This window comes from Scyliorhinus torazame, chromosome 24 (assembly GCF_047496885.1).
Source record: "Scyliorhinus torazame isolate Kashiwa2021f chromosome 24, sScyTor2.1, whole genome shotgun sequence".
NCBI classification, from domain to species: Eukaryota; Metazoa; Chordata; class Chondrichthyes; order Carcharhiniformes; family Scyliorhinidae; genus Scyliorhinus; species Scyliorhinus torazame.
In genome coordinates this window covers 8,110,984-8,255,162 of record NC_092730.1, presented here as the reverse complement: position 1 = coordinate 8,255,162, position 144,179 = coordinate 8,110,984, and the positions used below count along the sequence as shown (strand labels likewise).

Here is a 144,179-nt window from a genome sequence, read left to right as displayed (position 1 = left end):
GTTGGGCAGAGAAATGGCAGATGGAGTTCAATCCAGGCAAATGCGAGGTTTGTATTTTGGAAGATCTAATTCAAGAGCGGACTATGAGAAGTCTTTGGCAGGTAGGATCAAGGATAACCCTAAAGCTTTCTATAGATATGTCAGGAATAAACAAATGACTAGGGTAAGAGTAGAGCCAGTCAAGGACAGTAGTAGGGAGTTGTGCTTGGAGTCCGAGGAGATACGAGAGGTACTAAATGAATATTTTTCGTCAGTATTCACACAGGAAAAAGACAATGTTTTTCGAGGAGAATACTGAGATTCAGGCTACTAGACTAGAAGGGCTTGAGGTTCATAATGAGGAGGTGTTAGCAATTCTGGAACGTGTGAAAATAGATAAGTCCCCTGGGCCGGATGGGATTTATCCTAGGATTCTCTGGGAAGCTAGGGAGGAGATTGCTGAGCCTTTGGCTTTGATCCTTAAGTCATCTTTGTCTCCAGGAATAGTGCCAGAAGACTGGAGGATAACAAATGTTGTCCCCTTGTTCAAGAAGGGGAGTAGAGATAACCCCGGTAACTATAGACCAGTGAGCCTTACTTCTGTTGTGGGCAAATTCTTGGAAAAGTTTATAAGAGATAGGATGTATAATCATCTGGAAAGGAATAATTTGAAGGGTAGGTCGTGCCTCACAAACCTTATTGAGTCCTTTGAGAAGGTGACCAAACAGGTGGATGAGGGTAAAGCAGTTGATGTGGTGTATATGGATTTCAGTAAAGCGTTTGATAAGCTTCCCCACGGTAGGCTACTACAGAAAATACGGAGGCATGGGATTCAGGGTGATTTAGCAGTGTGGATCAGAAATTGGCTAGCTGGAAGAAGACAAAGGGTGGTGGTTGATGGGAAATTTTCAGACTGGAGTCCAGTTACTAGTGGTGTACCACAAGGATCTGTTTTGGGGCCACTGCTGTTTGTCATTTTTATAAATGACCTGGAGGAGGGTGTAGAAGGATGGGTGAGTAAATTTGCAGATGACACTAAAGTCGGTGGATTGTGGACAGTGCGGAAGGATGTTACAAGTTACAGAGGGACATAGATAAGCTGCAGAGCTGGGCTGAGAGGTGGCAACTGGAGTTTAATGCAGAAAAGTGTGAGGTGATTCATTTTGGAAGGAATAACAGGAAAACAGAGTACTGGGCTAATGGTAAGATTCTTGGCAGTGTGGATGAGCAGAGAGATCTCGGTGTCCATGTACATAGATCCCTGAAAGTTGCCACCCAGGTTGAGAGGGTTGTTAAGAAGGCGTACGGTGTGTTAGCTTTTATTGGTAGAGGGATTGAGATTCGGAGCCATGAGGTCATGTTGCAGCTGTACAAAACTCTGGTGCGGCCGCATTTGGAGTATTGCGTGCAATTCTGGTCGCTGCATTATAGGAAGGATGTGGAAGCATTGGAAAGGGTGCAGAGGAGATTTACCAGAATGTTGCCTGGTATGGAGGGAAGATCTTATGAGGAAAGGCTGAGGGACCTGAGGCTGTTTTCGTTAGAGAGAAGAAGGTTAAGAGGTGACTTAATTGATGCATACAAGATGATCAGAGGATTAGATAGGGTGGACAGTGAGAGCCTTTTTCCTCGGATGGTGATGTCTAGCACGAGGGGACATAGCTTTAAATTGAGGGGAGATAGATATAAGACTGATATCAGAGGTAGGTTCTTTACTCCGAGAGTAGTAAGGGCGTGGAATGCCCTGCCTGCAACAGTAGTGGACTCGTCAACACGAAGGGCATTCAAATGGTCATTGGATAGACATATGGACGATAAGGGAATAGTGTAGATGGGCTTTAGAGTGGTTTCACAGGTCGGCGCAACATCGAGGGCCGAAGGGCCTGTACTGCGTTGTTATGTTCTATACAGTCAATGGAAGAGTCCTGGGGAAAATTGATGTACAGAGATATCTGGGAGTTCAGGTCCATTGTACCCTGAAGGTTGTAACGCAGGTCGATAGAGTGGTCAAGAAGGCATACAGCATGCTTGCCTTCATCGGACGGGGTATAGAGTACAAGAGTCAGCAGGTCATGTTACAGTTGTATAGGATTTTGGTTAGGCCACATTTGGAATTCTGCGTGCAGTTCTGGTCGCCACATTACCAGAAGGATGTGGATGCTTTAGAGAGTGTGCAGAGGAGGTTCACCAGGATGTTGCCTGGTATGGAGGGTGCTAGCTATGAAGAAAGGTTGAGTAGATTAGGATTGTTTTCATTGGAAAGACAAGAGGTTGAGGGGGAACCTTATTAAGGTCTACAAAAGTACGAGAGGTATGGACAGGGTGGATAGCAACAAGCTTTTTCCAAGAGTGGGGGTGTCAATTACAAGTGGTCACGATTTCAAGGTGAGAGGGGGAAAGTTTAAGGGAGATGTGCGTGAAAAGTTTTTTACGCAGAGGGTGGTGGGTGCCTGGAACGCTTTGCCAGCGGAGGTGGTAAAGGCGGGCACAATAGCATCATTTAAGATGCATCTAGACAGATATATGAACGGGCGGGGAACAGAGGGAAGTAGATCCTTGGAAAACAGGTGACAGGTTTAGATAAAGGATCTGGGTCGGCGCAGGCTAGGAGGGCCGAAGGGCCTGTTCCTGTGCTGTAATTTTCTTTGTTCAACAATGATGGATGTAGCTATTGTTAAGTAATGGGTTAAGTGACATTGCAATTAGTTGTCTCATTTATGTTAAGTATCCATTAATTGACACTGATATGTGAAGGGGCTTCAGGGTGGCCTCTGTCAGGTGATGTATAGTGAGAGTTTTGTGCAAAGGCTGTTGGAAGGAAATAAATGTGTGTTTGTGAAAAAGGAACAGAACTTTCGACTCTTCATATCACAGCAACTAAAATGTCTAACAATTGGTAGCAGAGGATGGTTGCTGTGTAAATGTGAAGGGTTGAAAGATACAACTTTCCAGATCAAACCAAGGAGTGAGTGAGAAAAGAAAAAAAAAAGGATATATGGCTGAACCGAGGATAAAGATGGCTGGATATGACTATCCTCCCTTATTCTCTGAAAGGGAATCGTACGACCAATGGAGAAGTGCAGTAGTTATGTGGACTAAGGTAACTGCTTTCGGAAAGAGAAAACAAGGTATGGCATTGGCTCTCTCTCTACCGTATGGCAGTAAAATCCGAAACAAAATGCTTTCTGAGCTGGAATTGGAAGAGTTAGACTCAGAAGAACGTCTGGAGACTTTATTACATTATATGGATAAGATTTATAAGAAAGATGACTTGTTAAGTGCGTATGAAGCATGGTCGGATTTTGATAAGTTCCGGAAAATGGAGGATATCTCCATGGAAGACGAGATAATGGAATTTGGCAGACTATATAAAAGGCTGCAGAAACACAACCTGGAATTTCCACAGTCTGTGTTGGCCTTTAAATTACTTGACTGTGCTAGAGTGAGCAACATGGATAGGCTCCTGGTTTTGACAGGAGTTCAGTTTACTGATAAGGAGGTTTCTGGGGAAACATTCGATTCCGATGGCTCTGATGACCCAAATAGGTCCGCCTGCAATAAGGCAGAATATGGAAGATACACTACTAACAGGATGGCGAAATCGTATGGCTACGAACAGGGCTCAAGACTATAGAAGGAGACCGAGACAAGGAAATTATGAAGACAGAAACCCAGTTAGAACCTACAATAGGAAGATGAACCCAGAAATACACGGGGCATGATAAATCGATGTTTTGGATGTGACTCAATACCATTATTCTTTCAACTGTCCAACTCGATATGAAGCGACACATGACACGGAAGAGTCAGAAGAGGAAAAAGATAGTGACCAGAAAGAAGGCATTGTCCTATTGACAAGCAGTTTTACGCCGGTAATGAGGGTGTTGGTTGCAGAATCCTTCAACTGGAGGCTGGTCATCCAAAATGGACGGGATTTTAGGATTTCTACCAAACCCTAATTGATAAGAACTATAGCCCCCAACCATCCGCAATGAATTCTTTGCATGTCCTGTGTCGTCGTGTCGTGCCTGTCTGTTCCCTGTGTGCTAGTGTCCTGTGTCGTGCCTGTCCGTCCCCTGTGTGCTAGTGTCCTGTGTTGTGCCTGTCTGTCCCCTGTGTGCCTGTGTCGTCGTGTCGTGCCTGTCTGTCCCCTGTCTGCTAGAGTCCTGTGTTGTGCCTGTCTGTCCCCTGTGTGCTAGTATCCTGTGTTGTGCCTGTCTGTCCCCTGTGTGCCTGTGTCGTCGTGTCGTGCCTGTCTGTCCCCTGTGTGCTAGAGTCCTGTTTCGTTGTGTCGTGCCTGTCTGTCCCCTGTGTGCTAGTGACCTGTTTCGTTGTGTCGTGCCTGTCTGTCCCCTGTGTGCTAGTGTCCTGTGTCGTCGTGTCTGTCTGTCCCCTGTGTGCTAGAGTCCTGTTTCGTTGTGTCGTGCCTGTCTGTCCCCTGTGTGCTAGTGTCCTGTGTCGTCGTGTCTGTCTGTCCCCTGTGTGCTAGTGTCCTGTGTCGTCGTGTCGTGCCTGTCTGTCCCCTGTGTGCTAGTGTCCTGTGTCGTCGTGTCGTGCCTGTCTGTCCCCTGTGTGCTAGTGTCCTGTGTCGTCGTGTCGTGCCTGTCTGTCCCCTGTGTGCTAGTGCTAGTGTCCTGTGTCGTTGTGTCGTGCCTGTCTGTCCCCTGTGTGCTAGTGTCCTGTGTCGTCGTGTCGTGCCTGTCTGTCCCCTGTGTGCTAGTGTCCTGTGTCGTGCCTGTCCGTCCCCTGTGTGCTAGTGTCCTGTGTTGTGCCGTGCCTGTCTGTCCCCTGTGTGCTAGTGTCCTGTGTTGTGCCGTGCCTGTCTGTCCCCTGTGTGCTAGAGTCCTGTGTCGTCGTGTTGTGCCTGTCTGTCCCCTGTGTGCTAGTATCCTGTGTTGTGCCTGTCTGTCCCCTGTGTGCCTGTGTCGTCGTGTCGTGCCTGTCTGTCCCCTGTGTGCTAGTGTCCTGTTTCGTTGTGTCGTGCCTGTCTGTTCCCTGTGTGCTAGTGTCCTGTGTCGTTGTGTCGTGCCTGTCTGTCCCCTGTGTGCTAGTGTCCTGTGTCGTTGTGTCGTGCCTGTCTGTCCCCTGTGTGCTAGTGACCTGTGTCGTTGTGTCTGTCCCCTGTGTGCTAGTGTCCTGTGTCGTTGTGTCGTGCCTGTCTGTCCCCTGTGTGCTAGTGACCTGTGTCGTTGTGTCGTGCCTGTCTGTCCCCTGTGTGCTAGTGACCTGTGTCGTTGTGTCTGTCCCCTGTGTGCTAGTGTCCTGTGTCGTTGTGTCGTGCCTGTCTGTCCCCTGTGTGCTAGTGTCCTGTTTCGTTGTGTCGTGCCTGTCTGTTCCCTGTGTGCTAGTGACCTGTGTCGTTGTGTCGTGCCTGTCTGTCCCCTGTGTGCTAGTGACCTGTGTCGTTGTGTCGTGCCTGTCTGTTCCCTGTGTGCTAGTGACCTGTGTCGTTGTGTCGTGCCTGTCTGTCCCCTGTGTGCTAGTGTCCTGTGTCGTCGTGTCGTGCCTGTCTGTCCCCTGTGTGCTAGTGTCCTGTGTCGTTGTGTCGTGCCTGTCTGTCCCCTGTGTGCTAGTGTCCTGTGTCGTCGTGTCGTGCCTGTCTGTCCCCTGTGTGCTAGTGTCCTGTGTCGTTGTGTCGTGCCTGTCTGTCCCCTGTGTGCTAGTGTCCTGTGTCGTCGTGTCGTGCCTGTCTGTCCCCTGTGTGCTAGTGTCCTGTGTCGTTATGTCGTGCCTGTCTGTCCCCTGTGTGCTAGTGTCCTGTGTCGTCGTGTCGTGCCTGTCTGTCCCCTGTATGCTAGTGTCCCGTGTTATGTCGTGCCTGTCTGTCCCCTGTGTGCCTGTGTCGTCGTGTCGTGCCTGTCTGTCCCCTGTGTGCTAGTGACCTGTGTCGTTGTGTCGTGCCTGTCTGTCCCCTGTGTGCTAGTGACCTGTGTCGTCGTGTCGTGCCTGTCTGTCCCCTGTGTGCTAGTGCTAGTGTCCTGTGTCGTCGTGTCGTGCCTGTCTGTCCCCTGTGTGCTAGTGCTAGTGTCCTGTGTCGTCGTGCCGTGCCTGTCTGTCCCCTGTGTGCTAGTGTCCTGTGTTATGTCGTGTCTGTCTGTCCCCTGTGTGCTAGTGTCCTGTGTCGTGCCTGTCTGTCCCCTGTGTGCTCGTGTCCTGTGTTATGTCGTGTCTGTCTGTCCCCTGTGTGCTAGTGTCCTGTGTTGTGCCTGTCTGTCCCCTGTGTGCCTGTGTCGTCGTGTCGTGCCTGTCTGTCCCCTGTGTGCTAGTGTCCTGTGTCGTCGTGTCGTGCCTGTCTGTCCCCTGTGTGCTAGTGTCCCGTGTTATGTCGTGCCTGTCTGTCCCCTGTGTGCCTGTGTCGTCGTGTCGTGCCTGTCTGTCCCCTGTGTGCTAGTGACCTGTGTCGTTGTGTCGTGCCTGTCTGTCCCCTGTGTGCTAGTGACCTGTGTCGTCGTGTCGTGCCTGTCTGTCCCCTGTGTGCTAGTGTCCTGTGTCGTGCCTGTCTGTCCCCTGTGTGCTCGTGTCCTGTGTTATGTCGTGTCTGTCTGTCCCCTGTGTGCTAGTGTCCTGTGTTGTGCCTGTCTGTTCCCTGTGTGCTAGTGTCCTGTGTCGTGCCGTGCCTGTCTGTCCCCTGTGTGCTAGTGTCCTGTGTTGTGCCTGTCTGTTCCCTGTGTGCTAGTGTCCTGTGTTGTTGTGTCGTGCCTGTCTGTCCCCTGTGTGCTAGTGTCCTGTGTTGTGCCTGTCTGTTCCCTGTGTGCTAGTGTCCTGTGTCGTTGTGTCGTGCCTGTCTGTCCCCTGTGTGCTAGTGTCCTGTGTTGTGCCTGTCTGTTCCCTGTGTGCTAGTGTCCTGTGTCGTTGTGTCGTGCCTGTCTGTCCCCTGTGTGCTAGTGTCCTGTGTCGTCGTGTCGTGCCTGTCTGTCCCCTGTGTGCTAGTGTCCTGTGTCGTCGTGTCTGTCCCCTGTGTGCTAGTGTCCTGTGTCGTGCCTGTCTGTCCCCTGTGTGCTAGTGTCCTGTGTCGTTATGTCGTGCCTGTCTGTCCCCTGTGTGCTAATGTCCTGTGTCGTGCCTGTCTGTCCCCTGTGTGCTAGTGTCCTGTGTTGTGCCGTGTGTAGCACACAATGACTTACACAAGTCGAGAAGTGATGAAGTCTATCGAGGCTTTATTAAGCAAGACTTGTTCCCCAGCAGCTCAGTTACAGAATGCGGCTGCTGGGAGAACTCGAGCTCTTATACTCCGCCTTCAGGGCGGAGCCAGAAGTCGGCAGATCTAACCAGGACCCGGGACCTGTCAGCCAATAGCCTCTCGGCTTCACAGGTAACCACATGACCCCTAATACAGACCACCACACCGTGTCTGACTGTCCCCGGTGTGCTAGTGTCCTGTGTTGTCGTGCCGTGCTTGTCTGTCCCGTGTGTGCTCGTGTCCTGTGTCGTCGTGTCGTGCCTGTCTGTCCCCTGTGTGCTAGTGTCCTGTGTTGTGTCGTGCCTGTCTGTCCCCTGTGTGCTAGTGTCCTGTGTTATGCCGTGCCTGTCTGTCCCCTGTGTGCCTGTGTCGTCGTGTCGTGCCTGTCTGTCCCCTGTGTGCCTGTGTCGTTGTGTCGTGCCTGTCTGTCCCCTGTGTGCGAGTGTCCTGCGTTATATCGAGCCTGTTTGTCCCCTGCGTGCTAGTGTCCCGTGTTATGCCGTGCCTGTCTGTCCCCTGTGTGCTAGTGTCCTGTGTTATGTCGTGCCTGTCTGTCTCCTGTGTGCTTGTTGTCATGATATGCAGACACACGCATAATGATGTACAGTCAAGCATCTAATGGACACAGCGAACAGGACATGACCAATAAGCAGGCTGGACAGTCAGGGGTGGGATCTGACTATAAAAGACACGAGGCACTCACACTCCACCGATGAACATCTAGAGAGTCAGTCAAGGGTGTTGTTACAATCTCACACCTTCAGACTGGCTAAGAGCTAGTCTGGTTCAGTCAGACAGAGTAACCACACTTAAGTTAGTAGAGAGTCGAACTCACAGAGAACTGTGCTACTGGTTCAATAACCCTGATTGAACTAACTTCAAGGTCTGGAGTATCTTTGTGATCTAAGCTGCATCCAGTTGCAGCCAGTGTTAGACCAGTGTACCTAACTCAACATGATACCAGGAGACTCCTAATTTAAGGTGGTTTACCTCAGTCCGTTCCGTGACGACCAGCGAATGTATCCCGGCACCATGGAGAAGGTTCAGGCTCCTCACCAGCTCAGGACCTCCGGCAGTCTCAGTGCCAACTGGCGGATATTCAAGCAAAAATTTCTGCTGTACATCGAAGCCTCAGACCTCGAGGGTACGTCTGATGCAAGAAAGATCGCGCTTCTCCTCTCAACAGCGGGTGATCAAGCCATCGAACTCTTCAACTCGTTTAACTTCACCGAAGGCCAGGACAAGACACTGTTGCAGACCATCCTGAACAAGTTCGATAGTCACTGTGAAGTGGACACCAATGAAATCTTCAAGCGCTACATAGTCAAACAACGTCTTCAAGGTAAAGATGAATCTTTCAATTCCTTCTCAACTAGCCTCCACCTGCTAGCGCTGTCCTGCAACTTTGGTGATATTGCTGACTCCATGATCAGAGACCAAATTGTGTTTGGAGTTCACTCTGATCCTCTGAGAGAGCAGCTCTTAAAAACCAAGCATATGACCCTGCCAGTCGCGATTGAAACATGTACAGTGCATGATGACGCAAAAAAATCGGTATTCCCAGTACAAATTGGCTGAAAATGAGAAATTGCCTCCCACGCGGCAGTGAGTGTGCAGGCCATCTCCCGGATGCAGCGCCTCAGCATTGAAGACAGCGGCCATTTCGCGCGCTTTTCCCGGAGCCCCACGCATGCGCGATGCGAACAGGATAACAAAGCGGCCGACACCCACACTGCACAGGTGCACACGTCTGCTGACCGCACTGCGCATGTGTGACGACGTACACCGTGCACGACGCTGACGCCATGACATGCCCGAACTGTGGCAACGCCCACTTAAAGGGACACTGCCCTGCAAGAGGCAGGTGATGTTTAAACAAATAAATCTACACTATATCATTTTCCCGTAATCCATGTACCTATCCAATAGCTGCTTGAAAGTCCCTAATGTTTCCGACTCAACTACTTCCACAGGCAGTGCATTCCATGCCCTCACTACTCTCTGGGTAAAGAACCTACCTCTGATATCCCTCCTATATCTTCCACCTTTCACCTTAAATTTATGTCCCCTTGTAATGGTTTGTTCCACCCGGGGAAAAAGTCTCTGACTGTCTACTCTATCTATTCCCCTGATCATCTTATAAACCTCTATCAAGTCGCCCCTCATCCTTCTCCGTTCTAATGAGAAAAGGCCTAGCACCCTCAACCTTTCCTCGTAAGACCTACTCTCCATTCCAGGCAACATCATGCACGACTAAGATTTGAAATTGTCAAGCCAGACAAGGCATCCCTACTGGGCACGCATTCCTGCAAAAAGCTAAACCTGGTGCAGCGGGTTTATTCAACGACATCCTCCAACGTGGATCTTCAAGCTGGGGGCATTGACAACATCCTCACTCAGTATCCAGATGTGTTTGACGGGATGGGCACTTTGCCATATTGGTACAAGATCTTACTGCAACCTGATGCCAAGCCAGTGGTCCATGCACCACGCCGGGTCCCGGCTCCGTTGAAGGAGCGCCTGAAGGAACAGCTCAAGGAGCTGCAGCAGCAGGGGATCATTTCCAGGGTAACCGAACCGACTGACTGGCTCAGCTCGATGGTGGTGGTTAAAAAACCCTCTGGAGACCTGCGCATCTGCATTAATCCCAAGGATCTCAGCCAGAATATAATACGTGAATACTACGTCATCCTGAAGCGGGAGAATGCACAAACACATTTTTTCACAAAGTTAGATGCGTCACGTGGATTCTGGCAAATCCAGCTGAAGGCTCTGCACCTTCAACACACCGTTTGGCAGGTACTGCTATAACCGTATGCCGTTCGGCATCGGAGGTATTTCATTGCATCATGGAGCAGATGATGGAGGGCATCGAAGGGGTTCGTGTGTACGTGGACGTCATCACATGGTCCACGATCCATGAGGAGCATGTTTCCCATCTCCAGCAGGTATTCCGCCGTGTCCACGCCAATGGCCTGAAGCTGAACAGGGCCAAATGTTGCTTTCACATGTCGACACTCAAAGTTCCTAGGAGACCAGATCTCTCAGCAGGGCGTGTGCCCCGACATAGACAAGGTCAAGGCCATCGCAGCCATGAAGGTCTCGGAAGACAAGAAGGCGGTATTGCGCTTCCTGGGCACGGTCAATTTTCTGGACAAGTTCATCCCAGACATGGCCTCACACACCACGGCCCTACGCAACCTAGTGAAGAAGTCCACTGCCTTCGAGTGGAAGGCGGCCCATCAGGCAGAGTGGTTGGAGCTGAAAGCCAAGCTCACCACTGCACCCGTATTGACATTTTTCGACCCAGGCAGGGAAACAAAAATCTCAACAGATGCGAGCCAGGATGGCATCGGTGCGGTCCTGCTGCAACGCGATGACACTTCATCCTGGGCACCGGTTGCCTACGCATCAAGGGCAATGACGCCCACCGAACAAAGGTATGCACAAATCGAGAAGGAATGCCTGGGCCTTCTCACTGGCATTCTCAAGTTTCACGACTATGTCTACGGCCTGCCGACATTCACAGTCGAGACGGATCACAGGCCCCTGGTCCACATTATCCACAAGTACCTTAATGACATGGCGCCTCGGTTGCAGCGCATCCTCCTCAAACTCAGAAGGTACAACTTTGATCTGGTCTACACGCCTGGCAAGGAGCTCATCATTGCCGATACACTGTCCCGCTCCATCACCGGGCCTAGTGAACCACCGAACGTCATCCGGTAAATTGAGTCACAGGTTGAGTCACAGGTGCAGCTGAATACAGCAAAATATAAATAGATTGGAGAGTTGGGCAGAGAAATGGCAGATGGAGTTCAATCCAGGCAAATGCGAGGTGATGCATTTTGGAAGATCTAATTCAAGAGCGGACTATACGGTCAATGGAAGTCCTGGGGAAAATTGATGTACAGAGAGATCTGGGAGTTCAGGTCCATTGTACCCTGAAGGTGGCAACGCAGGTCGATAGAGTGGTCAAGAAGGCATACAGCATGCTTGCCTTCATCGGACGGGGTATTGAGTACAAGAGTCGGCAGGTCATGTTACAGTTGTATAGGACTTTGGTTAGGCCACATTTGGAATACTGCGTGCAGTTCTGGTCGCCACATTACCAGAAGGATGTGGATGCTTTAGAGAGTGTGCAGAGGAGGTTCACCAGGATGTTGCCTGGTATGGAGGGTGCTAGCTATGAAGAAAGGTTGAGTAGATTAGGATTGTTTTCGTTGGAAAGACGGAGGTTGAGTGGGGACCTGATTGAGGTCTACAAAATGATGAGAGGTATGGACAGGGTGGATAGCAACAAGCTTTTTCCAAGAGTGGGGGTGTCAATTACAAGTGGTCACGATTTCAAGGTGAGAGGGGGAAAGTTTAAGGGAGATGTGTGTGGAAAGTTTTTTACGCAGAGGTTGGTGGGTGCCTGGAACGCTTTGCCAGCGGAGGTGGTAGAGGCGGGCACAATAGCATCATTTAAGATGCATCTAGACAGATATATGAACAGGCAGGGAACAGACGGAAGTAGATCCTTAGAAAATAGGCGACAGGTTTAGATAAAGGATCTGGATCGGCACAGGCTGGGACGGCCGAAGGGCCTGTTCCTGTGCTGTAATTTTCTTTGTTCTTTGTGTGCTAGCATCCTCCCGGCATCTGATGAGAAGGTGATTCGTATCCGTGAGGAGACACCCAAAGACCCCCTCTTGCAGCATGTTATGCAACACCTAGCCAATGGCTGGCATAAAGGGCAGTGCCCTCAATTTTTCATGTAAAGGCCGACCTGATGGTGGTTGATGGTATCCTCCTCAAACTGGACCGGATTGTTATTCCACACAGTCTCCGGAGCTTGGTGCTCCGTCAAATCCATGAGGGCCACCTGGGTGTGGAAAAATGCAGACGCAGAGCCAGGCAGGCTGTCTACTGGCGACCTGTCAATGCTTCCAGCCTGCGCAGAGTAAGGAAACACTTCAGCAGCATGAAATCAAAACCTCTCCGTGGTCCAAGGTTGGCATCAACCTCTTTCATGCAAATAGTCGTGATTACATGTTAATCATTGATTACTTTTCCAATTACCCTGAAGGCGTGAAGCTCTCAGATCTCACATCTCGGACCATCATCAAGGCCTGTAAGGAGACGTTCTCCAGGCATGGTATCCCACTCACTGTCATGAGTGACAATGGCCCGTGCTTCAGCAGCCATGAATGGTCTCTGTTTGCCCAGTCGTATCAGTTCAAACACGTCACTTCCAGCCCACACTATCCGCAGTCAAACGGAAAAGTTGAGAAAGGGGAGCACATAGTGAAGCTGCTCATCTGCAAGGCCGCGGATTCTGCGTCTGACATTCACCTTGCGCTGCTTGCGTACAGGGCGACCCCACTGTCCACTGGCATGTCGCCGGCTCAACTCCTGATGAACAGGGACCTGCAAACGACACTTCCAGCCATACACATGCCCAACCCGGATCACCCTCCGGTCCTGCAGAAGGTGCAGCAGCTCTGAGACCGGCAAAAACAGGGCTATGATGCTCATGCCACCGATTTACCCGTGTTATCCCCGTCAGACACTGTTCGGGTCAAGATCCCTGATGGAGGCTGGTCAGCTGCAGCTGTTGTTTTTCTACAGGCTGCCCCCCGCTCGTATGTTGTGCGTCTGGCTGATGGTTCTGTTGTGCGACGAAACAGACGGGCACTGCGCAAAGTTGCCTGCCCGCAACCACATTCTTCTCCGTTTCCTTCTGTTGTCTTGCCACCTCCTGATACCTCGACTCACGAGGCCACCAGTCAGGCTTCAATCCCGCCCATCAAGGCGCTGTCGTCCCCACCACCACCTCTCCGGCGGTCGACCAGGATCAGACGCAAGCCCCAGAGACTGGACTTATGAACATTTGTTCTGTTTGCTATGTTCTGTGTTCTCGCATTAGACAGTGTTGTGGATTTAGGTTATTCCGGACCTGATAATGCTCTATTACTTACCTGTGCCCTAGGTTAACCCATCAAAAGAGGGAAACCAGTTTTCCTGCCAAAACTCAGAATAGATCTCACGAAGGGAGAATGCTTTTCCAGGTCTCAGACAGTTAAACAAGGTCTCAGTTACTTTTTATAGGGAGAGTTCAGATTCGTCACTCATAACTAAATCGATACCTCTTGAGGTCATGGGTCCTATGCCTGTTTAGGCTTCCTCAATGAGTGTCTAGGAGATCAACCTCGAGATTAATTTTCACACAGTATGATTTTAATTAAAGTATCTTTATTGTGAAAATACTACCAATAGATGCATACTGAATTGCAGAGTTAAAGTATAAGTGGACTAAACAGTCCTTCTAATTATCTACTAACATACTAACTTCTCTCAATCGAATGAGATATCTAAACATGGAAAAATCCTTAAAGCATCTCTATCAGTTCCTTAGTACATTTCTAAGAAGTTATTGCAAAACCATACTTATAACCTGAGGTTTTGTCCGACGAGACAAGCTTCCTAAGAACAGAACTGACTCTCGCCCTAAAAGGGGGTCAGGTTCAGAGAGAGAGAGAGAGGTACTTCTGCTAAAATGCCTTCTCCTTATATACATTAAACTTGCTTATCGGTTCAGGAAGGCATTTGTTACCGTGGCATTTATTGTTGGTTAATTACCTGTAGCCAAATGGCTAATTGGATGTACTATCACTGATAGATCTTTTTTTTTTAAAAATAATTTTTATTAAAGGTTTTCATAAAATATCAATAACAAAATGAGAAAGAAAAAAGAACCCAACAGGGTTAAGTACAAAACACAATCTAAAAAAGCAACCCCCCAAACCCCTCCCCCCCGTACCTAAATAATAAATTAACATTAACACCCCGACTTAACACAACCGGTATATACACCCCCTCAGACCCTCCAGTGTAAATAACATAAACAAAAATAAAGTAAACCCCCACCCCCCGAGCTGCTGCTGCCATTGACCAATGTCTATCGTTCTGCCAGAAAGTCTAAGAACGGTTACCACCGCCTAAAGAACCCTTGTACCGACCCTCTCAAGGCGAATTTCACCCTCTCCAATTTAATGAACCCTGCCATATCGCTGATCCAGGATTCCACGCTTGGGGGCCTCGTATCTTTCCACTGAAGGAGAATCCTTCGCCGGGCTACCAGGGACGCAAAGGCCAGAATTCCGGCTTCTTTTGCCTCTTGCACTCCCGGCTCCTCTGCCACCCCAAATATTGCGAGCCCCCAGCCCGGTTTGACCCTGGATCCTACCACCCTCGACACCGTCCTCGCTACGCCCTTCCAAAATTCCTCCAGCGCTGGGCATGCCCAGAACATATGGGTGTGATTTGCTGGGCTCCCTGAGCACCTAACACACCTGTCCTCACCCCCAAAGAACCTGCTCATCCTTGTCCCGGTCATGTGTGCCCTGTGCAGCACCTTAAACTGTATGAGGCTGAGCCTCGCGCATGAAGAGGAAGAGTTCACCCTCCCTAGGGCATCTGCCCACGTCCCCTCTTCGATCTCCTCTCCCAACTCCTCCTCCCACTTACCTTTCAACTCCACCACCGAGGCCTCCTCCTCCTCCTGCATCACCTGGTAAGTTTCCGAGATATTCCCCACTCCCACCCACCCCCCCGAGAGCACCCTGCCCTGTACTGTGTGTGGCAGTAGCCGTGGGAATTCCATCACCTGCCGTCTGGCAAACGCCCTTCCCTGTAAGTACCTGAAGGTCTTCCCGGGGGGGGAGCCCGTACTTCTCCTCCAGCTCACCCAAGCTCGCGAACTTCCCGTCCACAAACGGGTCCCCCAACTTTCGTATGCCTGCCCTGTGCCACCCCGAAAACCCTCCACCTTTTCTTCCTGGGGCGAACCGGTGGTTCCCCCGTAATGGGGCACTGATAGATCTTTTAATGGTTGTAGTGTCTGTGTAATTGTCAGGAATCCTAAAATATATTGGCACCGTTTGGTGCCTGCCTCTTATCAGGGTGACATTCTCTCCGGATATCAAAACATACTCTTTTGTGAAGGTGTTATCGTAAGTGTCCAAAGGTATAGTTTGAGAAGGATTTGTATGTTTGTATATCTGTTCTCTTATTTTGAATACTTCTCGGTAGGGGGAGTTTGTCTCCAAGAATTTATGGTCTGTCAAAGAAGAGCCTCTAATTGTTTGATACTAATGAGTCCTAGGAAACAGCTTGGAGTCTCTCCCATCAGGTGGTAACCTCTATCTGACCTTTAGCTGGAGTGGTTTTATTCCATCTTGAATTAGAATGCAGTTTGTATTAATGCCATATTTTAAATCCGAATTCTGCGGTGAACGTGATATCCATCACAACAGCTGTCTTCACATGTACAAATGTTCACATTCCCTGCATGTATATATGTTAATATTGGCCTATTCTTATAAATACGCTCACATATGTCATCCAAACATAAAAACAAAGGGGAGATGTCATGATATGCAGACACACACACACACATAATGATATACAGACAGGCACCTAATGAACACAGAGAACAGGATATGACCAATAAGCAGGCAGGACACTCAGGGGTGGGATCTGACTATAAAAGACACGAGGCACTCACACTCTGCCTCTTTCCACTGATGAACTTCTAGAGAGTCAGTCAAGGGTGTCGTTACAATCTCACACCTCCACCACGTGGCTAAGAGCTAGTCTGGTCAGAGTAACCACACTTAAGTTAGCAGAGAGTCAAACTCACAGAGAACTGTGCTAACTGTGCTATTAGTTCAATAAACCTAATTAAACTAACTTCAAGGTCTGGAGTATCTTTGTGATCTAAGCTGTATCCAGTTGCAGCCAGTGTTAGACCAATGTACCTCACACGACACTCCCGTCCTGCACTGGCTGTATTCATGTGTTATATTTAAACCTCACCACTATTCTTAGAATTCTTAGGTTTCCCCTTTACGGAACAAAGGTCAAGAGATTCTAAATGGTGGACAGGGATTCACACTCCCCGACTCCTATGCAGACTTACTAATGAGTGCTATTCAGGTCAAACTAGTGTTTCAGGTTATTCCCCGGGATAACCGTATCTTCATAGAAGAATTTTATCTACTTACCACCTAGTAGCCTCGATCCTGGGTCCCGCGTTGCTAGGTAAGTAAAGTAGACTTTTGTAATAAACCACTGTTTCAAGTTTAAACTTTAAGCTATTTTATTTTTTCTTTTAAAAGATAAAATCACTGTCTTTACAGAAAAGTAAAAGGATCTTGGGGGCAATTCTCCGATTTGGAGGCCAAGTGTTCGCGCTGTCGTGAACGCCGTCGCGTTTCACGACGGCGTGAACAGGGCCCGGGCACGACCTATTCTGGCCCCCACAGGGGTACTGTGGGTACTGGAGCGGTTCACGCCGCTCCAGCGTCCTTACGCAGTGCCAAATGGGCGCCGCGCCAACCCGTGCATGTGCAGTTGGGCCGCTCCATCCTGCGCTTGCGCAGGGAACGTCTTACGTACGCCGGCCCCTCACCAACATGGCGCCGCTGTTCTGGGGCCGCGCGCGGAAGGAGGTAGGCCCGGGGGTGGGAGGAGAGGCCGGCCCGCCGATCGGTGGGTCCTGATCGCGTGCCAGACCCCATCGGAGGCCACCCCGGTGAAGGAGCCTCCCTCCCTCCCCCACAGGCCGCCCTCCCAGCGTTCCCGCAGAGCTCCCGCCGGCAGCGACCAGGGGTGGACGGCACCGGCGGGAACCTATCGTATCGTAGCGGCCGCTCGGCCCATTCGGCCGGAGAATCGCCGCTCGCCGGTTCTCCGAGCGGCCCGGTGCGAATCGCGCGCCGCTGGTTTCCGGGAGGTGGGAGAATCGTGTGCGAGGGTCGGGGTGGCGTGGCACAATTCGCGCGGCGCCCCGGCGATTCTCCCACCCGGCGTGGGGGTGGGGGGGAAGGATAGCGCCCCTTGCTTCTGGATTCTCCTGGTCGGCTGATCAGACCTTCCTGGGCCCCCTCGACAATCTCTCCTTTATCTGTTGGTCTCCTCCCGGCTGTCCTATGGTTCTGCTCGGCTTTCATGTTCAGTCCTTCCCATGACCGAGATCACCCTGCAGGCTGAGAGTGAGTGAGAGTGCCTGGCTGGGTCGATCTGGGATATATAGCACCTTTAAAACAGCTTTGCTGATTACATGACATTATTCTACAGTATTTTCTTCTGCTCCTGATCGCAATACCCTTTCTGTCCATGTGATTCCACATCGAGTACTCGTAATATCATGAGAGGGCCTTCGTGTAAACCTGACCTTGGTCTGCCAGCTTACTGGCAGGGAGGTTTCCTGTTAATTATACTGGGGCATTCCAGCCTTTCACTCCCTTATCTTTTGAAAGTATTGTATTTTCTTGTATTCTTAAATGTTTCAAGTTATTCAAAATTAAGATTCTGACAATTCCAATAAATTGCTTGCTAAACTCATTAACTTCTATTAAAGGGTATAAAACTCAAATTCTCTTTTTATAACTTAAAACTTAACTTTTCTGAAACTTTCTCTGACTAAAGATATCTGGTTACAGCCTGAACTGCTTCCTGATCTCGAGGCCTGTGTGATAATGGCTGTCTGCCTTCTAAAGAACCTTTGTCTGCAGTTAACCCTTCGAACGCCTTCTGCTATTTCATTTTAGCATTTACTTTTATGGGATCCTTTCTGTTCCTTTGCTTTTTCTCACGTTCCTTGGGTTTTATCATCAGACCTTCATGTTTCAAATGACATCTTTGCATTTTCATTAACAGTGTGGATAAAATTGACCAATCAGCTCTCTGCATGCCGTGGCTTCAGTTTCGGTTTATCTCGGGTACAAACAGATTCTTATAACTGAAACTTCCTCAATCCGCACATCAGTCATTCCTCTCTCAGTTCTGGAATGAAAATTCCTGACAACATTCCTGACTTCCTGCAGCAGGATCTGGTTTTTATATCTGAACACTTCCCTAAACAGCACATCAGTCATTCTCCGCTGTCTCCAGGTTAACGCCTGTGAACATTCCTGACTTCCTGCTGCTGGGTCCTCTTGTCTAACAACAACTCCACCATACACGCGTGATGGGAAAGGGTTTGCATTTATATAGCACCTTTCACACTGTGAGACTTAGCTGCTGTGACTCTGACCATGTATTCAGCCTGTAATGCTGCACGTTCACAGACTTTGTTAGAAACACAAAAGGTATTTATTAATCAGAGAAACTGTAGAGAGGCCAGAAGTCCTCCCGGCTGCTCTAGAACTGCCCAATCGGCTGCCCCAGTCCCTACATGTCTTCTATTTGTCTTCTGCCTAAGAGAGGATTCCAGCCCCTGGGGTGATTACCCACTCTCAGTCCCAATTGGTCCCCTAAGCCAGATGACCCTCTTCTGCTGTGCCACCCTTAAAGGAACAATCACCACAAAACACTGATGTGTTGGGTAGGCTGGGTTGATGTGGACTGCACTTGATGCAGTGTAGCGAGAGACAGACCTCCAACACTTGATAAGCTGCAACACGATTTTATTTAACATCTAAACTATTATACATGTTCAACTGTGGGTTGACACTTTGCTGACTTGACCGGAGACCTGATACTAGCCTAACCAGACTTACTAGCTACCACATGGTGTTTGCACTGGCTAGCTCACAAACTCTGACTGTCTCAGAGGCTGGGTCCCGAGAGAGCGGGAAAACTGGTGCCCTCTGGCTTTATAGTGGTCATGTCCTGTCTGGTGATTGGCTGCTCTGTTCTGTGTGCTTGCTGGTCATCCTGTGTGTCAATCACTGCCTGTCTGCACTCCATTATATACATAGATGTATATTATGACAAACACTACACAGCCTCTTCAGTTTTAGCATCACTCTATCTGGATTAAAGCCCATTCCCCACCTCTGCTGTTACCTGTTTAGGACACACACTCCTAGAATGGTTAGAGCAAAGAAGGAGACCATTCAGCCCATCTTAGAATTATAGAATTTTTTTTTAGAATTATAGAATTTACAGTGCAGAAGGAGGCCATTCGGCCCATCGAGTCTGCACTGGCTCTTGGAAAGAGCACCCTACCCAAGGTCAACACCGCCACCCTATCCCCATAACCCAGTAACCCCACCCAACACTAAGGGCAATTTTGGACACTAAGGGCAATTTATCATGGCCAATCCACCTAACCCGCACATCTTTGGACTGTGGGAGGAAACCGGAGCACCCGGAGGAAACCCACGCACACACGGGGAGGATGTGCAGACTCCGCACAGACAGTGACCCAAGCCAGAATCGAACCTGGGACCCTGGAGCTGTGAAGCAATTGTGCTATCCACAATGCAACCGTGCTGCCCATCTTGACTGTGCAAACTCTCTGCAAGAGCCATCCCGCCAATATGCTGTGGAAAGGCACAGGTGAATCTATCTTCCCCGCACTCTGATTTAGATTAGACTTAGATTAATTGTCACGTGTACCGAGGTACAGTGAAAAGTATTGTTCTGTGTACAGGCCAGACAGATCATTCCATACATGAAAAACATAGGACATACGATAAATACACGATGTAAATATATCGACACAGACATTGGGTGAAGCATACGGACTGTAGTACTACTCAGTAGAGAAGATGCGTAGAGTGATCAGTTCAGTTCATACGAGGGTCGTTCAGGACCCTGGTAACAACGGGGAAGAAGCTGTTTTTGAATCTGTTAATGCGCGTTCTCAGACTTTTGTATCTCCTGCCCGATGGAAGAGGTTGGAAGAGAGAATGAACAGGGTGGGAGGGGTCTTTGAATATGCTGCCCGCTTTCCCCAGGCAGCGGGAGGTGTAGATGGAGTCAATGGATGGGAGGCGTGATGGACTGGGCGGTGTTCACAACTCTCTGCAATTTCTTACGGTCTTGGGCTGACCAGTTGCCATACCAGTTTCCTGATGATGTATCAGTGCTGTTGTGCTTTCTTGGTCGTAGCGTTTACGTGGGTGGACAGGATTGTTGGTGATGTGCACACCTAGGAATTTGAAGCTGTCAACCATCTCAAGCACTGCATTATTAACACACACAGGGGCGTGGACGATATTTTGCTTCCTGAAATCAATGAGCAGCTCTTTCGTTTTGCTGACGTTGAAGGAGAGATTGTTGTCATTGCACCACTCCACTAGGTTCTCTATCTCCCTCCCGAACTATGACTTGTCATTGTTTGAGATACGACCTACTATGGTCGTGTCATCAACAAACATGTGGATGGATTTGGAGCTGTAATTTGCCACACAGTCGTATGTGTAGGGAGCATAGTCGGGGGCTAAGTGCGTAGCCTTGTGGAGCCTCGATATTGAGGACTATCGTGGAGGAGGTGTTGCTTGTTGTCGAGATGCTCCAGGGATGAGTGTAGGGCCAGGGAGATAGCGTCTGCTGTAGACCGGTTATGGCGGTAAGCGAATTGCAGTGGATCAAGGCAATCTGGAAGATTAGAGTTGATGTGTCTCATGACAAACCTCACAAAGCACTACATAATAATAATCTTTATTGTCACAAGTAGGCTTGCATTAACCCTGCAATGAAGTTAGCGAAAATCCCCTCGTCGACACATTCCGGCGCCTTTTCGGGTACACAGAGGGAGAATTCAGAATGTCCAATCCACCCAACAGCACATCTTTCGGGACTTGTGGGAGGAAACCGGAGCACCCGGAGGAAACCCACGCAGACATGGGGAGAACGTGCAGACTCCGCACAGACAGTGACCCAAGTGGGATTCGAACCCAGGTCCCTGGCGCTGTGAAGCAACAGTGCTAACCACTGTGCCACCATGCCGCCCATTCCTGGGAAGTGTCCTTGATTACGCTGTTGATGACCCCTTCCATCACTTCACTGATGATCAAGTAAGACTGATGGGGTGGTAATTAGTCGGGTTGTATTTGTCCTGCTTTTTGTGGACAGGACATCACTGCGTAGATGCCAGTGTTGTAGTTGTACTGGAACAGCTTAGCTAGGGGCACACCAAGTTCTGGAGCACAGGTCTTCAGTACTACTGCTAGAATATTGTCAGGGCCCAAAGCCTTTGCAGTATCAAGTGCCTTCAGCTGTTTCAGTGAATGGAATTTGCTGCAGACTGACACCTGTGATGCTGGGGACCTCTAGAGGAGACCGAGATGGATCATCCACTCGGCACTTCTGGCTGAAGATGTCTGCAAATGCTTCAATCTTTTCTTTTGCACTGATGAGCTGGACTCCTCCACCATTGAGGATGAGGATATTAGTGGAGCCTCCTCCTCCTGTGAGTTGTTTACTTGTCCACCACCACTCACTCCTGGATGTGGCAGGGCTGCAGAGCTTAAGAGTTGATCTGTTAGTTGTGGAATCGCTCAGCTCTGTCTATTACTTGCTGCTTATGCTGTTTGACACACAAGTAGTCCTGTGTTGCTTCGACAGTTTACCATCTCATTTTTAGGTCTGCCTGGTGCTGCTGCTAGCATGCCCTCCTGCACCCTTCACTGAACCAGGTTTGATTCCCTGCCTTGGTGATGGTGGAGCGGGGGATATGCTGGGCTATGAGGTTACAGATTGGACAACTCTCAACTGTATATCACTGAGCCGCCACTTCTGCTGGATCTGTCCTGTTGGTGGGACAGGACAGATCCAGGATGGTGATGGTGGTGTCTGGAACATTATCTGTAAGGCATGATTCCATGAGTATGAATATTGTAAGGGTCCTCCTGTTAATCCCTGTTTGTCCCTTGTTTTTACCTTAATTTCTGTTGTTCTGCTATTTCAATTTTTGTACATAGACCATTTAATGTGCCTATGCCTTTAAGATGGACTACACCTTTAATTCGAGTGGCTGGTAAACTGAGGACTGATTTAGGAAGGTTTCAAGGAGCCATTTATATTTCGGATCAGCAGATTCAAGGGAGATCAGTGCTGACATATTGTGATGGACTTGGCTGTCTTTCAGTGGACTTTTGAATTGCCAGGCCTTATCAATGCCTGCTGCGGATTGGTCAGGGCTGAATCTGGAATTTTCCTTCCGGTGTGTTTTTTTTAAACTTTTGTTTCGATGTCCGAAGCTGGAGGGTCACAGCCTAATCTCTCTATCATCTAATGGATCTCCACAGCCAGACTGAACTGCAAGGAAATCCAGTCCAGCCACCAGCTGAAGACATGGTCAGTTGTTTACAACCCTTTTCAAAGCATGTGTGGGGTACTCTGTTCTCACCCCAGTAAGGCTGTTGGTCATTCTGGTGGAATTGGAAACAAGTAAGAGTTGGACAGGCCTGAGGCGCTTCCTTTGAGTGAATGTCCAGTTTGCTAAAAGTTAAAGTGCCTCTCCAGAGGAAAACCTATTGTCTGGGAGTACTGACTGAATGATACTGCCAGGAGATCAACTCTCACCAAACACCAGTGTCATTGGATCCTCAAGCATCCTGTGAGGACAGCCTGTTGCAACGTCCTCAACAATGAAACAAGGACACTCGTCTTTCATTTAATTTTAATTCCTTTTATTTTACCCCTCTCCCCACCTCTGTCTGTGTCTGCCTTGTGTGTGTTTGGGTAGAGGGTGGGACAGTAAAAGGGGGGAGTAGTAACTGGCAGTTATTCAGTTATAATTATTGCATATTTCAACTTTCTTTCTGTTATAAATAAGCAGTTATTGTGTTCAACTTACAAACCTGGTAGCTATGACCTCTTGAGCAGTCAAAGGGCCAAAGATTCTGCAAATTGTATAGGGATTCTTGGTTAATTTACTTGTGTTGGGACTCCAGGGCTGGAATTGACTGCGCACTAGCCCAGAGTGGCGCAACACTATGTCAGCCGGAAGCTTGATCAGTCTATGAGACAGCTCTCCCAAGTTTAGCACAGGTCCCCAAGTGTTAGTAAGGAGAACTTCGACAGGGTTGAGTTTGCCGATGTCATTTCCATTGCCGAGGTTGATGCTGGGTGGTTCATCCGGTTTCACTTTGTTGCAGTTCATGCACCCGAGTGATTACAACTTGTTCTAACGACATTTATCCTGGGACAATTACAACCGGAATGGAGAATTCAGTCCAATTCTGGACCCCTCACTTTAGGAAGGACGTCGAGGATTCAGAGAGGGTACGGAGGGAGATTTTCTAGAATGTCCCCAGGGATTAGGGACTTCAGTGAATGTGGAGAGAGACTGCGAGAAGCTGGGATTGTTCTCCATAGAGCAGAGAAGGTTAAGGGGAGATTTAATCGAGGAGGCGTTCAAAATCAGGAAGGGTTTGGAGAGAGGCGATGAGGAGAAAGTGTTTCCCAGTTGGCAGGACAGTGGGTAACCAGAGGGGCCCAGATTGAAGAGAATCGGTCACAGAACCAGAGGGGGGGAGATCCTGTCTTATAAGATTCTCAGAGGTGATTACTTTGTCACATCTGGTCATCCATCAATCAATATCCATCCAAACCCCATCCAACTAGTTTGAAAGCTAGAAATCTGCATTAAAAATAGAATTCTCCACTGATGCTGCCAGACTTGCTGAGCATTTTCCAGCATTTTCTGTTTATATCCCACCCGATTGCTGTTGTTTGTGGATTTCCTGCTATAACCCAGAAACCCATCCCCGGGAGTCACCGTTCCTTCTTGTGAAACGTAAACTCTCCGTGTTAGTTTCTGCTCCCCCTATTTCCTGGTTTCTCCCTGCGTCCCAGTGTCCTGTTGCTTTATTGTGAGTTAATATTGTTCCGGACTCGCCTTTCCAATTCCCCGCTCTGTCCTTCTGTCCATCCCTGTGGTGTACTGACCTTACATGGATAGAATCCCAGAGAAATGGTTCAACTTCAGAAACTCTCCGACTGGGGCAGATCGGGAGAAATCATCTTTATTGCAAAGTAATTATTGAGAGATGTGTTGGAACAGAGTTTTTGCACATTTTCCACAGTAACCTCAACAGTGACAGGAGCAATACAAACTGCAGAGAGAGCCAGGGAAACAACAGCAACACCGCAAGCAGCCATTGACAGACTGTGAGCCACAGCGCAGGGATTTGGCGATCTGTGGAAAGAGATTGTATCAGTTAGAGAGACCGAAACAGACAGCGCAGTGAAGATGATTTCAGAGACTCTGGGACCCAGCGAAGGATAATCTCCCGAGTCATTGAGTACATGGACCCTAGTGACCTTCCCAGTCTGCCTCTTCCAGCTCACATGTCACCACTCTCCATTCCCATTCTCTGGAATAACCAGGGAATTCTAACCTCACCCCATTTCCCCAGTCAGGTTCCTCAATTCCCTCCTGATTAAACTGATAGAATTCTGCCATTCACCCCACCGCACCCCCCACTGCGCTCGCCCACTCCTCTCACCTGCTTCTTTCAATATGTTTCAGACTCTTGGATGGGCAGCTGCTGACTCGAAGACGAAAGGAAGACCAGATTCCCGCCAATCTATAATTCCCTGTGGATTTTGGGATGTTCTCACCTGATGTGATACGATTGCACCATATTGAATGTCACGGACAGAGTGTTCACAACACGGTCTAATCCCAACACCAGCTCCCTCGCCACAAACCCTTTCATATCCCAGCCAGACTGATGCTGTGGAAATTCTCCAGATTGGTGATCAGTATTGGAGACTAAAGGAAGCTGTCACATTCCCTTCATTACAAACAGTTAGTACACATCAAAACAGCGCCATTAACTGAACCGCTGGGGACTGGGAGGTTATGAAAGGCACTCGAGAAATATCGGCCTGTCTTTAATGGAGATCATTTATTCACATTCTTCAATGAATAATTACAAAGAATGTTGATTTAAAAGGGAACATGGAGTTTATGAAGCAACTTAATGGCGGCGCAATGGTTAGCACCGATGCCTCATGGCGCTGAGGACCCAGGTTGGATCCCGGCCCCGGGTCACTCTCCGTGTGGAGTTTGCACATTCTCCCCATGTCCGTGTAGTCTCACCCCCACAACCCAAAGATGTGCAGGATACGTGGATTGGCCACGCTAAATTGCCCCTTAATTGGAAAATAAAATTGGGTACTCTAAATTTTTAAAAACAAAATGAAGCAACTTAATACATACGGTTAATCATCAGTCAGTGCTTCTGTCAACGTTCAAGAGGACAACCTAAGTTTGCCGCATCGCGGAAGTTATAATGGCCGCGCTAGCACCAACAATACCAACAGCAACAGCAGCACCAACAGCATCAGCGGCAGCAACAGCATTTTCTGCCTGTGAGAAGAGATTGTATCAGTCAGAGAGACAGAAACAGACAGCACAGTGAAGATGTTTTCAGAGACTCTGGGACCCAGCGATAGATAATCTCCCGAGTCACTGAGGCCCCTAGTGACCTTCCCAGTCTGCCTCTTCCAGTTCAGATGTCATCGCTCTCCATTCCCATTCTCTGGAATAACCAGGGAATTGGAGCCCCAGCCACCATGACCCACCATTCCTCACATCAACCTTTTCATGGAATCTCTACAGTGCAGAAGGAAGCCATTCAGCCCATCGAGTCTGCACTGACCCTCTGAAAGAGCACCCTACCTAGGCCTGTGGTCGCTCATCCCCTGTGACCCACACAGATCCTGACTACACTACCTTCTATAGTTCACACAGTGCCAGTTATCTGAGCTGGAGTCAGATTTAATAACGGGGTTTCTACATCAGTCGGGTGGTGTCACTCTCACCCTTCCTCCTGGGGCTGCTGTAACTGCTCAGATGTCTCCTTGTTCAGCAACAGATGGAAGAATGTCCATGACCAGAAGATCCTGCTAGTCTATAATTACCTGTGGATTATGGGATTGACTCACTCACCTGCCTCGATTCAGCTTCACCGTAACAAAGCCATTTGACAAAGTGTTCACAGTTTGCTGCTGTTACGCTATACTTCTGTCTGTTTCCAACTTGCGCTTCGGCATTTTGTAGTATCTGGCGAACAGGTAACCTGTTCCTGATCTGATCAGCCGTGTTGTTGACACGGTATTCACTGGATCCAGCTACTGCAGAGAGACGCTCTTTTTTAACCACAGCAAATATTGTAGAACTGGACATTACATTGCTCGATGTTTCACCAGATCCTCCATCTAGAAAATGTATTAAAGCAGCAGTTTATTGAGACTGTTTTGATATATTAATGGAACAGTTTATTGAGTTTAAAAACATTCTGTAACAACTCATCAGGTCTGGCAGCATCTGTGGGGAGAGAAAACCAAGCGAACACACACAGAAAATAGAAGCAGGAGGAAGCCATTCAGCCCTTCGAGCCTGCTCTGCCAGAATCGAACGTTTCAAGTCCGTTTGACTTCGCCAGAGATAAAGATAGAGAAATGTGTTGGATTATTTACTGTACAAGAGAGGGTGGAGCAGAGTAGAATATCAGTGATTGGTGGAAGAGGTTGAAACAAAGATGTGTGGTCACGAGACAGATGAAGCATTCATGCCAGAGGAAGGTGCTAGGAGTTGCCAAAATGTAAGATATCAGAATGTGTTGACGGGAGCATAAAGGTCAGTGCCCAGTGAAAGCAAAACTGAGGAACACGTGACAAATGGCCCCAGTAAAGTGGAGGCGATTTGCATTGCGGCAAAAATTGTTTGGGATATTAAAGAAAATGTCAAGATGGAGGAGAAAGTTCCTAGTCTAAAGTTGTTGAGCCCAGGGGCTGTAAGGTGCCTAATTGGAAGATGAGGTGCTGCTCCTCCAGTTTGCATTGGCTTCACTGGAGCATTGCAGCAGGCCGAGGAGAGACACGCGGACAATGGGAGCAGCGAATCCAGTGTACCAAATGGAGGGAGGTGCAAACAAAGTATTGCTTCACCTCAAAGGAGTGTTTGGGGCCTTGAACAGTGAGGAGTACGGGTGTAAAGAAGTGTTGCTCTTTCTAGCTTTAGTCTATTTGCTCTGTTTAGGTCACCTTTGCTCATGAGTCGCCAGGTATCTTTATGATACCGCCACGTGGTTCAAGTTCAGGTTATGATTAATAATACAGCACACCGCTTAGTAAGGATTAAAACAACGGTCATTTATTATATACAACAAGCAATATTAATACCCTAATACTACTTTCTATATAACAAACCTATCACTACTGGCCAATACTTAACTTAGGAAGAGCCCACCAGGTCAGGGAAACGAATGGCTTGTCCAATCAAATCTGGCCCGCGGGATTCAAAAGGGCTGCTACAGGTCGGTGGCTAGGTGTCTCTACCGGATAGCGATCGTTGAATTCAAACTTACTGCTGCCGGTGGCTGGTCTTCCGAAGGTCTCGAGCAGGCGAAGATGAGAGAGAGAGAGATCTGAACTTGGACCTTTACTTTTATAGGGCCCAGGGGCTTCCCGCCTCCCGGGGCGGGCCTTGACCCTGAGTCCCAAGTGATTGGATTCTGTCCCCAGTCTCTGGGGTCGATGTGTCCAATGGTGAGGCGATTCCCCGATTGGGGGGTGGTCGCTCACCTGTCTTTGTTTCGGCCACTGCAGGCGCCGACAGGTCTGGCCCGATATTCAATTGCTAATATGTTGCAATTGTTCCCGGGGATAGCCGATTTAACTGGATGTCTGAGTTGATTAGGTGTAAACAGTCCTGAATGAAACTGCGGATACCTGTGTTGAAGGGCTGTTGATAGCCCTGAGTATCGATCTGGGCTACGTTCCCAGAGGTGAATATGCAAACCTGTCTGCAGCTGCCTGCTTGTGTCTTCTTGGCTGCTTTTCCCAGCAGTCTTTCGGGTTAGCCATTTTAAACTGGGTTTTGGCCAGATTAATCGCAACGCAGCCATTTTACATGGCTACAGAAGAAGGTGTTGCACCTTCTGAGATTGCATCGAAAGTGCTGTGGGAAGGGGCTGGGGTGTTGGGGGTGATGTAGAAGTGGACCAAGGTGCAACGAAGGGAGCGGTTTCTGCAGAATGCTGACGAGGGGGTGAGGGGAAGATGTGTTTGGTGGTGGCACCATGCTGGAGTTGGCAGAAATGACGAAGGATGATCCTTTGACTGTGGAGTTTGTTGGAGTAGAAAGTGAGGAAAAGGGGGACCCTATCATGGGACCCTATCATCTGTCAACCACTGTGGTGTGGGGGGTATCTCAGTTTAAAAAGAGGTAGACATGTTAGAAGCTCCATTTTCAAAGGTGGCATCATCAGAACAGGTGCGACGGAGGCAGAGGAACTGGGAGAAAGGGACAGAGTCCTTACAGGAAGCAGGATGTGAGGAGCTGTAATTGAGGGAGTGTGATGAACGGTTACTGCCTTATCATCATGTAAGGTGATGTCCCCTTTAAGACCAGGCTTGGAACCCTGGGGGCCCCGCCCATCTGGGAGCCATACATAAAGGCCTGCCTCATGGTCTGTATAGCAGTCAGCTCTCGTCCAAATCTGTAGCATAGTTATTAGCCTAATAAAGCCTTCTTTACAGTTTAATCCCAAAGCATCATTATTGAGGGTACCTCAATTTATTAGGCTAAACTAGATTCAGGATGGACGCAGGCCTAAAACCAGAGAAGCTCAATCTAGAAGCACGAACGCCGGAGGCATAGGAAATTTTTAAATACTGGCTGCGGTGCTTCGAGGCCTACCTGGACTCCGCAGAGACTCCCATCCTGGGGCCACGCAAACTGCGTCTACTCCACGCCCGGGTGAGTCACAGAATCTCCGCCACGCTCGAAAAGGCGACGATTTATGAGGAAGCGATTGAGTTGCTCCGCAAGCGGTTTGTCAAACCCGTCAATGAGGTGCACGCCCGGCATCTGCTCTCTACCTGCCGGCAGCGCTCGGGGGAATCGCTCGACGAGTTTATTGAGAAACTCACCGCGCTGGCCAGGGACTGTGACCATCAGGATGTGACAGGGTAAGTCCATATGAACCTGCACATCAGAGATTCTTTCGTGTCCGGCATCCGCTCAACCTACATCCGGCAGCAACTGCTCGAAAACGGGGCAAAAGACCTCCAGGAGACGCTAACGCTCGCCTCCTCGCTGGAGGTGGTCCGACATAACTTGGGTTCGTACCCCGCGGACTCTGCCAGCCCCCCCCCTGGACTTCCTCAGACTCGCCCGTATTACAGGCCTGCGCCACGCGGCGACCCGCTCACCATGGGGGCACACCTTGCTACTTCTGCGGGCAGGGTCAGCACCCACGCCCACGCTGCCCAGCCCGCTCCGCGATCTGCAGCGACTGCGTGAAGAAAGGGCACTTTGCGAGGGTCTGCCTGGCCAGACCCAGGGGCCAGAAAAACAAAGAACAGCCGGCCCGAAAATCAGGCTCTCAGGCCCGTAGGCCTCGCAATGCTGCTGCGCACCGACCCAACACGTCCTCTTCTGACGCGTCATCAGCCTCGTGCGAATCATGGGAGCGGCCATCTGGTCGGCGGCCATCTTCTCGACCCGACACGTGCGACCAACGGCAGCGGCCATTTTACGACTCCCAACTACCCACGACTGGGTGTGATCACCCTCGATCAAACTCGGCCGAAACACCTGCAGAACTCCATGATGCAGGTCCAGGTCAACGGGCACGACACTGCATGCCTCTTCGACTCCGGGAGCACGGAGAGCTTTATCCACCCTGAAACGGTAAGGCGCTGCTCCCTACGCACCCATCCCACATCCCAAACCATAGCCCTCGCATCTGGGTCCCACTCGGTACAAATCACTGGGTACTGTATTGCGGATCTCTCGATCCAGGGTGCCAAATACACCCGTTTCAAATTTTATATCCTCCCTCACCTCTGTGCCCCCCTGCTGCTCGGACTGGATTTCCAGTGCAGCCACCGAAGCCTGACACTGAAGTTCGGCGGACCCTTGCCCCCCCTCACGGTGTGCTGCCTTGCGACACTGAAAGTCGCACCCCCCTCGCTATTCGCTAACCTCACTCCCGACTGGAAGCCCGTCGCCACCAGGAGCCGGCGCTACAGTGCCCAAGGTATGGCTTTTATCAAGTCAGAGGTCCAGCGTTTACTGGGAGAGGGGGTCATCGAGGATAGCAACAGCCCTTGGAGAGCGCAAGTGGTGGTAGTCCGGTCCGGGGACAAGAAACGGATGGTCGTGGATTATAGCCAGACCATAAACCGATTCACGCAGCTTGATGCGTACCCCCTTCCTCGCATCGCGGAAATGGTAAATCGGATTGCCCAATACCGAGTCTTTTCCACGGTCGACCACAAATTTGCCTATCACCAGCTCCTCATCCGACCGAAAGACCGCCTCTATACTGCCTTCGAAGCAGCCTTCCGGCTCTTCCACTTCCTCAGGGTCCCCTTTGGTGTCACAAATGGGGTCTCCGTCTTTCAAAGGGCGATGGACCAAATGGTGGACCAGTACGGTTTGCGGGCTACATACCCGTACTTGGACAATGTCACCATCTGCGGCCATGATCAGCAGGACCATGACGCTAACCTCAAAAAGTTCCTCCAGACCGCCCGAGCCCTTAACCTGACCTATAACGAGGGCAAATGCGTTTTCCACACCACCCGGCTGGCCATCCTCGGCTATGGCGTGGAAGACGGGGTCCTAGGTCCCGACCCCGACCGCATGCGCCCCCTTAAGGAACTCCCTCTCCCCCGCAGCCTCAAGGCCCTCAAACGGCGCTTGGGGCTTTTCTCCTATTACGCCCAGTGGGTCCCCAAGTATGCGGACAAAGCCCGCCCACTCCTAAAGACCACCACTTTTCCCCTCTCGGCTGAGGCTCAATTGGCCTTCAACCGCATCAAGGCCGACATCATCAAGGCCGCCATGCACGCGGTGGACGAAACCATCCCTTTCCAGATAGAGAGCGATGCATCAGACATCGCCCTGGCTGCTACCCTCAATCAAGGAGGTAGACCAGTAGCGTTCTTCTCCCGAACCCTCACCGCCTCCGAGATTCGACACTCTGCAGTCGAAAAGGAGGCACAAGCTATTGTGGAGGCTGTGCGGTGCTGGAGACACTACCTCGCCGGTAGGAGGTTTACCCTCGTCACCGACCAACGGTCGGTCGCCTATATGTTCGATAACACACAACGGGGCAAAATAAAAAACGATAAAATTTTGAGGTGGAGGATCGAACTCTCCACCTACTCGTACGATATCAAGTATCGTCCAGGGGAGCTCAACGAGCCCCCAGATGCCCTGTCCCGCGGCACATGCGCCAACGCGCAGGAGGACCGCCTGCAAGCCATCCACAATGACCTCTGCCACCCGGGGGTTACCCGGCTCGTCCATTTCATTAAGTCCCGCAACCTACCTTACTCAACCAAGGAGGTCAAGGCCATGGTCAGGGCCTGCCAGGTCTGTGCGGAGTGCAAACCGCACTTCTATCGGCCAGACAAGGTTCGGCTCGTGAAGGCCTCGGGCCCCTTTGAGCGACTGAGCGTGGACTTCAAGGGGCCCCTCCCGTCCACCAACCGTTATGCCTATTTCCTCACCGTGATCGATGAGTTCTCCCGTTTCCCATTCGCCATTCTCTGCACCGACATGACCTCAGCCACGGTGATTAAGGCACTGCACAGCATCTTCACCCTGTTCGGTTTCCCTGCTTATATCCACAGCGACCGGGGTACATCGTTCATGAGCGATGAACTGCGTCAGTATCTGCTCAGCAAAGGCATCGCCTCGAGCAGAACGACCAGCTATAACCCACGGGGAAACGGGCAGGTGGAGAGGGAGAATGCGACCGTGTGGAAGGCTGTCCTTCTGGCCCTGCGGTCGAGAAATCTCCCAACCACCCGCTGGCAGGAGGTCCTACCCGATGCCCTACACTCCATTAGGTCACTCCTCTGCACGGCCACAAATGAGACCCCTCATGAGCGATTGTTTCTCTTCCCCAGGAAGTCTACCTCCGGGGTCTCGCTTCCACCTTGGCTGACGGCTCCGGGACCTGTTCTTCTCCGGAGGCACGTGAGGAGCCATAAAACGGACCCCCTAGTTGAAAAGGTCCGACTGCTCCACGCCAACCCCAGTTACGCCTACGTGGAGTACTCCGACGGCAGGCATGATACGGTTTCCCTCCGGGATCTGGCGCCCGCTGGATCCTCCACCACAGACGCCCCTTCCCGCGCCGCTCCCCTGCAGGACCCGTCACCCCCTACAACACCCCCTTCCGGCCCTACCACCCGTTGGTGAGCTCCTACCGTGCGCCCCCCACCCTTTACACACCCCGCCGGCGCCGGCTCCGCTACCCCCGGCCCTGCCTAGTTCCTCTGCCCCGACCCGGACCAAAGCTCCGACCGCTGTGCTCCCGGATGTGCCCTCAACCGGGACGTCCGTGACCGCCGCACCATCGCCCGAACTGAGGAGATCGAGGAGGACGATCCGGCCGCCGAGACGGATGGACCTATGATGGCACTTCATCCCCGCCGGACTCCTTTTTAAACGGGGGGCGAATGTGATGAACGGTTACTGCCTTATCATCATGTAAGGTGATGTCCCCTTTAAGACCAGGCTTGGAACCCTGGGGACTCCGCCTCTGGCTCCGCCCATCTGGGAGCCATACATAAAGGCCTGCCTCATGGTCTGTATAGCAGTCAGCTCTCGTCCAAATCTGTAGCATAGTTATTAGCTTAATAAAGCCGCCTTTACAGTTTAATCTCTAAGCATCATTATTGAGGGTACCTCAGGGAGACTAGGAGTTTCTTGGGCACATTGACATTGGGGGTGACAAGGTTTCGGAGGTGCTGGCAGGCTTAAAAGTGGACAAATCTTCAGGTCCGAATGAATTGTGTCCCAGGATGCTGTGGGGTGCGAGGGAGGAGATTGCAGGGGATCTGACCCCAAATCTTTAATTCCTGCCTGGCCACCGGGGAGGTGCCAGAGAACTGGAGAACAACTAATGTGGTCCCAGGGTAACTTGATAAGGTGGATTCAAATTGGCTGAGCTGTAGGAGACAAGAACGGTGATGACAGACGTCTGCTTTAGTGACTGGACGTCAGTGTCCAGTGTCGGACCACAGGGATCTGTGCTGGGCCCCCTATTATTCATCATTTATATAAACAACATAGATGACTATGTGGGGGGGTGGGGGGATCAGTAAGATTGCGGATGACACAGAGATTGGCCGGGTGGTTAACAGTGAGGCTGAGAGTCCCGGGCTACAGGAAGATACAGACGGGATGGTCAAATGGGCAGAAACGTGGCAGATGGAATTTAACCCAGAAAAGTCCGAGCTGATACATTTTGGAAGCAGCAGTTTAACAAGGAAATATTCAATGAGCGGCCTGACACTGGGACGTTCCGAGGAACAGAGGGAGCTTGGCGTGTTTGTCCATAAATCTCTGAAGGCAGAAGGGCAGGTTAATAGGGAGGTGAAAAAGGCTCATGGGACACTTGCCTTTATCAATCGGGGCATTGATTACAAAAGCAGGGAGGTCCTGTTGGAGTTGTATAGAACTTTGGTGAGGCCACAGCGGGAGCACTGTGTGCAACTCTGGTCGCCACATTACAGTAAGGATGTGATTGCACTGGAGGGGGTGCAGAGGAGATTCACCAGGATGTTGCCTGGGATGGAACATTTAAGTTATAAAGAGAGATTGGATAGGCTCGGGTTATTTTCTCTGGAGCAGAGACGACTGAGGGGCGACCTGATCGAGGCGGACAAGATTATGAGGGGCATGGATAGGGAGCAGCTGTTCCCCTTAGTTCAAGGGACAGTTATGAGGGGGACACAAGTTCAAGGTTAGGGGCAGGAGGCTTAGGGGGAGTTTGAGTTCAAACCTTTTCTACCCAGAGGGTGGTGATGGTCTGGAATGCACTGCCTGGGAGGGTGTAGAGGCGGGTGACCTGACATCCTTTAAGAAGTACCTGGGTGAGTACTTGAAACGTCTTAATATTCAAGGCTGTGGGCCATGTGCTGGCAAATGGGATTAGATGGGCAGGTCAGGGTCTTTCATGTGTCGGTGGACCAAAGGGCCTCTTCTGCACTGCATTATACTGTGATTCTGAGGTGGCTGTGGGAGTCGGTAGGCTTTGTAATGAATGTTGGTGGTCAGTCTATCACCACAGAAGCTGCCAGACCTGCGTTCTTCCAGCATTTTCTGTTTCAGATTCCACACATGTGTTTGCTTTTTTTTAGTGTTTATTGAGGTTGTTTGAATATCCAGGGTCTTTACAGTTAGAGGGAGTTAGTTACAGTTAAAGGGAATGTGTTACTGAAGCTGATTAAAAGCCTCCATTAGTTACAAGTTACAGTTCGCTGCTACCTTTAAGACTAAATATCCCAAGGTGTATCAACGAGGAGTGAAATGAAGAGCTGGGTTATTGATAAAAGCAAATTACTGTGGATGCTGGAATCTAAAACAAAAACAGAAAATACTGGACAATCTCAGCAGGTCTGACAGCCTCTGGGGAGAGAGAAGGGAGCAAACGTTTCCAGTCTGGACGATTCTGTCAAAGCTGGGTTATTGAGTTCAGGGAGCTGAGGTTAACATTATCACAGAGGGTTTAAAGTTAGTCAGCGTGGACTCAGACAGTAGCAGAGACAGGCTAGAGGAAGGGAGTGCGGGGAGGTCATTCCCACATTGAGCCAGTTTACCTGCATGCAGTCTAATTAATGCTGACCTCAAAATAATTGGGAGTAAGGTCACAACATCCCACTGGTTCCATCACTTGTGTCCGCTGCAGGGGTTTAGGGAGGGAATTCCAGAACTTGATGTCAAGACATTTGCCGCCATTGGCGAAGGAAGGAGGGGCTAGCAGCCAGGCAGCGTAGAGCTCCCAGCTCTAGCTGCCGACACGTCCCGGAGCATTGCCGGGTCCGTGGCGGCGCGAGGGGGTTCATGGCGGACTCAGCCCACGGACCTGGACCGCAAAAATAGTACCCCCTTCGGCTGCTCGCGCGCAACGGGCCCCCCCTCACTCTCCACAGTGCACCCAGCCCTGAATTGAACCCACCCTGCCTGCGGATCGGCCCTCCCCGGACTGTGCCGGCCCTGGAATGAGTCTGCAGCCGCCACACGGAGTTCACGACGGGTGAGACCACAGTGCCCCACGCCGTTGGGAACTTGGCTGGTTGGGGACGGCGCATCGGCGGGGGGGGCGGGGGGGGCCTCAGGCAATGTCCTGAGGCGGTGGGTAAGGCGGAGCATTGCGAAAGCGGCCCCCCAATTTGGGTGTCATCAGGGATTCTCCGCTCCCCTCGCCGAATGCGATTCCAGCGTCGGGGATTGGAGAATCCAGCCCAGGGTCTCAGAACGGTGTCACTGTAATTACACCCTCTTTCCAATGGTGACACAGCAGCACCTCCACTGGTGAAATATTGTAATTACAGTGTGATGTTTACATAGGCAGTCTCCATTGGAAATAATGGATTATGGACAGACTTCAGGTTCATAATTTTATTCTGTCAATAGAAAAGATCATTGAATCTAAGTAGAAAAATTCAGTAGCCTTTACCTGAAGTTAAGTGAATGACATATCCATTTCCGATATAGATAGCCCAGTGTTGGTAGGCACCTCGGAATATTTCAATCAAATCTCCAGGTCTGGGTTGAGAAGATGACTGGAAAGAAGACGGGGTTTACATTAGAAATCAACGTGACCATTTGAAAGTGAAGTTCCTGCAGTTACGGTCCAGAATAACAACTGCTCTGACAAATTGCATTTATTTAGAACCTTTAACGGAAGCGAAAGTAATTTGGCATGTCTGCATCGACTCTCACAAACTTCTTCAGATGTGCGATAGAGAGCCTCCTATCCGGCTGCATCACAGCCTGGTATGGCAACTGCTCGGTTCAAGATCGCAAGAAACTGCAGAGTGTGGTGAACTCAGCCCAACGCATCACACAAGCTTGCACTCCCACATTGATTCTGTCTCCACCTCCCGCTGCCTCAGGAAGGCAGACAGCAGTATCAGAGACACCTCCCAACCAGGCATTGTCTTCTTCCAGACCCTTCCATCAGGCAGAAGGTACAGAAGTCTGAAGACCCGCACATCCAGACATAGGAACAGCTTCTTCCCCACAGCTACAAGACTCCTCAACAACTCTCCCTCGGACTGATCTGTTATCAGGAAAATCCAAAAGCTTTCTATAGGTATGTCAGGAATATGCGAATGACTAGGGTAAGAGTAGGGCCAGTCAAGGACAGGGAAGGGAAGTTGTGTGTGGAGTCTGAAGAGATAGGCGAGATACTAAATGAATATTTTTCGTCAGTATTCACTCAGGAAAAAGAGAATGTTGTGGAGGAGAATGCTGAGACCCAGGCTATTAGAATAGATGGCATTGAGGTAAGTAGGGAAGAGGTGTTGGCAATTCTGGACAGGCTGAAAATAGATAAGTCCCCGGGGCCTGATGGGATTTATCCTAGGATTCTCTGGGAAGCCAGGGAAGAGATTGCTGGACCTTTGGCTTTGATTTTTATGTCATCATTGGCTACAGGAATAGTGCCAGAGGACTGGAGGATAGCAAATGTGGTCCCTTTGTTCAAGAAGGGGAGCAGAGACAACCCCGGCAACTATAGACCGGTGAGCCTCATGTCTGTTGTGGGTAAAGTCTTGGAGGGGATTATTTATTATTTTTAAAAAAATATATTTTATTAGAGTTTTCAAACACAATTTTTTCCCTTACAAATCAAAAAAAATAAAAATAAAGGTAACATGATAACTGCAACACAACATTGTGTAACTAACATGGTAAACTAACCAAATAACACAAAGTAATACCTCGCCGGTCCCCTCTCCCCCTCCAAAATTCCCTCACCAGTTGTTTCGTGAACGCTCTTACCTGCATATATCTAAAGAAATTTCCCCGGGGCAGCTCATACTTTTCCTCAAGCGCTCCCTAGCTCGCAAACGTCCCGTCTATAAATAAATCTCCCACTCTCCTGATTCCGACCCGGTGCTAGTTCTGGAATCCTCCGTCCAGCCTCCCTGGGGCAAACCTATGGTTGTTCCTGATCGGGGACCACACCGAGGCTCCCAGCACACCCCTCTGTCGCCTCCATTGCCCCCAGATACTTAATGTTGCCGCCACCACTGGGTTCATGGTAAATTATTTTGGGGAGAGCGGTAGTGGCGCCGTCACCAGCGCTTTTAAACTCGTCCCTTTGCAGGATTTCATCTCCAACCTTTTCCACGCCGCTCCCTCTCCCTCTATCATCCATTTATGAATCATCGCCACGTTGGCGGCCCAGTAGTAGTCGCCCAAATTCGGCAACGCCAGTCCCCCTCTGTCTCTCCTACGTTGTAGGAACCCCCTCCTTACCCTCGGGGCCTTCCCTGCCCACACGAAGCTCGTGATGCTCCTATCTATTTTTTTAAAGAAGGCCTTAGTGATCAGTATAGGGAGACATTGGAACACAAATAGGAACCTCGGGAGGACCATCATCTTAATTGCCTGCACTCTGCCCGCCAGTGACAGCGGCTGCATGTCCCACCTTTTGAAATCCTCTTCCATTTGTTCCACCAGCCGTGTCAGATTGAGTCTGTGTAAGGTTCCCCAGCTCCTGGCTATCTGAATCCCCAGGTGTCGGAAGTTTCTTTCCACTCTCCTTAGTGGGAGGCCATCTATACCTCTACTCTGGTCCCCAGGGTGTATCACAAATAGCTCACTCTTTCCCATGTTAAGCCTATATCCCGAGAAATCTCCAAACTCCCTCAATATCTGCATGACCTCTGTCATCCCCCCACTGGGTCCGTCACATACAACAGTAGGTCATCCGCGTAGAGTGACACTCGGTGTTCCTCTCCCCCTCTAATCACCCCTCTCCATTTTCTGGAGTCTCTCAGCGCTATGGCCAGTGGTTCAATTGCCAACGTGGACAGTAATGGGGACAACGGGCATCCCTGTCTTGTTCCCCTGTGTAGTCGAAAATACTCCGACCTTTGCCGACCTGTGACCACACTTGCCGTTGGGGCCCCATAGAGGAGTTTAACCCAGCTGACAAACCCGTCCCCGAACCCGAACCTCCTCAGCACCTCCCATAGATACTCCCACTCCACCCTATCAAATGCCTTCTCTGCGTCCATTGCCGCCACTATCTCTGCCTCCCCCTCTGCTGGGGGCATCATTATCACCCCTAATAGCCGTCGCACGTTGACATTTAGTTGTCTCCCCTTTACGAACCCTGTCTGGTCTTCGTGCACCACCCCCGGGACACAATCCTCTATCCTCGTTGCCAGCACCTTTGCTAGCAACTTGGCGTCCACATTTAGCAGTGAGATAGGCCTATAGGACCCGCACTGCAGCGGATCTTTATCCCGCTTCAAGATTAGCGATACCGTCGCCTCCGACATTGTCGGGGGTAGGGTCCCCCCTTCTCTGGCCTCGTTAAAGGTCCTTACCAGCAGCGGGGCCAACAAGTCCACATATTTTCTATAGAATTCCACCGGGAACCCATCTGGTCCCTGGGCCTTCCCTGCCTGCATGTTCCCCAGCCCCTTGGTAACCTCGTCCACCCCAATCGGCGCCCCCAGGCCTTCCACCCCCTGCTCCTCCACCCTCGGAAACCTTAATTGGTCCAAAAACTGCCGCATCTCCTCTTTTCCCTCCGGGGGTTGGGACCTATATAGTCTCTCGTAAAAGGTCTTAAACACCTCGTTTATCTTCCCTGCTCTCCGCACCGTAGCTCCCATTTCATCCCTAATTCCCCCTATCTCCCTCGCCGCTGTCCTCTTTCGCAGCTGATGGGCCAACAGGCGACTCGCCTTTTCCCCATATTCATATCTCATCCCCTGTGCCTTCCTCCACTATGCCTCCGCCCTCCTTGTGGTCAACAGGTCGAACTCCGTCTGGAGTCGTCGCCTCTCCCTGTATAGTCCTTCATCCGGGGCCTCCGCGTATTCTTTATCTACCCTCAAGATCTCCCCCAGTAGTCTTTCCCTTTCCTTGGCCTCTATTTTCCCCTTGTGGGCCCTGATGGAGATCAGCTCTCCTCTGACCACCGCCTTTAGTGCTTCCCATACTACTCCCACTCGGACCTCCCCGTTGTCATTGGCCTCCAGGTACCTTTCGATACATCCCCGCACCCTTCCGCAGACTCCCTCATCCGCCAGTAATCCCACATCCAGTCGCCAGAGTGGACGCTGCTCCCTCTCCTCTCCTAGTTCCAGGTCCACCCAGTGTGGGGCATGATCCAAAACAGCTATGGCTGAGTACTCAGTTCCTTCCACCCTCGAGATCAGTGACCTTCCCAAAACAAAGAAATCTATCCGGGAGTACACCTTGTGAACATGGGAGAAGAAGATCTCTTTGGCCATCGGCCTAACAAATCGCCACGGATCCACTCCCCCCATTTGGTCCATAAACCCCCTAAGCACCTTGGCCGCTGCCGGCCTTCTTCCGGTCCTAGATCTAGATCTATCTAACCCTGGATCCAACACGGTGTTGAAGTCCCCCCCCATTATCAGGTTTCCTACTTCCAGGTCCGGGATACGTCCCAGCATCTGCTTCATAAATCCCGCATCATCCCAATTCGGGGCATATACGTTAACCAACACGACCTCCATTCCTTCCAGTCTGCCACTCACCATCACATATCTGCCTCCGCTGTCTGCTACAATGTTCCTAGCTTCGAATGACACCCGTTTCCCCACCAGTATGGCCACCCCTCTGTTCTTTGCATCCAACCCTGAGTGGAACACCTGTCCCACCCATCCTTTCCTTAACCTAACTTGGTCCGCCACCTTCAGGTGCGTCTCCTGAAGCATGGCCACGTCTGCCCTCAATCCTTTCAAGTGCGCGAACACTCGGGCCCTTTTAATCGGCCCATTTAGGCCTCTCACGTTCCACGTGATCAGCCGAACTGGGGGGCTGCCTGCCCCCCTCCCCTGTCGACTAGCCATCACCCTCTCTAGGCCAGTCCCACGTCCCGGTTCCGCGCACCCACCCGTTCCCCAGGCGGCGCATTCCCGCCCCGACCACCTTTTCTTTTACCAGTTCCTCTTCGATCTCTGCAGCAGCAACCCAGTTATCCTCCCACCCCCCCCGCTAGATCCCCATCTAGCATGATTACTCCCCCCATATTGCTTCCGAAAGTCAGCTGACTTCAACTGACCCCGGCTTCTCCCGCTCTCTCCTTGACCCCCCTGTGTGGGGAACTCCCATCTACCTTGCACCTATCTTCCCGCCATCATCTTTCTGGCGCGGGAACAAGAACAATAAGCCCCGTGTTCTCTAGAGCCGTCCTGCCCCCCGTGGCGCAGCTCCCTCTGCCGCCCCACTCCCATTCCCCATCCCCCGCCTATGTCTCTTCTTCCCCCCCCCACCGGCGCCCACATTTCTTAGTGTCCCCCCCCCCTGCCCCAATTTACATCTCTATATACATCAGCATTGTCGTTTCCCCTCCAACATCAGTCCCTCAGTTCTGATCCAGTTTCTAGTTTTTAATGAAGTTGCATGCTTCTTCCGCCGTTTTGAAGTAGTGATGCCTCTCCTGGTGCGTGACCCACAGTCGCGCCGGCTGCAACATCCCAAACTTCACCTTGTGTAGCACCTCCTTGGCTCGATTAAAACGCGCCCTCCTTCTCGCCACCTCCGCACTCCAATCCTGGTACACCCATACCACCGCATTCTCCCATCTACTACTTCGTACCTTTTTGGCCCATCTCAGAACCACCTCTCTGTCATTGAAGCGATGGAATCGCACGATCGTCGCCCTAGGTGGTTCACCCGCCTTTGGTCTCCTCGCAGGGACCCGATGGGCCCCTTCCACTTCCAAGGGGCCCGAGGGGGCCTCAGCTCCCATTAGCGAGCGTAGCATCGTGCTCACATAAGCCCCGCCGTCCGCTCCTTCCACTCCCTCGGGGAGACCCAGGATCCGAAGGTTCTTTCTCCGTGATCTGTTTTCTAGGACTTCAATCCTTTCAATGCACTTTTTGTGGAGCGCCTCGTGCATCTGCGTTTTGACCGCCAGGCCCAGGATCTCGTCCTCGTTGTCCGTCACCTTCTGCTCCATCACGCGGAGCTCCATCTCCTGGGTCTTTTGTGCCTCGTTAAGCCCCTCAATTGCTTGTAGCATCGGGGCCAGCACCTCCTTCTTAAGCAGCTCCACACACCGTCTCAAAAATTCGTCTTGGTCCGGCCCCCATGTTGCCTGGGCTCTCTCCGCCGCCATCTTGCTCCTTTTTCCTTCTGCCCCTGTCCTCGAGGATTCTTCGCGATCTGGCCGCGAAGATATTTTTCTTTTTCGTTGGGGGGGACTCCCTGCTGTCTCACCCTACACCGGGTTTCGTCCCGAAAAAATTCCCCGTTGGGGCTCTTAAAAGAGCCCGAAGGTCCGTTCGAGCTGGAGCCGCCGAAACGTGCGGCTTAGCTGGTCATTGCCGCAACCGGAAGTCCTTGGAGGGGATTATAAGAGACAAGATTTATAATCATCTAGATGGGAATAATACGATCAGGGATGAGTCAGCATGGCTTTGTGAAGGGTAGGTCATGCCTCACAAACCTTATCGAGTTCTTTGAGAAGGTGACTGAACAGGTAGACGAGGGTAGAGCAGTTGATGTGGTGTATATGGATTTCAGCAAAGCGTTTGATAAGGTTCCCCACGGTAGGCTATTGCAGAAAATACGGAGGCTGGGGATTGAGGGTGATTTAGAGATGTGGATCAGAAATTGGCTAGCTGAAAGAAGACAGAGGGTGGTGGTTGATGGGAAATGTTCAGAATGGAGTTCAGTTACAAGTGGCGTACCACAAGGATCTGTTCTGGGGCCGTTGCTGTTTGTCATTTTTATAAATGACCTAGAGGAGGGCGCAGAAGGGTGGGTGAGTAAATTTGCAGACGACACTAAAGTCGGTGGTGTTGTCGACAGTGCGGAAGGATGTAACAGGTTACAGAGGGACATAGATAAGCTGCAGAGCTGGGCTGAGAGGTGGCAAATGGAGATTAATGTAGAGAAGTGTGAGGTGATTCACTTTGGAAGGAATAACAGGAATGCGGAATATTTGGCTAATGGTAAAATTCTTGGAAGTGTGGATGAGCAGAGGGATCTAGGTATCCATGTACATAGATCCCTGAAAGTTGCCACCCAGGTTGATAGGGTTGTGAAGAAGGCCTATGGAGTGTTGGCCTTTATTGGTAGAGGGATTGAGTTCCGGAGTCATGAGGTCATCTTGCAGCTGTACAAAACTCTGGTACGGCTGCATTTGGAGTATTGCGTACAGTTCTGGTCACCTCATTATAGGAAGGACGTGGAAGCTTTGGAACGGGTGCGGAGGAGATTTACCAGGATGTTGCCTGGTATGGAGGGAAAATCTTATGAGGAAAGGCTGATGGACTTGAGGTTGTTTTCATTAGAGAGAAGAAGGTTAAGAGGAGACTCAATAGAGGCATACAAAATGATCAGGGGGTTAGATAGGGTGGACAGTGAGAGCCTTCTCCCGTGGATGGAAATGGCTAGCACGAGGGGACATAGCCTTAAACTGAGGGGTAATAGATATAGGACAGAGGTCAGAGGTAGGTTCTTTACGCAAAGAGTGGTGAGGCCGTGGAATGCCCTACCTGCAACAGTAGTGAACTCGCCAACATTGAGGGCATTTAAAAGTTTATTGGATAAGCATATGGATGATAATGGCATAGTGTAGGTTAGATGGCTTTTGTTTTTTGACTTCCCATGTCGGTGCAACATCGTGGGCCGAAGGGCCTGTACTGCGCTGTATCGTTCTATGTCTATGTTCTATGTTATCTGCAAGAACTCTGTTCACAACGCCCTCCTCTGTTGTACCCTGTTGATTTATTCTTTATTCTTTTTGTCTCCTATGTATATACTGTGTACGTTCCCTTGGCTGCAGAAAAATACTTTTCACTGTACTTCACATGAACATGTGACAATCGATCAAATCAATCAATCAATTGAACATCCCAAAGTTCTTCACAGTCACATTTTTAAAGACGATGTGACTCCAAATCAAATAAATAAACATAAGGGGCGCGATTCTCCGCTCCCGCGCCAGTTGGGAGAATCGCCTGGGTCGCCAAATTTTCCCGCCACGCCGTTCTGACGCCCTCCCGCGATTCACGGAAGCGGCCAGATCACACAATCGCGTTTTGCACGGCGCGGTCCAGTGAATCGCCCGAGACAGCCAAAATGGCGATTCACCGGTACCCCCACGATTCTCAGTGCCGGATGGGCCGAGCGGCCTGCCCAAAACGGCGGGTTCCCCCCGGCGCCGTCCACACCTGGTCGCTGCCGGCGGGAACAGAGCGGGAACGCTGGGGGGGGGGGGGCGGCCTCTGGGGGGAGGAGGGAGGATCCTGCACGGTGGGGGGGGGCCTCAAATGGGGTATGGCCCGCGATCGGTGCCCACTGATCGTCGGGCCGGCCTCTCTGAAGGAGGACCTCCTTTCTTCCGCAGCCCCGCAAGATCCGTCTGACATCTTCTTGCGGGGCGGACTCGGAGAGAACGGCAACCACGCATGCACGGGTTGGCGCCGGCCAACCCGCGCATACGCCGGTGACGGAAGTTATGCGGCGCCGGCCGCGTCATGTATGTGGCGCCGCATTTACGCGGCGCCAAGGCCTGGCGCGCGTAAATGGCGCGGCGCCGCTCCTAGCCCATTATCGGGCCCTGAATCGGTCGGGATAGGAGCCGTTTCGCGCCGTCGTGAACCTCAACGGCGTTCATGACGGCGCGAACACTGTCTCCATTTCGGAGAATCCCGCCCAAGGACTTGTGACCCTCAAGGTTGGTGAAAGAGAGAATGGAGAGAGAGATGTGGAGAGGGTTAGAGAGGAGATACCTTTGTTCTGGATTCCCGCACTGTCATGATATGCACAAAATGAGATACAGACACGCAGTGACAGACACCCAGTGCAGCCAATCAACACACTGGACAGAACACAACCAATCACCAAGCAGAACACTGGAAGGTGGTCTCCTACTATAAAACACACGAGGCATCAACACTCTGCCTCTTTCCACTGGTGACAACTGTAGTGACAGTCAGGGTGTATATATCAGTCTGCACCTTCTACACATGGCTCAGAGCTAGTCTGGTCTAGTTAGTTATAGTAAGCACGCTTAGATTAGTAGAGTGTCAAACCCACAGCGAACTGTGTGCACTGCTTAACAAGTTCAATAAAGCGTATTGAACTAACATCACAGTTTGGAGTCTACTTTCAAGTACAACTGCATCCAGTTGCAGTCCGTGTTACCCCAGGGTGATTAACACGACACGCACCAGAGGAGATAGTTTGTCTCTATCGACCCTACTGAATCCTATAATCATCTGAAACCTCTTGATTAGGGCTGATTGGTCCTCTACTCTTTAGGGTTTTGAAGAATGAGAGTTGATCTGATTGAAACGTGAGATCCTGACCGGGCTGACAGGGATGATCATAAGAAATAGGGGTGGGGTAGGCCATTCGGCCCATCGAGTCTGCCCCACTTCCCACCATTCAATAAGATCATGTCTGATCTGAATGTGCCCTTAACTCCACTTTCCTGCCTGTCCCCGTACCCCTCAACTCTCTTGTTGATCAGAAACCCATCTAACTCATCTGTGAATATGTTCAATGTCCCACAGTCCCGACTCTTCTCTGGGAGAGAATTCCACAGACTAACCACTTTCCGGGCGAGATCTTCCGGAAACATTTCCAAGTGGTGTAGCGAGCTGCAATTGCCAAGAGTTTCCGGGCGCTCGGTCCAGCGAAACTGGCAACGGAATCCAACGTTAATTAGTTCACTTAAGGTGTCCTCACAGGTTTGACGCTGCCACCTTAACAGTAACTTCATTGCAGTGTTAATGTAAGCCGACTTGTGACATTAATAAAGATTATTATTATTGAATAAGGTTTGGTGGGGTTACGGGGATAGGGTGGGCTTAAGTTGGTGCTCTTTCCAGAGGCCGGTGCAGACTCGATGGGACGGATGGCCTCCTTCTGCACTGTAAATTCTATGATAGCACGAGTGAGTAGACACCAATGCCCCCCCCCCTCCCTCCCCAGGGAGCATCCACAATCCAAATCTCCAAGTGACCCCCAGCGCTCCCTCCCTTGCGAATCCTCACCTCCTTCGAGGAGTGGGCCCTGGAGGTGACCAGTGTGGCAGAGGACAGGGCGGTCACCCAACACAGAGGTTGGCGGACGCCGCAGAGGTGAGGAACCACCGGGATCCAAAAGTTACGATTTATTCCATTTGCAGAGCTGACCGTTGAGTCGTAACTTCAGCTGGGATCGTACAATGTGTAAAGTGCTTTCTTCTTTCAATGAAGTTTTCTTTCTTTCTCTTTTAGTTTTTTAGTTTTATTACAATAATTATTATTGTTGTGGTTGTTATCTTTATTAAATATTCAATCGAATTGGCATTGTCACTCATTCCTGTTACAGCTGCAAACCTCAGCGAGACTCCACAAGGGACTCTTCAGTCCCTGTAAGATCCATGACCAGGAAATCCTGGAATAAATAAAATAGATCCACAAGTCTTGGAAAACCCAGGGTGGCACGGTGACGCAGTGGTTAGCACTGCTGCCTCACAGGTGGCGAGGACCCGGGTTCAATCCTGGCCCCGGGTCACTATCCTTGTGGAGTTTGCACATTCTCCCCGTGTCTGCGTGGGTCTCGCCCCCACAACCCAAAAAGGTGTGCAGGGTAGGTGGATTGGCCACGCTAAATTGCCCCTTAATTGGAAAAAAATGAATTGGTTACTTTAAATTTATTTCTTAAAACGTCTTGGAAAACCTGAATCGAACCCAAGGCAGGAAATTAAATTGCAATGTGAGTTCCAATTTACTCCGTATATTTCCGATTTGATAAATGAATGGGCTCTGGGATATTGGATTAATGAGAACATTTATAGAGTTAAACAGCCGGGTCCAGTTATCAACAACAGGAAGCCTGTTAGACACAATCCAGAGCTGAGGTTAAACATGTTAAAACTGGGAAAGATCAAAAATGTAAAAGACAAACTTACTTCTCCCATTATCGATCTGTGACTGCAAACTGGAATCGAGAATTAGACAATTGTAACCTGTCTCTCTGTGATGGAGTTTCAAATCACTTGCAGACTGGAATTGGGAAACAATGTAAGTTCCTGGAGACTGTTACTGCTTGTTCCCCGCACTGATCCCTGACAGCCTTTATATATGTAGTATAAATGGAGCAATAATCAGTTAATGACACGTTTGCACCTTGTCTCACTTTCCATATTACTCACGTACAAAGGTTGTTGTGATACAGGTTTTGCCCAAATACCCTGCCAGTTGCAGGTTCCCACCTGTGAACATTCCTCATCTGCTGCTGGGAAAGGTTCCTGTAACTCAATATTGGATGACCTGCGGCCCAGGGGTCACATGCGACCCATCTGGGTTCTGCGTGCGGCCCACGAGACATGTGTTGATCCTTGCCCGTGTGCAGGGTTCCCACATTCCGCTGATTTCTGTCCACATAACCGTCAGTCATTTTCCGACGGGAATGACTGAAGTGATAGGAGAGGTCATGTGAAGTCAGGTGCGACTGATTGCTCCCAACATTGACTGTGACGGCCGTGCCCTCCCTCTATGTCCAAATATAAATATTTATCTTGTTTTTACTGTTGACAGTCACATTAATATATGAATGATTAAGCATTTTCTATAACTCGTTATGAAATATTCACCGTGTATTAAATGTGTTTAATCTTATTCATGGGGTCATGGTTAGTGAACAAGCCCGATGTCAATCTTGGGGTCACTGAGATGAAGGAGGGCCTCTCATGCGGCCCCCTCACCAGCTCGGTTGCCCATCACTGTTGCAACCGAACATATCCCTCATCTGTAGGATCGTCATTCTTCTTCTCATTCCCGGTTCCCACCTCTCAACATTCTTGACTTCCTGCTGGATCCTCTTGTCTGATAACAACAACTTCATCGTACAGACGTGACGAGAAAGAAATGATTGCATTTATATAGCACCTTTCACAACCTCACAAAATCTCAGTCCATTATGGACATTGACGTACTTCTCACTGAAACATAGTCATTATTGTAATAACCCAGCAGCCAATTTGTGCACAGTCAGATCCAATACATGCGCATGAATAGATCTTGTTCCCTCTGTGTCATTGACATAACGATAAATATTGACCAAGACGAAGGAGAGATCTTCTCTACTCTTCATCCAGTGGTGGCTGTGGGATCTTTACCTTCACTTCAGAGGGCTATTAGAAGATTCAGTGTGATATTTAATGCAAAAGGCCCCAACAATTCGGTGCCCCATCAACACTGACCTTTCAATAGCTTGGCACTCCCTCAATACTGACCTTCCAACAGTGCGCCACTCCCTCAATACAGACCTTCCAACAGTGCGCCACTCCCTCAGTACAGACCTTCCAACAGTGCGGCACTCCCTCAGTACTGACCCTCTGATAGTGCGGTGCTCCCTCAATACTGACCCTATGACAGTGCGGCACTCCCTCAGTACTGACCCTCTGACAGTGCGGCGCTCCCTCAGTACTGACCCACCCACAGTGCGGTGCTTCCTCAGTAGTGACCCTCCCACAGTGCGGTGCTCCCTCAGTACTGACCCTCCCACACTGCGGTGCTCCCTCAGTACTGACCCTCCCACAGTGCAGCGCTCCCTCAGTACTGATCCTCCCACAGTGCAGCACTCCCTCAGTACTGACCCGCCCACAGTGCAGGGCTCCCTCAGTACTGACCCTCCCACAGTGCAGCGCTCCCTCAGTACTGACCCTCTGACAGTGTGGCGCTCGCTCAGTACTGACCATCTGACAGTGCGGCACTCCCTCAGTACTGACCCTCTGATAGTGCGGCACTCCCTCAGTACTGACCCTCTGACAGTGCAGCACTCCCTCAGTACTGACCCTCTGACAGTGCGGCGCTCCCACAGTACTGACCCTCCGACAGTGCAGCGCTCCCTCAGTACTGAACCTCCCACAGTGCAGGGCTCCCTCAGTACTGACCCTCCCACAGTGCAGGGCTCCCTCAGTACTGACCCTATCACAGTGCAGCGCTCCCTCAGTACTGACCCACCCACAGTGCGGCACTCCCTCAGTACTGACCCTCTGACAGCGCAGCACTCCCTCAGTACTGTCCCTCTGACAATGCGGCACTCCCTCAGTACTGACCCTCTGACAGCGCAGCACTCCCTCAGTACTGTCCCTCTGACAGTGCGGCACTCCCTCAGTACTGACCCTCTGACAGTGCAGCACTCCCTCAGTACTGACCCTCTGACAGTGCGGCACTCCCTCAGTACTGACCCTCTGACAGTGCGGCACTCCCTCAGTACTGACCCTCTGACAGTGCGGCGCTCCCTCAGTACTGACCCTCTGACAGTGCGGCGCTCCCTCAGTACTGACCTTCCGACAGTGCAGCGCTCCCTCAGTACTGACCCTCCCACAGTGCAGGGCTCCCTAAGTACTGACCCTCCCACAGTGCAGGGCTCCCTCAGTACTGACCCTATCACACTGCAGCGCTCCCTCAGTTCTGACCCACCCACAGTGCGGTGGTTCCTCAGTAGTGACCCTCCCACAGTGCAGTGCTCCCTCAGTACTGACCCTCCCACAGAACGGTGCTCCCTCAGTACTGACCCTCCCACAGTGCAGCACTCCCTCAGTACTGACCCTCCCACAGAGCGGCACTCCCTCAGCACTGACCCTCTGACAGTGAGACACTCCCTCAGTACTGACCCTCTGACAGTGCGGCACTCCCTCAGTACTGACCCTCTGACAGTGCGGCTCTCCCTCAGTACTGACCCTCTGACGATGCGGCACTCCCTCAGTACTGACCCTCTGACAGTGAGACACTCCCTTAGTACTGACCCTCTAACAGTGCGGCGCTCCCTCAGTACTGACCCTCCGACAGTGCAGCGCTCCCTTAGTACTGACCCTCTAACAGTGCGGCGCTCCCTCAGTACTGACCCTCCCACAGTGCAGTGCTCCCTCAGTACTGACCCTCCCACAGTGCAGCGCTCCCTCAGTACTGGCCCTCCCACAGCGCAACACTCCCTCAGTACTGTCCCTCTGACAGTGCGGCACTCCCTCAGTACTGACCCTCTGACAGTGCAGCACTCCCTCAGTACTGTCCCTCTGACGGTGCAGCGCTCCCTCAGTACTGACCCTCTGACAGTGCGGCACTCCCTCAGTACTGACCCTCTGACAGTGCGGCGCTCCCTCAGTACTGACCCTCTGACAGTGCGGCGCTCCCTCAGTACTGACCCTCCCACAGTGCAGGGCTCCCTCAGTACTGACCCTCCCACAGTGCAGGGCTCCCTCAGTACTGACCCTCCCACAGTGCAGGGCTCCCTCAGTACTGACCCTATCACAGTGCAGTGCTCCCTCAGTACTGACCCACCCACAGTGCGGTGCTTCCTCAGTAGTGACCCTCCCACAGTGCAGTGCTCCCTCAGTACTGACCCTCCCACAGTGCGGTGCTCCCTCAGTACTGACCCTCCCACAGTGCAGCGCTCCCTCAGTACTGACCCTCCCTCAGTGCAGCACTCCCTCTGTACTGACCCTCTGACAGTGTGGCGCTCGCTCAGTACTGACCCTCTGACAGTGCGGCACTCCCTCAGTACTGACCCTCTGATAGTGCGGCACTCCCTCAGCACTGACCCTCTGACCGTGCGGCACTCCCTCAGTACTGTCCCTCTGACAGTGTGGTACTCCCTCAGTACTGACCCTCTGACAGTGCAGCGCTCCCTCAGTACTGACCTTCTGACAGTGCAGCGCTCCCTCAGTACTGACCCTCTGACAGTGCGGCACTCCCTCAGTACTGACCCTCTGACAGTGCAGCACTCCCTCAGTACTGACCCTCTGACAGTGCGGCGCTCCCTCAGTACTGACCCTCTGACAGTGCGGCACTCCCTCAGTACTGACCCTCTGACAGTGCAGCGCTCCCTCAGTACTGACCCTCTGACAGCGCAGCACTCACTCAGTACTGTCCCTCTGACAGTGCGGCACTCCCTCAGTACTGACCCTCTGACAGTGCGGCACTCCCTCAGTACTGACCCTCTGACAGTGCGGCGCTCCCTCAGTACTGACCCTCTGACAGTGCGGCGCTCCCTCAGTACTGACCTTCCGACAGTGCAGCGCTCCCTCAGTACTGACCCTCCCACAGTGCAGGGCTCCCTCAGTACTGACCCTCCCACAGTGCAGGGCTCCCTCAGTACTGTCCCTCTGACAGTGCGGCACTCCCTCAGTACTGACCCTCTGACAGTGCGGCACTCCCTCAGTACTGACCCTCTGACAGTGCGGCGCTCCCTCAGTACTGACCCTCTGACAGTGCAGCGCTCCCTCAGTACTGACCCTCCCACAGTGCAGGGCTCCCTCAGTACTGACCCTATCACACTGCAGCGCTCCCTCAGTACTGACCCTCCCACAGAGCGGTGCTCCCTCAGTACTGACCCTCCCACAGTGCGGCACTCCCTCAGTACTGACCCTCTGACAGTGCAGCGCTCCCTCAGTACTGACCCTCTGACAGTGCGGCTCTCCCTCAGTACTGACCCTCTGACAGTGCGGCACTCCCTCAGTACTGACCCTCTGACAGTGCGGCACTCCCTCAGCACTGACCCTCTGACAGTGCGGCGCTCCCTCAGTACTGACCCTCTGACAGTGCGGCACTCCCTCAGTACTGACCCTCTGACAGTGCAGCGCTCCCTCAGTACTGACCCTCTGACAGTGCGGCACTCCCTCAGTACTGACCCTCTGACAGTGCAGCGCTCCCTCAGTACTGACCCTCTGACAGTGCGGCGCTCCCTCAGCACTGACCCTCTGACAGTGCAGCGCTCCCTCAGTACTGACCCTCTGGCAGTGCGGCACTCCCTCAGTACTGACCCTCTGACAGTGCGGCACTCCCTCAGTACTGACCCTCTGACAGTGCGGCACTCCCTCAGTACTGACCCTCTGACAGTGCGGCGCTCCCTCAGTACTGACCCTCTGACAGTGCGGCACTCCCTCAGTACTGACCCTCTGACAGTGCGCACTCCCTCAGTACTGACCCTCTGACAGTGCGGCGCTCCCTCAGCACTGACCCTCTGACAGTGCGGCGCTCCCTCAGCACTGACCCTCTGACAGTGCGGCGCTCCCTCAGCACTGACCCTCTGACAGTGCGGCGCTCCCTCAGCACTGACCCTCTGACAGTGCAGCGCTCCCTCAGCACTGACCCTCTGACAGTGCGGCGCTCCCTCAGCACTGACCCTCTGACAGTGCGGCACTCCCTCAGCACTGACCCTCTGACAGTGCGGCACTCCCTCAGTACTGACCCTCTGACACTGCGGCGCTCCCTCAGTACTGACCCTCTGACAGTGCAGCACTCCCTCAGTACTGACCCTCTGACACTGCGGCGCTCCCTCAGTACTGACCCTCTGACAGTGCAGCACTCCCTCACTACTGACCCTCTGACAGTGCAGCACTCCCTCAGTACTGACCCACTGACAGTGCGGCGCTCCCTCAGTACTGACCCTCTGACAGTGCGGCACTCCCTCAGTACTGACCCTCTGACAGTGCAGCGCTCCCTCAGTACTGACCCTCTGACAGTGCAGCACTCCCTCAGTACTGACCCTCTGACAGTGCGGCGCTCCCTCAGTACTGACCCTCTGACAGTGCAGCACTCCCTCACTACTGACCCTCTGACAGTGCAGCACTCCCTCAGTACTGACCCACTGACAGTGCGGCGCTCCCTCAGTACTGACCCTCTGACAGTGCGGCACTCCCTCAGTACTGACCCTCTGACAGTGCAGCGCTCCCTCAGTACTGACCCTCTGACAGTGCAGCACTCCCTCAGTACTGACCCTCTGACAGTGCGGCACTCCCTCAGTACTGACCCTCTGACAGTGCGGCACTCCCTCAGTACTGACCCTCTGACAGTGCGGCGCTCCCTCAGTACTGACCCTCTGACAGTGCGGCACTCCCTCAGTACTGACCCTCTGACAGTGCGGCACTCCCTCAGCACTGACCCTCTGACAGTGCGGCACTCCCTCTGTACTGACCCTCTGACAGTGCGGCACTCCCTCAGTACTGACCCTCTGACAGTGCGGCACTCCCTCAGTACTGACCCTCTGACAGTGCAGCACTCCCTCAGTACTGACCCTCTGACAATGCGGCACTCCCTCAGTACTGACCCTCTGACAGTGCGGCACTCCCTCAGTACTGACCCTCTGACAGTGCGGCACTCCCTCAGTACTGACCCTCTGACAGTGCGGCACTCCCTCAGTACTGACCCTCTGACAGTGCGGCACTCCCTCAGTACTGACCCTCTGACAGTGCGGCACTCCCTCAGTACTGACCCTCTGACAGTGCGGCGCTCCCTCAGTACTGACCCTCTGACAATGCGGCACTCCCTCAGTACTGACCCTCTGACAGTGCGGCACTCCCTCAGTACTGACCCTCTGACAGTGCAGCGCTCCCTCAGTACTGACCCTCTGACAGTGCGGCGCTCCCTCAGCACTGACATTTAATTAGATTTAACATTGATCATATCATCATTAGTTCTAAAGTGGCGGATTGTAATCTGACATTGACAGGTCAGTAAATCAGCAACGGGTGTCCAGTTCAGGTACGGAGTAGACACATTACAATGGGAGGGAAAGTATGGGCTTCGAAAAGTAGAGTTCCCGGGATGAATATAAATATAGAAACTAAAATGGATCAGTCTAGTTTTCAGCTCTTCATTCACAGTCACATTTCTGGACCCAATGAACAGCTCAATCACATCCTCACCCCCTTCTCCGCTTCTCCGATACCCCCTGGTCCCTGTTAAAAACCCTCTCATCCTGGTCACACTTCCCCGGAATGACCCTGATCTGACTTAAGATGAAAGGATGCAGACTGAAACCAATATGGTGGACAGCTGGTTGAGCTGTTTCTCAGCAGGTCTGCCTGGACCACATTAAGCATCATCGGGTCCTGCTCTCCTCTGCTGAAAGTGCTGACTATTCCATGATCATCCTGATTTGCAATGGTAACTCCCCTGGCTTCACATCACAGCACTCTGTCCTCCAGTCCCCTCTCCCCTGATTCCAGAACACACATGAGGAGCTCCTGGATTCTCTGTGTCACTTACACACAAGGAGATTTCAGTTACTAATCTGAATGATGAGCCGGAGGGCAGGTGGGTCTGTGAGTGGTAGGGTAACCCCCCCCCCCCAGGGTAGGGTGAACCCTTGCCGGCAGGGGGGGGGGGGGGGTGGATGGGAGGGTGAGCTTCCTGGGGAAAGGTGCTGTTACGACACCCTGGGCTAGTGCACAGTCAATTCCAGCTCCACAGGCCCTCGAGTCCCCACCCAAGTGAATTAACCAATAATTTATAGATTTTCCTGATATGCTTGACCCTTGACTGTTCCATTAACTTACAGGCACCAGATTTGTAAGTAAAACATTTTTTTAAACTTTATTTATAACAAGAGAAGGGATAAACATGTAATGGTAAATAATTGAACAACGGTCTGCTAATCTAATTGTTCCCCTAACCCCGTCCCACCCTCCACCCAGATGTACACAAGACAGACACACGGTGGGGGTAGGGAAGGATCAAAATCACATTTTTATACTGGGAATGAGAGATGACAATCTTCGCTGCTGAGGTTGTGGTCTTGGTAGGTGCCAATCCTCTCAGAATGCGAGGTGTTGAAAAACCATCGGATGGTCTGGATCTTTTCATATCTGCCTTTGATTAAATCTCCTGGGCTTCACAAACTCTTCTGGAGCTTCACCTTCACTTGTACAGGTCTCCGCCAAATTGATTTTCAGTCTCACTGAGATGATATTAGAATTCTCTACCTGAGAAGAGGGGCAGGCGTTTGAGAAACTGGAGAAGGTGGCTATTGGTGCGGATGCCAGAGCGAGCCCTTCAGGACTGGCAGCTCCGATCACGTCAGGCTCTTGTAAAGCAGGCAGAGTGCTTGCTGCCCCCTAGCTGCTGATCCAGGACCCAGAACAACCTTTCTATGGTTCTATGGGTTGCTGTGTGATTTACAGATAAGAGGTAATATTTAGGGCCTGAAGGAAAGTTGACATTTCCCACCTTACCACAGTTAACTACACACAGTAGAGATAATTGGATTAAATTCTATAACTTAATCCATGATTTCAGGGAGCTTTGATTTTGATACAGATAAAAGCAAATTACAATGGATACTGGGAATGTGTACACCCTCAGTAGCCCAGCTGAGAGACAGAAACAGAGTTAACATCTCCGGACGGTGTCTCTTGTCAGTCAAGAGATACATCATGGTGCAGAACTTCAGCAGAAGGCGGATCCATAATGTTACCAATCTGCCTGTGGGTTCATTCACAATGTTATCACGTCTGTAGTGGGTAAAGTCTTGGAGGGGATTATAAGAGACAAGATTTATAATCATCTAGATAGGAATAATATGATCAGGGATAGTCAGCATGGCTTTGTGAAGGGTAGGTCATGCCTCACAAACCTTATTGAGTTCTTTGAGAAGGTGACTGAACAGGTAGATGAGGGTAGAGCAGTTGATGTGGTGTATATGGATTTCAGCAAAGCGTTTGATAAGGTTCCCCACGGTAGGCTATTGCAGAAAATACGGAGGCTGGGGATTGAGGGTGATTTAGAGATGTGGATCAGAAATTGGCTAGCTGAAAGAAGACAGAGGGTGGTGGTTGATGGGAAATGTTCAGAATGGAGTACAGTCACAAGTGGAGTACCACAAGGATCTGTTCTGGGGCCGTTGCTGTTTGTCATTTTTATCAATGACCTAGAGGAAGGCGCAGAAGGGTGGGTGAGTAAATTTGCAGACGATACTCAAGTCGGTGGTGTTGTCGATAGTGTGGAAGGATGTAGCAGGTTACAGAGGGACATAGATAAGCTGCAGAGCTGGGCTGAGAGGTGGCAAATGGAGTTTAATGTAGAGAAGTGTGAGGTGATTCACTTTGGAAGGAATAACAGGAATGCGGAATATTTGGCTAATGGTAAAGTTCTTGAAAGTGTGGATGAGCAGAGGGATCTCGGTGTCCATGTACATAGATCCCTGAAAGTTGACACCCAGGTTGATAGGGTTGTGAAGAAGGCCTATGGAGTGTTGGCCTTTATTGGTAGAGGGATTGAGTTCCGGAGTCGGGAGGTCATGTTGCAGCTGTACAGAACTCTGGTACGGCCGCATTTGGAGTATTGCGTACAGTTCTGGTCACCGCATTATAGGAAGGACGTGGAGGCTTTGGAGCGGGTGCAGAGGAGATTTACCAGGATGTTGCCTGGTATGGAGGGAAAATCTTATGAGGAAAGGCTGATGGACTCGAGGTTGTTTTCGTTGGAGAGAAGAAGGTTAAGAGGAGATTTAATAGAGGCATACAAAATGATTAGGGGGCTGGATAGGGTGGACAGTGAGAGCCTTCTCCCGCGGATGGAAATGGCTGGCACGAGGGGACATAACTTTAAACTGAGGGGTAATAGATATAGGACAGAGGTCAGAGGTAGGTTCTTTACGGAAAGAGTAGTGAGGCCGTGGAATGCCCTACCTGCTACAGTAGTGAACTCGCCAACATTGAGGGCATTTAAAAGTTTATTGGATAAACATATGGATGATAATGGCATAGTGTAGGTTAGGTGGCTTTTGTTTCGGTGCAACATTGTGGGCCGAAGGGCCTGTACTGCGCTGTATTCTATGTTCTATGTCTCCCTCATTGATTCCGTTTGCCAGCAGCATTGGCAGCACCAGCAGCAGCATTGGCAACACCAGCAGCAGCATTGGCAGCACCAGCAGCAGCATTGGCAACACCAGCAGCAGCATTGGCAGCACCAGCAGCAGCATTGGCAGCACCAGCAGCAGCATTGGCAGCACCAGCAGCAGCATTGGCAACACCAGCAGCAGCATTGGCAGCACCAGCAGCAGCATTGGCAACACCAGCAGCAGCATTGGCAGCACCAGCAGCAGCATTGGCAGCACCAGCAGCAGCATTGGCAGCACCAGCAGCAGCATTGGCAACACCAGCAGCAGCATTGGCAGCACCAGCAGCAGCATTGGCAGCACCAGCAGCAGCATTGGCAGCACCAGCAGCAACATTGGCAACACCAGCAGCAGCATTGGCAACACCTGCAGCAGCATTGGCAGCACCAGCAGCAGCATTGGCAGCACCAGCAGCAGCATTGGCAACACCAGCAGCAGCATTGGCAACACCAGCAGCAGCATTGGCCACACCAGCAGCAGCATTGGCAACACCAGCAGCAGCATTGGCAACACCAGCAGCAGCATTGGCAGCACCAGCAGCAGCATTGGCAGCACCAGCAGCAGCATTGGCAGCACCAGCAGCAGCACTGGCAACACCAGCAGCAGCACTGGCAACACCAGCAGCAACATTGGCCACACCAGCAGCAGCATTGGCAACACCTGCAGCAACTTTGGCAACACCAGCAGCAGCATTGGCAACACCAGCAGCAGCATTGGCAGCACCAGCAGCAGCATTGGCAGCACCAGCAGCAGCATTGGCAACACCAGCAGCAGCATTGGCAGCACCAGCAGCAGCATTGGCCACACCTGCAGCAGCATTGGCAGCACCAGCAGCAGCATTGGCAGCACCAGCAGCAGCATTGGCAACACCAGCAGCAGCATTGGCAACACCTGCAGCAGCATTGGCAGCACCAGCAGCAGCATTGGCAGCACCAGCAGCAGCATTGGCAGCACCAGCAGCAGCATTGGCAACACCTGCAGCAGCATTGGCAGCACCAGCAGCAGCATTGGCAGCACCAGCAGCAGCATTGGCAGCACCAGCAGCAGCACTGGCAACACCAGCAGCAACATTGGCAACACCAGCAGCAGCATTGGCAGCACCAGCAGCAGCATTGGCAGCACCAGCAGCAGCATTGGCAGCACCAGCAGCAGCATTGGCAGCACCAGCAGCAACATTGGCAACACCAGCAGCAGCATTGGCAACACCAGCAGCAGCATTGGCAGCACCAGCAGCAGCATTGGCAGCACCAGCAGCAACATTGGCAGCACCAGCAGCAGCATTGGCAGCACCAGCAGCAGCATTGGCAGCACCAGCAGCAGCACTGGCAACACCAGCAGCAGCACTGGCAACACCAGCAGCAACATTGGCCACACCAGCAGCAGCATTGGCAACACCTGCAGCAACTTTGGCAACACCAGCAGCAGCATTGGCAACACCAGCAGCAGCATTGGCAGCACCAGCAGCAGCATTGGCAGCACCAGCAGCAGCATTGGCAGCACCAGCAGCAGCATTGGCAGCACCAGCAGCAGCACTGGCAACACCTGCAGCAACTTTGGCAACACCAGCAGCAGCAGCATCACTAGCCACACGCAGAGCCACACGAGCAGCAGAACAGAAACCAACACCAGCAAGACAAGGAATCAATTGATGAACTCTCTCACCTCCTCCATCACCACGTCTACCATCTCCATCACAACTCCTATCTCCTCCATTGCCAAGCCTACCACCTACAACACCACTCCTACCTATATCACAACCCTTGCCGCCTTCCTCACGATGCCTACCTCTATCGCAATGCCTACCAACTCCATTACCACCTCCATCACCACACCCACCATGTCTACCACCTCCATCACATCCCCTACCTCCTCCATTGCCAAGCCTACCACCTACAACACCACTCCTACCTATATCACAACCCTTGCCGCCTTCCTCACGATGCCTACCTCTATCGCAATGCCTACCAACTCCATTACCACCTCCATCACCACACCCACCATGTCTACCACCTCCATCACATCCCCTACCTCCTCCATTGCCAAGCCTACCACCTACAACACCACTCCTACCTATATCACAATCCCTGCCACCTTCCCCACCACGCCTACCTCCTCTATTGCAATGCCTATCGCCTCCATCACAACCCCTACCTCTTCTATCACCATTCCTACCACCTCCATCACAACCCCTACCACCTCTATCGCAATGCCTACCACCTCTACCACCGCACCTACCTCCTCTATCGCCATTCCTACCACCTCCATCACAACCACCACCTCCTCTATCGCCATTCCTACCACCTCCGATACCACGCCTACCACCTCCATCACCACGTCTACCTCCTCTATTGCCATTCCTACCACCTCTATCACCACACCTACCTCCTCTATTGCCATTCCTACCACCTCTATCACCACGCTTACCTCCTCTATTGCCATTCCTACCACCTTTATCACCACGCTTACCTCCTCGATCACCATACCTACCACCTACATTCCCATGCCTACCACCTCCAACACCACATCTACCTCTATCACAACCCCTACCACCTCCATCACCACGCCTACCTCCTCGATCACCATGCCTACCACCTCCATCACCATGCCTACCACCTCCATCACCATGCCTACCTCCTCGATCACCATGCCTACCACCTCCATCACCATGCCTACCACCTGCATCACCACACCTACCACCTGCATCACCATGCCTACCACCTGCATCACCATGCCTACCTCCTCCATCACCACGCCTACCTCCTCGATCACCATGCCTACCACCTCCATCACCATGCCTACCACCTCCATCACCACACCTACCACCTGCATCACCATGCCTACCACCTGCATCACCATGCCTACCTCCTCGATCACCATGCCTACCACCTCCATCACCATGCCTACCACCTCCATCACCACACCTACCACCTGCATCACCATGCCTACCACCTGCATCACCATGCCTACCTCTATCGCAACCCCTAGCACCTCCATCGACATGCCTACCACCTCCATTACCATGCCTACCTCCTCCATCACCATGCCTATCACCACCCCTACCTCCTCCACCATAACCCCTACCTCCATTACCACCCGTACCTCCTATACCACCGCCAATGCCACCACCACCACGAACAGCTCCAAGGTCACGTTGGATTTCCTCACCCTGTGAAAAGAGATGGGTATCAGTTAGTGATGGAAACAGATTCATCAGTGAAGATGTTTTCAATGACTGTGATCCCATTTATTTCTCTATACACACACATACATAGTCTGAAACGTTAACTCTGTTTCTCCCTCCACAGATGCTGTCAGTCCTGCTGAGTATATCGAATAACCTGCTGACTGGGAGACCAATCGGATTCCTGTCCGTCTGTAATGAAATGAAATGAAAATGAAAATTGCTTATTGTCACAAGTAGGCTTCAAATTGAAGTTACTGTGAAAAGCCCCTAGTCGCCACATTCCGGCGCCTGTTCGGGGAGGCTGGTACTTGTGGATTATGGGATCTACTCTCCTGCAACATCCTAACTCTGCCGCAATGAAGCTCATCGACAAAGTCTTTACAGTTTACTGCTGTTGGTTTGGACTTGACTTTCTCTCCATCCTTTGCTTCAGCATTTTCCATCATCTGGTCAACAGCTAATGGTTTCCATCTTGTGTCCAAAGTGTTCTTGATGCAGTAACAATCATTTCCAACAACCTCAGAGAGAAGCTCTCTTTAATGTGTGGCAGCTACATTTACTGAAGACACAAAGACAGGTAGGAAAGTAAACTGAAGAAGACATAAGGAATCTGCAACGGGACGTAGCTAGATTAAGTGAGTGGGCAAATATTTGGCAAATGGGGTGTCATGTGGGGAAAATGTGAGCGTGTCCACTTTGACACGAAGAATGGAAAGTCAATAAATTTTTTAATACAGTGAAGACCTACCCAAAAAAGCTCTGTTGATCTTGTATTAAACCCACGTGCATCAGCAGTCTATTTCTTTTGTCCTATTAGTCTAAAGATCCAGCCAGTTTACAAAAAGAAATCTGGCGACGAGAAACGGATCAGAGAAGAAAATATATTTTCAGAAGAAAGAGAAAAGCCAGACTTTGACCAGCAAGGTAGAGTTCCATGTAGAAGAGTCATAGAATTTACAGTGCAGAAGGAGGCCATTCAGCCCATTGAGTCTGCACTGGCTCTTGGAAAGCCCACTCCTCCACCCTATCCCCATAACCCAGTAACCCCACCTAACCATTTTGGACACTAAGGGGCAATTGAACATGGCCAATCCACCTAACCTGCACATCTTTGCAGCTCGTGAGTAATATAAGACAGCTGATGAATGTGGTGATGAATCCGTTGAGAGCTCTGGTACTGGAGGTGGTGGTGTCCATGGACGCGGAGAAAACATTTGATCGGGTGGAGTGGCGGTACTTGTTCGAAGTTTTGGGAAGGTTTGGGTTTGGCCGAGATTTGTGACATGGATGCGGTTGCTGTATGTGGCGCCAAGAGCGAGGGTGAGGACGAATGATATGAGCTCACGAAGCTTTGACTTACACAGGGGTACGAGGCAGGGGTACCCGCTGTCGCCGCTGCAGTTTGCGCTGGCCACAGAGCCAATGGCAATGGTTCTCAGGTGGTTGGCAGAGTGGCAGGGGATAATGAGGGGACAGAGGGAGCATCGGGTGTCGCTCTATGCCGATGACCTCTTGCTGTATGTTTTGGATCCGTTGGAGAGTACGGGAAGGATTATGGGCCTGTTGGGGAGGTTTGGAGGGTTCACGGGATACAAGCTGAATGTAGGGAAAAGTGAGGTATTCCCGGTGAATGAGCTGGCACAGCGGGCTAATTTAAGGGGGATGCCATTTACGGTAGTGAGGGATAGGTTTAGTACTTGGGGATTCAGGTTGCGAGGGAATGGACGGGGCTTCATAAGTGGAACTTAACGAAGCTGGTGGAGGAGGCCAGGGAGAGTCTTAAGAGGTGGGAGAAACGTGGGTTTGAGCCGGGGGGGATGGATACAGGAGGTGGAGGGAAGTGGGACTGGTCAAGGTGAGGGATTTGTATTTGGAGGAAGGGTTCGCCAGTCTGGAGCAGCTAAGGGAGAGGATAGAGCTGCCGAGGGGCAGTGAGTTCAGGTACCTGCAGGTTAGGGACTTTGCACGAAAGATCTGGAAGGGGTTCCCTAGATTGCCGGGATACACCCTGCTGGAGCGACTGCTGCTTCCGGATGTGGAAGGGGAGGGAAGAATTGGGGATCTATATAAGTGGCTGGGGGAGCAGGGTGGTGAAGATCCAGGAGAAATGGGAAGCGAAGTTGGGAATGGAGATCAATTGGGGAGTATGGGGTGAGGCACTGCAAAGGGTAAAGGGGACCTCTTGTGCAAGGATGAGCCTGATACAGTTTAAGGTGGTGCACAGGGTGTATATGACTCGGGCGAGAATGAGTGGGTTCTTTCAGGGGGTAGCAGATGAGTGTGAGAGGTGTGGGCGGGGGCCAGCGAATCATGTGCACATGTTTTGGGGTTGTGAAAAATTGGGAAGATTCTGGGCGGGAGTGTTGGCGGTCTTAGCCAGGATAGTGAAGGAGGGAGTGGACCCGGACCCTTTGGTGACGATATTTGGGGTTTCAGAGAAGCCGGAGCTCATGGAGAGGAGGACGGATATCTTGGTCTTCGCCTCTCTGATTGCCCGCCGATGAATTTTGCTGGAGTGGCTGTCGGCATCGTCACCGGGGGTAGCAGCTTGGTTGAGTGACCTGTATGACTTCCTGCGGTTAGAGAAGATAAAGTATGAGTTAAGGGGCTCAGCAGAAGAGTTTGAGAAAAGATGGGGGATGTTTTTGACCGTGTTTGAGGAGCTGTTCGTCGCAGGGGGGTGGGGGGATGGGTGATGGGGAGGGGGGGTGAAAAAGAAAAATCTGTACAAACTGTATAGCTGATTGTTGGGAAGAATGTTTCCCGGGGCGTTTATTTGCTGTAACCTACTTTGATACAAGTTTGAATAAAATGCGTTTTAAGAGGATTGTTGGAGGAAACCGGAGCACCCGGAGGAAACCCACGCAGACACGGGGAGAGCGTGCAGACTCCGTACAGACAATGACCCAAGCCGGGAATCGAACCTGGGACCCTGGAGCTGTGAAGCAACTGTGCTAACCACTGTACTACCGTGTGAAGAGTGGAGCTGCTTCACCAGATCGATCGATCGTCAGATTAACAGAAGGTCTGAAATTGCACCTGGTGTTGGAACAGGTAAGGTTTGTGGGACAAAAATTCTAAATGATAATAATAATAATGAGGGGCTCGTACCAATTTTAAGATGGCAATCTGAGGAGTCAGGCCGCAGGGCTCACCATATGCAATACAGTAAGACACGGAGGTAGAGTGGGGCAGAGATCAAAGGATTCTCACAGCTTGCAATGCATCATAAAGCGATTACAAATTGTTGCTTCAACTTTTTTTTAGCTAGACCATTAATTTAAGGGAAGTGGGAAGACCATTCCGATACTGAAAAATATGGGGAAATTTGGGCACGATGGAATCATTTGATGAAGATTCAGAGAACTGGAGATACAGATTCCATTTATGGGGCGGCATAGTGGTTAGCACTGCTGGCTCACAGCACCAGGGACCCGGGTTCAATTCCTGCCTTAGGTAACTGTCTGTTTAGAATACGGAGACGAGACCTGCCTCCTGTTCGCTCACCAGCTGCGAAAGCAGGCAGCCACGAGGGAAATAGCACAGGTTAGAGACAACAGAGGCAAACTAATAGCAGAGCCGGAAAAGGTCAACAAGGCATTCGAGACCTTCTACCGGGGGCTGTACACCTCCAAGCCCCCCTCCGGTGACTTGGGGATGAAACAGTCCCTTGATGGACTGGACATGCCAGTTGCAGGGGAGGATAGGAAACAACGTCTGGAAGCACCATTAGAACTGGGAGGGGTCATGGAGAGCATCACCTTCATGTAGGCTGGGAATGAGCCGGGCGAGATAGATCCCCGGCAGAGTTCTACAAATAATTCATGACAGCACTGGCCCCACACTTGTGGGAGCTGTCATGCACACTCCCGGGGAAGCGTGCACCAACATGGTTGCACACAAGTTGGACATTCATGGAGTGGAACCCCTTCCTGTTAATGAAGGGCACTCCCTGGTGACGCGTGCAAGGCAACATGCGTGCCATCTATTAGCCCTTGGGCCTGTGGCATCCCGACAGAGTGGAAGATCCTGCTGCCTGGTCATCTTGTTGGGCTTGGTCCAGGTCAAAGGTTATATTGTCAGATGCTTGGGCAATCAGTGTGGCAGGGGGATGGGAACCAATGCAGGAAGTCGGAAGGTAGTAAAACAGGGACAGAAACAAAAGGCAGTAAGGGGGAAAGTGTAAGGCAGAGAAGCCATAGTCAAAAATCAAAAAGGGCGACAGTACAAGGTACAGTGGCTGAGGGGAGCTCAGTGAATAGGACCAGGAATACTAAAAGGAATAAAACGGGAAGTGAAAGCATTAATGGTAAGCGACGCGGCAGGTTGTTACATGAAGATATGGGTTCAACGACAAGGAAAATTAGGAGAAAAGTTAAGAGGAAATATAACTTAGGAGAGGTTACTGATCGAGGTGTTAAGATTCAAAACAGAGGTATAAAAGCCAACATAAGTGTCCTTTACCTGAATGCTCGTAATATTCGGAATAAGGTAAATGAGTTGATGGTGCAAATCATCGGCAATGACGATGATTTAGTGGCCATTACTGAAACATGGTTAAAGGATGGTCACGACTGGGAGTTAAATATCCGAGGGTATCAAACTATTCGGAAGGACAGAGTGGATGGTAAGGGTGGTGGTGTAGCTCTGTTATTTATGGATGACATCCGAGCAATAGTAAGGGATGACATCGGTGCTATGGAGGATAAGGTTGAATCCATTTGTGTGGAAATCAGGAATAGTAAGGCGAAAATGTCACTGATAGGAGTAGTCTATAGGCCACCAATTAGTAACATTATGGTGGAGCAGGCAATAAACAAAGAAATAACTGATGCATGTAGAAATGGTACAGCAGTTATCATGGGGGATTTTAATCTACATGTCGATTGGTTTAACCAGGTCGGTCAAGGCAGCCTTGAGGAGGAGTTTATAGAATGTATCCACGATAGTTTCCTAGAACAGTATGTAATGGAACCTATGAGGGAACAAGCGGTCCTAGATCTGGCCCTGTGTAATGAGACAGGATTTATTAATGATCTCATAGTTAGGGATCCTCTCGGAAGGAGCGATCACAATATGGTGGAATTTAAAATACAGATGGAGGTGAGAAAGTAAAATCAAACACTAGTGTTTTGTGCTTAAATAAAGGAGATTACAATGGGATGAGAGAAGAGCTAGCTAAGGTAGACTGGAAGCAAAGACTTTATGGTGAAACAGTTGCGGAACAGTGGAGAACCTGCCAAGCGATTTTTCACAGTGCTCAGCAAAGGTTCATACCAACAAAAAGGAAGGACGGTAGAAAGAGAGAAAATCGACCATGGATATCTAAGGAAATAAGGGAGAGTATCGAATTGAAGGAAAAAGCATACAAAGTGGCAAAGATTAGTGGGAGACTAGAGGACTGGGAAATCTTTAGGGGGCAACAGAAAGCTACTTAAAAAGCTATAAAGAAGAGTGAGATAGATTATGAGAGTAAACTTGCTCAGAATATAAAAACAGATAGAAAAAGTTTCTACAAATATATAAAACAAAAAAAGAGTGGCTACGGTAAATATTGGATGAGAAGGGAGATTTAATAATGGGAGATGAGGAAATGGCTGAGGAACTGAACAGGTTTTTTGGGCCGGTCTTCACAGTGGAAGACACAAATAACATGCCAGTGACTGATAGAAATGAGGCTATGACAGGTGAGGACCTTGAGATGATTGTTATCACTAAGGAGATAGTGATGGGCAAATTAATGGGGCTAAAGGTAGACAAGTCTCCTGGCCCTGATGGAATGCATCCCAGAGTGCTAAAAGAGATGGCATGGGAAATTGTAAACGCACTAGTGATAATTTACCAAAATTCACTAGACTCTGGGGTGGTCCCAGCGGATTGGAAATTAGCAAACGTGACACCACTGTTTAAAAAAGGAGGTAGGCAGAAAGCGGGTAATTATAGGCCAGTGAGCTTAACTTCGGTAGTAGGGAAGATGCTGGAATCTATCATCAAGGAAGAAATAGCGAGGCATCTGGATGGAAATTGTCCCATTGGGCAGACGCAGCATGGGTTCATAAAGGGCAGGTCGTGCCTAACTAATTTCGTGGAATGTTTTGAGGACATTACCAGTGCGGTAGATAACGGGGAACCAATGAATGTGGTATATCTGGATTTCCAGAAAGCCTTTGACAAGGCGCCACACAAAAGGTTGCTGCATAAGATAAAGATGCATGGCATTAAGGGGAAAGTGGTAGCATGGATAGAGGATTGGTTAATTAATAGAAAGTGAAGAGTGGGGATTAATGGGTGTTTCTCTGATTGGCAATCAGTAGCTAGTGGTATCCCTCAGGGATCAGTGTTGGGCCCACAATTGTTCACAATTTACATAGGTGATTTGGAGTTGGGGACCGAGGGCAATGTGTCCAAGTTTGCAGACGACACTAAGATGAGTGGTAAAGCAAAAAGTGCAGAGGATACCGGAAGTCTGCAGAGGGATTTGGATAGGCTAAGTGAATGGGCTAGGGTCTGGCAGATGAAATACAATGTTGACAAATGTGAGGTTATCCATTTTGGTAGGAATAACAACATAAGGGATTATTATTTAAATGATAAAATATTAAAACATGCTGCTGTGCAGAGAGACCTGGATGTGCTAGTGCATGAGTCGCAAAAAGTTGGTTTGCAGGTGCAACAGGTGATTAAGAAGGCGAATGGAGTTTTGTCCTTCATTGCTAGAGGGATGGAGTTTAAGACTAGGGAGGTTATGCTGCAATTGTATACGGTGTTAGTGAGGTCACACCTGGTGTATTGTGTACAGTTTTGGTCTTCTTACCTGAAAAGGACGTACTGGTGCTGGAGGGTGTGCAGAGGAGATTCACTAGGTTAATCCCAGAGCTGAAGGGGTTGGATTACGAGGAGAGGTTGAGTAGACTGGGACAGTACTCGTTGGAATTTAGAAGGATGCGGGGGATCTTATAGAAACATTAAAAATTATGAAGGGAATAGACAGGATAGATGCGGTGAGGTTGTTTCCACTGGCGGGTAAAAGCAGAACTAGGGGGCATAGCCTCAAAATAAGGGGAAGTAGATTTAGGACGGAGTTTAGGAGGAACTTCTTCACCCAAAGGGTTGTGAATCTCTGGAATTTTAAAGAAAAAGATAGATACCTTTCTAAAGAATAAAGGGATTAAGGGTTATGGTGTATGGGCCGGAGAGTGGAGCTGAGTCCACAAAAGATCAGCCATGATCTCATTGAATGGTGGAGCAGGCTCGAGGGGCCAGATGGCCTACTCCTAGTTCTTATGTTATGTTCCTATGTAACCCCCTCCAGGGACACATTATCTTTCCCCAAAATCCTCCCATAGATCGCCAAGATGACCCCAAACTCCAGCCCCATCACCGACAATACCCCCTCCAACAACGAGGAGAGAGGTACCACCAGAAAGGTGCCTGAAAACCCTCCCCCACAAGATCCCAGACTTCTCCCCCAGCTCCTCCAGACTCGCAAACCGCCCTTCTAAAAACAGGTCCTTCATTGCTTCACCCCTCGCTCCTCCCATCCCCGAAACCTAGAATCCATCCTTGCCGGTTCAAACCCATGGTTCCTTTGATCGGCATCAACTTTGACCCTGCCCGAAACCTGAAATGCTGCCAAAATTGCCGTCATATTTTCAGCATGGCCACCACAGCCGGACTCCCGTAGTACCTCCCTGGAGCAAACGAGAGTGACGCCATTGCCAGTGCCCACGACCCCTTGCAAGAACCTGGCTCTATCCTCACCTACAAAGCCCCCGACTCCCTGCTTCAACCCCGCATATTCTCCGCATTTGCCTCCCAATAATAGTAGAACAGGTTTGGAAGAGCCAATCCTCCCCGACTGCTGCCCTCTCTGAAGCACCGTCCTAATCTCGCCACCTTCCCTGCCCACACAAATGATGAGACCAATCTGCCCACTCCGATAAAAAACGATTTCGGCAAAATGACCGATAGGTACTGAAATAAAAACCGCAGCAAAATATTCATCTTAACCTCTTGCAACCGGCCTACCAAAGAGAGGGGAAGGTTTTCCCACCTCAGGAAATCCGCTTTGAGTCAGCCCGCCAGACTGGTAAAGTTCAACTTGCGGAACCGAGCCCAGTCCCACAACACCTGCCCTCCCAGATACCTAAAGTGGCAAAGCCCCCACCCCAACTCCCGCCCCTGGAGAAGACATCACCCTGGCGGGAAGGAGTAGGGAAAACCCCAAGGCGTTCTACACTTATGTGAGAAATAAGAGGATGATCAGAATGAGATTAGGGCCAATGAGGGATAGTGGAGGGAACTTGTGCCTAGAGTCTGAGGAGATGGGGGAGGCCCTAAATGAATATTTTGCTTCAGTATTCACGAGAGAGAGGGACCTTGTTGCTCATGAGAACAGTGTGAACTAGGTTAATAGACTTGAACAGGTTGATATTAAGAAGGAGGATGTGCTGGACATTTTGAAAAGCATCAGGATAGATAAGTCTCCTGGGCCTGACGGGATATCCCCAAGGTTACTACGGGAAACGAGGCAGGAGATTGCTGCGACGTTGGCGATGATCTTTGCGTCCTCACTCTCCACTGGAGTAGTACCGGACGATTAGAGGGAGGCGAATGTTGTTCCCCTATTCAAGAAAGGGAATAGGGAAATCCCTGGGAATTACATACCCAAAAGTCTTACATCTGTGGTGAGCAAAATATTGGAAAGGAGTTCCGAGAGATAGGATTTATGATTATTTAGAAAAACATTGTTTGATTAAAGATAGTCACCTTGGCTTTGTGAAGGGCAGGTCATGCCTCACAAGCCTCATTGAATTCTTTGAGGATGTGACGAGACACATTGATGAAGGTTGGGCAGTGGATGTGGTGTATATGGATTTCAGTAAGGCATTTGATAAGGTTCCCCATGGTAGGCTCATTCAGAAAGTTAGGGGGCACGGGATACAGGGGAATTTGGCTGTCTGGATACAGAATTGGCTGGCCGAAAGAAGACAGCGAGTGGTAGTGGATGGAAAGTATTCCGCCTGGAGGTCGGTGACCAGTGGTGTCCCGCAAGGATCTGTTCTGGGACCTCTGCTCTTTGTGGTTTTTATAAATGACTTGGATGAGGAAGTGGAAGGGTGGGTTAGTAAGTTTGCCGATGACACGAAGGTTGGGGGAGTTGTAGACAGTGTCGAGGGCTGTTGCAGGTTACAACAGGACATTGACAGGATGCAGAGCCTGGCTGAGAAGTGGCAGATGGAGTTCAACCTTGATAAATGTGAAGTGATTCATTTTGGAAGGTCGAATTTGAATGCTGAATACAGGGTTAAAGGCAGGATTCTTGGAAGTGTGGAGGAACAGAGGGATCTTGGGGTCCACGTATATAGATCTCTCAGGTTGCCACCCAGGTTGATAGGTTGTTAAGAAGGCATATGGTGTGTTGGCTTTCATTAACAGGGTGATTGAGTTTAAGAGCCGCGAGGTTTTGCTGCAGCTTTATAAAACCCTGGTTAGACCACACTTGGAATATTGTGTCCAGTTCTGGTCGCCTCATTATAGGAAGGATGTGGATGCTTTGGAGAGGGTACAGAGGAGATTTACCAGGATGCTGCCTGGACTGGAGGGCATGTCTTATGAAGAAAGGTTGAGGGAGCCAGGGCTTTTCTCACTGGAGCGAAGAAGGCAGAGAGGTGACTTGATAGAGGTGTACAAGGTGATGAGAGGCATGGATAGAGTGGATAGCCAGAGACTTTTCCCCAGGGCGGAAATGGCTGTCACGAGGCGACATAGTTTTAAGGTGATTGGAGGAAGTTACAGGGGAGATGTCAGAGGTTCTTTACACAGAGAGTGGTGCGTGTGTGGAATGCACTGCCAGCAGAGGTGGTGGAGTCAGAGTCATTAGGGACATTTAAGCGACTCTTGGACAGGCACATGGACAGCAGTAAATTGAAGGGGTGTAGGTTAGATTGACCTTAGATTAGGATAAATGGTCGGCACAACATCGTGGGCCCAAGGGCCTGGACTGTGCTGTACTGTTCTATGTTCTAAAACACTAATTTTCCCCCAAATTTAATTTGTAACCTGAAAAAGCCCCAAATCTCCTCAGCAGTCCCATTATATCCGTCACTGAAGAGCCCGGGTTGGAGATACACAGCAACAGATCATCCACAGACAGAGATGTCTTATGCAGCAAGCGGCTGGCCTCCCCCCCCCCCCCCCCATACTCATACACGGCCCCCCTCGCCTGCCACAACTGCCGAACTGCCTTTCCTATGGAAAGCAGGTCAAACCTCGCCTGTAACTCCTTCCTCCTCACGAGAAGAGCTGGAGTTGGATCCTCCGCATACCTCCCATCCACCTCCAAAATTTCCTCTCCCAGCTGCTGCCGCTCCTCTTGACTCCCTGTCCACCTGAGCCTTAAACAAGATAACCTTGCCTCTCACTACTGCTGTCAACGCTTCCCATACCACTGACGGCAAAACCTCCCCATTCCTATTAAACCCTATGTAGTCCTCAATCACCATTTTGGCACAAACTTTTGAGTCCGCCAACAACCCCCACATCCAGCCTCCAGGCAGGCCTCTGTACCGACCCCTTCTCCAGGACCACATCCACCCAATGTGGAGCACGGCCCGAGAAAACAATCGTCGATTATTCTGCCTTTCTCACCCCAACCAACAGCGCCTTCCCCATGACAAAAACGTCAATCGTTGAATACACATTGCACACTGGGGAATGAACGAGCGTTCCCTATCCCGCAGATGCAAAAACCTCCACGGGTCTGCTCCTCCCATCTCCCTCATAAACCCAGCCATTACCTTCGCACCTTCCACCCTGCATGGGGTCAGCGAACGCGGCTTGGACCTATCCGACTTGGGATTCAGCACTGCATTCAAGTGCTGTATTAACTGGTGCATATCCAAATTCGGTGTGGCAGCCAACATTTCATAAATCCTATGTTGTCCCAATACAGGGTGTATATGCCAACCTGTTATGGGCCAGGGTTTAGAGAACCCCAAAGTATATCATGGAGTTCACCTGACCCACAACATTTACTAGATTGTGGTATGGGGAGCGCACGGCCCACTCTACAGGTGTGGGACAGCAGAAATGGAAAAGTATTTTTGAAAGCAAAACAATGTTTATTCTGTGAACTCTTAAGTTCATCTTTTTAAAACACAGTGAACATCTTAGCAACCATTAATTCAAATACAATCCCCAAAGACTACAACACTAAGTAATCCTTAATAACTTCCCAAACAACATCCAGAAGAACAAAGAAACACCTTTTAACAGAAGCACTGTGTGCAATTCTGGTCACCACATTATAGGAAGGATGTGATTGGACTGGAGGGGGTGCAGAGAAGCACTACTGAGAACATTTATAATTCTGAATTCACAAATGATCAAGAGATAGTCTTTTCATGGCAGAGAGATCAACAGTGCACCTGCTCTGTCTGGCTTCAGCTCCAACACTAAAACGAAACCAAAAAAACACAGACACGCCCAAGCTTTTCTCAAAGTGAAACTAAAAAAACGGAGCCAGAGCTCAGCTCCACCCACACTCTGACATCACTGCAGTGACATGAGCAGCCAAACATTCCTTAAAGTGACATCCTCATGGCACAACCAGCACCACCAACCTCCCCTCAAAGCATTGATATTATTGTTGCGTTCCTACTCCCCCGCTGGTCAGCCACTACATCTGGAACCTCACCCTATTACCGACCAATAGCTCAACCCCCTGCCCCTCCCCGGGCCCTACTATCAAAGTCCGAATGGAACACCTGACTCACCCACCCCTTCCGAAGCCTCACTTGGTCCTTCACCCTCAGATGGGTCTCTTGCAAGGGCACCATGTCGGCTTTCAAGCTCTTTAAATGCAAGAAGACGCTAGCTCGCTTTACCTGTCCCCAGCCACCGCATGTTCCACATCACCAGCCGGATCGGGGGTCTTTCAACTCCTCGCCCCTCTTATCCGCTACTCCTGGCTCCGCTCGACAGGTGGGATTCATCCCTACCCCTATGTCAGCGACAATCCCCTCCTCCCCTTCCCAGAAACTCCCCAGCAACTTCCTCTTGACATCATCAGTATCATCCCCATCCCCCCACCATTCACACCTCCCAGGCCCATTGAAACCTGTCCATACAGGCGTTCCAATGACCTCGGTCCCTCCCTCCACCGCGCTCCCGTTCACCAGCCAACTTACGTTTGCTGGCATGGTGGCCCCCTGCCAGAGCCCCATCCCCCACATAGAGAAAACCAACACCAAAGCCCCCCACACCCAAACCTTTCAAACTCCTAACACAGGGGCAGCATGGTGGCACAGTGGTTAGCACTGCTGCCTCACGTCGCCGAGGCCCCAGGTTCGATCCCGGCTCTGGGTCACTGTCCGTGTGGAGTTTGCACATTCTCCCCGTGTCTGCGTGGGTTTCGCCCCCACAACCCAAAGATGTGCCGGGTAGGTGGATTGGCCGCGCTAAATTGCCCCTTAGTTGGAAAAAATGAATTGGGGACTCTAAATTTATTTTTTTAAACTCCTAACACAGTAATTCCTCAAACCCAAGAGAAACAGACCCCAACCAATTGGTTCACTCCCGCGCATGCGCCGCCCGGCAATGTCATTTCTGCGTCAGCAGGCGGGGCACCAAAGGCCTTTCCCGCCAGCTGGCGGGGCGGAAATCAGTCCGGCGCGGGCCTAGCCCCTCAAGGTTAGGGCTCGGCCGCTCAAGGGGCAGAGGATTCCTCACCTTTGGGGCAGCGCGATGCCGATCTGATTCGCGACGTTTCTGGCGCCGGTCAGCGGACATCGCGCCGATTGCGGAGAATCCCGCCCCAGGTTCATACTTTTATTCTGTCAATAGAAAAGATCATTGAATCTAAGTAGAAAAGTTTAATCCCCCTTACCTGAAATAAAGTCAGTGACATATCCATCTCCCGTCGGCGGGGTGAAACAGAAATGTGGCACGGCAGGACGGAGAATCTAGCTCCTGGTCTCAGAACGGTGTCACACCCTCCTTCCAGTGGTGACACTGCACCACCTCCACTGGTGAAATGTTGTAATTGCAGCGTGACGTTTACATCGGCAGTCTCCATTGGAAATAATGGATAATGGGCAGACTTCAGGTTCATACTTTTATTCTGTCAATAGAAAAGATCATTGAATCTAAGTAGAAAAGTTTAATCCCCCTTACCTGAAATAAAGTCAGTGACATATCCATCTCCGACATAGATGGTCCAGTCTTTAAATGCATGATGGGATATTTCAATCAAATCTCCAGGATCAGGGAGAGGATTTGGTTGGAAAGAAAATAGTTTTGACATTAGATGTCAGTACAGCTATTTGAAAGTGCATTTATTTACAGATCTTTGGGTTGTAGTGGTTAAGGTGCAGATTAACAATAGAACTAATGACTTAATCGCCTCAATCTCCGATATTCGAGGAAATACAAGGTCAGTCTGTGCAACTTGTTCTTGTGCATCAATCCTTTTGGGCACTGGTGTAATTCTGGTGACTTAGCACTCGCCCCTCGACGGTCAATATATCCTTCCTGAATTGCAGTGCCCAAAACTGAAGGCAGTTACCCCGAAGGGGGATCTGAACACATCTCTGGATCATGTGTAATGTAAAGTCCACTCCTTTGTATTCCACTCTCATTGTTTCAATGGCCAACAATTAAGCTGGGCTTTGGTGAGATCACACCTGATGTGCAGTTTGGACTTGCTTCGCTAATGGACCTGCCTTAGAGAGAGAGGCAGTGAACGTTCACTAGATTGATACTGGAGTTTAGAGGGCTGTATTATGAGGAGAGGTTAAGGCCTGTAGAATGTTGTGGGTTCGCTGAATCACTGACAACAAGGACTTCCAACGAAGGTAGTTTATTCCTGAAGTCAGCAGCTCTACACAACATTTGTGCTCTTCCCAATGTCCTGGGGATACCCTCTGTGCTGCCGTCTGTAACCTCTTTTTGTCGCTGTGTCATCACGTTGTCACGTGACCACTCGGCCTACCGCTTCTCTGTTTAGTTGGGGCACCCTGTGGCATGGGATGTAATGGATTAAGCTGTAGCAACTGGTGCATAGCCCATCACAGCTCCTTCTCTCTCCCCTGTCCCCCTCCCCTCCCCCGCTCTTCTATGCCCCCTCCCCTCCCCCTCGCTATCTCCCCCTACCCTCCCTCTCCATCTTCCCCTCCCCCTCTCCATCTCCCCACTCCACCTCGGCACTCGTCCCCCTCCCCCTACTCCCCCTCCCCACTCCCCCTCTCCATCTCCCCTTCATCTCCCCACACCCCCTTGGCACTCTTCCCCCTCCCCCTCTCCATCTCCCCCTCCCCCTCGACACTCTTCCCCCTCTCCATCTCCCCCTCATCTCCCCACACCCCCTCGGCACTCTTCCCCCTCCCCCTCTCCATCTCCCCCTCCCCACTCCCCCTCAACACTCTTCCCCCTCCCCTCTCCATCTCCCCACTCCACCTCGGCACTCGTCCCCCTCCCCCTCTCCATCTCCCCCCACCCCATCTCCCCCCACCCCCTCGGCACTCTTCCCCCTCCCCCTCTCCATCTCCCCCTCGCCACTCCCCCCCCCCTGCTTTCCAGCTTCTCCCCATTAGGAACAATGACACCTCATATTGATGTGGAACACTGTGAGGAAGTGACTGGGAGGGAGAGTGGGATCAGAAGGGACAGTCCAGGAAGGACAGAATGAATTAGAAAAAGGTGGGTGAGTGAACAGAACGATGGTGGATGAAATTGAAGATGGAGACGTGGAAAGTGTTCCCACAGGAAGGTCAATGACCCGAGAGTCCAGGGTGAAACATAGAATCAGAGATTTACAGCAGGAAACGAGGCCATTCAGCCCAGCGTCTCTGTGCTGGGCATCACGGAGCAATCCAGCCGATTCTCACCTCCAGCTCCTGGACCTGGTATTTGTGAAATGTAATGAGTGTTTCTGCCTCTATCACCCTTTCACACAGTGAGTTCCAAACCCTCACCCCCCTCAGGGGGAGGCATATCTCCTCTAAACCTCCTCCCTCTTACCCTAAACTCATACTGAAACTGAAATAGATCCTGGAGTCTCAAAATCCCAAAGCTAAATCAAGGCAGGAAATTAAATTGAAATGTGTGTTCCCATTTACTCCATCTATTTCTGTTTTAATAAGTGAATGGGCTCTGGGATATTGCATTAACAATGATATTTATAGAGTTAAACACCCGGGTCCTTTGTCATTTATATATTCAGCACATTGTGAAATTTCCAGGACTTGGTTTGCAATAAGTAATGGAAGAGGTTAATTGCTGTAAGTTTCGTTTTCCCATAAACAGATAAAGTTTCGTTTCCCTCCAGCAAGAGGAGGAACTATTTTTAGACAACGACCTAGGAATTGCCCACGGTTAAACAGAGTTTCTGCAATAGTGGGAGATCAACGGAAAAGATATTTAAAACAAATGAGCATAATGCAAAGCTGGGTGTTGTTTGCACTTAACTTTGCTTCATTAAGATGCCTGTTGAAAAGCAGAAGTTAGTTAGTGTGTGGAAGTCGGATAAAAGTTTCTATTGCCAATTTAGACTGGATTGCTATTATGTACAATTATTAATATGCTTTATGAATCACAGAATTAGGGCAACACGGTGGCACAGTGGTTAGCACTGCTGCCTCACGGCACCGAGGTCCCAGGTTTAATCCTGGCTCCGGGTCACTGTCTCTGTGGAGTTTGCATATTCTCCCCGTGTTTGTGTGGGTTTTGCCCCCACAACCCAAAAAGATGTGCAGGGTAGGTGGATTGGCCACGCTAAATTGCCCCTTAATTGGAAAAAATGAATTGGGTACTGTAATTTTTTTTCCAAATGAATCCCAGAATAATACAGCACAGAAGCGGCCCATTGAGTCTGCACCGACACATGAAAGGCCCTGACCTCTCTACCTAATCCTACTCCCATTGGCCAGCCCTTGGCCCAGACCCTCGAATGTTAAGACATGCCAAGTGCTCACCCAAGTACTTTTTAAAGGATGTGAGGCAACCCGCCTCTATCACCCTCCCAGGCAGCGCGTTCCAGACCATCACCACCCTCCCAGGCAGCGCGTTCCAGACCATCACCACCCTCCCAGGCAGCGCGTTCCAGACCATCACCACCCTCCCAGGCAGCGTGTTCCAGACCATCACCACCCTCTGGGTAAAAATGTTTTTCCTCAAATCCCCCATGAACCTCCTGCCCCTAACCTTGAACTTGTGACCCTTCAACTAAGGGGAACAGCTGCTCCCTATCCACCCTGTCCATGCCCCTCATAATCTTGTCCACCTCGATCAGGTTGTCCCTCAGTCTTCTCTGCTCCAGAGAAAATAACCCGAGCCTATCCAATCTCTCTTTATAACTTAAATGTTCCATCCCAGGCAACATCCTGGTGAATCTCCTCTGCACCCCCTCCAGTGCGATCACATCCTTCCTGTAATGTGGCGACCAGAATTGCACACAGTACTCCCGCTGTGGCCTCACCAAAGTTCTATACAACTCCAACAGGACCTCCCTGCTTTTGTAATCTATGCCTCGATTGATAAAGGCAAGTGTCCCATGAGCCTTTTTCACCTCCCTATTAACCTGCCCTTCTGCCTTCAGAGATTTATGGACAAACACGCCAAGCTCCCTCTGTTCCTCGGAACGTCCCAGTGTCAGGCCGCTCATTGAATATTTCCTTGTTAAACTGCTGCTTCCAAAATGTATCAGCTCACACTTTTCAGGGTTAAATTCCATCTGCCACGTTTCTGCCCAGTTGACCATCCCGTCTGTATCTTCCTGTAGCCCGGGACTCTCAGCCTCACTGTTAACCACCCGGCCAATCTCTGTGTCATCCGCAAACTTACTGATCCCCCCCCCCCCCCCCCCCCCCCCCCCCCACACATAGTCATCTATGTTGTTTATATAAATGATGAATAATAGGGGGCCCAGCACAGATCCCTGTGGTCCGACACTGGACACTGACTTCCAGTCACTAAAGCAGACGTCTGTCATCACCGTTCTTGTCTCCTACAGCTCAGCCAATTTTGAATCCACCTTTCGAACAGCAGAAATGAATAGTAACAGACCAGCTGGAAAAATGGAGCCCCTGAGATCAGTCCAGAGATGAGATGGGCGGCATGGCCGCACAGCGGTTAGCACTGTTGCTTCATAGCGCCAGGGTCCTGGGTTCGATTCCCGGCTTGGGTCACTGTCTGTGCGGAGTCTGCACGTTCTCCCTGTGACTGCGTGGGTTTCCTCCGGGTGCTCCGGTTTCCTCCCACAAGTCCAGAAAGACGTGCTTGTTAGGTGAATTGGACATTCTGAATTCTCCCTCTGTGTACCCGAACAGGTGCCGGAATGTGGCGACTAGGGGCTTTTCACAGTAACTTCATTGCAGCGTTAATGTAAGCCTACGTGTGACACTAATAAAGATTATTATTATTAGATGGAAGGGAGTTTTCAGACCAGTCACGCGAAAGAACCGAGGGTAAGATAAGAAAAGGCGGAAGTTGATCTGATTGATCAAGGACAGAGGATATGCGCAAAGGCTCAAGAAGCTAATGGGCGGTGGATCACGCTGAAAGTTGCTTTTAGGCAATGTACTCAACTTTTTATTGGGTATTTCCAAATAAAGAAATCTTTCCTGGCAATAAGGTCTTACCAATGCTTCACCCCTAAAAAAGAGTATGAAATAAGAAACTTGGGAATGTCTCAGTGGCAGTTAGCTTGTGGAGAAGAATTTGCAGGTCTCCAGCCCAACAATCCAGAATAATTTAGAAGAGTGGGCGCAGCAAGAAGGGATGTGGATGAAATAAAGAGCTGTCTGAACACGCCTGCTGTCCTGATTAAACACTGATTAAACTCAACACGACCACCATATTGGCTTGTCAATCCTGATTGATTTACTAATTGGTAATGTCATGAAATGCAAACATTTTTTTTTAAATTAAAATTTTTTAGAGTACACAATTCATTTTTTCCAATTAAGGGCAATTTAACGTGGCCAACCCACCTACCCTGCACACCTTTGGGTTGTGGGGGCGAAACCCACGCAGACATGGGGAGAATGTGCAAACTCCACATGGACAGTGACCCAGAGCCGGATCGAACCTGGGACCTCAGCGCCGTGAGACTGCAGTGCTAACCACTGTGCCACCGTGTTGCCCTCTGATATGCAAACATGCAACCAAGGAACACTCAGAATAGGACACAACCAATGGACAGTCAGGACATTCAGAGGTGGCATCACCACAAGGGGGCATGACATAAACACTATAAAAAGGATGAGGCACTCACTCCGTGTCTCTTTCCACAGACAGACATCTCGAGAGTTAGACAGGGTTCATCAGCAGCATCACACCCCAGCACGTGGCTTAGAGCAAGCTGGTACAGTTAGCCTGAGTTACTGCAGTTAGATTGGCAGAGAGTCAAACTCATTTGAGAACCGTGTTAATAGTTCAATAAACACGTTGAACTAATTTCAGAGTCTGGAGCATCCTTTAGTTAAGACTGCATCAAGTAGCAGCCTGGGTTATCCGAAGCAGCATAACACAACAGGTAACATCTACAAATTGAAAAGATTAAAATCAGTACACCTGTATGGAGATGTTATCAATATGAAGACTGTTGGACAAAAAAACCTGGAATTAAAGGCATTAGAACTGGAAAAGAGCAAAAATGTGCAGGATCAACTTACTTGTTGAAGATCAGTTTTTGTTTATTGAGAGCAAGTGTTAGGCAGCGGTAAACAATCTCTCACCCTCGGAGTTTCACAAACACTTCCGGACTGTATCGGCCATATTGTGTGTTCTCTGCACCAATCGTTGACGATCTATATTTACATCGATATTTATGTTTGTTGTCTGAATTGATGTCACTATCAAAACGCTGAAATCGATCTCACTTTCTCTCAGGACAGCCAGGTTCTTGTAGCTAAACATTTGCATAAAGACCTGTTGATCATTCCTCTCCCATTCCAGGTTAGCACCTGTTTATGTTCCTGACTTCCTGCTGCTGGATTTTCTCATCTGAGAACAACAACTCCACTGTACAGGTGCGATGGGAAAGGGTTTGCATTTATTTTATTTTTAAAAAATATATATTTTATTAAAAGTTTTCAAACAAACATTTTTCCGTTTTTACAACTCAACAAGGGATTATACATTAACTGGTAAATAACATTATTTAAATAATATAGTGAACTAACAACAAAAACTAAAAAGAAAAACACATAGCAAAAACACAGAATAGTGCTCCCCCCCCCTCCCCCCTGGGTTGCTGCTGCTGTCATTTCTATCTTTACTTTTCCTTATCGTTCCGCGAGATAGTCAAGGAACGGTTGCCACCGCCTGGAGAACCCCTGAGCCGATCCTCTCAACGCAAATTTTATTCGTTCCAATCTTATGAACCCTGCCATGTCGTTTATCCAGGCCTCCACGCCCGGGGGGTTTCGCTTCCTTCCACATGAGTAGAATCCTACGCCGGGCTACTAGGGACGCAAAGGCCAAAATATCGGCCTCTTTCGCCTCCTGCACTCCCGGCTCTTCTGCAACCCCAAATATAGCTAACCCCCAGCCTGGCTTGACCCGGACCTTCACCACCTTTGAGATTACCCTTGCCACGCCCCCCCCCCAGAACTCATGCAGTGCCGGACACGACCAGAACATGTATGTGTGGTTCGCCGAGCTTCCCGAGCACCTCCCACACCTGTCCTCCACCCCGAAAAACCTGCTCAGTCTTGCTCCCGTCATATGTACTCTATGTAGGACCTTAAATTGAATCAGGCTAAGCCTGGCACACGAGGACGAGGAATTTACCCTACCCAGGGCATCCGCCCATAGCCCCTCCTCGATCTCTTCCCCCAGCTCTTCTTCCCATTTTCCCTTCAGCTCCTCTATCATCGCCTCCCCCTCGTCCCTCATCTCCCGGTATATTTCGGACACTTTGCCCTCTCCAATCCATGCTCCCAAAATCACTCTATCTTGGATCCCCTGCGTCGGGAGCTGCGGAAATTCCCTCACCTGTTGCCTTGCAAATGCCCTCACTTGCATATACCGGAAGGCGTTCCCCGGGGGCAACTTATATTTTTCTTCTAGCGCTCCCAGACTTGCAAACGTCACGTCTATAAACAGGTCTCTCAGCTTCCTAATTCCTGCTCATTGCCAACACTGGAACCCCCCCATCCATCCTCCCTGGGACAAACCTGTGGTTATTCCTTATCGGGGACCACACCGAGGCACCCGTCACTCCCCTGTGTCGCCTCCACTGCCCCCAGATCCTCAAGGTTGCCACCACCACTGGGTTTGTGGTGTACCTTTTCGGGGAGAACGGTAGCGGCGCCGTCACCAGCGCTTTTAGGCTCGTTCCCTTACAGGACGCCATCTCCAGCTTCTTCCACGCTGCTCCCTCTTCCTCCCTCATCCACTTACAGACCATCGACACATTGGCGGCCCAATGGTAGTCGCTCAAACTCGGCAGCGCCAGTCCTCCTCCGTCCCTACTGCGCTGCAGGAACCCCCTCTTTACTCTCAGGGTCTTTCCTGCCCACACAAAGCTCGTAATGCTCCTGTCTATTTTTTTTAAAAAGGCCTTTGTGATCAGAATGGGGAGGCACTGAAACACGAAAAGAAACCTCGGGAGAACCACCATTTTAATTGCCTGCACTCTGCCCGCCAGCGACAGCGGCACCATATCCCACCTCTTAAAGTCCTCCTCCATCTGCTCCACCAGTCGGGTCAGATTAAGTCTATGCAGGGTTCCCCAGTTCCCGGCCACCTGGATCCCCAGGTATCGGAAGTTCCTTTCCACTCTCCTCAGTGGCAGAGCATCCCCTTCCCTGATCCCCGGGGTGCATTACAAAAAGCTCGCTCTTCCCCATATTTAGTTTGTATCCCGAGAACTCTCCAAACTCCCTAAGTATCTGCATTACTTCTGGCATCCCCTCTACCGGGTCCGCAACGTATAGCAGTAGATCATCTGCGTAGAGCGACACTCTGTGTTCCTCTCCCCCTCTAAGCACCCCCCTCCACTTCTTAGAATCCCTCAGCGCTATGGCCAGTGGTTCAATTGCCAACGCGAACGTAACGGGGACAGTGGACACCCTTGTCTTGTACCCCTGTGTAGCCGAAAATACCCCGATCTTTGCCGGTTTGTGACTACGCTTGCCACCGGGGCCCCATATAAGAGTCTGACCCATCTAATAAACCCCACACCGAACCCAAACCTCTTCAGCACCTCCCACAGGTAGTCCCACTCCACCCTATCGAATGCCTTCTCTGCATCCATCGCCGCCACTATCTCTGCCTCCCCCTCCGGTGGGGGCGTCATCATCACCCCCAGCAACCTTCGTACATTAACATTCAGTTGTCTCCCCTTTACAAACCCTGTCTGATCGTCATGCACCACCCCTGGGACGCAATCCTCTATCCTTGTCGCCATCACTTTTGCCAGCAGTTTGGCATCTACATTTAGGAGTGAGATAGGCCTGTATGACCCGCATTGCAGCGGGTCATTATCTCGTTTCAAGATGAGCGATATCGTCGCCTCCGACATTGTCGGGGGTAGCATCCCCCTTTCCTTAGCCTCATTAAAGGTTCTCGCCAAGAGTGGGGCCAACAGATCCATATACTTCCTGTAGAATTCCACCGGAAACCCGTCTGGTCTGTTGCTCTTTTTAACCTTAGTCTATTTGCTCGGTTTACGTCACCTTTGCTCATGAGTCGCCAGGTATCTTTATGATACCGCCACGTGGTTCAAGTTCAGGTTATGATTAATAATACAGCACACCGCTTAGTAAGGATTAAAACAACGGTCATGTATTATATACAACAAGCAATATTAATACCCTAATACTACTTTCTATATAATAAACCTATCACTACTGGCCAATACTTAACTTAGCTGCTCGGGGTGTTTGGTGTAGCTGTGATAGTGCCGTCTGCACAGCTCTGAGGCGAAATTGCACAGGAGCCTGGACTCTGAAGAAAAGTGTCACATCTCAGACATTACAACAATTCCTACGTCTCAATTAATTCAATTTAATCTTTTAAATGATACACTTTTGAAGAGAGACAATTACAAAACGTGGTTGTGCTGGAAGGATGGATTAATTTGGAGATCTTCAGCATTGAGGAAGGAATGAGAAACAGAGTTAGTTCTCAGCTTGATGAGTTTTATCAGTCAAGAGATACATCACCATACAGAGTTTAACATCAAGGTAATCAACACGCTATTGTCCCAACTTCTCATTTCAATATCAGCAGCCAGCAATGAAATACCACCAATAAAGTTTCCCCTGGCAGGTTGATGGAAAAAGTGAAGGCGTATGGGGTTCAGTGTTTACTAGCTAGATGGACAAAGAACTGGCTGGGCAACAGGAGACAGAGTAATGGTGGAAGGGAGTGTCTCAAAACGGAGAACGGTGACTAGTGGTGTTCCAAAGGGATTCGTGCTCGGACCACTGTTGTTTGTGATATACATAAATGATCTGGACGAAGGTATAGGTGGTCTGATTAGCAAGTTTGCAGATGATACTAAGATTGGTGGAGTTGCAGATAGCGAGGAGGACTGTCCGAGAATACAGCAAAATATAGATAGATTGGAGAGTTGGGCAGAGAAATGGCAGATGGAGTTCAATCCAGGCAAATGCGAGGTTTGTATTTTGGAAGATCTAATTCAAGAGCGGACTATGAGAAGTCTTTGGCAGGTAGGATCAAGGATAACCCTAAAGCTTTCTATAGATATGTCAGGAATAAACAAATAACTAGGGTAAGAGTAGAGCCAGTCAAGGACAGTAGTAGGGAGTTGTGCTTGGAGTCCGAGGAGATACGAGAGGTACTAAATGAATATTTTTCGTCAGTATTCACACAGGAAAAAGACAATGTTTTTCGAGGAGAATACTGAGATTCAGGCTACTAGACTAGAAGGGCTTGAGGTTCATAATGAGGAGGTGTTAGCAATTCTGGAACGTGTGAAAATAGATAAGTCCCCTGGGCCGGATGGGATTTATCCTAGGATTCTCTGGGAAGCTAGGGAGGAGATTGCTGAGCCTTTGGCTTTGATCCTTAAGTCATCTTTGTCTCCAGGAATAGTGCCAGAAGACTGGAGGATAACAAATGTTGTCCCCTTGTTCAAGAAGGGGAGTAGAGATAACCCCGGTAACTATAGACCAGTGAGCCTTACTTCTGTTGTGGGCAAATTCTTGGAAAAGTTTATAAGAGATAGGATGTATAATCATCTGGAAAGGAATAATTTGAAGGGTAGGTCGTGCCTCACAAACCTTATTGAGTCCTTTGAGAAGGTGACCAAACAGGTGGATGAGGGTAAAGCAGTTGATGTGGTGTATATGGATTTCAGTAAAGCGTTTGATAAGCTTCCCCACGGTAGGCTACTACAGAAAATACGGAGGCATGGGATTCAGGGTGATTTAGCAGTGTGGATCAGAAATTGGCTAGCTGGAAGAAGACAAAGGGTGGTGGTTGATGGGAAATTTTCAGACTGGAGTCCAGTTACTAGTGGTGTACCACAAGGATCTGTTTTGGGGCCACTGCTGTTTGTCATTTTTATAAATGACCTGGAGGAGGGTGTAGAAGGATGGGTGAGTAAATTTGCAGATGACACTAAAGTCGGTGGATTGTGGACAGTGCGGAAGGATGTTACAAGTTACAGAGGGACATAGATAAGCTGCAGAGCTGGGCTGAGAGGTGGCAACTGGAGTTTAATGCAGAAAAGTGTGAGGTGATTCATTTTGGAAGGAATAACAGGAAAACAGAGTACTGGGCTAATGGTAAGATTCTTGGCAGTGTGGATGAGCAGAGAGATCTCGGTGTCCATGTACATAGATCCCTGAAAGTTGCCACCCAGGTTGAGAGGGTTGTTAAGAAGGCGTACGGTGTGTTAGCTTTTATTGGTAGAGGGATTGAGATTCGGAGCCATGAGGTCATGTTGCAGCTGTACAAAACTCTGGTGCGGCCGCATTTGGAGTATTGCGTGCAATTCTGGTCGCTGCATTATAGGAAGGATGTGGAAGCATTGGAAAGGGTGCAGAGGAGATTTACCAGAATGTTGCCTGGTATGGAGGGAAGATCTTATGAGGAAAGGCTGAGGGACCTGAGGCTGTTTTCGTTAGAGAGAAGAAGGTTAAGAGGTGACTTAATTGATGCATACAAGATGATCAGAGGATTAGATAGGGTGGACAGTGAGAGCCTTTTTCCTCGGATGGTGATGTCTAGCACGAGGGGACATAGCTTTAAATTGAGGGGAGATAGATATAAGACTGATATCAGAGGTAGGTTCTTTACTCCGAGAGTAGTAAGGGCGTGGAATGCCCTGCCTGCAACAGTAGTGGACTCGTCAACACGAAGGGCATTCAAATGGTCATTGGATAGACATATGGACGATAAGGGAATAGTGTAGATGGGCTTTAGAGTGGTTTCACAGGTCGGCGCAACATCGAGGGCCGAAGGGCCTGTACTGCGTTGTTATGTTCTATACAGTCAATGGAAGAGTCCTGGGGAAAATTGATGTACAGAGATATCTGGGAGTTCAGGTCCATTGTACCCTGAAGGTTGTAACGCAGGTCGATAGAGTGGTCAAGAAGGCATACAGCATGCTTGCCTTCATCGGACGGGGTATAGAGTACAAGAGTCAGCAGGTCATGTTACAGTTGTATAGGATTTTGGTTAGGCCACATTTGGAATTCTGCGTGCAGTTCTGGTCGCCACATTACCAGAAGGATGTGGATGCTTTAGAGAGTGTGCAGAGGAGGTTCACCAGGATGTTGCCTGGTATGGAGGGTGCTAGCTATGAAGAAAGGTTGAGTAGATTAGGATTGTTTTCATTGGAAAGACAAGAGGTTGAGGGGGAACCTTATTAAGGTCTACAAAAGTACGAGAGGTATGGACAGGGTGGATAGCAACAAGCTTTTTCCAAGAGTGGGGGTGTCAATTACAAGTGGTCACGATTTCAAGGTGAGAGGGGGAAAGTTTAAGGGAGATGTGCGTGGAAAGTTTTTTACGCAGAGGGTGGTGGGTGCCTGGAACGCTTTGCCAGCGGAGGTGGTAAAGGCGGGCACAATAGCATCATTTAAGATGCATCTAGACAGATATATGAACGGGCGGGGAACAGAGGGAAGTAGATCCTTGGAAAACAGGTGACAGGTTTAGATAAAGGATCTGGGTCGGCGCAGGCTAGGAGGGCCGAAGGGCCTGTTCCTGTGCTGTAATTTTCTTTGTTCAACAATGATGGATGTAGCTATTGTTAAGTAATGGGTTAAGTGACATTGCAATTAGTTGTCTCATTTATGTTAAGTATCCATTAATTGACACTGATATGTGAAGGGGCTTCAGGGTGGCCTCTGTCAGGTGATGTATAGTGAGAGTTTTGTGCAAAGGCTGTTGGAAGGAAATAAATGTGTGTTTGTGAAAAAGGAACAGAACTTTCGACTCTTCATATCACAGCAACTAAAATGTCTAACAATTGGTAGCAGAGGATGGTTGCTGTGTAAATGTGAAGGGTTGAAAGATACAACTTTCCAGATCAAACCAAGGAGTGAGTGAGAAAAGAAAAAAAAAAGGGATATATGGCTGAACCGAGGATAAAGATGGCTGGATATGACTATCCTCCCTTATTCTCTGAAAGGGAATCGTACGACCAATGGAGAAGTGCAGTAGTTATGTGGACTAAGGTAACTGCTTTCGGAAAGAGAAAACAAGGTATGGCATTGGCTCTCTCTCTACCGTATGGCAGTAAAATCCGAAACAAAATGCTTTCTGAGCTGGAATTGGAAGAGTTAGACTCAGAAGAACGTCTGGAGACTTTATTACATTATATGGATAAGATTTATAAGAAAGATGACTTGTTAAGTGCGTATGAAGCATGGTCGGATTTTGATAAGTTCCGGAAAATGGAGGATATCTCCATGGAAGACGAGATAATGGAATTTGGCAGACTATATAAAAGGCTGCAGAAACACAACCTGGAATTTCCACAGTCTGTGTTGGCCTTTAAATTACTTGACTGTGCTAGAGTGAGCAACATGGATAGGCTCCTGGTTTTGACAGGAGTTCAGTTTACTGATAAGGAGGTTTCTGGGGAAACATTCGATTCCGATGGCTCTGATGACCCAAATAGGTCCGCCTGCAATAAGGCAGAATATGGAAGATACACTACTAACAGGATGGCGAAATCGTATGGCTACGAACAGGGCTCAAGACTATAGAAGGAGACCGAGACAAGGAAATTATGAAGACAGAAACCCAGTTAGAACCTACAATAGGAAGATGAACCCAGAAATACACGGGGCATGATAAATCGATGTTTTGGATGTGACTCAATACCATTATGCTTTCAACTGTCCAACTCGATATGAAGCGACACATGACACGGAAGAGTCAGAAGAGGAAAAAGATAGTGACCAGAAAGAAGGCATTGTCCTATTGACAAGCAGTTTTACGCCGGTAATGAGGGTGTTGGTTGCAGAATCCTTCAACTGGAGGCTGGTCATCCAAAATGGACGGGATTTTAGGATTTCTACCAAACCCTAATTGATAAGAACTATAGCCCCCAACCATCCGCAATGAATTCTTTGCATGTCCTGTGTCGTCGTGTCGTGCCTGTCTGTCCCCTGTGTGCTAGAGTCCTGTTTCGTTGTGTCGTGCCTGTCTGTTCCCTGTGTGCTAGTGTCCTGTGTCGTTGTGTCGTGCCTGTCTGTTCCCTGTGTGCTAGAGTCCTGTTTCGTTGTGTCGTGCCTGTCTGTCCCCTGTGTGCTAGTGTCCTGTGTCGTCGTGTCGTGCCTGTCTGTCCCCTGTGTGCTAATGTCCTGTGTCGTCGTGTCTGTCTGTCCCCTGTGTGCTAGTGTCCTGTGTCGTTGTGTCGTGCCTGTCTGTCCCCTGTGTGTGAGTGTCCTGCGTTATATCGAGCCTGTTTGTCCCCTGCGTGCTAGTGTCCCGTGTTATGTCGTGTCTGTCTGTCCCCTGTGTGCTAGTGTCCTGTGTTGTGCCGTGCCTGTCTGTCCCCTGTGTGCTTGTTGTCATGATATGCAGACACACGCATAATGATGTACAGTCAAGCATCTAATGGACACAGCGAACAGGACATGACCAATAAGCAGGCTGGACAGTCAGGGGTGGGATCTGACTATAAAAGACACGAGGCACTCACACTCCACCAATGAACATCTAGAGAGTCAGTCAAGGGTGTTGTTACAATCTCACACCTTCAGACTGGCTAAGAGCTAGTCTGGTTCAGTCAGACAGAGTAACCACACTTAAGTTAGTAGAGAGTCGAACTCACAGAGAACTGTGCTAACTGTGCTACTGGTTCAATAACCCTGATTGAACTAACTTCAAGGTCTGGAGTATCTTTGTGATCTAAGCTGCATCCAGTTGCAGCCAGTGTTAGACCAGTGTACCTAACTCAACATGATACCAGGAGACTCCTAATTTAAGGTGGTTTACCTCAGTCCGTTCCGTGACGACCAGCGAATGTATCCCGGCACCATGGAGAAGGTTCAGGCTCCTCACCAGCTCAGGACCTCCGGCAGTCTCAGTGCCAACTGGCGGATATTCAAGCAAAAATTTCTGCTGTACATCGAAGCCTCAGACCTCGAGGGTACGTCTGATGCAAGAAAGATCGCGCTTCTCCTCTCAACAGCGGGTGATCAAGCCATCGAACTCTTCAACTCGTTTAACTTCACCGAAGGCCAGGACAAGACACTGTTGCAGACCATCCTGAACAAGTTCGATAGTCTCTGTGAAGTGGACACCAATGAAATCTTCAAGCGTTACATAGTCAAACAACGTCTTCAAGGTAAAGATGAATCTTTCAATTCCTTCTCAACTAGCCTCCACCTGCTAGCGCTGTCCTGCAACTTTGGTGATATTGCTGACTCCATGATCAGAGACCAAATTGTGTTTGGAGTTCACTCTGATCCTCTGAGAGAGCAGCTCTTAAAAACCAAGCATATGACCCTGCCAGTCGCGATTGAAACATGTACAGTGCATGATGACGCAAAAAATCGGTATTCCCAGTACAAATTGGCTGAAAATGAGAAATTGCCTCCCACGCGGCAGTGAGTGTGCAGGCCATCTCCCGGATGCAGCGCCTCAGCATTGAAGACAGCGGCCATTTTGCGCGCTTTTCCCGGAGCCCCACGCATGCGCGATGCGAACAGGATAACAAAGCGGCCGACACCCACACTGCACAGGTGCACACGTCTGCTGACCGCACTGCGCATGTGTGACGACGTACACCGTGCACGACGCTGACGCCATGACATGCCCGAACTGTGGCAACGCCCACTTAAAGGGACACTGCCCTGCAAGAGGCAGGTGATGTTTAAACAAATAAATCTACACTATATCATTTTACCGTAATCCATGTACCTATCCAATAGCTGCTTGAAAGTCCCTAATGTTTCCGACTCAACTACTTCCACAGGCAGTGCATTCCATGCCCCCACTACTCTCTGGGTAAAGAACCTACCTCTGATATCCCTCCTATATCTTCCACCTTTCACCTTAAATTTATGTCCCCTTGTAATGGTTTGTTCCACCCGGGGAAAAAGTCTCTGACTGTCTACTCTATCTATTCCCCTGATCATCTTATAAACCTCTATCAAGTCGCCCCTCATCCTTCTCCGTTCTAATGAGAAAAGGCCTAGCACCCTCAACCTTTCCTCGTAAGACCTACTCTCCATTCCAGGCAACATCATGCACGACTAAGATTTGAAATTGTCAAGCCAGACAAGGCATCCCTACTGGGCACGCATACCTGCAAAAAGCTAAACCTGGTGCAGCGGGTTTATTCAACGACATCCTCCAACGTGGATCTTCAAGCTGGGGGCATTGACAACATCCTCACTCAGTATCCAGATGTGTTTGACGGGATGGGCACTTTGCCATATTGGTACAAGATCTTACTGCAACCTGATGCCAAGCCAGTGGTCCATGCACCACGCCGGGTCCCGGCTCCGTTGAAGGAGCGCCTGAAGGAACAGCTCAAGGAGCTGCAGCAGCAGGGGATCATTTCCAGGGTAACCGAACCGACTGACTGGCTCAGCTCGATGGTGGTGGTTAAAAAACCCTCTGGAGACCTGCGCATCTGCATTAATCCCAAGGATCTCAGCCAGAATATAATACGTGAATACTACGTCATCCTGAAGCGGGAGAATGCACAAACACATTTTTTCACAAAGTTAGATGCGTCACGTGGATTCTGGCAAATCCAGCTGAAGGCTCTGCACCTTCAACACACCGTTTGGCAGGTACTGCTATAACCGTATGCCGTTCGGCATCGGAGGTATTTCATTGCATCATGGAGCAGGTGATGGAGGGCATCGAAGGGGTTCGTGTGTACGTGGACGTCATCACATGGTCCACGATCCATGAGGAGCATGTTTCCCATCTCCAGCAGGTATTCCGCCGTGTCCACGCCAATGGCCTGAAGCTGAACAGGGCCAAATGTTGCTTTCACATGTCGACACTCAAAGTTCCTAGGAGACCAGATCTCTCAGCAGGGCGTGTGCCCCGACATAGACAAGGTCAAGGCCATCGCAGCCATGAAGGTCTCGGAAGACAAGAAGGCGGTATTGCGCTTCCTGGGCACGGTCAATTTTCTGGACAAGTTCATCCCAGACATGGCCTCACACACCACGGCCCTACGCAACCTAGTGAAGAAGTCCACTGCCTTCGAGTGGAAGGCGGCCCATCAGGCAGAGTGGTTGGAGCTGAAAGCCAAGCTCACCACTGCACCCGTATTGACATTTTTCGACCCAGGCAGGGAAACAAAAATCTCAACAGATGCGAGCCAGGATGGCATCGGTGCGGTCCTGCTGCAACGCGATGACACTTCATCCTGGGCACCGGTTGCCTACGCATCAAGGGCAATGACGCCCACCGAACAAAGGTATGCACAAATCGAGAAGGAATGCCTGGGCCTTCTCACTGGCATTCTCAAGTTTCACGACTATGTCTACGGCCTGCCGACATTCACAGTCGAGACGGATCACAGGCCCCTGGTCCACATTATCCACAAGTACCTTAATGACATGGCGCCTCGGTTGCAGCGCATCCTCCTCAAACTCAGAAGGTACAACTTTGATCTGGTCTACACGCCTGGCAAGGAGCTCATCATTGCCGATACACTGTCCCGCTCCATCACCGGGCCTAGTGAACCACCGAACGTCATCCGGTAAATTGAGTCACAGGTTGAGTCACAGGTGCAGCTGAATACAGCAAAATATAAATAGATTGGAGAGTTGGGCAGAGAAATGGCAGATGGAGTTCAATCCAGGCAAATGCGAGGTGATGCATTTTGGAAGATCTAATTCAAGAGCGGACTATACGGTCAATGGAAGTCCTGGGGAAAATTGATGTACAGAGAGATCAGGGAGTTCAGGTCCATTGTACCCTGAAGGTGGCAACGCAGGTCGATAGAGTGGTCAAGAAGGCATACAGCATGCTTGCCTTCATCGGACGGGGTATTGAGTACAAGAGTCGGCAGGTCATATTACAGTTGTATAGGACTTTGGTTAGGCCACATTTGGAATACTGCGTGCAGTTCTGGTCGCCACATTACCAGAAGGATGTGGATGCTTTAGAGAGGGTGCAGAGGAGGTTCACCAGGATGTTGCCTGGTATGGAGGGTGCTAGCTATGAAGAAAGGTTGAGTAGATTAGGATTGTTTTCGTTGGAAAGACGGAGGTTGAGTGGGGACCTGATTGAGGTCTACAAAATGATGAGAGGTATGGACAGGGTGGATAGCAACAAGCTTTTTCCAAGAGTGGGGGTGTCAATTACAAGTGGTCACGATTTCAAGGTGAGAGGGGGAAAGTTTAAGGGAGATGTGTGTGGAAAGTTTTTTACGCAGAGGTTGGTGGGTGCCTGGAACGCTTTGCCAGCGGAGGTGGTAGAGGCGGGCACAATAGCATCATTTAAGATGCATCTAGACAGATATATGAACGGGCGGGGAACAGAGGGAAATAGATCCTTAGAAAATAGGCGACAGGTTTAGATAAAGGATCTGGATCGGCACAGGCTGGGAGGGCCGAAGGGCCTGTTCCTGTGCTGTAATTTTCTTTGTTCTTTGTGTGCTAGCATCCTCCCGGCATCTGATGAGAAGGTGATTCGTATCCGTGAGGAGACACCCAAAGACCCCCTCTTGCAGCATGTTATGCAACACCTAGCCAATGGCTGGCATAAAGGGCAGTGCCCTCAATTTTTCATGTAAAGGACGACCTGATGGTGGTTGATGGTATCCTCCTCAAACTGGACCGGATTGTTATTCCACACAGTCTCCGGAGCTTGGTGCTCCGTCAAATCCATGAGGGCCACCTGGGTGTGGAAAAGTGCAGACGCAGAGCCAGGCAGGCTGTCTACTGGCGACCTGTCAATGCTTCCAGCCTGCGCAGAGTAAGGAAACACTTCAGCAGCATGAAATCAAAACCTCTCCGTGGTCCAAGGTTGGCATCAACCTCTTTCATGCAAATAGTCGTGATTACATGTTAATCATTGATTACTTTTCCAATTACCCTGAAGGCGTGAAGCTCTCAGATCTCACATCTCGGACCATCATCAAGGCCTGTAAGGAGACGTTCTCCAGGCATGGTATCCCACTCACTGTCATGAGTGACAATGGCCCGTGCTTCAGCAGCCATGAATGGTCTCTGTTTGCCCAGTCGTATCAGTTCAAACACGTCACTTCCAGCCCACACTATCCGCAGTCAAACGGAAAAGTTGAGAAAGGGGAGCACATAGTGAAGCTGCTCATCTGCAAGGCCGCGGATTCTGCGTCTGACATTCACCTTGCGCTGCTTGCGTACAGGGCGACCCCACTGTCCACTGGCATGTCGCCGGCTCAACTCCTGATGAACAGGGACCTGCAAACGACACTTCCAGCCATACACATGCCCAACCCGGATCACCCTCCGGTCCTGCAGAAGGTGCAGCAGCTCTGAGACCGGCAAAAACAGGGCTATGATGCTCATGCCACCGATTTACCCGTGTTATCCCCGTCAGACACTGTTCGGGTCAAGATCTCTATCAGTTCCTTAGTACATTTCTAAGAAGTTATTGCAAAACCATACTTATAACCTGAGGTTTTGTCCGACGAGACAAGCTTCCTAAGAACAGAACTGACTCTCGCCCTAAAAGGGGGTCAGGTTCAGAGAGAGAGAGAGAGGTACTTCTGCTAAAATGCCTTCTCCTTATATACATTAAACTTGCTTATCGGTTCAGGAAGGCATTTGTTACCGTGGCATTTATTGTTGGTTAATTACCTGTAGCCAAATGGCTAATTGGATGTACTATCACTGATAGATCTTTTTTTTTAAAAATAATTTTTATTAAAGGTTTTCATAAAATATCAATAACAAAATGAGAAAGAAAAAAGAACCCAACAGGGTTAAGTACCAGATGGTGTCTGGTCAGCTGCAGCTGTTGTTTTTCTACAGGCTGCCCCCCGCTCGTATGTTGTGCGTCTGGCTGATGGTTCTGTTGTGCGACGAAACAGACGGGCACTGCGCAAAGTTGCCTGCCCGCAACCACATTCTTCTCCGTTTCCTTCTGTTGTCTTGCCACCTCCTGATACCTCGACTCACGAGGCCACCAGTCAGGCTTCAATCCCGCCCATCAAGGCGCTGTCGTCCCCACCACCACCTCTCCGGCGGTCGACCAGGATCAGACGCAACCCCCAGAGACTGGACTTATGAACATTTGTTCTGTTTGCTATGTTCTGTGTTCTCGCATTAGACAGTGTTGTGGATTTAGGTTATTCCGGACCTGATAATGCTCTATTACTTACCTGTGCCCTAGGTTAACCCATCAAAAGAGGGAAACCAGTTTTCCTGCCAAAACTCAGAATAGATCTCACGAAGGGAGAATGCTTTTCCAGGTCTCAGACAGTTAAACAAGGTTTCAGTTACTTTTTATAGGGAGAGTTCAGATTCGTCACTCATAACTAAATCGATACCTCTTGAGGTCGTGGGTCCTATGCCTATTTAGGCTTCCTCAATGAGTGTCTAGGAGATCAACCTCGAGATTAATTTTCACACAGTATGATTTTAATTAAAGTATCTTTATTGTGAAAATACTACCAATAGATGCATACTGAATTGCAGAGTTAAAGTATAAGTGGACTAAACAGTCCTTCTAATTATCTACTAACATACTAACTTCTCTCAATCGAATGAGATATCTAAACATGGAAAAATCCTTAAAGCATCTCTATCAGTTCCTTAGTACATTTCTAAGAAGTTATTGCAAAACCATACTTATAACCTGAGGTTTTGTCCGACGAGACAAGCTTCCTAAGAACAGAACTGACTCTCGCCCTAAAAGGGGGTCAGGTTCAGAGAGAGAGAGAGAGGTACTTCTGCTAAAATGCCTTCTCCTTATATACATTAAACTTGCTTATCGGTTCAGGAAGGCATTTGTTACCGTGGCATTTATTGTTGGTTAATTACCTGTAGCCAAATGGCTAATTGGATGTACTATCACTGATAGATCTTTTTTTTTTTTAAATAATTTTTATTAAAGGTTTTCATAAAATATCAATAACAAAATGAGAAAGAAAAAAGAACCCAACAGGGTTAAGTACAAAACACAATCTAAAAAAGCAACCCCCCAAACCCCTCCCCCCCGTACCTAAATAATAAATTAACATTAACACTCCGACTTAAGACAACAGGTGTATACACCCCCTCAGACCCTCCAGTGTAAATAACATAAACAAAAATAAAGTAAACCCCCACCCCCCGAGCTGCTGCTGCCATTGACCAATGTCTATCGTTCTGCCAGAAAGTCTAAGAACGGTTACCACCGCCTAAAGAACCCTTGTACCGACCCTCTCAAGGCGAATTTCACCCTCTCCAATTTAATGAACCCTGCCATATCGCTGATCCAGGATTCCACGCTTGGGGGCCTCGTATCTTTCCACTGAAGGAGAATCCTTCGCCGGGCTACCAGGGACGCAAAGGCCAGAATTCCGGCCTCTTTTGCCTCTTGCACTCCCGGCTCCTCTGCCACCCCAAATATTGCGAGCCCCCAGCCCGGTTTGACCCTGGATCCTACCACCCTCGACACCGTCCTCGCTACGCCCTTCCAAAATTCCTCCAGCGCTGGGCATGCCCAGAACATATGGGTGTGATTTGCTGGGCTCCCTGAGCACCTAACACACCTGTCCTCACCCCCAAAGAACCTGCTCATCCTTGTCCCGGTCATGTGTGCCCTGTGCAGCACCTTAAACTGTATGAGGCTGAGCCTCGCGCATGAAGAGGAAGAGTTCACCCTCCCTAGGGCATCTGCCCACGTCCCCTCTTCGATCTCCTCTCCCAACTCCTCCTCCCACTTACCTTTCAACTCCACCACCGAGGCCTCCTCCTCCTCCTGCATCACCTGGTAAGTTTCCGAGATATTCCCCACTCCCACCCACCCCCCCGAGAGCACCCTGTCCTGTACTGTGTGTGGCAGTAGCCGTGGGAATTCCATCACCTGCCGTCTGGCAAACGCCCTTCCCTGTAAGTACCTGAAGGTCTTCCCGGGGGGGGAGCCCGTACTTCTCCTCCAGCTCACCCAAGCTCGCGAACTTCCCGTCCACAAACAGGTCCCCCAACTTTCGTATGCCTGCCCTGTGCCACCCCGAAAACCCTCCACCTTTTCTTCCTGGGGCGAACCGGTGGTTCCCCCGTAATGGGGCACTGATAGATCTTTTAATGGTTGTAGTGTCTGTGTAATTGTCAGGAATCCTAAAATATATTGGCACCGTTTGGTGCCTGCCTCTTATCAGGGTGACATTCTCTCCGGATATCAAAACATACTCTTTTGTGAAGGTGTTATCGTAAGTGTCCAAAGGTATAGTTTGAGAAGGATTTGTATGTTTGTATATCTGTTCTCTTATTTTGAATACTTCTCGGTAGGGGGAGTTTGTCTCCAAGAATTTATGGTCTGTCAAAGAAGAGCCTCTAATTGTTTGATACTAATGAGTCCTAGGAAACAGCTTGGAGTCTCTCCCATCAGGTGGTAACCTCTATCTGACCTTTAGCTGGAGTGGTTTTATTCCATCTTGAATTAGAATGCAGTTTGTATTAATGCCATATTTTAAATCCGAATTCTGCGGTGAACGTGATATACATCACAACAGCTGTCTTCACATGTACAAATGTTCACATTCCCTGCATGTATATATGTTAATATTGGCCTATTCTTATAAATACGCTCACATATGTCATCCAAACATAAAAACAAAGGGGAGATGTCATGATATGCAGACACACACACACACATAATGATATACAGACAGGCACCTAATGAACACAGAGAACAGGATATGACCAATAAGCAGGCAGGACACTCAGGGGTGGGATCTGACTATAAAAGACACGAGGCACTCACACTCTGCCTCTTTCCACTGATGAACTTCTAGAGAGTCAGTCAAGGGTGTCGTTACAATCTCACACCTCCACCACGTGGCTAAGAGCTAGTCTGGTCAGAGTAACCACACTTAAGTTAGCAGAGAGTCAAACTCACAGAGAACTGTGCTAACTGTGCTATTAGTTCAATAAACCTAATTAAACTAACTTCAAGGTCTGGAGTATCTTTGTGATCTAAGCTGTATCCAGTTGCAGCCAGTGTTAGACCAATGTACCTCACACGACACTCCCGACCTGCACTGGCTGTATTCATGTGTTATATCTAAACCTCACCACTATTCTTAGAATTCTTAGGTTTCCCCTTTACGGAACAAAGGTCAAGAGATTCTAAATGGTGGACAGGGATTCACACTCCCCGACTCCTATGCAGACTTACTAATGAGTGCTATTCAGGTCAAACTAGTGTTTCAGGTTATTCCCCGGGATAACCGTATCTTCATAGAAGAATTTTATCTACTTACCACCTAGTAGCCTCGATCCTGGGTCCCGCGTTGCTAGGTAAGTAAAGTAGACTTTTGTAATAAACCACTGTTTCAAGTTTAAACTTTAAGCTATTTTATTTTTTCTTTTAAAAGATAAAATCACTGTCTTTACAGAAAAGTAAAAGGATCTTGGGGGCACGACCTATTCTGGCCCCCACAGGGGTACTGTGGGTACTGGAGCGGTTCACGCCGCTCCAGCGTCCTTACGCAGTGCCAAATGGGCGCCGCGCCAACCCGTGCATGTGCAGTTGGGCCGCTCCATCCTGCGCTTGCGCAGGGAACGTCTTACGTACGCCGGCCCCTCACCAACATGGCGCCGCTGTTCTGGGGCCGCGCGCGGAAGGAGGTAGGCCCGGGGGTGGGAGGAGAGGCCGGCCCGCCGATCGGTGGGTCCTGATCGCGTGCCAGACCCCATCGGAGGCCACCCCGGTGAAGGAGCCTCCCTCCCTCCCCCACAGGCCGCCCTCCCAGCGTTCCCGCAGAGCTCCCGCCGGCAGCGACCAGGGGTGGACGGCACCGGCGGGAACCTATCGTATCGTAGCGGCCGCTCGGCCCATTCGGCCGGAGAATCGCCGCTCGCCGGTTCTCCGAGCGGCCCGGTGCGAATCGCGCGCCGCTGGTTTCCGGGAGGTGGGAGAATCGTGTGCGAGGGTCGGGGTGGCGTGGCACAATTCGCGCGGCGCCCCGGCGATTCTCCCACCCGGCGTGGGGGTGGGGGGGGAAGGATAGCGCCCCTTGCTTCTGGATTCTCCTGGTCGGCTGATCAGACCTTCCTGGGCCCCCTCGACAATCTCTCCTTTATCTGTTGGTCTCCTCCCGGCTGTCCTACGGTTCTGCTCGGCTTTCATGTTCAGTCCTTCCCATGACCGAGATCACCCTGCAGGCTGAGAGTGAGTGAGAGTGCCTGGCTGGGTCGATCTGGGATATATAGCACCTTTAAAACAGCTTTGCTGATTACATGACATTATTCTACAGTATTTTCTTCTGCTCCTGATCGCAATACCCTTTCTGTCCATGTGATTCCACATCGAGTACTCGTAATATCATGAGAGGGCCTTCGTGTAAACCTGACCTTGGTCTGCCAGCTTACTGGCAGGGAGGTTTCCTGTTAATTATACTGGGGCATTCCAGCCTTTCACTCCCTTATCTTTTGAAAGTATTGTATTTTCTTGTATTCTTAAATGTTTCAAGTTATTCAAAATTAAGATTCTGACAATTCCAATAAATTGCTTGCTAAACTCATTAACTTCTATTAAAGGGTATAAAACTCAAATTCTCTTTTTATAACTTAAAACTTAACTTTTCTGAAACTTTCTCTGACTAAAGATATCTGGTTACAGCCTGAACTGCTTCCTGATCTCGAGGTCTGTGTGATAATGGCTGTCTGCCTTCTAAAGAACCTTTGTCTGCAGTTAACCCTTCGAACGCCTTCTGCTATTTCATTTTAGCATTTACTTTTATGGGATCCTTTCTGTTCCTTTGCTTTTTCTCACGTTCCTTGGGTTTTATCATCAGACCTTCATGTTTCAAATGACATCTTTGCATTTTCATTAACAGTGTGGATAAAATTGACCAATCAGCTCTCTGCATGCCGTGGCTTCAGTTTCGGTTTATCTCGGGTACAAACAGATTCTTATAACTGAAACTTCCTCAATCCGCACATCAGTCATTCCTCTCTCAGTTCTGGAATGAAAATTCCTGACAACATTCCTGACTTCCTGCAGCAGGATCTGGTTTTTATATCTGAACACTTCCCTAAACAGCACATCAGTCATTCTCCGCTGTCTCCAGGTTAACGCCTGTGAACATTCCTGACTTCCCGCTGCTGGGTCCTCTTGTCTAACAACAACTCCACCATACACGCGTGATGGGAAAGGGTTTGCATTTATATAGCACCTTTCACACTGTGAGACTTAGCTGCTGTGACTCTGACCATGTATTCAGCCTGTAATGCTGCACGTTCACAGACTTTGTTAGAAACACAAAAGGTATTTATTAATCAGAGAAACTGTAGAGAGGCCAGAAGTCCTCCCGGCTGCTCTAGAACTGCCCAATCGGCTGCCCCAGTCCCTACATGTCTTCTATTTGTCTTCTGCCTAAGAGAGGATTCCAGCCCCTGGGGTGATTACCCACTCTCAGTCCCAATTGGTCCCCTAAGCCAGATGACCCTCTTCTGCTGTGCCACCCTTAAAGGAACAATCACCACAAAACACTGATGTGTTGGGTAGGCTGGGTTGATGTGGACTGCACTTGATGCAGTGTAGCGAGAGACAGACCTCCAACACTTGATAAGCTGCAACACGATTTTATTTAACATCTAAACTATTATACATGTTCAACTGTGGGTTGACACTTTGCTAACTTGACTGGAGACCTGATACTAGCCTAACCAGACTTACTAGCTACCACATGGTGTTTGCACTGGCTAGCTCACAAACTCTGACTGTCTCAGAGGCTGGGTCCCGAGAGAGCGGGAAAACTGGTGCCCTCTGGCTTTATAGTGGTCATGTCCTGTCTGGTGATTGGCTGCTCTGTTCTGTGTGCTTGCTGGTCATCCTGTGTGTCAATCACTGCCTGTCTGCACTCCATTATATACATAGATGTATATTATGACAAACACCACACAGCCTCTTCAGTTTTAGCATCACTCTATCTGGATTAAAGCCCATTCCCCACCTCTGCTGTTACCTGTTTAGGACACACACTCCTAGAATGGTTAGAGCAAAGAAGGAGACCATTCAGCCCATCTTAGAATTATAGAATTTTTTTTTAGAATTATAGAATTTACAGTGCAGAAGGAGGCCATTCGGCCCATCGAGTCTGCACTGGCTCTTGGAAAGAGCACCCTACCCAAGGTCAACACCGCCACCCTATCCCCATAACCCAGTAACCCCACCCAACACTAAGGGCAATTTTGGACACTAAGGGCAATTTATCATGGCCAATCCACCTAACCCGCACATCTTTGGACTGTGGGAGGAAACCGGAGCACCCGGAGGAAACCCACGCACACACGGGGAGGATGTGCAGACTCCGCACAGACAGTGACCCAAGCCAGAATCGAACCTGGGACCCTGGAGCTGTGAAGCAATTGTGCTATCCACAAGGCTACCGTGCTGCCCATCTTGACTGTGCAAACTCTCTGCAAGAGCCATCCCGCCAATATGCTGTGGAAAGGCACAGGTGAATCTATCTTCCCCGCACTCTGATTTAGATTAGACTTAGATTAATTGTCATGTGTACCGAGGTACAGTGAAAAGTATTGTTCTGTGTACAGCCCAGACAGATCATTCCATACATGAAAAACATAGGACATACGATAAATACACGATGTAAATATATCGACACAGACATTGGGTGAAGCATACGGACTGTAGTACTACTCAGTAGAGAAGATGCGTAGAGTGATCAGTTCAGTTCATACGAGGGTCGTTCAGGACCCTGGTAACAATGGGGAAGAAGCTGTTTTTGAATCTGTTAATGCGCGTTCTCAGACTTTTGTATCTCCTGCCCGATGGAAGAGGTTGGAAGAGAGAATGAACAGGGTGGGAGGGGTCTTTGAATATGCCGCCCGCTTTCCCCAGGCAGCGGGAGGTGTAGATGGAGTCAATGGATGGGAGGCGTGATGGACTGGGCGGTGTTCACAACTCTCTGCAATTTCTTACGGTCTTGGGCTGACCAGTTGCCATACCAGTTTCCTGATGATGTATCAGTGCTGTTGTGCTTTCTTGGTCGTAGCGTTTACGTGGGTGGACAGGATTGTTGGTGATGTGCACACCTAGGAATTTGAAGCTGTCAACCATCTCAAGCACTGCATTATTAACACACACAGGGGCGTGGACGATATTTTGCTTCCTGAAATCAATGAGCAGCTCTTTAGTTTTGCTGACGTTGAAGGAGAGATTGTTGTCATTGCACCACTCCACTAGGTTCTCTATCTCCCTCCCGAACTATGACTTGTCATTGTTTGAGATGCGACCTACTATGGTCGTGTCATCAACAAACGTGGATGGATTTGGAGCTGTAATTTGCCACACAGTCGTATGTGTAGGGAGCATAGTCGGGGGCTAAGTGCGTAGCCTTGTGGAGCCTCGATATTGAGGACTATCGTGGAGGAGGTGTTGCTTGTTGTCGAGATGCTCCAGGGATGAGTGTAGGGCCAGGGAGATAGCGTCTGCTGTAGACCGGTTATGGCGGTAAGCGAATTGCAGTGGATCAAGGCAATCTGGAAGATTAGAGTTGATGTGTCTCATGACAAACCTCACAAAGCACTACATAATAATAATCTTTATTGTCACAAGTAGGCTTGCATTAACCCTGCAATGAAGTTAGCGAAAATCCCCTCGTCGACACATTCCGGCGCCTTTTCGGGTACACAGAGGGAGAATTCAGAATGTCCAATCCACCCAACAGCACATCTTTCGGGACTTGTGGGAGGAAACCGGAGCACCCGGAGGAAACCCACGCAGACATGGGGAGAACGTGCAGACTCCGCACAGACAGTGACCCAAGTGGGATTCGAACCCAGGTCCCTGGCGCTGTGAAGCAACAGTGCTAACCACTGTGCCACCATGCCGCCCATTCCTGGGAAGTGTCCTTGATTACGCTGTTGATGACCCCTTCCATCACTTCACTGATGATCAAGTAAGACTGATGGGGTGGTAATTAGTCGGGTTGTATTTGTCCTGCTTTTTGTGGACAGGACATCACTGCGTAGATGCCAGTGTTGTAGCTGTACTGGAACAGCTTAGCTAGGGGCACACCAAGTTCTGGAGCACAGGTCTTCAGTACTACTGCTAGAATATTGTCAGGGCCCAAAGCCTTTGCAGTATCAAGTGCCTTCAGCTGTTTCAGTGAATGGAATTTGCTGCAGACTGACACCTGTGATGCTGGGGACCTCTAGAGGAGACCGAGATGGATCATCCACTCGGCACTTCTGGCTGAAGATGTCTGCAAATGCTTCAATCTTTTCTTTTGCACTGATGAGCTGGACTCCTCCACCATTGAGGATGAGGATATTAGTGGAGCCTCCTCCTCCTGTGAGTTGTTTACTTGTCCACCACCACTCACTCCTGGATGTGGCAGGGCTGCAGAGCTTAAGAGTTGATCTGTTAGTTGTGGAATCGCTCAGCTCTGTCTATTACTTGCTGCTTATGCTGTTTGACACACAAGTAGTCCTGTGTTGCTTCAACAGTTTACCATCTCATTTTTAGGTCTGCCTGGTGCTGCTGCTAGCATGCCCTCCTGCACCCTTCACTGAACCAGGTTTGATTCCCTGCCTTGGTGATGGTGGAGCGGGGGATATGCTGGGCTATGAGGTTACAGATTGGACAACTCTCAACTGTATATCACTGAGCCGCCACTTCTGCTGGATCTGTCCTGTTGGTGGGACAGGACAGATCCAGGATGGTGATGGTGGTGTCTGGAACATTATCTGTAAGGCATGATTCCATGAGTATGAATATTGTAAGGGTCCTCCTGTTAATCCCTGTTTGTCCCTTGTTTTTACCTTAATTTCTGTTGTTCTGCTATTTCAATTTTTGTACATAGACCATTTAATGTGCCTATGCCTTTAAGATGGACTACACCTTTAATTCGAGTGGCTGGTAAACTGAGGACTGATTTAGGAAGGTTTCAAGGAGCCATTTATATTTCGGATCAGCAGATTCAAGGGAGATCAGTGCTGACATATTGTGATGGACTTGGCTGTCTTTCAGTGGACTTTCGAATTGCCAGGCCTTATCAATGCCTGCTGCGGATTGGTCAGGGCTGAATCTGGAATTTTCCTTCCGGTGTGTTTTTTTTAAACTTTTGTTTCGATGTCCGAAGCTGGAGGGTCACAGCCTAATCTCTCTATCATCTAATGGATCTCCACAGCCAGACTGAACTGCAAGGAAATCCAGTCCAGCCACCAGCTTAAGACATGGTCAGTTGTTTACAACCCTTTTCAAAGCATGTGTGGGGTACTCTGTTCTCATCTCAGTAAGGCTGTTGGTCATTCTGGTGGAATTGGAAACAAGTAAGAGTTGGACAGGCCTGAGGCGCTTCCTTTGAGTGAATGTCCAGTTTGCTAAAAGTTAAAGTGCCTCTCCAGAGGAAAACCTATTGTCTGGGAGTACTGACTGAATGATACTGCCAGGAGATCATCTCTCACCAAACACCAGTGTCATTGGATCCTCAAGCATCCTGTGAGGACAGCCTGTTGCAACGTCCTCAACAATGAAACAAGGACACTCGTCTTTCATTTAATTTTAATTCCTTTTATTTTACCCCTCTCCCCACCTCTGTCTGTGTCTGCCTTGTGTGTGTTTGGGTAGAGGGTGGGACAGTAAAAGGGGGGAGTAGTAACTGGCAGTTATTCAGTTATAATTATTGCATATTTCAACTTTCTTTCTGTTATAAATAAGCAGTTATTGTGTTCAACTTACAAACCTGGTAGCTATGACCTCTTGAGCAGTCAAAGGGCCAAAGATTCTGCAAATTGTATAGGGATTCTTGGTTAATTTACTTGTGTTGGGACTCCAGGGCTGGAATTGACTGCGCACTAGCCCAGAGTGGCGCAACACTATGTCAGCCGGAAGCTTGATCAGTCTATGAGACAGCTCTCCCAAGTTTAGCACAGGTCCCCAAGTGTTAGTAAGGAGAACTTCGACAGGGTTGAGTTTGCCGATGTCATTTCCATTGCCGAGGTTGATGCTGGGTGGTTCATCCGGTTTCACTTTGTTGCAGTTCATGCACCCGAGTGATTACAACTTGTTCTAACGACATTTACCCTGGGACAATTACAACCGGAATGGAGAATTCAGTCCAATTCTGGACCCCTCACTTTAGGAAGGACGTCGAGGATTCAGAGAGGGTACGGAGGGAGATTTTCTAGAATGTCCCCAGGGATTAGGGACTTCAGTGAATGTGGAGAGAGACTGCGAGAAGCTGGGATTGTTCTCCATAGAGCAGAGAAGGTTAAGGGGAGATTTAATCGAGGAGGCGTTCAAAATCAGGAAGGGTTTGGAGAGAGGCGATGAGGAGAAAGTGTTTCCCAGTTGGCAGGACAGTGGGTAACCAGAGGGGCCCAGATTGAAGAGAATCGGTCACAGAACCAGAGGGGTGGAGATCCTGTCTTATAAGATTCTCAGAGGTGATTACTTTGTCACATCTGGTCATCCATATCAATATCCATCCAAACCCCATCCAACTAGTTTGAAAGCTAGAAATCTGCATTAAAAATAGAATTCTCCACTGATGCTGCCAGACTTGCTGAGCATTTTCCAGCATTTTCTGTTTATATCCCACCCGATTGCTGTTGTTTGTGGATTTCCTGCTATAACCCAGAAACCCATCCCCGGGAGTCACCGTTCCTTCTTGTGAAACGTAAACTCTCCGTGTTAGTTTCTGCTCCCCCTATTTCCTGGTTTCTCCCTGCGTCCCAGTGTCCTGTTGCTTTATTGTGAGTTAATATTGTTCCGGACTCACCTTTCCAATTCCCCGCTCTGTCCTTCTGTCCATCCCTGTGGTGTACTGACCTTAGAACATAGAACATAGAACAATACAGCGCAGTACAGGCCCTTCGGCCCACGATGTTGCACCGAAACAAAAGCCATCTAACCTACACTATGCCATTATCATCCATATGTTTATCCAATAAACTTTTAAATGCCCTCAATGTTGGCGAGTTCACTACTGTAGCAGGTAGGGCATTCCACGGCCTCACTACTCTTTGCGTAAAGAACCTACCTCTGACCTAAGTCCTATATCTATTACCCCTCAGTTTAAAGTTATGTCCCCTCGTGCCAGCCATATCCATCCGCGGGAGAAGGCTCTCACTGTCCACCCTATCCAACCCCCTGATCATTTTGTATGCCTCTATTAAGTCTCCTCTTAACCTTCTTCTCTCCAACGAAAACAACCTCAAGTCCGTCAGCCTTTCCTCATAAGATTTTCCCTCCATACCAGGCAACATCCTGGTAAATCTCCTCTGCACCCGCTCCAAAGCCTCCACGTCCTTCCTATAATGCGGTGACCAGAACTGTACGCAATACTCCAAATGCGGCCGGACCAGAGTTCTGTACAGCTGCAACATGACCTCCCGACTCCGGAACTCAATCCCTCTACCAATAAAGGCCAACACTCCATAGGCCTTCTTCACAACCCTATCAACCTGGGTGGCAACTTTCAGGGATCTATGTACATGGACACCTAGATCCCTCTGCTCAGCCACACTTTCAAGAACTTTACCATTAGCCAAATATTCCGCATTCCTGTTATTCCTTCCAAAGTGAATCACCTCACACTTCTCTACATTAAACTCCATTTGCCACCTCTCAGCCCAGCTCTGCAGCTTATCTATATCCCTCTGTAACCTGCTACATCCTTCCACACTATCGACAACACCACCGACTTTAGTATCGTCTGCAAATTTACTCACCCACCCTTCTGCGCCTTCCTCTAGGTCATTGATAAAAATGACAAACAGCAACGGCCCCAGAACAGATCCTTGTGGTACTCCACTTGTGACTGTACTCCATTCTGAACATTTCCCATCAACCACCACCCTCTGTCTTCTTTCAGCTAGCCAATTTCTGATCCACATCTCTAAATCACCCTCAATCCCCAGCCTCCGTATTTTTTGCAATAGCCTACCGTGGGGAACCTTATCAAACGCTTTGCTGAAATCCATATACACCACATCAACTGCTCTACCCTCATCTACCTGTTCAGTCACCTTCTCAAAGAACTCAATAAGGTTTGTGAGGCATGACCTACCCTTCACAAAGCCATGCTGACTATCCCTGATCATATCATTCCTATCTAGATGATTATAAATCTTGTCCCTTATAATCCCCTCCAAGACTTTACCCACTACAGACGTGAGGCTCACCGGTCTATAGTTGCCGGGGTTGTCTCTGCTCCCCTTTTTGAACAAAGGGACCACATTTGCTGTCCTCCAGTCCTCTGGCACTATTCCTGTAGCCAATGATGACATAAAAATCAAAGCCAAAGGTCCAGCAATCTCTTCCCTGGCCTCCCATAGAATCCTAGGATAAATCCCATCAGGTCCCGGGGACTTATCTATTTTCAGCCTGTCCAGAATTGCCAACACCTCTTCCCTACGTACCTCAATGCCATCTATTCTATTAGCCTGGGGCTCAGCATTCTCCTCCACAACATTATCTTTTTCCTGAGTGAATACTGACAAAAAATATTCATTTAGTATCTCGCCTATCTCTTCAGACTCCACACACAATTTCCCATCCCTGTCCTTGACTGGTCCTACTCTTTCCCTAGTCATTCGCTTATTCCTGACATACCTATAGAAAGCTTTTGGGTTTTCCTTGATCCTTCCTGCCAAATACTTCTCATGTCCCCTCCTTGCTCGTCTTAGCTCTCTCTTTAGATCCTTCCTCGCTACCTTGTAACTATCCATCGCCCCAACCGAAACTTCACACTTCATCTTCACATAGGCCTCCTTCTTCCTCTTAACAAGAGATTCCACTTCCCTCGTAAACCACGGTTCCCTCGCTCGACGCCTTCCTCCCTGTCTGACCGGTACATACTTATCAAGAACACGCAGTAGCTGATCCTTGAACAAGCCCCACTTATCCAGTGTGCCCAACACTTGCAGCCTACTTCTCCACCTTATCCCCCCCAAGTCACGTCTAATGGCATCATAATTGCCCTTCCCCCAGCTATAACTCTTGCCCTGCGGTGTATACTTATCCCTTTCCATCATTAACGTAAACGTCACCGAATTGTGGTCACTGTCCCCAAAGTGCTCTCCTACCTCCAAATCCAACACCTGGCCTGGTTCATTACCCAAAACCAAATCCAACGTGGCCTCGCCTCTTGTTGGCCTGTCAACATATTGTTTCAGGAAACCCTCCTGCACACACTGTACAAAAAACGACCCATCTATTGTACTCGAACTATATCTTTTCCAGTCAATATTTGGAAAGTTAAAGTCTCCCATAATAACTACCCTGTTACTTTCGCTCATATCCAGAATCATCTTCGCCATCCTTTCCTCTACATCCCTAGAACTATTAGGAGGCCTATAAAAAACTCCCAACAGGGTGACCTCTCCTTTCCTGTTTCTAACTTCAGCCAATACTACCTCGGAAGAAGAGTCCCCATCTAGCATCCTCTCCGCCACCGTAATACTGCTCTTGACTAGCAGCGCCACACCTCCCCCTCTTTTGCCTCCTTCTCTGAGCTTACTAAAACACCTAAACCCCGGAACCTGCAACACCCATTCCTGTCCCTGCTCTATCCATGTCTCCGAAATGGCCACAACATCGAAGTCCCAGGTACCAACCCACGCTGCCAGTTCCCCTACCTTGTTTCGTATACTCCTGGCATTGAAGTAGACACACTTCAAACCACCTACCTGAACGCTGGCCCCCTCCTGCGACGTCAAATCTGTGCTCCTGACCTCTATACTCTCATTCTCCCTTACCCTAAAACTACAATCCAGGTTCCCATGCCCCTGCTGCATTAGTTTAAACCCCCCCAAAGAGCACTAACAAATCTCCCCCCCAGGATATTTGTGCCCCTCAGGTTCAGATGTAGACCATCCTGTCTGTAGAGGTCCCACCTTCCCCAGAAAGAGCCCCATTTATCCAGAAATCTGAATCCCTCCCGCCTGCACCATCCCTGTAGCCACGTGTTTAAATGCTCTCTCTCCCTATTCCTCATCTCACTATCACGTGGCACGGGCAACAACCCAGAGATAACAACTCTGTTTGTTCTAGTTCTGAGCTTCCATCCTAGCTCCCTGAAAGCCTGCCTGACATCCTTGTCCCCTTTCCTACCTATGTCGTTGGTGCCAATGTGGACCACGACTTGGGGCTGCTCCCCCTCCCCCCTAAGGACCCGGAAAACACGATCCGAGACATCACGTACCCTTGCACCTGGGAGGCAACATACCAAACGTGAGTCTCTCACGCTCCCACAAAATCTCCTATCTGTGCCCCTGACTATAGAGTCCCCAATTACTAATGCTCTGCTCCTCTCCCCCCTTCCCTTCTGAGCAACAGGGACAGACTCCGTGCCAGAGGCCCGTACCCCATGGCTTACCCCTGGTAAGTCGTCCCCCCCACAAGTATCCAAAGCGGTATACTTGTTTCTCAGGGGAACGACCGCAGGGGATCCCTGCACTGACTGTTTTTTCCCAGTCCCTCTTACAGTTACCCACCTATCTCCAATCTTTGGTGTAACTAATTCCCTGAAGCTGCTATCTATGACCCCTTCTGCCTCCCGAATGATCCGAAGTTCTTCCAACTCCAGCTCCAGTTCCCTAACTCGGTCTTGGAGGAGCTGGAGATGGCAGCACTTCCTGCAGGTAAAATCAGCAGGGACACTAACTGCATCCCTCACCTCAAACATCCTGCAGGAGGAACATTGTACTCCCTTCCCTGCCATTCCTCTAACTTTCTACCAAGATCTGGCTAACAACTAAATTAAATTTTTATAAAAAATAATAATAATATAATAAAAATATGGTACTTACCTCAGACCAATGGGTTTTATTATTAGGTTAGAGGAGGAGGGCGGGTGGGAGACACTACAAGTGTAGTGTCTCGGGTTTCCTCTCCACCAGAATTTATTGGTGAGGGTCTTCCCAGACGTCCGCGGGTCGACTTCCTGATCCCGCCTAAAAAACTAATTTAAAGAAAAGAGAAAAAGTCTCAGCTCCTGCTGAAACTTACTCACCACTCACCAGCTGCTCTCACGCCGCCGAAATCGACTGGCCTGCCCCTGCAAAGAGAAGTGCTTTTAAAGGTTGACTTACCTCCCAGCACCCTCCTTCCGCAATGCTCCCGCTGAAACTGACTAACCAGCTGCTCTCACGCCGCCGAAATCGACTGGCCTGCCCCTGCAAAGAGAAGTGCTTTTAAAGGTTGACTTACCTCCCAGCACCCTCCTTCCGCAATGCTCCCGCTGAAACTGACTAACCAGCTGCTCTCACGCCGCCGAAATCGACTGGCCTGCCCCTGCAAAGAGAAGTGCTTTTAAAGGTTGACTTACCTCCCAGCACCCTCCTTCCGCAATGCTCCCGCTGAAACTGACTAACCAGCTGCTCTCACGCCGCCGAAATCGACTGGCCTGCCCCTGCAAAGAGAAGTGCTTTTAAAGGTTGACTTACCTCCCAGCACCCTCCTTCCGCAATGCTCCCGCTGAAACTGACTAACCAGCTGCTCTCACGCCGCCGAAATCGACTGGCCTGCCCCTGCAAAGAGAAGTGCTTTTAAAGGTTGACTTACCTCCCAGCACCCTCCTTCCGCAATGCTCCCGCTGAAACTGACTAACCAGCTGCTCTCACGCCGCCGAAATCGACTGGCCTGCCCCTGCAAAGAGAAGTGCTTTTAAAGGTTGACTTACCTCCCAGCACCCTCCTTCCGCAATGCTCCCGCTGAAACTGGCTAACCAGCTGCTCTCACGCCGCCAAAATCGACTGGCCTGCCCCTGCAAAGAGAAGTGCTTTTAAAGGTTGACTTACCTCCCAGCACCCTCCTTCCGCAATGCTCCCGCTGAAACTGACTAACCAGCTGCTCTCACGCCGCCGAAATCGACTGGCCTGCCCCTGCAAAGAGAAGTGCTTTTAAAGGTTGACTTACCTCCCAGCACCCTCCTTCCGCAATGCTCCCGCTGAAACTGACTAACCAGCTGCTCTCACGCCGCCGAAATCGACATGGATAGAATCCCAGAGAAATGGTTCAACTTCAGAAACTCTCCGACTGGGGCAGATCGGGAGAAATCATCTTTATTGCAAAGTAATTATTGAGAGATGTGTTGGAACAGAGTTTTTGCACATTTTCCACAGTAACCTCAACAGTGACAGGAGCAATACAAACTGCAGAGAGAGCCAGGGAAACAACAGCAACACCGCAAGCAGCCATTGACAGACTGTGAGCCACAGCGCAGGGATTTGGCGATCTGTGGAAAGAGATTGTATCAGTTAGAGAGACCGAAACAGACAGCGCAGTGAAGATGATTTCAGAGACTCTGGGACCCAGCGAAGGATAATCTCCCGAGTCATTGAGTACATGGACCCTAGTGACCTTCCCGGTCTGCCTCTTCCAGCTCACATGTCACCACTCTCCATTCCCATTCTCTGGAATAACCAGGGAATTCTAACCTCACCCCATTTCCCCAGTCAGGTTCCTCAATTCCCTCCTGATTAAACTGATAGAATTCTGCCATTCACCCCACCGCACCCCCCACTGCGCTCGCCCACTCCTCTCACCTGCTTCTTTCAATATGTTTCAGACTCTTGGATGGGCAGCTGCTGACTCGAAGACGAAAGGAAGACCAGATTCCCGCCAATCTATAATTCCCTGTGGATTTTGGGATGTTCTCACCTGATGTGATACGATTGCACCATATTGAATGTCACGGACAGAGTGTTCACAACACGGTCTAATCCCAACACCAGCTCCCTCGCCACAAACCCTTTCATATCCCAGCCAGACTGATGCTGTGGAAATTCTCCGGATTGGTGATCAGTATTGGAGACTAAAGGAAGCTGTCACATTCCCTTCATTACAAACAGTTAGTACACATCAAAACAGCGCCATTAACTGAACCGCTGGGGACTGGGAGGTTATGAAAGGCACTCGAGAAATATCGGCCTGTCTTTAATGGAGATCATTTATTCACATTCTTCAATGAATAATTACAAAGAATGTTGATTTAAAAGGGAACATGGAGTTTATGAAGCAACTTAATGGCGGCGCAATGGTTAGCACCGATGCCTCACGGCGCTGAGGACCCAGGTTGGATCCCGGCCCCGGGTCACTCTCCGTGTGGAGTTTGCACATTCTCCCCATGTCCGTGTAGTCTCACCCCCACAACCCAAAGATGTGCAGGATACGTGGATTGGCCACGCTAAATTGCCTCTTAATTGGAAAATAAAATTGGGTACTCTAAATTTTTAAAAACAAAATGAAGCAACTTAATACATACGGTTAATCATCAGTCAGTGCTTCTGTCAACGTTCAAGAGGACAACCTAAGTTTGCCGCATCGCAGAAGTTCTAATGGCCGCGATAGCACCAACAATACCAACAGCAACAGCAGCAACACCAACAGCATCAGCGGCAGCAACAGCATTTTCTGCCTGTGAGAAGAGATTGTATCAGTCAGAGAGACAGAAACAGACAGCACAGTGAAGATGTTTTCAGAGACTCTGGGACCCAGCGATAGATAATCTCCCGAGTCACTGAGGTATGGCCCCTAGTGACCTTCCCAGTCTGCCTCTTCCAGTTCAGATGTCATCGCTCTCCATTCCCATTCTCTGGAATAACCAGGGATTGGAGCCCCAGCCACCATGGCCCACCATTCCTCACATCAACCTTTTCATGGAATCTCTACAGTGCAGAAGGAAGCCATTCAGCCCATCGAGTCTGCACTGACCCTCTGAAAGAGCACCCTACCTAGGCCCAGCCCCCCATAACCCGGTAACCCCACATAACCATTGGGCACTAAGGGGCAATTGATCATGGCCGATCCAACCTAACCTGTGGGAGAAAACTGGAGGAGCCGGAGGAAACTCACGCAGACACGGGGAGAACGTGCAAACTCCACAGAGTAACCCAAGGTTGGAATTGAACCCGGGTCCCTGGCGCCACGAGGCAGTAGTGCTAACCACTTTCTCCAACAACACATCCATTCATACAAACACAAATAAGCTATTGTGCATTCCCTTAGTGCCTGTCTGCTGGGTATTCTTGTGAGACAAGTTGAGGTCTGTTGTCACTTACCAGTTGTTCAGGGAATCCAAAACGATTACACACTTCTAACTTCTCGATAGTCTTCTCTGATGAATTAGATTTCATCACGGTGACCTCTGGCCACTTGGTGTGAGCATCAAGAACATGTGTCCTTCAAAAGGTCCTGCAAATTCCACATTCACTCATTGCCAAGCCTCTTCAGGCCATTCCCATGGATGCAGCGTTGCTAAGGGTGGCAGTTTTCTTATCTTTGCACAAGAGGAACATATTCCAGCTTTCTCTTTAATTTCTGCTTCCAGTCCAGACCGCCAGAAATAACGCCTCGCTCTTTCCTTCATACGTAAAACTGTGCAATGGCCCTCATGTAGCTTCTCTAACACTCACTTTCTCAATGGTGGTGGAATGATCACTCTGAGCCCCCACAGCGGACATCCTGATGGTACTGACAGCTCTATTTCCTGGGGGAGGAGGGTTTCAGGTTAGGCGCTAGTTTTAAAGTCTTCCCTCGTAATACCATATCCATCATGTCTGGGAGTATCGGATCGCTCCGAGTGTATTTCCTCACTTGTCTAGAAGTGACTGGTGTATTGTCTCCTTGTTCAAAGTAGAAAATGTTCCTATTTGAGTAGTCTGACAAACTACCTGGTGCTAATCTTGAAAGTCCATCCGTGTTCCTATGTAGACTTGATTGTCGATACTTCATGGTATAAGTGTGCAGACAAAAGCAGTGCCCATCTCTGCATTCTACTTGCTGCAAGTGACAGATCCCGTGTGTGGCCAAAAAATGTTTGTTAATGGGCGATGGTCTGGCAGCAAGTTAAACGTTCTCCCATATAGGAACTGAAGGAATTTCTTTACTCTAAAGGTGATCTCTAAAGCTTCCTTTTCAATCTGGGCATAGTTCCTTTCAGCTTCTCTCAATGTTCGAGACCCAAAAGCAATGGGCCTTTCTTCACTCAGCAGCATGATGTGGGCGAGCACGGCCCCTACACTGTAAGGGGACACATCACAAGCTAACTGTAGGGGTAGAGTAAGATCATCATGCGTAAGAGCTTCAGATTTAAGTGACGCTGTTTTGGATTGCATGAAAGCATTATTGCATTGATCTGACCTCTTCCACTCCTTGTTCTGGCACAAGAGGTTATGTAACAGTTTCAGAATGGTTGCCAAGTTTGGAACAAATCTTCCACCGTTGTTCAACAATCGCAGGAAGGAATGTAACTGGTGAACAATATGAGGTACAGGCACCTCTGTGATAACCTTAACCTTTGAATGAGATTTGTGAAGAGCCATGGAATCAATCACGTCCCAAATACTCATTGGAGGATTGGAAGAACTCACACTTGTCCTTACGGACTCCCAGACCATAGTCCCCCAATCTCTGGAGAGTGGCATTCAAATTTTGATCAGACAGGTGGTTGATGAGACGGTGGGGAAGCATTTTAGTGATAGCGACCACAACATGGTACAATTTCAGTTTGTTATGGACAAAGAAATAGACAAATTGCAAAGGTCTTGGATTGGGGGAGAGCCGACTTTAGTAAAATAAGGCAGGATCTGGCCAAGATAGATTGGAACAAGTTACTGGTGGGGAGATCTACTGAAGAGCAGTGGGAGACGTTCAAAGTGGAAATGTGGAGGGTACAAGCCCAGCATGTTCCCTCTCAGGCAATAGGAAGGAGTAACAAACCCAAGAAACCAGGGATAACCGGAGATATTCAGGATACAATGAGAAGGAAGAAAGAGACTTTTAATAAGTGCAAGGGAAGGAAATCAGCGGAGGCATTAATGGAGTACAGAAAGTGTAGGATGGAGCTTAAGAAAGCAATTCGGAGAGCAAAGTGGGGATATGAGGAATCTATCTGGTAAAAGTAGGGAAAATCCCAAGATATTCTAAGAGTATATCAGTGGGAAGAGGATAACTTGAGAAAAGGTAGAGCCCATTAGGGACCATGGGGGGAATCTGTGGGTGGATCTAGAGGACATCGGTAGAGTGTTAAATGAATATTTCACATCGATCTTCACCCAAGAGAATGAGGAGGCAGATTTGGAGCTCGGGAGAGAGACTGTGAGGTTACACACACGCGTATCTGTGTGTTCATACGTTTTAGGGTCTGGCTTCTCAGGCTGCACTAAACTATGGAGGAGATTACACATTTTCCCCCCATCACGCTCAGGAAAGTGGGCAGCAGAACATCTTCAGCTATTTTGTTTGCCTGCGTAAAATAGTCAAAATGCTCCGTATAGGAGCTCCATTGCTCCACATTTTCATCATAGTTGAACAACTCCCGCCATTTTCTCTACGAATGGAGGTTTTCTGTATGCACACTTTGAAACGCGTTCCCAGCAGCTACCTCGAGTGTTCTTTCACACACGGCAAGAACCCGAGTTTCAGCCTCTTTTTTAACATACCCAGCTCTAAAACTGCAGCAGAGTATGGTTACTCACGTCCACCTCGCCCGTTCGGTCTGGAGCACATGCAAAAGCCTTCTTCTCTAAATTTTCTTTTCCCAGCTTTTCTTTGACAAATTCCTCTTCCCAGGCAGCTGGCAATCATCATTTGAAGCCCTCGTCGCCAGTTTTTATTTTGTATATTAAGAGTCTTCCAACATCAGGTTAAAGTCCAACAGGTTTGTTTCGATGTCACTAGCTTTCAGAGCGCTGCTCCTTCCTCAGGTGAATGAAGAGGTATGTTCCAGAAACATATATATAGACAGATTCAAAGATGCCAGACAATGCTTGGAATGCGAGCATTAGCAGGTGATTAAATCTTTACAGATCCAGAGATGGGGTAACCCCAGGTTAAAGAGGTGTGAATTGTGTCAAGCCAGGACAGTTGGTAGGATTTTGCAGGCCAGATGGTGGGGGATGAATGTAATGCGACATGAATCCCAGGTCCCGGTTGAGGCCGCACTCATGTGTGCGGAACTCGGCGATTCTGCGTTGTCGCTCCTCCTGAAGGCCGCCTTGGAGAACGCTTACCCGGAGATCAGAGGTTGAATGCCCTTGACTGCTGAAGTGTTCCCCGACTGGAAGGGAACATTCCTGCCTGGTGATTGTCGCGCGATGTCCGTTCATTCGTTGTCACAGCGTCTGCATGGTCTCGCCAATGTACCACGCTTCGGGACATCCTTTCCTGCAGCGTATGAGGTAGACAACGTTGGCCGAGTCGCACGAGTATGTACCGCGTACCTGGTGGGTGGTGTTCTCGCGTGTAATGGTGGTATCCATGTCGATGATCGGGCATGTCTAGCAGAGATTGCCATGGCAGGGTTGTGTGGTGTCGTGGTCACTGTTCTGAAGGCTGGGTAGTTTGCTGCAAACAATGGTTTGTTTGAGGTTGCGCGGTTGTTTGAAGGCAAGTATTGGGGGTGTGGGGATGACCTTGGCAAGATGTTCATCTTCATCGATGACACGTTGAAGGCTGTGAAGATGTCGTAGTTCCTCCACTCCGGGAAAGTACTGGATGACGAAGGGTATTCTGTCGGTTGTGTCCCATGTTTGTCTTCTGAGGAGGTCGGTGCGGTTTTTTCCTGTGGCGCGTTGGAACTGTTGATCGATGAGTCGAGCGCCATATCCCGTTCGTACGAGGGCATCTTTCAATGTCTGTAGATGTCTGTTATGCTCCTCCTCGTCTGAGCAGATCCTGTGTATACGGAGCGCTTGTCCATAGGGGATGGCTTCTTTAATGTGTTTAGGGTGGAAGCTGGAGAAGTGGAGCATCGTGAGGTTATCCGTGGGTTTGCGGTAAAGCGAAGTGCTGAGGTGACCGTCCTTGATGGAGACGAGTGTGTCCAAGTATGCAACTGATTTGGGGGAGTAGTCCATGGTGAGTCTGATGGTTGGATGGAACTTATTAATGTCATCGTGTAGTTGTTTCAGTGATTCTTCGCCGTGGGTCCAAAGGAAAAAAATGTCATCGATATATCTGGTGTATAACGTCGGTTGAAGGTCCTGTGCGGTGAGTAGGTCCTGTTCAAACTTGTGCATGAAGATGTTGGCGTATTGGGGTGCAAATTTGGTCCCCATGGCTGTTCCATGCGTCTGGATGAAGAACTTGTTGTCGAAGGTGAAGACGTTGTGATCCAGAATGAAGCGGATGAGTTGCAGAATTGCGTCTGGAGATTGGCAGTTGTCGGTGTTGAGCACTGAGGCTGCTGCAGCAATGCCGTCTGTTGCTAACTTGGCCTTAGTTTAATTGCTCTGTTTTATTACCTTTGCTCTTGAGTCGCCAGGTATCTTTATGATACCGCCACGTGGTTCAAGTCCGAGTAATGATCAATAATCCAATACACCGCTTAGTAAGATTTAAATCAAAGCACATTTATTATACACAGTAATCACTACTCATGCATAAATTCTACGTCTAAGCTACTTCTACGACTAACAGGCCTATACTTAACTTGGAACTGGCCCACCAGGTCAGGGAAATGAATGGCCTTTCGTTCGGGTTCTGAGCCTGCGGGATTCGAAGTTGGTACAGGTTGGTAGCTAGGAGCGCCTATCTCGTAGCGAGCGTTGAAGTAAGACTTACTGTTTTAAGCGGCTGTTGAAGAGCAGAGTGCTGGTGGAGGGCAGTTGAAGAGAAGAGAGCGACTTGAACTTGGGCTCAATTCTTATAGTTCCCAGGGGCTTCCCGCCTTTCGGGGCGGACCCTGTACCTGGTCCCAAGTGATTGGACTTTGTCCCAATCACTTGGTTCGATTTTCTCCAATGCTGGAGCGGTTCCCTGATCGATGGGCGGTCTTGAGGTGGTCGTTCACCTCCCTTTGTGTCGCCTTCTGCTGGCGCCCAAGAGTCTGGTTTGGCTTTGTGTGTCTAAATGTTGCTCATTGTTCCCGGGGATTGCTCATTAGTATGCAGATGGCTGGTGTTTTGTTATGCTGATGGTTACTGGTATCGATCTTGTCTGGCCTTCCCAGAGGTGAATACACAGTCAACCTGCAGCTGCTCGTTTTTGTCCTGTTGGCTGATTTTCCCATTAGCCTTTGCCGTTCGCCATTTTGAATCGGGAGTTAGCCATTTTAAGTGGCTACACGTCGTCATGGGGGATGCTGGTATAGAGTGCTGAGACGTCCATTGTGACGAGGAATGTTCCTGGTTCAACTGGTCCATGGGTGCTTTTGTATATCAGAGAGTGACACTCGGGAGCACCGAGGGTTAAAAACAACGAGCTTTATTTACAGGTGTGTGTTCACTTAGGTGGCTGCTTCATCTCAGCCTCTTTCCCCGCGCGAGTGACTGCTGACATCATTTCTGGTGAATACAGCAATACATAACAGAGCAGAGCTTTGTGAAGCTCAGAGGAATAAATATAAATACATAACAAGACCCCGTCTGCAACCTCAACCTTCAGCGATTTGACACCTTCCCGATCTTCCTGTGGTCGCTCATCCCCTGTGACCCACACAGATCCTGACTACACTACCTTCTATAGTTCACACAGTGCCAGTTATCTGAGCTGGAGTCAGATTTAATAACGGGGTTTCTACATCAGTGGGGTGGTGTCACTCTCACCCTTCCTCCTGGGGCTGCTGTAACTGCTCAGATGTCTCCTTGTTCAGCAACAGATGGAAGAAGTACTCCATGACCAGAAGATCCTGCTAGTCTATAATTACCTGTGGATTATGGGATTGACTCACTCACCTGCCTCGATTCAGCTTTACCGTAACAAAGCCATTTGGCAAAGTGTTCACAGTTTGCTGCTGTTACGTTATACTTCTGTCTGTTTCCAACTTGCGCTTCGGCATTTTGTAGTATCTGGCGAACAGGTAACCTGTTCCTGATCTGATCAGCCGTGTTGTTGACACGGTATTTACTGGATCCAGCTACTGCAGAGAGACGCTCTTTTTTAACCACAGCAAATATTGTAGAACTGGACATTACATTGCTCGATGTTTCACCAGATCCTCCATCTAGAAAATGTATTAAAGCAGCAGTTTATTGAGACTGTTTTGATATATTAATGGAACCGTTTATTGAGTTTAAAAACATTCTGCAACAACTCATCAGGTCTGACAGCATCTGTGGGGAGAGAAAACCAAGCGAACACACACAGAAAATAGAAGCAGGAGGAAGCCATTCAGCCCTTCGAGCCTGCTCTGCCTTAATCGAACGTTTCAAGTCCGTTTGACTTCGCCAGAGATAAAGACAGAGAAATGTGTTGGATTATTTACTGTACAAGAGAGGGTGGAGCAGAGTAGAATATCAGTGATTGGTGGAAGAGGTTGAAACAAAGATGTGTGGTCACGAGACAGATGAAGCATTAATGCCAGAGGAAGGTGCTAGGAGTTGCCAAAATGTAAGATATCAGAATGTGTTGACGGGAGCATAAAGGTCAGTGCCCAGTGAAAGCAAAACTGAGGAACACGTGACAAATGGCCCCAGTAAAGTGGAGGCGATTTGCATTGCGGCAAAAATTGTTTGGGATATTAAAGAAAATGTCAAGATGGAGGAGAAAGTTCCTAGTCTAAAGTTGTTGAGCCCAGGGGCTGTAAGGTGCCTAATTGGAAGATGAGGTGCTGCTCCTCCAGTTTGCGTTGGCTTCACTGGAGCATTGCAGCAGGCCGAGGAGAGACACGCGGACAATGGGAGCAGCGAATCCAGTGTACCAAATGGAGGGAGGTGCAAACAAAGTATTGCTTCACCTCAAAGGAGTGTTTGGGGCCTTGAACAGTGAGGAGTACGGATGTAAAGAAGTGTTGCTCTTTCTAGCTTTAGTCTATTTGCTCTGTTTAGGTCACCTTTGCTCATGAGTCGCCAGGTATCTTTATGATACCGCCACGTGGTTCAAGTTCAGGTTATGATTAATAATACAGCACACCGCTTAGTAAGGATTAAAACAACGGTCATTTATTGTATACAACAAGCAATATTAATACCCTAATACTACTTTCTATATAACAAACCTATCACTACTGGCCAATACTTAACTTAGGAAGAGCCCACCAGGTCAGGGAAACGAATGGCTTGTCCAATCAAATCTGGCCCGCGGGATTCAAAAGGGCTGCTACAGGTCGGTGGCTAGGTGTCTCTACCGGATAGCGATCGCTGGATTCAAACTTACTGCTGCCGGTGGCTGGTCTTCCGAAGGTCTCGAGCAGGCGAAGATGAGAGAGAGAGAGATCTGAACTTGGACCTTTACTTTTATAGGGCCCAGGGGCTTCCCGCCTCCCGGGGCGGGCCTTGACCCTGAGTCCCAAGTGATTGGATTCTGTCCCCAGTCTCTGGGGTCGATGTGTCCAATGGTGAGGCGATTCCCCGATCGGGGGGTGGTCGCTCACCTGTCTTTGTTTCGGCCACTGCAGGCGCCGACAGGTCTGGCCCGATATTCAATTGCTAATATGTTGCAATTGTTCCCGGGGATAGCCGATTTAACTGGATGTCTGAGTTGATTAGGTGTAAACAGTCCTGAATGAAACTGCGGATACCTGTGTTGATGGGCTGTTGATTGCCCTGAGTATCGATCTGGGCTACGTTCCCAGAGGTGAATATGCAAACCTGTCTGCAGCTGCCTGCTTGTGTCTTCTTGGCTGCTTTTCCCAGCAGTCTTTCGGGTTAGCCATTTTAAACTGGGTTTTGGCCAGATTAATCGGAACGCAGCCATTTTACATGGCTACAGAAGAAGGTGTTGCACCTTCTGAGATTGCATCGAAAGTGCTGTGGGAAGGGGCTGGGGTGTTGGGGGTGATGTAGAAGTGGACCAAGGTGCAACGAAGGGAGTGGTTTCTGCAGAATGCTGACGAGGGGGTGAGGGGAAGATGTGTTTGGTGGTGGCACCATGCTGGAGTTGGCAGAAATGACGGAGGATGATCCTTTGAATGTGGAGTTTGTTGGAGTAGAAAGTGAGGAAAAGGGGGACCCTATCATGGGACCCTATCATCTGTCAACCACTGTGGTGTGGGGGGTATCTCAGTTTAAAAAGAGGTAGACATGTTAGAAGCTCCATTTTCAAAGGTGGCATCATCAGAACAGGTGCGACGGAGGCAGAGGAACTGGGAGAAAGGGACAGAGTCCTTACAGGAAGCAGGATGTGAGGAGCTGTAATTGAGGGAGTGTGATGAACGGTTACTGCCTTATCATCATGTAAGGTGATGTCCCCTTTAAGACCAGGCTTGGAACCCTGGGGGCCCCGCCCATCTGGGAGCCATACATAAAGGCCTGCCTCATGGTCTGTATAAGCAGTCAGCTCTCGTCCAAATCTGTAGCATAGTTATTAGCCTAATAAAGCCTTCTTTACAGTTTAATCCCAAAGCATCATTATTGAGGGTACCTCAATTTATTAGGCTAAACTAGATTCAGGATGGACGCAGGCCTAAAACCAGAGAAGCTCAATCTAGAAGCACGAACGCCGGAGGCAAAGGAAATTTTTAAATACTGGCTGCGGTGCTTCGAGGCCTACCTGGACTCCGCAGAGACTCCCATCCTGGGGCCACGCAAGCTGCGTCTACTCCACGCCCGGGTGAGTCACAGAATCTCCGCCACGCTCGAAAAGGCGACGATTTATGAGGAAGCGATTGAGTTGCTCCGCAAGCGGTTTGTCAAACCCGTCAATGAGGTGCACGCCCGGCATCTGCTCTCTACCTGCCGGCAGCGCTCGGGGGAATCGCTCGACGAGTTTGTTGAGAAACTCACCGCGCTGGCCAGGGACTGTGACCATCAGGATGTGACGGGAAGTCCATATGAACCTGCACATCAGAGATTCTTTCGTGTCCGGCATCCGCTCAACCTACATCCGGCAGCGACTGCTCGAAAACGGGGCAAAAGACCTCCAGGAGACGCTAACGCTCGCCTCCTCGCTGGAGGTGGCCCGACATAACGTGGGTACGTACCCCGCGGACTCTGCCAGCCCCCCCCCGGACTTCCTCAGACTCGCCCGTATTACAGGCCTGCGCCACGCGGCGACCCGCTCACCATGGGGGCACACCTTGCTACTTCTGCGGGCAGGGCCAGCACCCACGCCCATGCTGCCCAGCCCGCTCCGCGATCTGCAGCGACTGCGGGAAGAAAGGGCACTTTGCGAGGGTCTGCCTGGCCAGACCCAGGGGCCAGAAAAACAAAGAACAGCCGGCCCGAAAATCAGGCTCCCAGGCCCGCAGGCCTCGCAATGCTGCTGCGCACTGACCCGACACGTCCTCTTCTGACGCGTCATCAGCCTCGTGCGAATCATGGGAGCGGCCATCTGGTCGGCGGCCATCTTCTCGACCCGACACGTGTGACCAACGGCAGCGGCCATTTTACGACTCCAACTACCCACGACTGGGTGTGATCACCCTCGATCAAACTCGGCCGAAACACCTGCAGAACTCCATGATGCAGGTCCAGGTCAACGGGCACGACACTGCATGCCTCTTCGACTCCGGGAGCACGGAGAGCTTTATCCACCCTGAAACGGTAAGGCGCTGCTCCCTACGCACCCATCCCACATCCCAAACCATAGCCCTCGCATCTGGGTCCCACTCGGTACAAATCACGGGGTACTGTATTGCGGATCTCTCGATCCAGGGTGCCAAATACACCCGTTTCAAATTTTATATCCTCCCTCACCTCTGTGCCCCCCTGCTGCTCGGACTGGAATTCCAGTGCAGCCACCGAAGCCTGACACTGAAGTTCGGCGGACCCTTGCCCCCCCTCACGGTGTGCTGCCTTGCGACACTGAAAGTCGCACCCCCCTCGCTATTCGCTAACCTCACTCCCGACTGTAAGCCCGTCGCCACCAGGAGCCGGCGCTACAGTGCCCAAGATATGGCTTTTATCAAGTCAGAGGTCCAGCGTTTACTGGGAGAGGGGGTCATCGAGGATAGCAACAGCCCTTGGAGAGCGCAAGTGGTGGTAGTCCGGTCCGGGGAGAAGAAACGGATGGTCGTGGATTATAGCCAGACCATAAACCGATTCACCCAACTTGATGCGTACCCCCTTCCTCGCATCGCGGAAATGGTAAATCGGATCGCCCAATACCAAGTCTTTTCCACGGTCGACCTCAAATCTGCCTACCACCAGCTCCCCATCCGACCAAAAGACCGCCTCTATACTGCCTTCGAAGCAGCCGGCCGGCTCTTCCACTTCCTCAGTGTCCCCTTTGGTGTCACAAATGGGGTCTCCGTCTTTCAAAGGGCGATGGACCAAATGGTGGACCAGTACGGTTTGCGGGCTACATACCTGTACTTGGACAATGTCACCATCTGCGGCCATGATCAGCAGGACCATGACGCTAACCTCAAAAAGTTCCTCCAGACCGCCCGAGCCCTTAACCTGACCTATAACGAGGGTAAATGCGTTTTCCACACCACCCGGCTGGCCATCCTCGGCTATGTCGTGGAAGACGGGGTCCTAGGTCCCGACCCCGACCGCATGCGCCCCCTTAAGGAACTCCCTCTCCCCCGCAGCCTCAAGGCCCTCAAACGGTGCTTGGGGCTTTTCTCCTATTACGCCCAGTGGGTCCCCAAGTATGCGGACAAAGCCCGCCCACTCCTAAAGACCACCACTTTTCCCCTCTCGGCTGAGGCTCAATTGGCCTTCAACCGCATCAAGGCCGACATCATCAAGGCCGCCATGCACGCGGTGGACGAAACCATCCCTTTCCAGGTAGAGAGCGATGCATCAGACATCGCCCTGGCTGCTACCCTCAATCAAGGAGGCAGACCAGTAGCGTTCTTCTCCCGAACCCTCACCGCCTCCGAGATTTGACACTCTGCAGTCGAAAAGGAGGCACATGCCATTGTGGAGGCTGTGCGGTGCTGGAGACACTACCTCGCCGGTAGGAGGTTTACCCTCGTCACCGACATGTTCGATAACACGCAACGGGGCAAAATAAAAAACGATAAAATTTTGAGGTGGAGGATCGAACTCTCCACCTACTCGTACGATATCAAGTATCGTCCAGGGGAGCTCAACGAGCCACCAGATGCCCTGTCCCGCGGCACATGCGCCAACGCGCAGGAGGACTGCCTGCAAGTCATCCACAATGACCTCTGCCACCCGGGGGTTACCCGGCTCGTCCATTTCATTAAGTCCCGCAACCTACCTTACTCAACCAAGGAGGTCAAGGCCATGGTCAGGGCCTGCCAGGTCTGTGCGGAGTGCAAACCGCACTTCTATCGGCCAGACAAGGTTCGGCTCGTGAAGGCCTCGGGCCCCTTTGAGCGACTGAGCGTGGACTTCAAGGGGCCCCTCCCGTCCACCAACCGTTATGCCTATTTCCTCACCGTGATCGATGAGTTCTCCCGTTTCCCATTCGCCATTCTCTGCACCGACATGACCTCAGCCACGGTGATTAAGGCACTGCACAGCATCTTCACCCTGTTCGGTTTCCCTGCTTATATCCACAGCGACCGGGGTACATCGTTCATGAGCGATGAACTGCGTCAGTATCTGCTCAGCAAAGGCATCGCCTCGAGCAGAGCGACCAGCTATAACCCACGGGGAAACGGGCAGATGGAGAGGGAGAACGCGACCGTGTGGAAGGCTGTCCTTCTGGCCCTGCGGTCGAGAAATCTCCCAACCACCCGCTGGCAGGAGGTCCTACCCGATGCCCTACACTCCATTAGGTCACTCCTCTGCACGGCCACAAATGAGACCCCTCATGAGCGATTGTTTCTCTTCCCCAGGAAGTCTACCTCCGGGGTCTCGCTTCCACCTTGGCTGACGGCTCCGGGACCTGTTCTTCTCCGGAGGCACGCGAGGAGCCATAAAACGGACCCCCTAGTTGAAAAGGTCCGACTGCTCCATGCCAACCCCAGTTACGCCTACGTGGAGTACTCCGACGGCAGGCAAGATACGGTTTCCCTCCGGGATCTGGCGCCCGCTGGATCCTCCACCACAGACGCCCCTTCCCGCGCCGCTCCCCTGCAGGACCCGTCGCCCCATACAACACCCCCTTCCGGCCCTACCACCCGTTGGTGAGCTCCTACCGTGCGCCCCCCCCCTTTACACACCCCGCCGGCGCCGGCTCCGCTACCCCCGGCCCTGCCTAGTTCCTCTGCCCCGACCCGGACCGAAGCTCCGACCGCTGTGCTCCCGGATGTGCCCTCAACCGGGACATCTGTGCCCGCCGCACCATCGCCCGAACTGAGGAGATCGAGGAGGACGATCCGGCCGCCGAGACGGATGGACCTATGATGGCACTTCACCCCCGCCGGACTCCTTTTTAAACAGGGGGCGAATGTGATGAACGGTTACTGCCTTATCATCATGTAAGGTGATGTCCCCTTTAAGACCAGGCTTGGAACCCTGGGGACTCCACCTCTGGCTCCGCCCATCTGGGAGCCATACATAAAGGCCTGCCTCATGGTCTGTATAGCAGTCAGCTCTCGTCCAAATCTGTAGCATAGTTATTAGCCTAATAAAGCCTTCTTTACAGTTTAATCTCTAAGCATCATTATTGAGGGTACCTCAGGGAGACTAGGAGTTTCTTGGGCACATTGACATTGGGGGTGACAAGGTTTCGGAGGTGCTGGCAGGCTTAAAAGTGGACAAATCTTCAGGTCCGAATGAATTGTGTCCCAGGATGCTGTGGGGTGCGAGGGAGGAGATTGCAGGGGATCTGACCCCAAATCTTTAATTCCTCCCTGGCCACCGGGGAGGTGCCAGAGAACTGGAGAACAACTAATGTGGTCCCAGGGTAACTTGATAAGGTGGATTCAAATTGGCTGAGCTGTAGGAGACAAGAACGGTGATGACAGACGTCTGCTTTAGTGACTGGAAGTCAGTGTCCAGTGTCGGACCACAGGGATCTGTGCTGGGCCCCCTATTATTCATCATTTATATAAACAACATAGATGACTATGTGTGGGGGGGGGGGGGGGGGGGGGGTGTGATCAGTAAGTTTGCGGATGACACAAAGATTGGCCGGGTGGTTAACAGTGAGGCTGAGAGTCCCGGGCTACAGGAAGATACAGAGGGGATGGTCAAATGGGCAGAAAAGTGGCAGATGGAATTTAACCCTGAAAAGTCCGAGCTGATACATTTTGGAAGCAGCAGTTTAACAAGGAAATATTCAATGAACGGCCTGACACTGGGACGTTCCGAGGAACAGAGGGAGCTTGGCGTGTTTGTCCATAAATCTCTGAAGGCAGAAGGGCAGGTTAATAGGGAGGTGAAAAAGGCTCATGGGACACTTGCCTTTATCAATCGGGGCATAGATTACAAAAGCAGGGAGGTCCTGTTGGAGTTGTATAGAACTTTGGTGAGGCCACAGCGGGAGCACTGTGTGCAATTCTGGTCGCCACATTACAGTAAGGATGTGATTGCACTGGAGGGGGTGCAGAGGAGATTCACCAGGATGTTGCCTGGGATGGAACATTTCAGTTATAAAGAGAGATTGGATAGGCTCGGGTTATTTTCTCTGGAGCAGAGAAGACTGAGGGACGACCTGATCGAGGTGGACAAGATTATGAGGGGCATGGACAGGGTGGATAGGGAGCAGCTGTTCCCCTTAGTTGAAGGGTCACAAGTTCAAGGTTAGGGGCAGGAGGTTCATGGGGGATTTGAGGAAAAACATTTTTACCCAGAGGGTGGTGATGGTCTGGAACACGCTGCCTGGGAGGGTGGTGATGGTCTGGAACACGCTGCCTGGGAGGGTGATAGAGGCGGGTTGCCTCACATCCTTTAAAAAGTACTTGGGTGAGCACTTGGCATGTCTTAACATTCGAGGGTCTGGGCCAAGGGCTGGCCAATGGGAGTAGGATTAGGTAGAGAGGTCAGGGCCTTTCATGTGTCGGTGCAGACTCAATGGGCCGCTTCTGTGCTGTATTATTCTGGGATTCATTTGGAAAAAAAATTACAGTACCCAATTCATTTTTTCCAATTAAGGGGCAATTTAGCGTGGCCAATCCACCTACCCTGCACATCTTTTTGGGTTGTGGGGGCAAAACCCACACAAACACGGGGAGAATATGCAAACTCCACAGAGACAGTGACCCGGAGCCAGGATTAAACCTGGGACCTCGGTGCCGTGAGGCAGCAGTGCTAACCACTGTGCCACCGTGTTGCCCTAATTCTGTGATTCATAAAGCATATTAATAATTGTACATAATAGCAATCCAGTCTAAATTGGCAATAGAAACTTTTATCCGACTTCCACACACTAACTAACTTCTGCTTTTCAACAGGCATCTTAATGAAGCAAAGTTAAGTGCAAACAACACCCAGCTTTGCATTATGCTCATTTGTTTTAAATATCTTTTCCGTTGATCTCCCACTATTGCAGAAACTCTGTTTAACCGTGGGCAATTCCTAGGTCGTTGTCTAAAAATAGTTCCTCCTCTTGCTGGAGGGAAACGAAACTTTATCTGTTTATGGGAAAACGAAACTTACAGCAATTAACCTCTTCCATTACTTATTGCAAACCAAGTCCTGGAAATTTCACAATGTGCTGAATATATAAATGACAAAGGACCCGGGTGTTTAACTCTATAAATATCATTGTTAATGCAATATCCCAGAGCCCATTCACTTATTAAAACAGAAATAGATGGAGTAAATGGGAACACACATTTCAATTTAATTTCCTGCCTTGATTTAGCTTTGGGATTTTGAGACTCCAGGATCTATTTCAGTTTCAGTATGAGTTTAGGGTAAGAGGGAGGAGGTTTAGAGGAGATATGCCTCCCCCTGAGGGGGGTGAGGGTTTGGAACTCACTGTGTGAAAGGGTGATAGACGCAGAAACACTCATTACATTTCACAAATACCAGGTCCAGGAGCTGGAGGTGAGAATCGGCTGGATTGCTCCGTGATGCCCAGCACAGAGACGCTGGGCTGAATGTCCTCGTTTCCTGCTGTAAATCTCTGATTCTATGTTTCACCCTGGACTCTCGGGTCATTGACCTTCCTGTGGGAACACTTTCCACGTCTCCATCTTCAATTTCATCCACCATCGTTCTGTTCACTCACCCACCTTTTTCTAATTCATTCTGTCCTTCCTGGACTGTCCCTTCTGATCCCACTCTCCCTCCCAGTCACTTCCTCACAGTGTTCCACATCAATATGAGGTGTCATTGTTCCTAATGGGGAGAAGCTGGAAAGCAGGGGGGGGGGAGTGGCGAGGGGGAGATGGAGAGGGGGAGGGGGAAGAGTGCCGAGGGGGTGGGGGGAGATGGGGTGGGGGGAGATGGAGAGGGGGAGGGGGACAAGTGCCGAGGTGGAGTGGGGAGATGGAGAGGGGAGGGGGAAGAGTGTTGAGGGGGAGTGGGGAGGGGGAGATGGAGAGGGGGAGGGGGAAGAGTGCCGAGGGGGTGTGGGGAGATGAGGGGGAGATGGAGAGGGGGAAGAGTGTCGAGGGGGAGGGGGAGATGGAGAGGGGGAAGAGTGCCAAGGGGGTGTGGGGAGATGAGGGGGAGATGGAGAGGGGGAGTGGGGAGGGGGAGTAGGGGGAGGGGGACGAGTGCCGAGGTGGAGTGGGGAGATGGAGAGGGGGAGGGGAAGATGGAGAGGGAGGGTAGGGGGAGATAGCGAGGGGGAGGGGAGGGGGCATAGAAGAGCGGGGGAGGGGAGGGGACAGGGGAGAGAGAAGGAGCTGTGATGGGCTATGCACCAGTTGCTACAGCTTAATCCATTACATCCCATGCCACAGGGTGCCCCAACTAAACAGAGAAGCGGTAGGCCGAGTGGTCACGTGACAACGTGATGACACAGCGACAAAAAGAGGTTACAGACGGCAGCACAGAGGGTATCCCCAGGACATTGGGAAGAGCACAAATGTTGTGTAGAGCTGCTGACTTCAGGAATAAACTACCTTCGTTGGAAGTCCTTGTTGTCAGTGATTCAGCGAACCCACAACATTCTACAGGCCTTAACCTCTCCTCATAATACAGCCCTCTAAACTCCAGTATCAATCTAGTGAACGTTCACTGCCTCTCTCTCTAAGGCAGGTCCATTAGCGAAGCAAGTCCAAACTGCACATCAGGTGTGATCTCACCAAAGCCCAGCTTAATTGTTGGCCATTGAAACAATGAGAGTGGAATACAAAGGAGTGGACTTTACATTACACATGATCCAGAGATGTGTTCAGATCCCCCTTCGGGGTAACTGCCTTCAGTTTTGGGCACTGCAATTCAGGAAGGATATATTGACCGTCGAGGGGCGAGTGCTAAGTCACCAGAATTACACCAGTGCCCAAAAGGATTAATGCACAAGAACAAGTTGCACAGACTGACCTTGTATTTCCTCGAATATCGGAGATTGAGGCGATTAAGTCATTAGTTCTATTGTTAATCTGCACCTTAACCACTACAACCCAAAGATCTGTAAATAAATGCACTTTCAAATAGCTGTACTGACATCTAATGTCAAAACTATTTTCTTTCCAACCAAATCCTCTCCCTGATCCTGGAGATTTGATTGAAATATCCCATCATGCATTTAAAGACTGGACCATCTATGTCGGAGATGGATATGGCACTGACTTTATTTCAGGTAAGGGGGATTAAACTTTTCTACTTAGATTCAATGATCTTTTCTATTGACAGAATAAAAGTATGAACCTGAAGTCTGCCCATTATCCATTATTTCCAATGGAGACTGCCGATGTAAACGTCACGCTGCAATTACAACATTTCACCAGTGGAGGTGGTGCAGTGTCACCACTGGAAGGAGGGTGTGACACCGTTCTGAGACCAGGAGCTAGATTCTCCGTCCTGCCGTGCCACATTTCTGTTTCACCCCGCCGACGGGAGATGGATATGTCACTGACTTTATTTCAGGTAAGGGGGATTAAACTTTTCTACTTAGATTCAATGATCTTTTCTATTGACAGAATAAAAGTATGAACCTGAAGTCTGCCCATTATCCATTATTTCCAATGGAGACTGCCGATGTAAACGTCACGCTGCAATTACAACATTTCACCAGTGGAGGTGGTGCAGTGTCACCACTGGAAGGAGGGTGTGACACCGTTCTGAGACCAGGAGCTAGATTCTCCGTCCTGCCGTGCCACATTTCTGTTTCACCCCGCCGACGGGAGATGGATATGTCACTGACTTTATTTCAGGTAAGGGGGATTAAACTTTTCTACTTAGATTCAATGATCTTTTCTATTGACAGAATAAAAGTATGAACCTGGGGCGGGATTCTCCGCAATCGGCGCGATGTCCGCTGACCGGCGCCAGAAACGTCGCGAATCAGATCGGCATCGCGCTGCCCCAAAGGTGAGGAATCCTCTGCCCCTTGAGCGGCCGAGCCCTAACCTTGAGGGGCTAGGCCCACGCCGGACTGATTTCCGCCCCGCCAGCTGGCGGGAAAGGCCTTTGGTGCCCCGCCAGCTGACGCAGAAATGACATTGCCGGGCGGCGCATGCGCGGGAGTGAACCAATTGGTTGGGGTCTGTTTCTCTTGGGTTTGAGGAATTACTGTGTTAGGAGTTTTAAAAAATAAATTTAGAGTCCCCAATGCATTTTTTTCCAACTAAGGGGCAATTTAGCGTGGCCAATCCACCTACCCGGCACATCTTTGGGTTGTGGGGGCGAAACCCACGCAGACACGGGGAGAATGTGCAAACTCCACACGGACAGTGACCCAGAGCCGGGATCGAACCTGGGGCCTCGGCGACGTGAGGCAGCAGTGCTAACCACTGTGCCACCATGCTGCCCCTGTGTTAGGAGTTTGAAAGGTTTGGGTGTGGGGGGCTTTGGTGTTGGTTTTCTCTATGTGGGGGATGGGGCTCTGGCAGGGGGCCACCATGCCAGCAAACGTAAGTTGGCTGGTGAACGGGAGCGCGGTGGAGGGAGGGACCGAGGTCATTGGAACGCCTGTATGGACAGGTTTCAATGGGCCTGGGAGGTGTGAATGGTGGGGGGATGGGGATGATACTGATGATGTCAAGAGGAAGTTGCTGGGGAGTTTCTGGGAAGGGGAGGAGGGGATTGTCGCTGACATAGGGGTAGGGATGAATCCCACCTGTCGAGCGGAGCCAGGAGTAGCGGATAAGAGGGGCGAGGAGTTGAAAGACCCCCGATCCGGCTGGTGATGTGGAACATGCGGTGGCTGGGGACAGGTAAAGCGAGCTAGCGTCTTCTTGCATTTAAAGAGCTTGAAAGCCGACATGGTGCCCTTGCAAGAGACCCATCTGAGGGTGAAGGACCAAGTGAGGCTTCGGAAGGGGTGGGTGAGTCAGGTGTTCCATTCGGACTTTGATAGTAGGTCCCGGGGAGGGGCAGGGGGTTGAGCTATTGGTCGGTAATAGGGTGAGGTTCCAGATGTAGTGGCTGACCAGCGGGGGAGTAGGAACGCAACAATAATATCAATGCTTTGAGGGGAGGTTGGTGGTGCTGGTTGTGCCATGAGGATGTCACTTTAAGGAATGTTTGGCTGCTCATGTCACTGCAGTGATGTCAGAGTGTGGGTGGAGCTGAGCTCTGGCTCCGTTTTTTTAGTTTCACTTTGAGAAAAGCTTGGGCGTGTCTGTGTTTTTTTGGTTTCGTTTTAGTGTTGGAGCTGAAGCCAGACAGAGCAGGTGCACTGTTGATCTCTCTGCCATGAAAAGACTATCTCTTGATCATTTGTGAATTCAGAATTATAAATGTTCTCAGTGTTGCTTCTCTGCACCCCCTCCAGTCCAATCACATCCTTCCTATAATGTGGTGACCAGAATTGCACACAGTGCTTCTGTTAAAAGGTGTTTCTTTGTTCTTCTGGATGTTGTTTGGGAAGTTATTAAGGATTACTTAGTGTTGTAGTCTTTGGGGATTGTATTTGAATTAATGGTTGCTAAGATGTTCACTGTGTTTTAAAAAGATGAACTTAAGAGTTCACAGAATAAACATTGTTTTGCTTTCAAAAATACTTTTCCATTTCTGCTGTCCCACACCTGTAGAGTGGGCCGTGTGCTCCCCATACCACAATCTAGTAAATGTTGTGGGTCAGGTGAACTCCATGATATACTTTGGGGTTCTCTAAACCCTGGCCCATAACAGGTTGGCATATACACCCTGTATTGGGACAACATAGGATTTATGAAATGTTGGCTGCCACACCGAATTTGGATATGCACCAGTTAATACAGCACTTGAATGCAGTGCTGAATCCCAAGTCGGATAGGTCCAAGCCGCGTTCGCTGACCCCATGCAGGGTGGAAGGTGCGAAGGTAATGGCTGGGTTTATGAGGGAGATGGGAGGAGCAGACCCGTGGAGGTTTTTGCATCTGCGGGATAGGGAACGCTCGTTCATTCCCCAGTGTGCAATGTGTATTCAACGATTGACGTTTTTGTCATGGGGAAGGCGCTGTTGGTTGGGGTGAGAAAGGCAGAATAATCGACGATTGTTTTCTCGGGCCGTGCTCCACATTGGGTGGATGTGGTCCTGGAGAAGGGGTCGGTACAGAGGCCTGCCTGGAGGCTGGATGTGGGGGTTGTTGGCGGACTCAAAAGTTTGTGCCAAAATGGTGATTGAGGACTACATAGGGTTTAATAGGAATGGGGAGGTTTTGCCGTCAGTGGTATGGGAAGCGTTGACAGCAGTAGTGAGAGGCAAGGTTATCTTGTTTAAGGCTCAGGTGGACAGGGAGTCAAGAGGAGCGGCAGCGGCTGGGAGAGGAAATTTTGGAGGTGGATGGGAGGTATGCGGAGGATCCAACTCCAGCTCTTCTCGTGAGGAGGAAGGAGTTACAGGCGAGGTTTGACCTGCTTTCCATAGGAAAGGCAGTTCGGCAGTTGTGGCAGGCGAGGGGGGCCGTGTATGAGTATGGGGGGGGGGGGAGGCCAGCCGCTTGCTGCATAAGACATCTCTGTCTGTGGATGATCTGTTGCTGTGTATCTCCAACCCGGGCTCTTCAGTGACGGATATAATGGGACTGCTGAGGAGATTTGGGGCTTTTTCAGGTTACAAATTAAATTTGGGGGAAAATTAGTGTTTTAGAACATAGAACAGTACAGCACAGTCCAGGCCCTTGGGCCCACGATGTTGTGCCGACCATTTATCCTAATCTAAGGTCAATCTAACCTACACCCCTTCAATTTACTGCTGTCCATGTGCCTGTCCAAGAGTCGCTTAAATGTCCCTAATGACTCTGACTCCACCACCTCTGCTGGCAGTGCATTCCACACACGCACCACTCTCTGTGTAAAGAACCTCTGACATCTCCCCTGTAACTTCCTCCAATCACCTTCAAATGATGTCCCCTCGTGACAGCCATTTCCGCCCTGGGGAAAAGTCTCTGGCTATCCACTCTATCCATGCCTCTCATCACCTTGTACACCTCTATCAAGTCACCTCTCTGCCTTCTTCGCTCCAGTGAGAAAAGCCCGAGCTCCCTCAACCTTTCTTCATAAGACATGCCCTCCAGTCCAGGCAGCATCCTGGTAAATCTCCTCTGTACCCTCTCCAAAGCATCCACATCCTTCCGATAATGAGGTGACCAGAACTGGACACAATATTCCAAGTGTGGTCTAACCAGGGTTTTATAAAGCTGCAGCAAAACCTCGTGGCTCTTAAACTCAATCACCCTGTTAATGAAAGCCAACACACCATATGCCTTCTTAACAACCTATCAACCTGGGTGGCAACCTGAGAGATCTATATACGTGGACCCCAAGATCCCTCTGTTCCTCCACACTTCCAAGAATCCTGCCTTTAACCCTGTATTCAGCATTCAAATTCGACCTTCCAAAATGAATCACTTCACATTTATCAAGGTTGAACTCCATCTGCCACTTCTCAGCCAGGCTCTGCATCCTGTCAATGTCCTGTTGTAACCTGCAACAGCCCTCGACACTGTCTACAACTCCCCCAACCTTCGTGTCATCGGCAAACTTACTAACCCACCCTTCCACTTCCTCATCCAAGTCATTTATAAAAACCACAAAGAGCAGAGGTCCCAGAACAGATCCTTGCGGGACACCACGGGTCACCGACCTCCAGGCGGAATACTTTCCATCCACTACCACTCGCTGTCTTCTTTCGGCCAGCCAATTCTGTATCCAGACAGCCAAATTCCCCTGTATCCCGTGCCCCCTAACTTTCTGAATGAGCCTACCATGGGGAACCTTATCAAATGCCTTACTGAAATCCATATACACCACATCCACTGCCCAACCTTCATCAATGTGTCTCGTCACATCCTCAAAGAATTCAATGAGGCTTGTGAGGCATGTCCTGCCCTTCACAAAGCCAAGGTGACTATCTTTAATCAAACAATGTTTTTCTAAATAATCATAAATCCTATCTCTCGGAACTCCTTTCCAATATTTTGCTCACCACAGATGTAAGACTTTTGGGTATGTAATTCCCAGGGATTTCCCTATTCCCTTTCTTGAATAGGGGAACAACATTCGCCTCCCTCCAATCGTCCGGTACTACTCCAGTGGAGAGTGAGGACGCAAAGATCATCGCCAACGTCGCAGCAATCTCCTGCCTCGTTTCCCGTAGTAACCTTGGGTATATTCCGTCAGGCCCAGGAGACTTATCTATCCTGATGCTTTTCAAAATGTCCAGCACATCCTCCTTCTTAATATCAACCTGTTCGAGTCTATTAACCTAGTTCACACTGTTCTCATGAGCAACAAGGTCCCTCTCTCTCGTGAATACTGAAGCAAAATATTCATTTAGGGCCTCCCCCATCTCCTCAGACTCTAGGCACAAGTTCCCTCCACTATCCCTCATTGGCCCTAATCTCATTCTGATCATCCTCTTATTTCTCACATAAGTGTAGAACGCCTTGGGGTTTTCCCTACTCCTTCCCGCCAGGGTGATGTCTTCTCCAGGGGCGGGAGTTGGGGTGGGGGCTTTGCCACTTTAGGTATCTGGGAGGGCAGGTGTTGTGGGACTGGGCTCGGTTCCGCAAGTTGAACTTTACCAGTCTGGCGGGCTGACTCAAAGCGGATTTCCTGAGGTGGGAAAACCTTCCCCTCTCTTTGGTAGGCCGGTTGCAAGAGGTTAAGATGAATATTTTGCTGCGGTTTTTATTTCAGTACCTATCGGTCATTTTGCCGAAATCGTTTTTTATCGGAGTGGACAGATTGGTCTCATCATTTGTGTGGGCAGGGAAGGTGGCGAGATTAGGACGGTGCTTCAGAGAGGGCAGCAGTCGGGGAGGATTGGCTCTTCCAAACCTGTTCTACTATTATTGGGAGGCAAATGCGGAGAAGATGCGGGGTTGAAGCAGGGAGTCGGGGGCTTTGTAGGTGAGGATAGAGCCAGGTTCTTGCAAGGGGTCGTGGGCACTGGCAATGGCGTCACTCTCGTTTGCTCCAGGGAGGTACTACGGGAGTCCGGCTGTGGTGGCCATGCTGAAAATATGACGGCAATTTTGGCAGCATTTCAGGTTTCGGGCAGGGTCAAAGTTGATGCCGATCAAAGGAACCATGGGTTTGAACCGGCAAGGATGGATTCTAGGTTTCGGGGATGGGAGGAGCGAGGGGTGAAGCAATGAAGGACCTGTTTTTAGAAGGGCGGTTTGCGAGTCTGGAGGAGCTGGGGGAGAAGTCTGGGATCTTGTGGGGGAGGGTTTTCAGGCACCTTTCTGGTGGTACCTCTCTCCTCGTTGTTGGAGGGGGTATTGTCGGTGATGGGGCTGGAGTGGGGGGTCATCTTGGCGATCTATGGGAGGATTTGGGGGAAAGATAATGTGTCCCTGGAGGGGGTTACATAGGAACATAACATAAGAACTAGGAGTAGGCCATCTGGCCCCTCGAGCCTGCTCCACCATTCAATGAGATCATGGCTGATCTTTTGTGGACTCAGCTCCACTCTCCGGCCCATACACCATAACCCTTAATCCCTTTATTCTTTAGAAAGGTATCTATCTTTTTCTTTAAAATTCCAGAGATTCACAACCCTTTGGGTGAAGAAGTTCCTCCCAAACTCAGTCCTAAATCTACTTCCCCTTATTTTGAGGCTATGCCCCCTAGTTCTGCTTTTACCCGCCAGTGGAAACAACCTCCCCGCATCTATCCTGTCTATTCCCTTCATAATTTTTAATGTTTCTATAAGATCCCCCCGCATCCTTCTAAATTCCAACGAGTACTGTCCCAGTCTACTCAACCTCTCCTCGTAATCCAACCCCTTCAGCTCTGGGATTAACCTAGTGAATCTCCTCTGCACACCCTCCAGCACCAGTACGTCCTTTTCAGGTAAGAAGACCAAAACTGAACACAATACTCCAGGTGTGGCCTCACTAACACCCTATACAATTGCAGCATAACCTCCCTAGTCTTAAACTCCATCCCTCTAGCAATGAAGGACAAAACTCCATTCGCCTTCTTAATCACCTGTTGCACCTGCAAACCAACTTTTTGCGACTCATGCACTAGCACATCCAGGTCTCTCTGCACAGCAGCATGTTTTAATATTTTATCATTTAAATAATAATCCCTTATGTTGTTATTCCTACCAAAATGGATAACCTCACATTTGTCAACGTTGTATTTCATCTGCCAGACCCTAGCCCATTCACTTAGCCTATCCAAATCCCTCTGCAGACTTCCGGTATCCTCTGCACTTTTTGCTTTACCACTCATCTTAGTGTCGTCTGCAAACTTGGACACATTGCCCTCGGTCCCCAACTCCAAATCACCTATGTAAATTGTGAACAATTGTGGGCCCAACACTGATCCCTGAGGGATACCACTAGCTACTGATTGCCAATCAGAGAAACACCCATTAATCCCCACTCTTCACTTTCTATTAATTAACCAATCCTCTATCCATGCTACCACTTTCCCCTTAATGCCATGCATCTTTATCTTATGCAGCAACCTTTTGTGTGGCGCCTTGTCAAAGGCTTTCTGGAAATCCAGATATACCACATTCATTGGTTCCCCGTTATCTACCGCACTGGTAATGTCCTCAAAACATTCCACGAAATTAGTTAGGCACGACCTGCCCTTTATGAACCCATGCTGCGTCTGCCCAATGGGACAATTTCCATCCAGATGCCTCGCTATTTCTTCCTTGATGATAGATTCCAGCATCTTCCCTACTACCGAAGTTAAGCTCACTGGCCTATAATTACCCGCTTTCTGCCTACCTCCTTTTTTAAACAGTGGTGTCACGTTTGCTAATTTCCAATCCGCTGGGACCACCCCAGAGTCTAGTGAATTTTGGTAAATTATCACTAGTGCATTTGCAATTTCCCATGCCATCTCTTTTAGCACTCTGGGATGCATTCCATCAGGGCCAGGAGACTTGTCTACCTTTAGCCCCATTAATTTGCCCATCACTATCTCCTTAGTGATAACAATCATCTCAAGGTCCTCACCTGTCATAGCCTCATTTCTATCAGTCACTGGCATGTTATTTGTGTCTTCCACTGTGAAGACCGACCCAAAAAACCTGTTCAGTTCCTCAGCCATTTCCTCATCTCCCATTATTAAATCTCCCTTCTCATCCAATATTTACCGTAGCCACTCTTTTTTTGTTTTATATATTTGTAGAAACTTTTTCTATCTGTTTTTATATTCTGAGCAAGTTTACTCTCATAATCTATCTCACTCTTCTTTATAGCTTTTTAAGTAGCTTTCTGTTGCCCCCTAAAGATTTCCCAGTCCTCTAGTCTCCCACTAATCTTTGCCACTTTGTATGCTTTTTCCTTCAATTTGATACTCTCCCTTATTTCCTTAGATATCCATGGTCGATTTTCTCTCTTTCTACCGTCCTTCCTTTTTGTTGGTATGAACCTTTGCTGAGCACTGTGAAAAATCGCTTGGCAGGTTCTCCACTGTTCCGCAACTGTTTCACCATAAAGTCTTTGCTTCCAGTCTACCTTAGCTAGCTCTTCTCTCATCCCATTGTAATCTCCTTTATTTAAGCACAAAACACTAGTGTTTGATTTTACCTTCTCACCTCCATCTGTATTTTAAATTCCACCATATTGTGATCGCTCCTTCCGAGAGGATCCCTAACTATGAGATCATTAATAAATCCTGTCTCATTACACAGGGCCAGATCTAGGACCGCTTGTTCCCTCATAGGTTCCATTACATACTGTTCTAGGAAACTATCGTGGATACATTCTATAAACTCCTCCTCAAGGCTGCCTTGACCGACCTGGTTAAACCAATCGACATGTAGATTAAAATCCCCCATGATAACTGCTGTACCATTTCTACATGCATCAGTTATTTCTTTGTTTATTGCCTGCTCCACCATAATGTTACTAATTGGTGGCCTATAGACTACTCCTATCAGTGACATTTTCGCCTTACTATTCCTGATTTCCACACAAATGGATTCAACCTTATCCTCCATAGCACCGATGTCATCCCTTACTATTGCTCGGATGTCATCCATAAATAACAGAGCTACACCACCACCCTTACCATCCACTCTGTCCTTCCGAATAGTTTGATACCCTCGGATATTTAACTCCCAGTCGTGACCATCCTTTAACCATGTTTCAGTAATGGCCACTAAATCATCGTCATTGCCGATGATTTGCACCATCAACTCATTTACCTTATTCCGAATATTACGAGCATTCAGGTAAAGGACACTTATGTTGGCTTTTATACCTCTGTTTTGAATCTTAACACCTCGATCAGTAACCTCTCCTAAGTTATATTTCCTCTTAACTTTTCTCCTAATTTTCCTTGTCGTTGAACCCATATCTTCATGTAACAACCTGCCGCGTCGCTTACCATTAATGCTTTCACTTCCCGTTTTATTCCTTTTAGTATTCCTGGTCCTATTCACTGAGCTCCCCTCAGCCACTGTACCTTGTACTGTCGCCCTTTTTGATTTTTGACTATGGCTTCTCTGCCTTACACTTTCCCCCTTACTGCCTTTTGTTTCTGTCCCTGTTTTACTACCTTCCGACTTCCTGCATTGGTTCCCATCCCCCTGCCACACTGATTGCCCAAGCATCTGACAATATAACCTTTGACCTGGACCAAGCCCAACAAGATGACCAGGCAGCAGGATCTTCCACTCTGTCGGGATGCCACAGGCCCAAGGGCTAATAGATGGCACGCATGTTGCCTTGCACGCGTCACCAGGGAGTGCCCTTCATTAACAGGAAGGGGTTCCACTCCATGAATGTCCAACTTGTGTGCAACCATGTTGGTGCACGCTTCCCCGGGAGTGTGCATGACAGCTCCCACAAGTGTGGGGCCAGTGCTGTCATGAATTATTTGTAGAACTCTGCCGGGGATCTATCTCGCCCGGCTCATTCCCAGCCTACATGAAGGTGATGCTCTCCATGACCCCTCCCAGTTCTAATGGTGCTTCCAGACGTTGTTTCCTATCCTCCCCTGCAACTGGCATGTCCAGTCCATCAAGGGACTGTTTCATCCCCAAGTCACCGGAGGGGGGCTTGGAGGTGTACAGCCCCCGGTAGAAGGTCTCGAATGCCTTGTTGACCTTTTCCGGCTCTGCTATTAGTTTGCCTCTGTTGTCTCTAACCTGTGCTATTTCCCTCGTGGCTGCCTGCTTTCGCAGCTGGTGAGCGAACAGGAGGCAGGTCTCGTCTCCGTATTCTAAACAGACAGTTACCTAAGGCAGGAATTGAACCCGGGTCCCTGGTGCTGTGAGCCAGCAGTGCTAACCACTATGCCGCCCCATAAATGGAATCTGTATCTCCAGTTCTCTGAATCTTCATCAAATGATTCCATCGTGCCCAAATTTCCCCATATTTTTCAGTATCGGAATGGTCTTCCCACTTCCCTTAAATTAATGGTCTAGCTAAAAAAAAGTTGAAGCAACAATTTGTAATCGCTTTATGATGCATTGCAAGCTGTGAGAATCCTTTGATCTCTGCCCCACTCTACCTCCGTGTCTTACTGTATTGCATATGGTGAGCCCTGCGGCCTGACTCCTCAGATTGCCATCTTAAAATTGGTACGAGCCCCTCATTATCATTATTATCATTTAGAATTTTTGTCCCACAAACCTTACCTGTTCCAACACCAGGTGCAATTTCAGACCTTCTGTTAATCTGACGATCGATCGATCTGGTGAAGCAGCTCCACTCTTCACACGGTAGTACAGTGGTTAGCACAGTTGCTTCACAGCTCCAGGGTCCCAGGTTCGATTCCCGGCTTGGGTCATTGTCTGTACGGAGTCTGCACGCTCTCCCCGTGTCTGCGTGGGTTTCCTCCGGGTGCTCCGGTTTCCTCCAACAATCCTCTTAAAACGCATTTTATTCAAACTTGTATCAAAGTAGGTTACAGCAAATAAACGCCCCGGGAAACATTCTTCCCAACAATCAGCTATACAGTTTGTACAGATTTTTCTTTTTCACCCCCCCCTCCCCATCACCCATCCCCCCACCCCCCTGCGACGAACAGCTCCTCAAACACGGTCAAAAACATCCCCCATCTTTTCTCAAACTCTTCTGCTGAGCCCCTTAACTCATACTTTATCTTCTCTAACCGCAGGAAGTCATACAGGTCACTCAACCAAGCTGCTACCCCCGGTGACGATGCCGACAGCCACTCCAGCAAAATTCATCGGCGGGCAATCAGAGAGGCGAAGACCAAGATATCCGTCCTCCTCTCCATGAGCTCCGGCTTCTCTGAAACCCCAAATATCGTCACCAAAGGGTCCGGGTCCACTCCCTCCTTCACTATCCTGGCTAAGACCGCCAACACTCCCGCCCAGAATCTTCCCAATTTTTCACAACCCCAAAACATGTGCACATGATTCGCTGGCCCCCGCCCACACCTCTCACACTCATCTGCTACCCCCTGAAAGAACCCACTCATTCTCGCCCGAGTCATATACACCCTGTGCACCACCTTAAACTGTATCAGGCTCATCCTTGCACAAGAGGTCCCCTTTACCCTTTGCAGTGCCTCACCCCATACTCCCCAATTGATCTCCATTCCCAACTTCGCTTCCCATTTCTCCTGGATCTTCACCACCCTGCTCCCCCAGCCACTTATATAGATCCCCAATTCTTCCCTCCCCTTCCACATCCGGAAGCAGCAGTCGCTCCAGCAGGGTGTATCCCGGCAATCTAGGGAACCCCTTCCAGATCTTTCGTGCAAAGTCCCTAACCTGTAGATACCTGAACTCACTACCCCTCGGCAACTCTATCCTCTCCCTTAGCTGCTCCAGACTGGCGAACCCTTCCTCCAAATACAAATCCCTCACCTTGACCAGTCCCACTTCCCTCCACCTCCTGTATCCATCCCCCCCGGCTCAAACCCACGTTTCTCCCACCTCTTAAGACTCTCCCTGGCCTCCTCCACCAGCTTCGTTAAGTTCCACTTATGAAGCCCCGTCCATTCCCTCGCAACCTGAATCCCCAAGTACTAAACCTATCCCTCACTACCGTAAATGGCATCCCCCTTAAATTAGCCCGCTGTGCCAGCTCATTCACCGGGAATACCTCACTTTTCCCTACATTCAGCTTGTATCCCGTGAACCCTCCAAACCTCCCCAACAGGCCCATAATCCTTCCCGTACTCTCCAACGGATCCAAAACATACAGCAAGAGGTCATCGGCATAGAGCGACACCCGATGCTCCCTCTGTCCCCTCATTATCCCCTGCCACTCTGCCAACCACCTGAGAACCATTGCCATTGGCTCTGTGGCCAGCGCAAACTGCAGCGGCGACAGCGGGTACCCCTGCCTCGTACCCCTGTGTAAGTCAAAGCTTCGTGAGCTCATATCATTCGTCCTCACCCTCGCTCTTGGCGCCACATACAGCAACCGCATCCATGTCACAAATCTCGGCCAAACCCAAACCTTCCCAAAACTTCGAACAAGTACCGCCACTCCACCCGATCAAATGTTTTCTCCGCGTCCATGGACACCACCACCTCCAGTACCAGAGCTCTCAACGGATTCATCACCACATTCATCAGCTGTCTTATATTACTCACGAGCTGCAAAGATGTGCAGGTTAGGTGGATTGGCCATGTTCAATTGCCCCTTAGTGTCCAAAATGGTTAGGCGGGGTTACTGGGTTATGGGGATAGGGTGGAGGAGTGGGCTTTCCAAGAGCCAGTGCAGACTCAATGGGCTGAATGGCCTCCTTCTGCACTGTAAATTCTATGACTCTTCTACATGGAACTCTACCTTGCTGGTCAAAGTCTGGCTTTTCTCTTTCTTCTGAAAATATATTTTCTTCTCTGATCCGTTTCTCGTCGCCAGATTTCTTTTTGTAAACTGGCTGGATCTTTAGACTAATAGGACAAAAGAAATAGACTGCTGATGCACGTGGGTTTAATACAAGATCAACAGAGCTTTTTTGGGTAGGTCTTCACTGTATTAAAAAATTTATTGACTTTCCATTCTTCGTGTCAAAGTGGACACGCTCACATTTTCCCCACATGACACCCCATTTGCCAAATATTTGCCCACTCACTTAATCTAGCTACGTCCCGTTGCAGATTCCTTATGTCTTCTTCAGTTTACTTTCCTACCTGTCTTTGTGTCTTCAGTAAATGTAGCTGCCACACATTAAAGAGAGCTTCTCTCTGAGGTTGTTGGAAATGATTGTTACTGCATCAAGAACACTTTGGACACAAGATGGAAACCATTAGCTGTTGACCAGATGATGGAAAATGCTGAAGCAAAGGATGGAGAGAAAGTCAAGTCCAAACCAACAGCAGTAAACTGTAAAGACTTTGTCGATGAGCTTCATTGCGGCAGAGTTAGGATGTTGCAGGAGAGTAGATCCCATAATCCACAAGTACCAGCCTCCCCGAACAGGCGCCGGAATGTGGCGACTAGGGGCTTTTCACAGTAACTTCAATTTGAAGCCTACTTGTGACAATAAGCAATTTTCATTTTCATTTCATTTCATTACAGACGGACAGGAATCCGATTGGTCTCCCAGTCAGCAGGTTATTCGATATACTCAGCAGGACTGACAGCATCTGTGGAGGGAGAAACAGAGTTAACGTTTCAGACTATGTATGTGTGTGTATAGAGAAATAAATGGGATCACAGTCATTGAAAACATCTTCACTGATGAATCTGTTTCCATCACTAACTGATACCCATCTCTTTTCACAGGGTGAGGAAATCCAACGTGACCTTGGAGCTGTTCGTGGTGGTGGTGGCATTGGCGGTGGTATAGGAGGTACGGGTGGTAATGGAGGTAGGGGTTATGGTGGAGGAGGTAGGGGTGGTGATAGGCATGGTGATGGAGGAGGTAGGCATGGTAATGGAGGTGGTAGGCATGTCGATGGAGGTGCTAGGGGTTGCGATAGAGGTAGGCATGGTGATGCAGGTGGTAGGCATGGTGATGCAGGTGGTAGGTGTGGTGATGGAGGTGGTAGGCATGGTGATGGAGGTGGTAGGCATGGTGATCGAGGAGGTAGGCGTGGTGATGGAGGTGGTAGGGGTTGTGATAGAGGTAGATGTGGTGTTGGAGGTGGTAGGCATGGGAATGTAGGTGGTAGGTATGGTGATCGAGGAGGTAAGCGTGGTGATAAAGGTGGTAGGAATGGCAATAGAGGAGGTAAGCGTGGTGATAGAGGTGGTAGGAATGGCAATAGAGGAGGTAGGTGTGGTGATAGAGGTGGTAGGAATGGCAATAGAGGAGGTAGACGTGGTGATGGAGGTGGTAGGCGTGGTATCGGAGGTGGTAGGAATGGCGATAGAGGAGGTGGTGGTTGTGATGGAGGTGGTAGGAATGGCGATAGAGGAGGTAGGTGCGGTGATAGAGGTGGTAGGCATTGCGATAGAGGTGGTAGGGGTTGTGATGGAGGTGGTAGGAATGGTGATAGAAGAGGTAGGGGTTGTGATGGAGGCGATAGGCATTGCAATAGAGGAGGTAGGCGTGGTGGGGAAGGTGGCAGGGATTGTGATATAGGTAGGAGTGGTGTTGTAGGTGGTAGGCTTGGCAATGGAGGAGGTAGGGGATGTGATGGAGGTGGTAGACATGGTGGGTGTGGTGATGGAGGTGGTAATGGAGTTGGTAGGCATTGCGATAGAGGTAGGCATCGTGAGGAAGGCGGCAGGGGTTGTGATATAGGTAGGAGTGGTGTTGTAGGTGGTAGGCTTGGCAATGGAGGAGATAGGAGTTGTGATGGAGATGGTAGACGCGGTGATGGAGGAGGTGAGAGAGTTCATCAATTGATTCCTTGTCTTGCTGGTGTTGGTTTCTGTTCTGCTGCTCGTGTGGCTCTGCGTGTGGCTAGTGATGCTGCTGCTGCTGGTGTTGCCAAAGTTGCTGCAGGTGTTGCCAGTGCTGCTGCAGGTGTGGCCAATGTTGCTGCAGGTGTTGCCAATGCTGCTGCTGGTGTTGCCAATGCTGCTGCAGGTGTGGCCAATGCTGCTGCTAGTGCTGCCAATGCTGCTGCTGGTGTTGCCAATGCTGCTGCAGGTGTGGCCAATGCTGCTGCTGGTGTTGCCAATGCTGCTGCAGGTGTGGCCAATGCTGCTGGCAAACGGAATCAATGAGGGAGACATAGAACATAGAATACAGCGCAGTACAGGCCCTTCGGCCCACAATGTTGCACCGAAACAAAAGCCACCTAACCTACACTATGCCATTATCATCCATATGTTTATCCAATAAACTTTTAAATGCCCTCAATGTTGGCGAGTTCACTACTGTAGCAGGTAGGGCATTCCACGGCCTCACTACTCTTTGCGTAAAGAACCTACCTCTGACCTCTGTCCTATATCTATTACCCCTCAGTTTAAAGTTATGTCCCCTCGTGCCAGCCATTTCCATCCGCGGGAGAAGGCTCTCACTGTCCACCCTATCCAGCCCCCTAATCATTTTGTATGCCTCTATTAAATCTCCTCTTAACCTTCTTCTCTCCAACGAAAACAACCTCGAGTCCATCAGCCTTTCCTCATAAGATTTTCCCTCCATACCAGGCAACATCCTGGTAAATCTCCTCTGCACCCGCTCCAAAGCCTCCACGTCCTTCCTATAATGCGGTGACCAGAACTGTACGCAATACTCCAAATGCGGCCGTACCAGAGTTCTGTACAGCTGCAACATGACCTCCCGACTCCGGAACTCAATCCCTCTACCAATAAAGGCCAACACTCCATAGGCCTTCTTCACAACCCTATCAACCTGGGTGGCAACTTTCAGGGATCTATGTACATGGACACCGAGATCCCTCTGCTCATCCACACTTTCAAGAACTTTACCATTAGCCAAATATTCCGCATTCCTGTTATTCCTTCCAAAGTGAATCACCTCACACTTCTCTACATTAAACTCCATTTGCCACCTCTCAGCCCAGCTCTGCAGCTTATCTATATCCCTCTGTAACCTGCTACATCCTTCCACACTATCGACAACACCACCGACTTGAGTATCGTCTGCAAATTTACTCACCCACCCTTCTGCGCCTTCCTCTAGGTCATTGATAAAAATGACAAACAGCAACGGCCCCAGAACAGATCCTTGTGGTACTCCACTTGTGACTGTACTCCATTCTGAACATTTCCCATCAACCACCACCCTCTGTCTTCTTTCAGCTAGCCAATTTCTGATCCGCATCTCTAAATCACCCTCAATCCCCAGCCTCCGTATTTTCTGCAATAGCCTACCGTGGGGAACCTTATCAAACGCTTTGCTGAAATCCATATACACCACATCAACTGCTCTACCCTCATCTACCTGTTCAGTCACCTTCTCAAAGAACTCAATAAGGTTTGTGAGGCATGACCTACCCTTCACAAAGCCATGCTGACTATCCCTGATCATATTATTCCTATCTAGATGATTATAAATCTTGTCTCTTATAATCCCCTCCAAGACTTTACCCACTACAGACGTGATAACATTGTGAATGAACCCACAGGCAGATTGGTAACATTATGGATCCGCCTTCTGCTGAAGTTCTGCACCATGATGTATCTCTTGACTGACAAGAGACACCGTCCGGAGATGTTAACTCTGTTTCTGTCTCTCAGCTGGGCTACTGAGGGTGTACACATTCCCAGTATCCATTGTAATTTGCTTTTATCTGTATCAAAATCAAAGCTCCCTGAAATCATGGATTAAGTTATAGAATTTAATCCAATTATCTCTACTGTGTGTAGTTAACTGTGGTAAGGTGGGAAATGTCAACTTTCCTTCAGGCCCTAAATATTACCTCTTATCTGTAAATCACACAGCAACCCATAGAACCATAGAAAGGTTGTTCTGGGTCCTGGATCAGCAGCTAGGGGGCAGCAAGCACTCTGCCTGCTTTACAAGAGCCTGACGTGATCGGAGCTGCCAGTCCTGAAGGGCTCGCTCTGGCATCCGCACCAATAGCCACCTTCTCCAGTTTCTCAAACGCCTGCCCCTCTTCTCAGGTAGAGAATTCTAATATCATCTCAGTGAGACTGAGAATCAATCTGGCGGAGACCTGTACAAGTGAAGGTGAAGCTCCAGAAGAGTTTGTGAAGCCCAGGAGGTTTAATCAAAGGCAGATATGAAAAGATCCAGACCATCCGATGGTTTTTCAACACCTCGCATTCTGAGAGGATTGGCACCTACCAAGACCACAACCTCAGCAGCGAAGATTGTCATCTCTCATTCCCAGTATAAAAATGTGATTTTGATCCTTCCCTACCCCCACCGTGTGTCTGTCTTGTGTACATCTGGGTGGAGGGTGGGACGGGGTTAGGGGAACAATTAGATTAGCAGACCGTTGTTCAATTATTTACCATTACATGTTTATCCCTTCTCTTGTTATAAATAAAGTTTAAAAAAATGTTTTACTTACAAATCTGGTGCCTGTAAGTTAATGGAACAGTCAAGGGTCAAGCATATCAGGAAAATCTATAAATTATTGGTTAATTCACTTGGGTGGGGACTCGAGGGCCTGTGGAGCTGGAATTGACTGTGCACTAGCCCAGGGTGTCGTAACAGCACCTTTCCCCAGGAAGCTCACCCTCCCATCCAACCCCCCCCCCCCCACCGGCAAGGGTTCACCCTACCCTGGGGGGGGGGGGTTACCCTACCACTCACAGACCCACCTGCCCTCCGGCTCATCATTCAGATTAGTAACTGAAATCTCCTTGTGTGTAAGTGACACAGAGAATCCAGGAGCTCCTCATGTGTGTTCTGGAATCAGGGGAGAGGGGACTGGAGGACAGAGTGCTGTGATGTGAAGCCAGGGGAGTTACCATTGCAAATCAGGATGATCATGGAATAGTCAGCACTTTCAGCAGAGGAGAGCAGGACCCGATGATGCTTAATGTGGTCCAGGCAGACCTGCTGAGAAACAGCTCAACCAGCTGTCCACCATATTGGTTTCAGTCTGCATCCTTTCATCTTAAGTCAGATCAGGGTCATTCCGGGGAAGTGTGACCAGGATGAGAGGGTTTTTAACAGGGACCAGGGGGTATCGGAGAAGCGGAGAAGGGGCTGAGGATGTGATTGAGCTGTTCATTGGGTCCAGAAATGTGACTGTGAATGAAGAGCTGAAAACTAGACTGATCCATTTTAGTTTCTATATTTATATTCATCCCGGGAACTCTACTTTTCGAAGCCCATACTTTCCCTCTCATTGTAATGTGTCTACTCCGTACCTGAACTGGACACCCGTTGCTGATTTACTGACCTGTCAATGTCAGATTACAATCCGCCACTTTAGAACTAATGATGATATGATCAATGTTAAATCTAATTAAATGTCAGTGCTGAGGGAGCGCCGCACTGTCAGAGGGTCAGTACTGAGGGAGCGCTGCACTGTCGGAGGGTCAGTACTGAGGGAGTGCCGCACTGTCAGAGGGTCAGTACTGAGGGAGTGCCGCACTGTCAGAGGGTCAGTACTGAGGGAGCGCTGCACTGTCGGAGGGTCAGTACTGAGGGAGTGCCGCACTGTCAGAGGGTCAGTACTGAGGGAGTGCCGCACTGTCAGAGGGTCAGTACTGAGGGAGCGCTGCACTGTCGGAGGGTCAGTACTGAGGGAGTGCCGCACTGTCAGAGGGTCAGTACTGAGGGAGTGCCGCACTGTCAGAGGGTCAGTACTGAGGGAGCGCTGCACTGTCCGAG

General features: G+C 49.8%; 1 protein-coding gene and 1 long non-coding RNA gene across 3 annotated transcripts; both read right to left on the bottom strand.

Moving 5' to 3' along the window:
• Nucleotides 1-23,894: 23,894 nt before the first annotated feature.
• On the bottom strand, nt 23,895-77,266 carry LOC140399867 (phospholipase A and acyltransferase 3-like). Of its 2 annotated transcripts, XM_072489331.1 has the most exons (6): nt 77,009-77,266; nt 71,624-71,857; nt 35,386-35,491; nt 25,845-26,113; nt 25,113-25,262; nt 23,895-24,083 (listed from the first exon to the last, which is right to left on the bottom strand). In XM_072489331.1, the coding sequence occupies exons 1-5, from the start codon at nt 77,033-77,035 to the stop codon at nt 25,158-25,160; spliced, it is 741 nt and encodes a 246-aa protein (XP_072345432.1). In that variant the 5' UTR covers nt 77,036-77,266; the 3' UTR covers nt 23,895-24,083; nt 25,113-25,157. The 2 variants fall into 2 exon arrangements, with proteins under 2 accessions (XP_072345432.1, XP_072345433.1); XM_072489332.1 differs by lacking the exons at nt 71,624-71,857; nt 77,009-77,266 and adding an exon at nt 45,838-46,021.
• Nucleotides 77,267-107,359: 30,093 nt separating this feature from the next.
• LOC140400085 (uncharacterized) lies at nt 107,360-108,640 on the bottom strand. Its single transcript, XR_011938043.1, has 2 exons — nt 108,578-108,640; nt 107,360-107,548 (listed from the first exon to the last, which is right to left on the bottom strand). It is a non-coding gene; the product is annotated as an uncharacterized lncRNA (long non-coding RNA).
• Between the last annotated feature and the right edge of the window lie 35,539 nt (nt 108,641-144,179).

Excerpts from the sequence above, each read along its gene's own strand:
- LOC140399867 (XM_072489331.1), bottom strand. The coding sequence starts at position 77,035 with ATGTCTGTCTGTGGAAAGAGACACGGA. Across the intron at positions 35,492-71,623 it reads TGTCACTGACTTTATTTCAG|TCATCTTCTCAACCCAGACC; the intron begins GTAAGGGGGATT and ends TCTTCTTTCCAG. Across the intron at positions 26,114-35,385 it reads TGTCATTCACTTAACTTCAG|ATGGAGGATCTGGTGAAACA; the intron begins GTAAAGGCTACT and ends TACATTTTCTAG.